Source organism: Pogona vitticeps, chromosome 2 (assembly GCF_051106095.1).
Source record: "Pogona vitticeps strain Pit_001003342236 chromosome 2, PviZW2.1, whole genome shotgun sequence".
NCBI classification, from domain to species: domain Eukaryota; kingdom Metazoa; phylum Chordata; class Lepidosauria; order Squamata; family Agamidae; genus Pogona; species Pogona vitticeps.
This window is the reverse complement of record NC_135784.1, coordinates 223,442,145-223,586,323: the sequence shown is the minus strand read 5'-3', so window position 1 is coordinate 223,586,323 and position 144,179 is coordinate 223,442,145. Positions and strand designations below refer to the sequence as shown.

General features: G+C 40.3%; 2 protein-coding genes, 1 long non-coding RNA gene and 1 pseudogene across 6 annotated transcripts; 1 reads left to right on the top strand and 3 right to left on the bottom strand.

Moving 5' to 3' along the window:
* Window positions 1-34,661: 34,661 nt before the first annotated feature.
* ZDHHC21 (zDHHC palmitoyltransferase 21) lies at window positions 34,662-106,552 on the bottom strand. Of its 4 annotated transcripts, none has more exons than XM_020782966.3 (8): window positions 106,448-106,552; window positions 97,782-97,985; window positions 90,561-90,659; window positions 83,082-83,193; window positions 79,102-79,240; window positions 56,278-56,394; window positions 39,702-39,745; window positions 34,662-39,249 (listed from the first exon to the last, which is right to left on the bottom strand). In XM_020782966.3, exons 2-8 carry the CDS (start codon window positions 97,933-97,935, stop codon window positions 39,117-39,119), a joined length of 798 nt encoding a protein of 265 aa, XP_020638625.1. In that variant the 5' UTR covers window positions 97,936-97,985; window positions 106,448-106,552; the 3' UTR covers window positions 34,662-39,116. The 4 variants fall into 4 exon arrangements, with proteins under 4 accessions (XP_020638625.1, XP_078241088.1, XP_020638626.2 ...); XM_020782967.3 differs by lacking the exon at window positions 106,448-106,552 and adding an exon at window positions 106,042-106,325 and having other exon boundaries at window positions 36,135-39,249; XM_078384962.1 differs by lacking the exons at window positions 56,278-56,394; window positions 106,448-106,552 and adding an exon at window positions 106,042-106,328.
* LOC144586574 (uncharacterized) lies at window positions 73,622-73,894 on the bottom strand. Its single transcript, XR_013541468.1, has 2 exons — window positions 73,761-73,894; window positions 73,622-73,686 (listed from the first exon to the last, which is right to left on the bottom strand). It is a non-coding gene; the product is annotated as an uncharacterized LOC144586574 (long non-coding RNA).
* A 24,394-nt stretch (window positions 106,553-130,946) lies between the features above and the next one.
* CER1 (cerberus 1, DAN family BMP antagonist) lies at window positions 130,947-134,244 on the bottom strand. The gene is made up of 2 exons (XM_020782889.3): window positions 132,962-134,244; window positions 130,947-131,664 (listed from the first exon to the last, which is right to left on the bottom strand). Exons 1-2 carry the CDS (start codon window positions 133,466-133,468, stop codon window positions 131,371-131,373), a joined length of 801 nt encoding a protein of 266 aa, XP_020638548.3. The 5' UTR covers window positions 133,469-134,244; the 3' UTR covers window positions 130,947-131,370.
* A 4,995-nt stretch (window positions 134,245-139,239) lies between these two features.
* Window positions 139,240-139,394, top strand: LOC140705105 (U1 spliceosomal RNA; annotated as a pseudogene).
* The last annotated feature ends 4,785 nt before the right edge of the window (window positions 139,395-144,179 follow it).

The window sequence follows — 144,179 nt, the reverse complement described above, 5'->3', positions numbered from 1 at the left end:
ATACATTTGCTGTGTACATAGAAGAACGTGTTAGTAAAATGTTAAGGAATATATCCTGAGGCGCCACCATCGCCATTCATGCCATGAGGGAACAGGCCAGGTAGGTGGCACTCGTTCAGCCCTGGAAGGCAGCCCATCTAGGAGAAGGAAAACTCCAATTTCGAACCCCCACTGAGGTGCCCCCATTGCTGTCTATGCCATGAGGGAACAGGCCGGGTAGGTGGGACTTGTTCAGCCTTAGAATGCAGCCCATCTAGGAGAAGGGAAACTCTGACTTCAAACCTCCACTGCCTTATGGCTATATCCACTGATGGAAAAGGCTTCAGGAGTTAACCTCGAGGCAAAATCTGGAGCCGGAGCCCCAGAGGCAGTTCGTGTCATTCTGTCAACTCCTGCAATGTCGCTGAAACCAGTTGTATTGGCTCTTGACTTTCCATTGGACTATTTCAGTGAGGGGGGATTTGCTGTTTGGGTAACAGCTTATCCTCCACATTATTTTACCCAGGCTTTGTGCCCTGGAGAGGACACTCCAGCTTAGTGTACAGTGTCAAAACACTAGACGCTGTTCCAAGTCCTCCATATAGAACACGTTACCATAGTCTCTCAAGACTGAAGGATGCCTATGAATAGTGACAGGCAGGTGTTGGGCAAAACAGATCTCTGCTCTAAGGTTTCCAGTCCTGATCAGAGAATAATGTTCTGAGCAATCATAATTCAGCGTCAAGTCAAAGGCATATATGGTATATCCGGGGCCAAATTTGGTACGGCTAATTAAAATGTCTTAGTCCTTCATAGCTTTCCCTGATGCTTGTACCAGCTGCATGTATTCTCGCACCCATAGGCCGTTTGCATAGCCAGGCTGGAGGGGATTTGATGGAACTTGAATCCCATCAACATACAAGGCTATAAAATTAACATTGAAATTTTGGAAAATGAAAACCCTGAGGCTGCACTGTGGTCATGGGGGACCCCAGTATCTACAAAACCTCCTATAGGTCAACAACCCCTTACATCACCCTAAAGCCTACCCACCTGGGGGGAGTGGCCTGGGTCAATTCTTTACCACTTTATCCTGCCGTAAAGGGGCACGGCACCTGTCAAAATTTGATTGATGGATGCTAGACCCTTTATACTACTGTCACCACTCTGACTCCTTGTCTTGTCCTCCTGCCTGCTCCTCCTGCTCAAGGACAACCAGGTGAAGCAGCAGTATGAAACATGCCATGCATGTGATTCTTTGCCCCTTGTACTGCTCCATCCAAACATCTGCTTCTCCCTTTAATTGTTAAAGGCAGACACCTCATTCTGGATCCAGTGAAAAGTAGTAAATTATATCCACAACCAATAACAACAGATTGTGGACTAACAGAAATGGCCACCATATTACAAGATTTTTTGTTGAATATCAAGAGAGGAACAATCACTGGAGAAACCAAAGAAGCCATTTCCCACAGGGTAGTGTTATTAGAAACATTTTAAAACTGTCAACAATAAAGCTGTTCTATACAGGCAGAAATTTATTTATTTGGTTCTTGTGGGTTTTTCGGGCTTCTTGGTCGTGTTCTGAAGGTGGTTTTTCCTAACGTTTCGCCAGTCTCTGTGGCCGGCATCTTCAGAGGACAGCAAACTGTGCTCTGGTGTAGTTTGGCTAGGGCGTGGAGTATTTATGGCTGTGAGATGGGATGATTAGTGTGTATTGTTGTGGGTGTATTGTTTTCTGTGGATGGGTGATTAGTGTGTTTTGTTGTGGGTGTATTGTTGTGATAAGGAGATTATCTGTCACTGTGGTTGATGGTGTGATGAGATGGGTTTTTGAGTTAAAATCTTTTAAGGCATATGGGTTTTGTAATTAAGAAATGAGCCAGAGAGGTTCCATGTTGTTTCTTTGTATAAAGTATCTTTGCTATGCTGACAGGTTGTTTTCTAGACGAGCAGAGAGAATGTTATTCTGATAACCTGAGAAAAGGACTCGGCGTGATTAGATGGGAATTGTTGTGACTTTCTGCGAAACCACAGTAAACCCAAATAACATCTGGTGTGTATGGGAAAGAAGTCATGTGGTGTAACAGGACTGTTTGCCTAGTAACGAACTCTGATTGGATGACATCATGGGAAGGTGCGATAAGCCCTTGCCAGTTACTCTTGAAAAAGGAACTTTTTCACTATGGACATTGTCTTTCAAGACCGACTCTTCATTCATTCGTGACACATGGGACTAACCTTTACTATACTGGATTACCTATGGATATATGGGCTTTTTCCTAAGGACTATGCATGGACTATTTTCTATGGACTGTTACCTAGGGAATACCCTTTATGGACTTCTTTTCTTGGAATACTCCATATGGACTATGCTCTTGTAATTTTGTAAGGACTATGGTACATTTACTGGATTTTTCTTTTCTAAGGATAATGGGACTTTTACTGAATTTTTCTTTTTAGTACAGGATTTTTGGTTCTACAGGATCACTGAGGACTATAACCTTTTTATAACCTACTTGGATTATTTTGTTTTTACTAATGAATTATTGGACTGGAACTGTTTTTATTCTTTTTAATGGCTTTTTGGTATTTTTGTAAGGTTTTTGAACACTTTTCTATTTTTCATGTTTTCTTTGCCTCACTACATCTTTGTAACTAACCAGCACAATGCTAGTTTATTTGCTTTGGTTTAATTTGGCTTTGATACCTAGTAACATGCTTATTCTTTAATAAAATAAAGATTATAAACTTCAATTGGTTTTCTGAACAGTACACTTGTCATTGGGTCATCATGAGAGTGCTGCCTCGGCCTAGCTTACTTAGAGTCCTGTCAGTGGTGCAAGTTAAGTCTAAGGACTACAAAGCCCACTAGACCTTTTCATAATAATATCTGAGAGTACAAGGGTGTTCTTATGTGGGCAGACCTGTAAGAGGGAGTGTTGTAGCATGGCTAGCTGAGTTGGACTTACTCAGCCCATTTTAGCATGTGCAAACTCCTGATTGCTCTCTGTCCAGGCTTACACGTGTGTTTTCGAACCCGTGTTTGCTGACAGATGGTAGTGATCCCCTTGACCTTGTGGTTGGGTAGAGTTCATGACCTTTTGCATGCTGTATTTTTTAAGAGCTGGGAGCCAAGTTTTGCAGTTGTGGCCAGGTATTGGAACCACAGAACAAAGCATCCACACCAGAATCAAAGAACATGAGAGACACTGCAGACTAAAACAACCAGAAAAATCTGCAGTAGCTGAACATGCCCTAGAACAAACTGGACATGAAATTCTATTTCAAAATACTGAAATACTGGACAACACCAGCAATCATTACGTCAGACTGCACAGGGAAGCCATTGAAATCCACAAGCACCAGAAAAACTTCAACAAAAAAAGAGGAAAGTTTGAAACTCAACAAAACTTGGCTCCCAGCTCTCAAAACTACAGCATGCAAAAGGTCACGAACTCTAGCTAACCACAAGGTCAAGGGGATCACTACCATCAACCACAGTGACAGATAATCTCCTTATCACGATACACCCACAAAAAAAAACACTAATCACCCATCCACAGAAAACAATACACCCACAACAATACACACTAATCATCCCATCTCACAGCCATAAATACTCCACGCCCTAGCCAAACTACACCAGAGCACAGTTTGCTGTCCTCTGAAGTTGCCGGCCACAGAGACTGGCGAAACGTTAGGAAAAACCACCTTCAGAACACGGCCAAGAAGCCTGAAAAACCCACAACAACCATTAGATCCCGGCCATGAAAGCCTTCATGAATACATTTATTTATTTATTTATTTATTTATTTATTTATTTATTTATTTATTTATTTATTTATTTATTTATTTATTTATTTGTGTTTGTTTGTTTGTTTGTTTGTTTGTTTGTTCGTTCATTCTATTTGTGTCCCGCCTATCTGGTCATTGCAATCACTCTAGGCGGATTACAGCACATAATACGACAATAAACATATAAAAGAGAAAATAGTACACTAAATAGCAATTCTTCAAAATGGAAAAATAAAAAAAAAATCATAAAAGAAGAAGAAAAGGGGGGGAGAGTCAGGAATTAACTGGAGGGAAGGCCTGCCTAAACATCCATGTTTTTATTTGGTTTTTGAAAATACCCAGCATGGGAGCCATGCGAATCTCCAGAGGCAGATTGTTCCAGAGGCGAGGAGCCACCGTCAAGAAGGCCCGGTTTCTTGTTTTTTCCTTCCGGGCCTCCTTTGGCATCAGGCCCCTCAGCCTCACCTCCTGACTCGCTCGAGTGACACAGGTAGAGCTTGTTGGGAGTAGGCGTTCTGCCAAATATCGAGGCCCTAAACCATTTAGGGCTTTATATGTAAGCATCAAGACTTTGAAGTCAATGCGAAACCGAATGGGCAGCCAATGCAGCGCGGCCAGAATAGGAGAAATATGGTGGCATTTTCTTGCTCCACTAAGGGGTCTGGCTGCCGCATTCTGCACCACTTGGAGTTTCCACATCAACTTCAAAGGTAGCCCCACGTAGAGCGCATTGGAGTGGTCTAATCTTGAGATTATGAGCACTTGTACCAAGGTAGTGAGCACCCCCGTATCAAGATAAGTTCGCAGCCGTGCTATCCGCCAAAGATGGAAAAAGGCAGTATGGACTACCGACACCACCTGAGTGTCCATGGTGAGCGCTGGGTCCAGATGGATCCCCAGGCTGCGAACCCCACTCTTTGTGGCAAGGGTCACCCCCCCAAGCAAGAGAGAGTCACCCAAGCCACCAATAGAGGGGGCACCCACCCTCAGCACCATTAAGACCATGATCATGGAATGGCACAATGCCCCAAGTCTAATCTGGACAAATGCAAAGGCTAGACAGAAAACAGGTTTATAGTCTAATCCTTCTTCACATTTCACTGTATTTCTTTTTTTTTTTGCAGTTTCTTCTCTAGCGTTGTTTCTGGACACCTGCACTCACTTCCTTTTTTTAAATTCCTGTCACTGTCAATGTAATCTTAAATCAACTTTGTCAGCATCAGCTAACCTTTGCAAGCTTAAAAGCCATATCATTGTAATTGCTTTTAATATCAAGGTGTAGCATATCTTAGTATATGCATTCTCCATTGATGATTGCTTACCTGATTACATTCTGGTCCCAAAGCTTTCTGGTACCAACATTCACTCTAACGTATGCATGCCTGCTTATTTCCATGTTTTGGATGAAGCCCCACCCCACCCCACACTTATGATGTTCCCATACTCCAGGAGTTTAATCTATATAGATGATCTTGCTTTGGCAGTCCAGGGAGAAAAATCTGAGTCAACTAAGCACCAGCTACTCTCTGTATTAAAGTATTTTTCTTTATATTATAAAACAACCAGCTGAAACCAAACCCCTTAGAAACACAGATCTGTACCTTCTATTTACATAATAATAAAGGAGCAAGAAAGCTCTGAGTTAACTAGGAAGGCAAGATATTGGAAGACACCATCCTACCCCAAAGTATTTGGGTATCACTGAATTGAACCCTGATCTACAGAAAATAATGTCTAGATATGAAACAGAAATTTGCCAGCAGAAATAACTTACTTAGGAAATTGGCTGGATCATACTAGATGCAAGCACACAAACAATAAGAATGATAGCTTTGTCACTGTGCTATTCCACAGAAGAATATACAGTACTAGTGCCATATGGCATAAATTAGCACATACCAAACAAAGGGATGTAGCTCTTGATGAATCATACAGAATCATTACTGGCTGCCTGAAAGCTATCCCAATTGAAAAAGTTTATCTGCTGGCATTGCCCATCTAGAAATATGCAGTGCAGACAGATGAAATAATAAACAAAACAAGATAATGCATCACCAAACCCACCAAACTCAAACCCCTAAATCAGCAGTTCCCAACTTTGGGTAACCTAGGTTACCCAAATTTCCCAGAAGCCATCACCACCATTTGTGCTAGCCAGGGTTTCTGGGGCACATACAATTTATGTCCTACCATGTATACAAAAGATCTAGTAAATGGCTGCGATAACACTATTTAAGATGTGCATCTGGTCAAAATAGTGTAATAATTTTAATATTTTAATTTCTTTGAATTTTATTTATATTTTATACACATCCATAATTTTTAAATCGTGCAACTCTCTAATGCAAATAAACATTGCAGACAAAAAAGTAAATTCACGCCAGCTCACTGCTATCCACCCAAAATATAACTCATTACAAAAGCAATGTTACAGAACTGACATACCTACAATTCTGACAAACTCTGCATGTGCATTTGTATATTTTTTATAAATGTTGATAAAGCATACTATCTGTGAGATTAAATTTTTGCAAATCATCTGCAACCCCCACATATCCTATTAGCAGGCGGCGAGGACTGCTATGGGATTTGAATATGGAATGGGATAAATAGTACCCAATTATGCCTAGGGCCTAATACTCAGATTTAATTTTCTTCCAGCCAACTATAAGAGTAAACACTAAACAACTCAAGTTCCCGGAGTAAATAATATTGAGCAACTAATTTATTTTTTACTTCTCACTTTCAACCATTCAACTGGAAGGCCAAGACAACCAGATATATCCCCAGGGCTATTACCAAATTAAACATGGATAAAGAAAGGTTACTTACCTGTAACTCTGGTTCTTCGAGTGGTCCTCTGTGAATTCACACTAATGGGTTAAATCTGCACTTGTGCAGAGGCCTCGGAATATTCTAGAGCTTAAAGTAACACTTTTCGCTCCGCCCCCCAGGACCTCATGGTCCGCCCGTCCTAACAGTTACCTCAGTTCCCCAAATTCCGCTGCTGCTCTAAGGTGAGACAGCCGTGACGGAAAGAGGGGAGGACGGGCGGGACGTGTGAATTCACAGAGGACCACTCGAAGAACCAGAGTTACAGGTAAGTAACCTTTCTTTCTTCTTCGTGGCCTCTGTGAATGCACACTAATGGGTGATTAGCAAGCTTGCCTCTGATAGGAGGAGGGACGTCACGGCAAAACAGCAGACAGGACCGCGCGTCCAAAAATGACATCCTCCTTGGCCCGCAGATTCAGGCAATAGTGAAAGATGAAGGCTGACGGAGTGGGCCAAATGTCAGCTGTGCAGGTGTCTGACAGCGGGACACCCTTGAGGAAAAGCTGTAGAAGTAGCCAAAGTGAGCGTTCACCGGGCGCAGGTGATTAGACTTGCGGGGGAAAAAACAGTCCTGCAAACATAGAACGATAATGCTCTGCGAACATCTAGCAGGTGAAGAGACCTCTCTACATCTGTAGGCAGTTAGGAAAGAAAGTGGGCAGACTGATATGAAACTCAGTAGAAACTTTAGGTATGAAGGAGACATCTGGGAACAGTATAACTTTGTCCAGGTGGCAGAGCAGGAAGGGAGGATCCACCTGAAGTGCTACTGGAAGTAACTGCAACTAAGAAATAACCTTGAAAGTCAACAAATGTCCAGCAATTGTGGTCAGTGGCTCAAACGATGAATGCGAGAGGCACTCAGGACAGTGTGAAGAGTCCACTGTGGTATAGACTGGCCCCGTGGAGGGTAAAGGTTTGCCGTACCACGGGAAAACCTCTTCATTTAGGGTAGCGAGTAGTAATTTTGGTAAATGCCAGCCAATTGCAGAAATAGAATTGATTGGTAGAGGGCTTCCTGGAGTGTGATAATATGGAGTTTATTGAGGAGGAATTCTCCATGCCATGAGGTGAAGAGCTTGTAGACCTGGACGGTACGTTTTCCCTTGATTCTGGGTCAGAAGATGAGGAATAGACGGGGGTCTCAGGGAGCCTGACGACATTGTCAGCAGTGTTGTGAACCACAGCCGTATGGGTCAGTATGGAGCTATGAGGATCACGGTGGCATTGTCATGTCATATCTTCACTATTATGCACAGTAGGAGAGGTATTGGAGGGAACATGTACATGAAGCAGCCCTTCCAGGGCACCATGGGAGTTTACCCCTAGTCCAGGCCGTGAAAGATAGATGGCACACTAGCTGTTCACCTCAATTGCAAGGGCATCTATGGCAGGGAGGAACAAAAAAAATCTCTTGCAGATTCTGATGAATGTGCAATGGTCCAGAGATCACTCGTGTATTTGGTATGTTCGCCTGCTCAGATGGTCTGCCCATGTGAAGTCCTGGGCGGAGATGTGCACAGCAGACAGAAAGATGTGGAATTCTAGACACTACTCCCAAAACTGAACAGTCAGGTACAGTAGAGGAAGAGAATGGGTGCCTCCCTGTTTGTTGATGTAGTACATTGCTGTCGCATTATCCGTAGTAACTTGGACAGCCATGCCTAGGTTGAGAGTTAGGAGCACCTGAAATGCTTTGAAGATGGCCAGCAATCCCAGATTTTTTTAAAAAGAGAAAGTTTTACTTCACTGACCAGGTGTCGTAGATATGAAGACTGGTACAGTGGGGTCCCCATCCGACCAGACTGGAGTCTGTCGTGATTCTCGAGGTAGGTAGGAGTGGAGCAAACAGTCTTTCCAGGGCCAAGTCTTCTGGGTTGATTACCAGCAGGGTTGGTGTGCAAGCTCATGAGTAATCTGGAGGCATATGTAGGGCGTATTTTTCATGGGGTTAAACAGGGCAGATGCCAGGCCTGTAGGGACTGCCTCTTGAGCCTCGCGGGCTTTATGACAGATGTGGTGGAAATCATGAGTCCCCGAAGATTTTGGGCCTGATGGGCTGTGATCCAAGACAACGGAGGGGAGCGACATATCAGGGAACAAATTTAGACCATGCCATTCTGGGAAAGGAAAAGCTCTTGCCGGCCAAGATTCCAATACGGCCCCTATGTGAGGTGCCATCGAGAGCTGAATGGCAAGGCGCTGAACTCTAAAATGGGCCTTCCTAGAGAGAATGGAGGTATTCGCAATGATCACTTCTGATGGAGATGTGGGAGCAGGCGTCACTCAAGTCTATCAAAGTAAACCAATCTCCTTGTCGAATTAGTGGAAGGATATGTTCCAAGGTCACCATGCAAAAACGGCGCTGGCTGATGAAGAAAAATCAGGTCCTTTAGGTCTAAAATGGGGCGTAGTGATCTGCCCCCACATGGAGTGGCAGGAGATATGTCCGATTTTCCAAAAAGGATCTTTGCCTTGTCTCATAGAGTGGTAGAAGAGTGAGTGTAAATCACCCGCTGAGGCGGTGTATCCCAAAACTCTATGGTGTACCCATAGGTGACAATGGAAAGAGCCCAGGCATCCGAGGTGATGTGGGTCCATGCAGAAAGAAGGGAGCAAGCATACTGAACATGTGACGCAGAATCGAGCGGTGGTAAGCGGGAGGGAGTCACAGTGTCTGTTGGATTTTTTTGTCAACTTCCTATAGGAATGGTGGGGATGGTCGCGTTGATTGGATTGTGGTACTGAGCCAACTGTTGAGGGAGATATCTTCATTGAGAAGTATAAGGTCTGTATACACTATACGAGTACTGATGCATCAATGGGAATTTTTGAGATCTATAAGGCTGAACGTTGTAGGACCATGCTGTTTTCCTCATTCTTTGAAGGCCATCTAGGGATCGCATAACCTACAGCCATCAAAGAGCAAGTCCCCTATTCCAAATCTGACATAATCAGAAATGTTGGCTGACCTTAGCCAATCGTGTCTTTGCATGGTTACCCCAGTCATGAGTTGTTTGGAGGTGGCCTCGATAATGTGATGCACTATCACACTCTCTGGCTGAGTGAGGGACATGGCGTCTTAATGGAGAGCATGCCCTTTCAGATTAAATGCTGCTGGGGCTGCCTGAAGAGAGGGTAGTGCACAGTTAGAGAGGTTGATATGGTAGGCGCCCATAGCTGCCATGTAGATGAGCTTTCTAACCTCCTCGCTGCTTGGTGTGATAGTAGATCTCGAGCGTGATCTGGCTTGTGTGGCGTCCACATCCACATAAGGAGGAGGATGCCTAGTTAAAAATCTGTATTGGTACCATAGGTCTTGTACAGATTTTCTACAAGCCTGGACATTTTAGGGACAGAGAAGGGCTTTCCCAGGTCTACTGAAGCAAGCAGAACAAAGATGGGATAAGGGACAAGCACAGGGAAGGCACTGATTCCTCATCAATATCTGCATAAACCTTATCAGACTCTGTTTGAAGTTGATGTACTGTTAAATCAAGAGCCTTATCAATTCTCTGTATCATGTTAGAACATGAATGAAATTCGGAAATGAGGGATGGAGGAAAGCCATCACAAATATCAGAGTCTGGCAGGGTCAGGTTAGGAGTGGTCTGGTGCCATGGAGTCGGAAGATTCAGAGTCAGAGTCATGGGAAGTAGAAGAAAGTGGAGCATCAGAAGTGAAAAAGGACTTCTGGTTTCTTTTTCAGTATCCTTCCTCATATCATCAGTATTCAGTATCTTCCTTAAGAATACTTCCTCAGTACCAGGCGTTTCTTATGGGCATATATTGTTTTAGTCTTCCGCTTGGTACCGTGGCATGGTACCAGCATGTTTTAACCTCCTGGTACTAGCAAGTTTTAGCCTTCCGCTTGGCACCAAGGCATGGTACCAGCATGTTTTAACCTCCTGGTACTAGCAAGTTTTAGCCTTCCGCTTGGTACCAAGGCATGGTACCAGCATGTTTTAATCCCCTGGTACCAGCAAGTTTTAGCCTTCCGCTTGGTACCAAGGCATGGTACCAGCATGTTTTGACCTCCTGGTACCAGCAAGTTTTAGCCTTCCGCTTGGTACCAAGGCATGGTACCAGCATGTTTTGACCTCCTGGTACCAGCATGTTTTAACCTTCCCCTTGGTACCAGGGCATGGTACCAGCACGTTTTAATCCCCTGGTACCAGCAAGTTTTAGCCTTCCGCTTGGTACCAAGGCATGGTACCAGCATGTTTTAACCTCCTGGTACCAGCCTGTTTTAACCTTCCGCTTGGTACCAAGGCATGGTACCAGCATGTTTTAATCCCCTGGTACCAGCCTGTTTTAGCCTTCCGCTTGGTACCAAGGCATGGTACCAGCATGTTTTGACCTCCTGGTACCAGCCTGTTTTAGCCTTCCGCTTGGTACCAAGGCATGGTACCAGCATGTTTTGACCTCCTGGTACCAGCATGTTTTAGCCTTCCGCTTGGTACCAAGGCATGGTACCAGCATGTTTTGACCTCCTGGTACCAGCATGTTTTAGCCTTCCGCTTGGTACCAAGGCATGGTACCAGCATGTTTTGACCTCCTGGTACCAGCATGTTTTAGCCTTCCGCTTGGTACCAAGGCATGGTACCAGCATGTTTTAACCTCCTGTACCAGGGAGGCTTCATGGTACCATCTCTTCTTATGTCTTTTGGTATCAGGAGATGATCTCTTTCTTCGGTACCGGAGCCCGCGGGAGTATCGGGACCTGGGAGGTCCATCGATGTTCGGGCATCTCCAGTAACGGAGGTTCCCTCGGTACCGATCGGTGCCTCTTCCTCCTGATATCAGGGAAGGACGGTACCGACGATGTCAAACTCTCATTGGAGGATTCCAATGAGGACGAGGAGGACTCAGAGGATGAAGTTTCCGCAGCAAGGCTGTATAGCAGACGCGGATAATACAGCTTTTGCATTTGCTGCCTCCAACGTCTCAAATAGCTCTTAGAGAGCTTGAGCGGTTGCAAGTCCTCTTTAGGCACATGCTCTTTAGCTTCATTGGGGCGAAGATGTCGAGCCCCGTGGGGTGAGACCTTCGGTCCCGAGTGGCTTGGAGACCGGGAATCTCTAAAAGATGGCGCAAAATGCTTCGTTTTCGCTTTCTTGTTTTTCGCAAGTCCTCTTTAGGCGCATGCTTCTTCATTTTATTGGGGCGAAGATGTCGAGCCCCGTGGGGTGAGACCTTCGGTCCCGAGTGGCTCGGAGACCGGGAATCTCTAAAGATGGCGCCAAATGCTTCGCTTTCACCTTCTTGTTTTTCAGAGAGGATGTTGCAGGGATAATTCCGGAGTAGGAGGAAGCAGGACCGACGACGGTGGTGAAGATGGAGGCGAAGAGCCCTAGGAAAGAAACTCAACAGGAGACTGAGGAGTGAGGACAGGCAAGGACGGGGAAGCCTGTGGTGGCAGGCTAGGAATAGCCGAAGAATGAGGGGTTGGTGGTTATAAAACTAAGGGTTTGGCCTTAGTTTTAGAGGCTTTACTCTTTTCCCTAGGTTATATATGAGGTAAAGGGTCGGGTTCTGCGGACGCAGAGGCCGCTTCGATGCATACACAAAGATTTTTGTGCGACTCTCCAAGGCAATGCAGCTTTTAAAAGTAACCCTGGGAGATGAGGAAGCCTTGGAGGCCTGGGAACAGTCCAAGGGGGGGGGAAGGGAGGGGGAAAGAGGGAAAACCCTCGCAAAGGGCCAAAACGCACACCTCCCCTCCTAAATAATAAAGTCTTTGTACTTTCCTTAATGAAGAATCGAACAGGAGCCAAATATTTTCCAAGAATTTCCAATAATTTCACGGAGCTCTAGCCAGGAGACCTAACTGCAGCAGCGGAAAAAAATGGAACTGAGGTAACTGTTAGGACGGGCGGACCATGAGGTCCTGGGGGGCGGAGCCAAAAGTGTTACTTTAAGCTCTAGAATATTCCGAGGCCTCTGCACAAGTGCAGATTTAACCCATTAGTGTGCATTCACAGAGGCCACAAAGAAGAACCATCCATATCTTGTTAAGACATACCATGTAAATCGGAAGTTGTTGGAGGAAAACTCCTGAGCACCTCTTCACATGTCAGTCAGGGCCTACTTAAAATGGCCAGGAGGCATTTCTCTCAAGATTTTAAGAGTTTCCCATTTTTTCCTTCCTCGTCTGAGGCTGTGGCATTGTCAATAATATAGCTGGATACAGCTAATGTTTTACTTACGCCAAGAATCTGAACTGCTACCCGGTGTGTCAGGAGACTTTTAATCTCTTTCTGCCCCCTCAACTATGACTCCCTCCTAAAAAGGCATGGATTCATTTCTTTCCTCAGCACATAGCTCCATCTTTGTCTGCAGACACTTTTTTTTTCTGAGAGGAAAAGAATTTGGTCCTCCTTTGAGAAAAACATTGATCCACTCACCAAGATAGCAGACTTGCAGCATTGCATATTAATTTTTTAAAATGAGTCATCCATCTGTAACTTTTCCTTTTGCTCTTCCAAATAATGATTGTGGGAATTCACTTTTGAAATGACAGAGTAGGTTGCAAATATTGTACCAATACTACAGATTCCCATTTCATTTAACGTACGGTCTCTCTCTTCCTGAGGAATTTGGGGGATTCTTATTTGTTGCAGAGTTGGGTTAAGGATTATTAAACATAAAAACAGTTGGTCAGACTCCCCTTTCCACAGTTCTGTTGGAAAAGAAAGGTAAAGCAGAAAATGTATATTTAAATTTTCCCTTACACTATGATTATTTCCCAACTCCAGTTTTAAGACTTTGAACTCCTTTGGGGAAAAAATGTTCATCTCTGTTCTGCAAAGTGCTTGTTCACCAACAGCAGTAAGGTGGAAGAAAAAGGAACTGAGGTAAAACGGAGGGATGGTTTGTGACATGAGTGCTGCAGTGGCTGGTTGTTCTGCCTTAACCACTGTTCGCCTCTAGAATGTTCTGAAAACTCCACACAGACACAAGCAATCCCATGTGTATGTGTCACAGAGGGTATGAAGAAGAAATATATAACTTTGTGCAAATAAAAACTGGGAGCTTTGGACATTATTTTTGAGCAGGCCTTAATCACAGCTGCTGGGGTACAGGAAAATGTCCCTCTTACCAACAGTTTGGTGTAGTCTGTAATCCCTGTTTGCCCAGCAAACAGTTCATGCAGATCTTGGATCCATAACATTTAGTTGCCTTTGTTCTAAACAAAGCATACACAAAAAGCAAAGTCACTGATGTCATAAGAGAAGTGAAAGCCCTCTTCTAAATTAGGATCAGATAGGTAATTACATGTTAAATCATCATGCAGATAGAGTAGTTCTTTCATCTAAAAATAGAGGGGTTACCTACATGTAACCATAGTTCTTCTAGTGGTCCTCTGTGAATTCATACATATGGGTCTTGTCTGTGCCTGTGCTGACATTCTTGGAAGATTCTAGAGCTAAAAGTAACAATTTTATTGCATGATTCCCCCATGAGGCATATGCTCCTCCCACCCACGATTCCCTTCAGTTCCTAAAATCTGTCCACCGGGCATAAAGCTATTGTATAAATAAGACACCTGTGACAGACAGAAGGGAGGATGGGTGGGTACTGTGAATTCACAGAGGACCACTAGAAGAACTATGGTTACAGACAGGTAACTTCTCTTTCTTCTTTGTGGCCTCTGTGAACACAGTACATACATATGGGTGACTAGCAAGCTTCACTTACCAGCAGGTGGGACGTCGCAGTACAAAGGATGCCAACACAGCTCTGCCAAAACTAGCATCATGGCGTGCTCTCACATCTAGCTGGTTGTGCTTCACGAAGGTCGATGGTGTGGATCACGTTGCAGCATGGCAGATGTCAGGAATCTCAGTCTCATGCTGGAAAGCAATGGAAGTGGATAGCACTCTGGTGGAATGAGCTCTCAGGTGACTTGCCTGACAACTGGTGAGATATATGGTCTGGACTATCCACCTGGAGATGGACTGAGATGAAACTGGGCCTCCCTTATGAGGACTGTGGAAACATACAAAGAGCCTGTTGGTCATTCTGAAGCTCTTAGTTATGTCCAAATAAAAGACCAGTGATTGCCTCATGTCAATATTGTGGAGCATGTGCTCTAGAAGAGATGAAGGTGGTTTGAAGAATGATGGCAGAATGACGGGTTGGTTTATATGAAAATCTGATACGATTTTAGTCAGAAAGGAAACATCAAAAAATAAAGCCACTTTATCAGGTCGAAACTGAATAAACGGTAGATCAGACCTGAGAGCAGCGAGCTCACTAGCTCTCTTAGCCAAGGTTATAGCTATAAGAAATGCCATCTTGAAATTGAGTTGCTTCAAATTTGAAGAGGACATGGGATCGAACAGTGGGTGCATTAGTGCATTTAAGACGATCTGGAGAGACCACTGGGGAACAATACATTGGCATGGAGGATGGATGTTATTGAGTCCTTTAAGAAATTTCTTAACCATAGGATGGGACAAAAGTCCTGCAGAATCAGAATTTTCTGGTTGGTGGGCAACGATAGCTGATATATAAACTTTTAAAGTTGAATGAGATAGTCCAAAATCAAAAAGATGGAGTAAAAAGGTAAGTAACGTCTTTAAAGAAACAGGTATGGCAATCAAGTTATTAATTGTTGCATATTTTTATTTTATTTTTATTTTTATTTATTTGATTTATACCCCGCCCATCTGGCCTAAAAGGCATACTTAATAAAAGATTTCCATTTGTTTTTATACAGGAGTTGAGTTGATGGCTTTCAAACTCGATCCAGAACGGACTTCAAGGTGGGAGTATCCTCCAGGCTGACAAGCTCAGGGACATTAGATCCAGGTGGTAGACCATCCCTTTATCCAGTGTCAGAAGGTCAGGAACCAGAGGGAGTTGGAACGCGTCCATCAACATCGACCTCAGGTAAGTACACCACAGCTGCCTCGGCCACCAGGGAGCTATTAAGATTGCATTCAACTGAAAGTGATGGAGTTGAATCACTGTTTGTTGGATCAGCAGTATTGGTGGAAAGAGGTATAGTGGATTCTCTGACCAGTTCACCATGAACGCATCCCCGATGGAGTCGATGTTCACTCCAGCTCGAGAGCAGTATATATTGCATTTTTTGTTCCACTTCAAAGCAAAGACATCAATGTTGGGTGTTTCCCATCTTCAACAAATTTGGCAAAAAATCGAGTCCTTGAGGGACCATTCGAGTGTTTTCGATGTTAGACGACTCAGATGATCCACCAAATAGTTGTTGCCTGTGGAAATATGGACTGCAATTGGGAAGACACGGTGTTGGTAGCACCATTCCCACAGGTCGATGGCTAAATATAGCAGAAAGAAAGAGTGTGTGCCACCTTGCTGGTTCACATAGTACAGGGCAGTTGTATTGTCCGTTGCTAGCTGTACTACTTGTCCCTCTATGAGGGGCAGAAAGGCATGAAAGGCTCGGGTGATTGCCATGAGTTCTAGATGACTGATATAAAGCGACGTCTCTTTCTTCGTCCGTAGGCCATGAATCTTGTGTTGGAGGCAGTGCCCCTCCCTCCTGACGGGCTGGCTTCTGTGGTGACTTATACAGTCGGTTGAAGAGATCTGAATGGGTGTCCCATTTGGAAGTTCAACATGGACACCCACCAGGTGAGCTGATCTGCCAGTTCTGGTGTTACTTGCAGTCTGAGTGACTGGTGGTCGTTGATTGGGTTGAAAAGAGAGAGGTACCACGACTGGAGTGATCTGAGTTTGAGTCTGGCATGTTGGATTACCGATGTTGTGGACACCATGAGCCTGAAGAGATGCTGAACATGATGGGCTGGAACGAAGGCGTGAGGTCGGAATGGCTGAATTGCTTTCTTTAACTTTCGTATCCTCCCTGTTGGTATGAATGCTCTTGCTTGAGTGGGGTCAAGAAGGGCTCTTTTGTAAGGGACCCTTTGCACTGGATCTAAATGGGATTTCTTGAAACTGACCTTGAACCTGAGCTCTCTTAACATGCAGAGCGTGAAGTTCATTGATTTTATGGCATCGTGTTGAGATTTTGCTACTATTAGTCATTGATGTAAGTGTAGACATGTATACCCCGCAGCCAAAGGTATGCTGCGATCGGCGCCATACACTTTGTGAATGTTCTTGCTGCCGTCAAGAGTCTAAATGGTAGGGAGCAGAATGGGTAGTCAGAGTTGTTGAAGTGGAATCTGAGAAATCTTTGATGGGATGGATAGAAATGTGGAAATATGTGTCCTGTAGATCAATTACCACAAACCAATCTCCCTGTGAAAGAAGAGGGATAATGGTGTCGAGGGTTAACATTCTGAATTTTCGAGGTCGAATAAAACTATTCAGGTCCCTAAGATCAAGAATTGGGCGATGGCCACCATCCTTCTTGGGTACCATAAAGTATCTTGAGTAAAAACCATTGAAAGAATCTTGTGGTGGTACTTGCATTATGGCATGTTTACACAAGAGAGTGGTAACCTCCTGATGGAGAGTCTCGGAATACAGGGTAAATTTTAGATCACCTGATGGTGGAAGGGAATGAAATTCTATGTAATAACCTGATGAAATGATGCTGAGGACCCAGGAATCATTAGTAATTTCCACGAGGGTAGGTGAGAGTGTAATCTTGTCCAAAATGGGGGATGAAGTTTGATTGGAGGAAAAACGCAGGTGTTAGTAATTCTGGTAGGTCTTACCCTTCTTTTGCAGTTTATGAAAAGATTGACATCTGTCGCGTTCCCCCAGTGTCCCATTTGTTTTCCCTCGAACACAGGTCCACCTTCAGACACAATGACTATTTTCTCCCTTTACACGCTGCCACCAGTGGATCTTTATCCACATTGTACCAAAATTGTTTCTTAGACCCAAGCTGCCAAATATAACAGGTTTATTTATTGTTTGATTGGTCAATCACAGAAGTAAAGTCATAGATGTTATTTTATTGTTCAATCATTAAACTTGGATAGGATTACACGTTTCTTGTTTGTATTCATTCACATTAACCACCGTAACAATTTCTTATGACTGTCTATTTTCTATTACTTTTATCTCTTCTTTATTCTCTAACACACACCAACTTTCCAATCTCTATCTTAATCCTTCAAAATCTCTTCTCTAACACTCTTCATTCTCCAACTGTTGACTTCGCCCCTCCTGTCCTGCCATAGGCTCCTGCCTAGAGCTCCATATGACGGACAGGCGTGACTTGGGCATTCCGCCACATACCTCCCCCCTTGGAAAGTTTGTTTCATGGGGTAAAACGTACAGTAGTTTACCCTCATGAACAATGTATGAGTCAACAATATTTCCAACATATTTTCCAATGCGATTCTCAGTTATACATTTGCAATACATACTTACACTTGTACACAGTTTAAAGCATATTAACCTTATTACTTTACAGTTAAATGACATGAATCAATATTTTTATTACTTACAAAACAATCCAGTCACTTTTATCCTTCTTTACCATTAATTCATCTATAAATTACACCGCATTTTGAGTCCCCTTCACACTGGATTTCGAAATCAAAGTCTTGTAAGAGTAGGGCCCACCTCATTAACTTGTTATTCGCCCTCATAGCTCTCAACAACAGCACTGGGGAATGGTCTGTGCACAGTACAAAATGTCTCTCCCATATGTATGGCCTGAGCTTCTGTAACAACCATACAATCGCAAGACACATTCTACTGTGGAAAGGTGTCTCTCGCCAGCCTGCAGTTCCTTACTCAGAAACGTCACCAGATGAAGGTCCCCGTTGTCATCCTGGCTCAGCACGGCTCCTAGTCTGAGGTTGGACACATCTGTGAAGACAGTGAACTCTCACTGGAAATCTGGTGCTCTCAGGACAGGACCGGTAATCAATGCAGTCTTTAACTTCTTGAAGGCCTCCTCAGATTCTCTCGACCACAGGATCTTTTCAGCTTTTCTTTTATGTGTTAAGTCAGAAAAAGGGGCAGCTATTTTGCTGAAATTCTGGATAAAACGTCTATAATAGCCAACTAACCCCAAAAAAGATCTGGTTTTTTTCTTTGTTGTTGGTCTAGGCCAGTTACTGATTACTTCAATTTTTGATTCTAGGGGTTTAATTATGCCTCCACCTACCATATGGCCTAAGTATTTTAATTCTGAGCTATCCAGTTGGCATTTATTAGCCTTTACTGTTAACCTGGCCTCATTTAGCCCCTGTAGCACTTTCTCAATATGGCACAGGTGATCTGTCCATGTCTCACTATAGATTCCTATATCATCAATGTATGCTACCGTGAATCCTCTAAGCCCTTGTAATGTTTGGTCCATTAGTCTTTGAAATGTTGCAGGAGAATTTTGCAACAGAAAGGGGAGGACCCAGAACTCATATAATCCAAAAGAGCTGCAGAATGCCATATTTTCCTGATCTTTGGGGTCTAACCCCACTTGTCAGAACCCTTTAGTCAGATCTAAACTGGATATGAACTGACATCATCCAATTGTCTCAATCAAATCATCTAGTCTAGGCATCGGGTAAGCATCGGGCTTGGTGATGTGGTTCAATTTCTGATAGTCTATGCAGAAGCGTATACTGCCATCTGGTTTATCTACTATCGGGGCTGACCATGGGCTAGATGAAGGAAGAATTATTTTTTTCTTTCAACATCTCATCTAGTTCTCGGCGAAGCTTTGCAACATATTTCCCTGTTACTCTGTAAGGTGTGACAGCTTGAGGGGGTGCATCCCCTGTATCAATTTTGTGCACCACCCCCTTTGCTACACCAAGCTTATTTGAGAAGATCTGCTTGTAATTTAGTAGCAAGGCTCTTGCTTCATCTTTTCGCTCTGGGTTTAGCGTGTCACAGATCTTAACATCTTCTGGATTATATTGGAGTTCACCTCGCCCTTCCCAATATGGCAATTCATGTTTTTCGTTGTCCACTTCTTTCATGGCTTATAGGACAACATTTTCTTTTCTATAGTAAGGTTTAATCATGTTAACATGAACCACTCTTCAATCTTCCTCTCCCTCCTCCTGAATTATGTAATTTATTTCACTCATCTTGGAGATTACTTTAAAAGGACCTGCCCAATTTAATTGCAATTTATTTCCTTTAATAGTTTTTAAAATAAACACTTCATCTCCAGGATTGAATGTTCTCTCTCTGGCCCTTTTATCATACCATAGCTTTGGCTTCCTTTGCTGGCTCTGCAAGTTTTCTGCTGCTAACTCCAGAGATTGTTTCAAGGAGTTCATTCGGTTATCTATATACTGGATCACTGTCTCAGGATCTTCTCCCTTTTGTTCCTCCCAATTTTGTCAGAGTAAATCAAGGGGTCCCCACACTTTCCACCCAAATAACAGTTCTAGAGGACTGAATCCAGTGCTTTCCTGGTGTACAGACCTATACGCATAAAATAGGTTTGTAATCTGTGATCCCAGTTATTGGGGTTTTCTGCAGTGTAAGCTCTGATCATTCGCATTAGGTTCCCATTAAATTTCTCCACCGATCCATTTGTCTGGGGATGATATGGGGATGATGTAATATGAGTTATGCCACAAAGCTGCCACAGCCTTTTCACTAATCTGGATGTGAATGATGTTCCCAAATCAGTGACAATTTTAGAAGCAAAGCCCATGCGACACATATAATTCAGTAAGACATCTGCCACAGTTTCTGTCTATATTTTGCAAGGGAATAGCTTCTGGGTATCTGGTGGCATAATCTAGTAAAGTTAAAATGAATCGTTTTCCCCTTCTTGTTACTTTAGGTAAGGGTCCCACAATGTCTAAGCCTATGCGTTGAAACGAGGTTGAAATTACAGGTAAAGAACACAACTTAGCTTTAGTTTTATCATTGCCAGTATCCTGCCTTTGACATATGTCACACTTAGTATGATTTTATTTGCTTCCCCATCCCAGGCCAGTAAAAATTTTGAGCTATCCTCTGCTTTGTACGTATGGTTCCCAGATGAGCAGCAAAGGTGTCTTTATGTCCTTTTTCTATAATCTTTTCCCTGTATTTAAAAGGGATTACTAGTTGTTTGTGAATGCTTTCCCCTCCGCTCTTAGGATTTATTTAACAGAGCTATTTAACAGGTCTTTCTCCACACAGAATCTTTCAGGGTTTTCAGGGGTTAGTTTTCTTTCTCTGGCTAACTTAAAGCATTATTGTAAAGTAGGATCCTGTCTTTGTTCCTGGCTAAAAGCGTTTTCATGAGGATTCCTTATAACCACTACTTCAGCTGTTTCATTGGCTTCATTTCCTTCTCTAATTTCATCAGGGATCTCACATTTTTCCTCAAGCGCTTCCCTTTTTTTCTATCTGGGAGTGAGTAGTTACCAAAACACTAACATACTCAGATAGATCCAGCCCAATCAAGCATGGAGCAGGAATTTGATTTGTGATGGCTACCTTCCACACTCCATTCCACCCTTGATATTTCATTTGTACTTTAGCCGTGGGTAGAGTAATTCAGTTCCAATCCCTTTTATGTTTATGTATTCATTTCTCATGATATCTCCTTGAGGGATTATATCAGGATGACACAAAGTCACCCGAGAGCATGAGTCTCTCAAAGCTGGATATTTAGTATCATTTATGTAAATGTTTTCACCAGAACAACAAAGCAGTTCCTGGTTACTCTCAACAAAATAACATTGTACAATGTTTGCTAAAGGCAGTTGTTGTTCCTGGCTCTCAGCTCTCACAGTTACTGCACCATTTTTAACTGCCTCAGCAGTCTTTCTCTGTTGTTGTACACAGTACACTTTCTTGGCCAGATTTCTCCCTCCTTTCTGTTGACCAACCTCTTTATTCCTTGAGGTCTGACATTGAGAAATGAAATGCCCTTTTTCTCCGCATCCATAGCAGGTTTTAGGGGCTCTTTGTTCAAAATATGGGGACTTGTCTCCATTCCCTTCAAAGCTTTTATACCTCTGTTGATTTTGCTCTGAGGGCTTGCCTCTAAAATAACCTCCAGTAGCCTGATTGTTTCTGTGGTAATCTCCAGGCTCTTGCTTTCTTTTGTCCCAGCTTTTACCACCAAGTTTTACTTCAGAAAAATTTGGGCTCTTTATTTCTGATATATAATCAGCAGCTTCGCTTGCCTGTTGTAGAATTTTGGGCTTTTTTCCCCTGACCAAATACCTCAGTTCTCCAGGTAGAACTGAATAGAATTGTTCTAGCCCAATAATGTTTTTCATATCTTCTAATGATTCTACATTTGCCTGTTCTAGCCACTTCTCCAAGTATCTGACCAGATTTGCTCCCAATTGAGAATATGATTCCTCAGCCTTTTTAGTCAATGTTCTAAATTTCCGTCAGCATTGATCCCAAACCTCGAGAAAACCAAGTTTCTGAATGCCTCATAGTCTCTTGCTTGATCCAGTGGCATTTGAGAATAAATCTCAGCTAACTCTCCACTTATCTGGGACCTCAGCATAACCATTCTCTCTTCTCCCCTCACATTAAAATCCCAGCATGCCCACTCAAAAGCAATAAGGAATGCTTCTGGGCAATCACCCTTTCTAAATTGAGGGAATTTCTTAAGATCTATTTTTACATTTTCATTATTATTGTTGTTATTTAGAGATGACAATTTTGATTTTTTTCATTTCTAATTGTTATTCCATTTTTCTCTCATTTCCAGTTGTATATTTTCTTGTTCCATTGTCATTTCTCTTTCTTTTAATTCTAATTGTCTTGCTTCTGCCTCAGCTTTTATTTCTAACTCTTAAATTTTTCCTGCAACCTCCATCTTTCAAATTCTTGGGAGGTTAACTCAGTTTCTCCCCTTGAGGCATCCTTCTCCTGAGTCTCATCATGCTCAGTTATTTCAAGAGGACTCTCTGTGAGGTAAACTTTGAACATCTGCTACCTCCATTGCTAACTTTTTTTCCTCGCTTAGAAGGCATGTTTATTTGTGTTTCTTTGGACAAGCTGGCTCATTTTACTGAGGTAGACAGTCAAGCCTCAGTTTTAAAATACCTTTTCCCTTTTCTGCATTAGAGAAAGTTACTTTGTAGCTCTCCACTGGCAGCTATGGATTGCTACTATATTTCTTCAGGCACCCAGCCTCACTGTTCCTGGGTCTGATACACTGTTTCTTTCTGCCTCCAGACACCAAGCTTTTTCTCATAATTTTTTCAATCTTCAGTTAGTTTTAGTCACCTCAGCTGTATCTTTGACCTTGGCTTCAACCTTTCTCCCCTCAGTGCTCCTTTCTCAGAGCTTGGGATCTAAAATTAGCCCCGTGGTCCTTCACTCTAAGTACGAAGTAAACTTTAAACACATAATAATTCTCCTCAGAGTCTTTTTCCTGTCTTAGCCTTTCCCAAGATCTGTGATCAGGAGTCCCTTCCAAGCTATTCACTAAGAGCTCTAGGATTTCCCACTCCTTCTCCTCAGCCCTCGACTAACAGGTCCCTCGGCCACAAAAAATTCTTTTTTTTTTTTTGGCTCACTGGAGTTTATTCACTTTGCATCCCACCGCTTTGCCACCACTTTGTCACATTCCCCCAGTGTCCCGTTTGTTTTCGCTCAAACACAGGTCCACCTTCAGACACAATGTATTATTTTCTCCCTTTACATGCTGCCACCAGTGGATCTTTATACACATTGTTCCAAAATTGTTTCTTAGACCCAGGCTGCCAAATATAACAGGTTTATTTATTGTTTGATTGGTCAATCACAGAAGTAAAGTCATAGATGTTATTTTATTGTTCAATCATTAAACTTGGATAGGATTACACGTTTCTTGTTTGTATTCATTCACATTAACCACCGTAACAATTTCTTATGACTGTCTATTTTCTATTACTTTTATCTCTTCTCTATTCTCTAACACACACCAACTTTCCAGTCTGTCTTAACCCTTCAAAACCTCTTCTCTCTAACCCTCCTCAGTCTCCAACTATCCTTCTGACTCCGCCCCTCCTGTCCTGTCATAGGCTTCTGCCCTAGAGCTCCATATGAGGGATAGGCGTGACTTGGGCATTGTTATTGATTCTGTGAATGAACGGATGATGTCAAAGGTCCCTGGACCAAGAAAGATCTGTCTCGTTGTTGAGGCTGAAATTGTCAATATGGTTGGTAGTGTTGGTAGTATTGAGATGGTTGCTGGTATTGTGTTGGTTTGTATTGAGGTTTATAGGGTCGAAAGAACTGCAAGTTAGAATATGATTTCACTGTCTTTCTGATTTTATGGAGATTCTCCATTGTCTCATCGGTCTTTTGATTGAAAAGGCCAGAGCCATCAAAGGGGAGCTCTTCAATTCTGGCTTTAGCAGCATCATTTAAGCCAGTGGATCTCAACCATGCACGTCTGCAGATGGAGATGGATGATGCCAAGGTCTTTCAAGCAGGTTCTGCGCCATGTCTGGCAGCAATTCTTGGTTGCTTTGCTAGAAATGTGGCTTCATTATGGGTATTGATGAGCTCCGACTTAAGAGATTCAGGAGCGGACTCCAAAATTGGCAAAATCTTAGTCCATAAATGGTGCTGGTAGGCGCCCATTGCCACCTGATAGTTGGAGACTCGAAGCAGGAATGATTGCAATGAGTAAATCCTGCGTGCCATGACATCAATCTTTCTGACTTCCTTGTTGGTTGGTGAAATGGAAGTTCTTCCTCTTAATTTCGATAGATTAGATTCCACAATGATGGAATTTTAGGGTTAGGATGTTTTAGCCAAAAATTCAGTATTGGGGCCATGCGTTCGGTATGTATTTTCTGTACATCTGGAAATCTGTAAGTTTGTAGGTGGTTTGTCCCAAGCTTCCTTTATGTGATATAGCATGGAAGGTATAAAAGCCAGACTAAGAGGTTGCAATCTTTCTCTATTAATGTCTTCAAAAATGAGGTCAGTTCCTGGTGAAGGCGGTTCTTCTACTGGAAGTTTTAATGCAGTAGCCCTACGAGATATAAGATTGGCATATGAGGAAAAATCCTCTGACGGAGAGGGTGGGTGGTTATCGATGGCATCAGGGGAAGGCATTGGAATATTGGCTGGAGATTCTTCCGAAGTGTCTGTGTTGATGTCGGGCTCAGAATCAGACGAGGGAGATGAGGACTGGATATCATCCTGTATTAAAGGCTGAGGCTGTGAAGGGAATTGCAATGTGTGAGATGTTTGTTGACGTTCAGTAGACGGTCCCGCGTAGGTCAATGCGACACTAAGGGCTTACTGGTCCTTAACTGAGTACTTTGCCTGCTTGGGTTGTTCGACGTGAGAAAACGATGTTGAACACTTCTTCAGGAACATTGATGTCGACATGGAAGCAGCAATTGTTTTATGAGATCAATACTTTTTGTTTGGAGGTGATTTGGATTGAAGTTGCTGAGACCAGTTCTGGTATTGTTCCATTTGGAATGGCATCAAAAAGGGAAAGACATTTTCCATGCCGAATTGTTGGCGTGCTGGAAAGAATGGAAATGAAAAGTATTGCCCAAGTTGGGGCATACCGGTCAGCATCGAAGTATGTTTCCTTTTCTCCTTTCTTTTTCTAGGAGATTGTGGAGGAGTGTTTAGCTCTGAAGGCTCACTCTCAGACGCCTGCCCTGACATAGGGCTTGAATGGGCTGTGGCTGGACTGAACAGAAGCTCAGTCCCCAAATGGCCTGTTGAAAGGGGAGGGCTACCGGACAGTGCCAGAGCCTGTGCAAATTGGATATGCACCTCATCCCTTTTCACATTGGATTCCACAATCTCTCTTGATGTATCCTCCAAGGTGGGAGATGGGAATTCCTCTCTAGGAGGATTGGGCTGAACCAGCTTAGCTTTCTTAGATTTTTTTTTAAACGATCAGTTTATCTTTTCTTTTTGTAGTTGTTTTCTGACGCCGATTTGTCTGTGATGTCAACTTGGGTTTAGAGGATGTCTTTGACTTAGTAGACCCCTCTTTAGAATGAGGAGGGGGGTCATTGGGCCGAGATCAGACGCAGATGGAGTCTGTCGCTCTATTGATCCCTCAGGCAATTGAGTCGTGGAAGGAGCCAAAGCTGCTGAGTTCATTGCAGCTTCCCAAAGATGTGACTTAAGTCTCTGTGGCCTCTGTTTGAGGGCAGGTTTAGTAAGATTTTTACAGACTGCACAGGTCTGGATCTGATGTTGCTCGCACAAGCAAAAAAGGCATTTATCATGACCGTCAGAGTAGGGTACCTTGCTGTTGCAGCCCACACACCTTTTAAAAGGAGCCGAAGAGGCCATAAATAGCAGGGGGGGAAGGGAGGAAAAATGGTTGAAGAGTCCGGGGGGGGGGCGGGGAGTCCAAATTGGGAGAGAGAAAAAAATGAAATAACTCACAGGGGATTGTAGATTAAATTAAAAGCAGGAAGAGTTCTATCAAGTTGAGATAATCAAGGGAAATAAGCAATAATCGTAGCTCAGAAGTTGCTATATCCTTCCAGAGAACCTTACAGCATAGTGGAAAAAAGGAACTGCAGGGAATCGTGGGTAGGAGGAGCACGTGCCTCATGGGAGATCATGCCATAAAATTTTTACTTTTAGCTCTAGAACCTTCCGAGAACGTCAGTGCAGGTGCAGACAAGACCCATATGTGTACATTCACAGAGCCCACGAGGAAGAAATGAGTGATTCTTTCCAGCAGTTTGTTAAAATGGCAGTTTTGAAGCTACAAGCATGGTGTTACCTATAAGCCGCCTAGAGTGGCTTTTTAGGCCAGATGGGCGGGGTATAAATAAATGAATGAATGAATGAATGAATGAATGAATGAATGAATGAATGAATGAATGAATGAATGAATGAATAAATAAATAAATAAATAAGGGACTTCCTACTGAGCTGATGGTTAATCAGCACATACTATGCAACATGCAAGGTCTGCTGCTTCCAAGGTGGATATTATATTTCATAGCAGCAGCTATCCATTTGTGTTTTTAAATTAACGTACCAAATATTTTGGTGAATATATTGTATTTTCTGGTTTTATAACATTAAAACATTTTTAATTACCCTGGCAATATTTTACAGTATTTGGACATAGAGTGGACCAAAACCTCTTTGACTGGTCAACTGCTTGATCTAATAAGTAACAGTTAAAAGCCAGAGGCTGAAATCCAGTTGCACAATTTTACATGTAACAATATCATCACTTGGCAGCATAAAACTGTGCAGCATGATTCTAGCCAGAGATTCTTGTCTATTAAAAATTCTGACTCATTGACAAAATGTTGCCTGATTGCGGACTATTAATAAGCAATTATAGTTTGAAGCAAATAAAATAAAAGCACTATTTTGTCCATCAGTATATCAGCCTTTGTGGGGTGTAGCTCCAGAGCCTGATCTCTTGACACTGATACTTATTACCATATATCGTATCTACCTTATGGTTAGCAAATGAAATACTTCAAGAGACATCAGTAGGCAAAAGATAACACGGGGAACCAAGGGAGCCTGTGTGCCCTATTGAGTGTTTTTTCTTGCTCAAAGAGCTATATTAATTGCTCGTTCTGCAGGAAGCTTTTTTGTTTTTCATTCATTTTTCCAAAAGCTTGTTAGTTAAACTATGGAACATGATCTCTGGTACACACATAAACAACATTTTCTAGTAAGGTGCATATTGGGGACATGCATGTCTAATACTTTCAAGTTATATGCACAATTTTCTATTATATCCCTGGGTACTCCACATCAAATGTAAACCTTAATCTCCATGAGGTCCTCTTTTCCAACAGGTTGCCGTTCCTTTAATGGAATGCAAATACTTGTCGACCAGCAACCTTCCCACTCTCAGCATGTATGAATTGTTCTTTTATTTTCTCCTCTTTACTCCTTTTACCAAACCTTTAGCATTAGAGCTGCCAATAGAGAAAGATGCATAAGGCTTCCATTGTTTCCATGTCTGAAGGAGCACAATGCCTCTTCTTTGATCTAAAGTTTTTCTTTTCTATTCTTCAAAGTAATGTTTATCTTCCTTCATTTTCCTACATTCCTTTGCAGTCAGTATATACTTTGCAGTCAAAACACTTGTGTACTTCTGAATAATATCATAAGGGGGGGTTGGATTAAAAATATTAAAACATATTCTATACAAAGAGTATTTTAACACATTATTATTAGTGACTTTTCATGTTTGATAAAATTCTAAAAATAATTTCAGTATGTAAATAAACATACCTCAGTACAGAACAAGATTATTCTCTATGGATGAGAGACAGCACATAAAGTTAAGGGTAGTGTTTATTTACTTTTAAGGAATGTTTCTAAAGGTCACACATATTGTATTGCAAGCCCATCAATCTAATATCAGAGTCAAGGTGCTGCATATCTACCTATACTGGGATTCTCTACAACAGAGTGGGCAAATCCCTACAGAAGTTGTTGGGCTGCAATTTCCACTAACTGCAGCTAAAATAGTAAAGGTAGGAGATGATGGGAGTTGTCCAGCAATATGTGGTGATCTGTAGATTTCCCAGGCTTACTCTACAGTCTTCAGATACATGCATGGAGATCTATACAGGTGACTCATGATCAGATTCATTTCCAATCACAAATCCATACTTGAAAATACATGGGAAGTTCTGGGCAAAGACAGCTACATATTTTGAAATGAATGTCCAGAGAATTTATTACTCTGAATGCAGTCAAGTCTGTTTTTTCTTTAAATTACCTTAGTTGAGTTATATTTTATTCAAAACAACATATCATCTGTCATTCTTCCAGCCTGTTTACTCAGCTGGATGTCCAGAGGGGCTAATTTTCCTTCCAATTGCCCTCACACGCTAACATAATTGCTGCTCATATGGGTAATTGGTCAGCCTACAGCAGTGTTAGCATGCATTTTCTCATCTGTACTACCTGGCAGCTTCTCAAAATAAATTTTCAACCTCCATGAAAAGAAGGGCAAGTTCACAAAGAATGCTTGCAGAAGCTATATTATAACTAGACAAATGTAAATAGGGACCTCTTCAGAGAGGAAGTTATGATCCAGGATTTTTACATACAAAAGGGCCAAAAGTAACTCTATGCATTATTTAAAAAATTGATTAGTGGGATTTCTCCTATGTAGCAATATGTGTATTACACAGTTGCATGTGATGAGTAAATATTCCATGCTAAGCAACTGTCATGCCATTACACATGACAATATACACAAAATGGAATACACATGGAATAAAACCACATATGCAGTATCTTGAGGGATATCAAGATACTACATATACTACATCTCCTTCATGAATTGCTGCTTTGTTGTGTAGTATCGTATACTACATGTGTAGTATCTTCATGTCAAAGGGTCCACTTGATCTGGTATTTGGTCCCAAAAAGTAGTCAGCCATATATCTTTGGGAAACACTGGTTATATAGAACATTCAGATTCTTGATACCTAGCAACAGGTGAGCCTGCCAAAATTCTGGTACAAAGAAAAAACAGAGTAACTAGAGTATGTTTCGTCAGAGGTTTTTCATCATGATAAAATTTTGTAGATATAACTACAGCTATGTTGGGACAGAGGGTGTTTGCATCTTCTTTATAAAATAATTAGTAGCACTTACTCCACATGGCATTTCAAGAAATCATGATTACAAAACTTTTATAAACTGCAATACACTAAGGTTGTAGAAAAACTTATCCCCCAATAGATAATATTAATTTAAAATAAAAGAATGAACATACAATTCTTTATATTTATTTAAAAATAATTTTCAAAAAATACAGTGCATACTACCTTCCAATAAAAGTAAACAAAATCACTGAAGTTAAACAGCTTTAACAGAAAAGTGATACATGAACAATATCGTGAACATAAATATAAAAATGTCTGGAAAGTAAATACATATATTACTTTGTGAATATTACAATAAAGTGTCCCCTAATTTGATACTATCCATATATTTACATTTTTCAAGTCTTAGAATCATTTTCTATTCACCTTTTATTAATTAAGTACTGTGGTGCCTCACTTAACGGGCGCTCCATTTAGCGACGAAATCGCTTAACGACGACTTTTTCGGAGCGTTTTTGCGCTTTGTTTAGTGATGGTCCCTATGGGCGATTTTCGCTTAGCGATGGTTGGGACCATGCTTCGCATAGTGATTAAATTTTGGGTCCCGTTTCGCTTAACGATGGTTTAAACAGCCTCAAGTTTGCTGTTTTTTAAATGTTTTTCTGTTATTTATAAAGTTAAAGTTTACTGTTTAAAATGTTTGAAATCATAAAGTGCACTTAATAAACCCTTTGTTAACCAAATTTGACTTTGTTCTGACTCTTTTTTAATTTGTTGTATTTTCCCCCCATATTGAGATGCATTGAATAGGTTTCAATGCATTTCAATTGGGGAACTGCATTTCGCTTAGCGATGTTTCCTATGGCGATTTTTGCTTAAGGATGGCAATTTGTTCCTATTGGAACGGATTATCTGGTTTTCAATGCATTTCAATGGGAAACCGCGTTTCGCTTAGCGATGAAATCGCTTAGCAGCGATTTTTTCGGAATGAATTAACATCGCCAAGCGAGGCACCACTGTACAAGCACTAAGCAAAAGCCAAATGTAAACAACTTTGAAGTGTTATTTGAAAGTAATATAAGTATAACTGGTAAAAAATAGTGAGGAAAACATTCAGCTCAAGTGTAGACTGTTGAATTGTATATGTGCCTCTAAGGAATACATTTTACTATGGCACTTAGACTTAAAAACTGCTCAGAAGATCATATATAACTTTAGAAAAGATAAAAAGCCACTTCAAGTATATGAAGTACTGTGTATTTGCATCCCCCCCAAAAATCCATGCAGCTACCACAACACCTGAACAAAGTACCTGAATACCTTGAGAATAAGATTTTCATATTAGAATCTGATAATTAGTTAGACATATATTACTCTATGGAAGTCAATGGGCTTGTGCTAGACTTAACAGGGAAGCGAGTCGGGCCTTATGGACCAGAGCTGTCAGTGTCGATAAAATTCATACCTGGGAATGCTGAGGCACATTTCTGTGATGCTTTGTGTTTCGGTACAAACAAAATTTTGCTGTAGAAATACTCTATGCAGCAAGTTATTCAAGACAAGAAATAGATGGATTTGTATGATAACAGTTCTTCAGAAATCAAAATGCAAGTGCTGTCATGCTCGGATCATACAGGTACGGGCCCAAGGGAGGTACGGGCCCAAGGGAGTATATAATGTTTTCTCCATAGGTTCAAAATATTTTCACCCTGACAGCAGTGCAATTTAAATACATTCTGCATTCAAATACACAACACTCATACAATTTACTTTATTATTTTTTTCAATTTGTGTGTTTCAGAAGAACACAATGGTTATATAACTATTAACACGCACAACTGGAAATGCCTACGTACTCCTGCTAAGCATTAGATCAGACAGGATACAGAACACTACTTCTGTCTTTGCTGTTAAAGGTCATTAGTAACCTGAGGAAAAATCAGACAGAGGTTAAAGGAAATGCAGTGTTAACTAGGTAAAGGTAAAGGATCCCCTTGACATTTAGTCCAGTCGTGTCTGACTCTAGGACACGGTGCTCATCCCAGTTTCCAAGCTATAGAGCCAGCGTTTGTCCAAAGACAGTTTCCATGGTCACGTGCCCAGCGTGACTAGACACGCTTACATGCTTTCAAACTGCTAGGTTGGCAGGAGCTGGGACAAGTGACGGGAGCTCACTCCATCGCGTGGATTCGAACTGCTACGGGAAAATACACAAACATTATTCCACTTGGTTGTTGTGGGTTTTTCGGGCTTTTTGGCTGTGTTCTGAAGGTTGTTCTTCCTGATGTTTTGCCAGTCTCTGTGGCCGGCATCTTCAGAGGACTGGAGTAGGAACTCTGTCCACGCTCATCCTCTGAAGATGCCGGCCACAGAGACTGGCGAAATGTCACGAAGAACAACCTTCAGAACACGGCCAAAGAGCCCGAAAAACCCACAGCAACCATCAGATCCTGGCCGTGAAAGCCTTCGAGAATACATTCTTCCACTTACTTTGAACAGGAGAATTGCTACAATATTAATTTCTCTTTCCAATAAACGCTCTAGGGACATAATAACTGTTTCTAGATTTACAGAAACAGACAAAAATGCACACGTACCTGTGTGAACATAACAAATCAGAAATCTATTTTGGAGCCCCAAAAATAATTGGGTCTGCATGACATTATTACCATTCAATCCTAATAATCTTGTCAAATGTAAATGTTGGGGCCTGGGTATCATGTACTTAAAACACATATCAAAACATGCAGATTTACTGGGAAGTGTACTCCAACAGAGGTTAGTGTCTGTAATATTTTTGTATAATCAATAAGTCACAGTAGCCCCATTCAATATATTTGTTCAACATGTGGAGAACGTAGTGTGCTAGCCCCATCATCTTCAGTCTCAGTTTGCTCACATGAAAGCAACATCTGAGCAGAAAAAACTCTTAACGTGAGCCAGAACTTCAAGTTCCCCACATTCTGGTTTATATGGAGAGCCTGCACAAGTAAACACAAATGAGGCTCTGTTCTTTAGACATATCATTTTTATGTGAGTGTTCCTCCTTCCCATCCTGGATAAAACACACTACCTTAAAGACTAAATAGGGCTTTGGGGTGTGTTCTAACTTCCCAACAGATTTTCCTCCCTCTGCTGCTTCCCAATTTCTACTCCAGATTTAAAGAACAACCATAACTGTTTTCAGTTAGTCTAGAAATAATGAACATCCACAAAAGCTCACATTAAAATATAGCAGTTAGTCTTTAAGGTGCCATATTTTTGTCTTTATTTTTGCCTGATATGTTTTCAGAAGTTACAATGAATGTAATTATCTGCTCTAATGCCACAGATACCACTGTATCACATTTCAACATTAATAGCTTGCTGACTCTACATTTGCTGCTGTTAATTTGTGACTAAATTTGTTGGGTCAAATTAAAGTACATTTATGAAATAACAAAATATGCCTGGTTTATATCATCCCATTTACTTGCTTTTATTACATGAAAAGAATTAGCTTCATCCATTACATTATCAAAAGCACTTGCAATTCTTAAGTATATATTTTCAGCAATCAATTATTTTCTGCCATATTAATTTGTTTCTGAATCTTTCTGTTTGACTAAGAATTGCAGAAATACTGTTAACTGAATGTCAACAGATGTTAACCAAATAACTTTTTTAAATTACTGGGTAAATTCCCAGGTATAAATTCATTGCTCACGTTTGGATTAGAACTATCTTCCTAATCCAGTGGTCCACAACAGCTTCTAATAATAAAGCTTTGGCCAACAGACCAAACTGCACGAAATTCAAAAACAGGGACAAGTGAGAGCGGACATCTTACTCATATCCTGGAACCAGACTTTAACCTAATCAGCTGCCTTTCAAGAGTAAGAGAGGTTATGTGGTGTTTTGAGAAAAGGGGCACAGCTAATACAGCTCTGCCAGCCATTCCCAGGTAGTGCATTATGCATCCATGGCAGTGGCACAAGTACTGCTACAGCAGCTTGAACAATTTAAAAAGTTCTAAGAAATACACTGTGAAAACTAATCATGCTCACAAGGTATACAGATGGAAATATATTTAACATACGCATTGATATAACAAATCCAGTTTTCAAAAGCTGTGCATGCTGAAGTATAAGGCTCCCAAGCTGATAAAAACAAGTTGTGAATTCTTTGGTAAAAGTCAAGCTGCAGATTCTTAACTTTACAAGTGAGATGCCCACTGTATCATGGGAATGTGTATAGAAACATGGCCATAAAGACAGACTTTACCTGAGTGCATACACTGTTTCTTATAACATAAGACTGATTAGTAAGCTCAGAAGATCAAAACATTTCATGGCTGATATGCTATTTCTATATGCAACTGCACACAAATGTGTTGATCATGTTAAAGATATAATGGGTTTAAGAAAGCCAAAGCCTTTTCTACATACAGTTTAACTCTGTGCAATCTTGCAATTTCATTCATACCAACTTCATCTTAATTTTGCAGTTATAAATTTGAATATAATGCAGTGTATAAGGGAGAGGGTACCTACCCAAATCACTCTAAAATATACCGACAAGTTCTGTTTGCATCTGCTCACACTGACATAATGATGTTAACACAAGGGCCTGTGAAGGGCATGAGAAAAGCATGGTATGGAGTCTCCACTTGCACTCCACCCCTTTGAAATATAGGTAGGAGCCGCTAATACACGTGTACAGTGTAAACGTGGAGTTTTAGCCATTCCCATGTCTTGTCTCACTCATAAGCTGCTCTCACTCAGCTGGGGAATGGTTACACCAGCTACGTATTTTAGCATCCTGCCCAATGCAAGTCAATCCAAATCTGAACAGTGAAAATTTTAACATACATAGATGTTGGTTGATATTTAGTATTTTGTAAGCATATTGCCTAAAAAGAGAACAGTTAAAATTACAGAATGTATCAGCAAGAAAGCAGTACTGCTGACAATTGGCATAAGCTATTAAGATGAAATAAAAAGCAAAGGCATTAAAACAGTTTCTTAATCAATAAAAAGAGACAAACAAACAATTCTACCTAGAATACATATCAATGATTTAGAGGCTGTATCTCAAATACTTCCAAAAAACCCCTACCTCAATGACAATTGATAATTACATGTACATCATGGAGCTGTAAACCACAATGTAAATCAGACAGCAAAAAATTAAAAGATTATAAAATAAATAACACAGATGCAAAATAGGGTAAAAAATTAAGCAGCTGTCCTAGTCATATTAAAACATATTTAGTTCCAACTAATCTCTCAAATAATTATCTTAATAACTTTCAACTCTAGCAGCAAAAGCACTTCCTGTGATTTAAATCTGGCTTTTAATTATTATGAGGCGAATCCACAGTATCCAGCAATATGAAAAGAAGATAATGTCAGGGTCCTTAAATTGACAGTTTCTGTGCATTTCAATGAACAATCTAAACAAACATTTTATATTCAGAAGTACAGATATTTTAAAACCTACGATGACAAGAATTCTAAAGGCATTCACTTAAGGACTTGCCACAGCTAATTGTGGGTAACTGACAAGATGCCATGCCCCAACATCTCATTAATTAGTTACAATTAACAGAACACTAGGCTTATGGGAACACTAACAGGATTGTGGCCAATATTTTCCAAATTAATCAATTTAAATTAAAATATTTAGCAGGTTTGCAAGGAAAAGGTAACAGAATTGACAGTATTTACTACTTCAAAAATGTACAAAACCTTGCTTTATTAGACATTTATTTGGGACTTTTGTCCTACATCTGAAGGCTGTAGCACTTAAGTGCATGTATTACCAATATAGATACCTAATACATCTTCCTTTTCCAGGCAGGAGTATTAATACTCATATCAGAAAGAAAAAATGTCTAAATGTCAAAATGAGCATGTTTGTTGCTAGATACAAAGGAACAGATTTGTCATTTCTGGTTAATACAGATATTTTTCTGACCCTCTTTTATGCCACCATCTAAGCACTTTTTCTAATATAACTATCAATACTTGTTCCTGGAGAGATAATGCATAAAAATGCCCTAATTCTTCTTTTCTCAAGTTGGAATGGCACTTTCATTTGATGTCAATGTAATTGCACAAGTCTACCAAGAGAGGGCACTTTGAGAACAAGACAAAGACAGATCTCTAAAACTCATCTAGGATGTGACAACTTTTAGAGAAACTACACTCATCTGAGTGATGCATTCAAAGTAACCTTAGATTTATACTTTGGAAGAGAGATAAAAATCACATATTAATAAGGTTTGCTCATCTCACCTCAAGCAATAGGATGCAATACAGAATTAAACAGAAAGCAGTAACAGTTTGCATATATTTTTAGCTTCAAGTGTTTTTTGTTTTCTCACTGATTTGACTTTCAGAATAAATATCAGCAGTTAACATACTGCAGCTTTTCTGACTGATTGACAAATATCTTAAGTCAAGTTACAGGAGCTTGTTCTCAAGCAATCTTAGTGGGAAGGTTATCATGAGCACAGTTCCTTAAATGAAAATGACCAGTTACTGCATCCAAAAATTCTGATGGCTTTTGTGACTTTTGGAAGACAAGCATCTCCATCATCCTGCTGGATAGCTCAGTGGTTTAGATCTCTGGCTGCAGAGCCAGACACTGGGAATTCAATTCCCCGCTGTGCCTCCTTGACAGGGGCTGGACTTGATCCAATGGGCACCTTCCAGCTTTGCAGTTTTAAGATCATCATGATCATCATCTCAATTGCAGGGAACAAGTCTATTACTATATTTTTCCGTGTATAAGATGATAATTTTTCCTAAAATCATTACACTAAAAATTGAGGGGAGTTTTTTACATGGGAGTAAGCTGATAATACAGGGAGAACAAAACGGCCCATTCCTTGTCTCTGTAAACAGAGTTCCTTCAGTCACGAGGCTTAGCTTCCTACAGTCAGGACATTCAGCTTCCTCCAATATAAGCCTAATGGAACTGATGCCAGCTGATGCTGAACAAACCAAATGGAACACACCTCGTTGGAGGTGGAGCCTGTAGGCTCAGATACAACAGGGATTACTAACGTCAGAGCGTTCTGAGCCCAGAGGCTGAATACTCAAAGCTAAGTTTTCTTAATTTTGGGGTTAGAAATGGGTGTGTGTCTTATAAACAATGGTGTCTTATAAATGGAAAAATACAGTAATTGTTTAAGGTTTCCTAACAGATTCTATCAATGGTACACTGAGTACAGAAGTTCTCAGAGTGAAAATGGTTGAGCCACATTAACTGTAGTTGTCATCCTGTGCAGTCATTATGAAGACAGTGCCAGAATCCTACTGGGATTTTACCCTGGAGTAAGTGAAATCAAATACATTGAAACTAATTAATAAGGTGTCAGTTGTGTGACTAGCCTTGCACCACAGACTTGTAACCAGAATTTTGTTAAATTGCCATCACTGCAGCTTATGTGATTTCACTTACTCCAGGGTAAAATCCTAGTAGGATTCTGGGTGATTACATAATCAGAAGGGTCAGAAAAATCCAATATTTAGGAGAGGAAATAAGTAGTAAGTTTGAGATGACAACTAACCTCTCCCTTATCTGCACTGTAACTCCATGTACTCAATGTCTGGGACTACTTTGGAAAAAGACATAATTCAAACATTTCACAACCCTGTTAAACATTTGTCAGATATAGTTTTGAATAATTGATTCTGTTTTCATATGGAAGGAAGGAAGTTAAAATCAAACATCTGTCATTCATATTCACACTTTATGCGATCTTATCCATGTGCAACAGTTACATTCTAGTATCACAAGGCTGCAGACTACTGGAGTGTAAAACCTGAAATGCAAACCCAGATGAATGGAACATTAGAGATATAAGACTGGCTGCAGAAGCATGATAATTAACTTAGGCCCAAATCTAAATGGCCAGTGGATGGAATGTTGGACTAAAATTCAGGAAACATGGATTCAAATCTCTCACTTGGCCAAGGAAACTCACCGGGGATAGAAAACTGTAAACCACTCCTTGAACATCTCACATACATTGAAAACCCCAGAAGGGTCATCAGAAGCAACTTAATAGTACATAACACCAACAACAACTGCATATGTCAGACATTACGAGTTCAAAAGAATCAAGTGGCTTAGACATACTCATAAAGTTCCACTCATCCTTAGCCAGATGTCTCACAATTAACACATGTCTGGGCATACAGCTCTTCTATGCATATAGGATACATCACAAGGACAGGTGCTGAAGGAATCCTGCACTTCCTCACTAGTATTTGATTGCATGTACTAAGGAAATCTATGACAGCCTTCTGCAGCCTGGGTCTTCCAAACGGCTCTGACCATAACTGGCTGCTTTTACGAAATGGCTTTTAATGGTTTGGTGATACATTTTACTACTAATTTTAAATTGCTTTCATATTATATGATATAAAAGCAATTATATGATTAATGCTTTCATATTAAAATTTGCTTAACTGTGTTTGAACATCACACTTTTTTCTACCTATTCTTAATCTCATCAGCTGTGGCACTGCCAAGCACCAGCACCGCAATGTACTGTAAATAGATGTTCCAGTGCCAGCACTGGGGTTATACCACAACTGTGATACTACCTTTTGATTCTATGAACTTTTTTCACACAGTGACTCACAAAAGTAGATCACAAGTTACATCATGCTGATAATGCTCTGAATAAGTCTTTTGACAGCAAGTATCCCTTTAACACAAATTTATCCTGTTAACGGTTGGAAGAATTCATGCTACTGACTAGTAATTTATCTAAATTATAACCACCATAGAGTACTTTTAATCTTGTCATATGAGCATTTTGCTTCATCTCACTTTTTAAAAGCCATTGAACTGACTAAATTAGAATATTATACACAGTAGGTAATGTTTATCTTTAACATCTATACTATATTAATACTATTTTTAATATGTCTCCCACATGTATTATCCAATCTATGAACATGTGAAATTTAAATTCTAAATGATTCTAAAGTGACTATACAAAACAGGTAGTATTATTGTAGCAACAACACAGTATTTAGATGTTTATACCAGATACATTATAGTGATTAATGAAGATAAATACAACCCTGCAAAATTAAGCACTTAGAATTATCCTATGCATATCTATGCAAGGGACGTTGAGTACAACAACACTTAATCCTGAACAAGTGTGTACCTGTTTAAGTCCATGAAAGTTTTCACCATTACTATCAGATTTGCCTTTATGGTGTCACAATTCCCTTTGTTGTTTTTGGTGTAACAGACTAACATGGTTTCCCCTTTGGAGCTGGCTGAGCAAGTGATTGAACCTCCCACTGAAACCAATAGATCTAAGAGATGCTTCACTTTGGTTGAATCATAGTATAAGGTATCTCTCCTCACCCCACCCTGTATGCATTTCTAAAATGAAACTTATTGCATTGACAAAGAAGAGGAAATTAACTTTTTATAACAATACCTTTTCCTCTTATTTTCCACTAGAACAATGTGTTTATAAAGCCGAAAACACTGAACACAACTTTGCTTTTAAAAAACCCCACAATCCTTTAAAATGCCATTTTCTGGTAATAAGCTACTTAATATCATACATAATTAATAAAAGAAGGCATTGTGAACTTCAAACCAGATTAACAAGATAAGGAAGGGTCCTTCCATATAATCCAGTGAGTGTTACTGATAACAACAATAAAAAATCAAGGCAGGCAAGACTCTTTTCAAACCTGTTGGTCTGATAAAACAACAGAGTTTCTATCAAAACACATAATTGTACAGTTTGGTATCAAAACAAAATAATATAACATTTGTACATCAATCATTATATTCAATATTAACATCAAATACTAAAAGTGTTTCATCTAGAAAGCCAATCTGAAAGGAAGTACACTTTAAAAGTAAACAGAGGAATGTATATTAATCCCAAAACAGAAACAAGATCATTATTATTAAAATAAAGCCTAGGGCACATTATGACATCTAAGATTGGTGGGTAGATTTTAATTGACTTGAGGGCTGTCATAGTTCTATTATCACAAAACCTGCAACACACTTCCAGCATGGAGGACCCATCTGTGCCCACCATCCATCTGTTTAGACATGATTGGCAAAGTGGTAGGGAACTCGCAGTGGTTGTCTTTGCCTGAAAGGAATAAACCACAGGATCTTCCAGCGAGTGCCAAAAACTTCAGAGAAGGTCTGCTGCCACGGCTTTCGAGGTTTCGATCTAAAGACAACAGCATTATTAGTGAAAGACAGCACTCCCATGGTGCACTTCAGTCAACTAGAACAATACAAGTTGGCTGGGGATCCATTACTTGACTCTGATGAATTGCAATCCCAGCCACGACAAGCACTGATTTTCTTTCACTACAGCATGCAGCTGAGACTTAACTATAACAAGTACAAACTGCATCTGTATCAGCCAAAGGAATTCGTAGAACTAAGATGATTCTTGTGGTCAACACAGTGTTTGCCAACAAAACAAAACTCTTGCTATAATCTTTGAAAATATAGTTTTGATGGCTATGGAAAGGAAAGAATAATCTTACATTCTTCTGTATTAAAAGGTTGAACAAGTCATGCAAAGCTTTCCTTAGTACCTTAATGTCTCACACATATTCAGCTTTTAACTATACAACTTCCCATTCAGCATGAGAATATCAAAATGATACTTACACTTCTTCACAACAGTTTGCCAATTTTTCTATACTTGTAGTATCCTGTTAGGAAGAAAAATAAATAATTCAATGCTCCCTCTTGTGATAAAATAAGATTTCCTTATTGTCAGTGTAGATACATGAAGAGCATACAACTGAATAAAATGCACACAACTTAATAACCTGACAGTAATAAGAGAGTTAACAGATATATCTATGTTATAATGACAGTTGTAACAAAAAGATTTTTCTGTAACAAAGGCTGCAATTCTTCTAAATAAATTTTAAAATATTTTTCTGCAACCTATTTACCAAGCAAAAAGGAACAAAATGCTTTTGCATTTAAACATGGGTTGTCTGCTCAGATAGGCAACTATAACTTTTTATGTATACACTGTATGAAATTATGAATAGCTGCCATTTATTCAACAAAGTGCTATCATTAAGTACAAAAATAAATTTAGCGAGTTTTCCTCACACTTTTGTAGAAGCTATGCTACATAATCGTCCCTGAGTTTCAGGAGCAAACAGGATGGATATTCTGGTAAACAATTAAAGTGATATTAGTGCAATATGATTTCACAATAATCTTCTTTGGTTTCTGCTGGGGATAAATTAGAGTGGTTTTTTTTTAAAAAAGGAAGGAAAACAGTACCTCAAATTTTAAAAACAAATTAATAACTGTATTGCAATTACATTACATTGGGTTTGGTCCAGCCCTAGTCATATTTAGAGTAATCCCCTTGAAACCAATTAGTTTTAAGATCAGTGAGGAATTACTGCTCCAATTAATTTCAACTGCCAGAATCCTGTTGTTGATTTACAGGTACATAAGTTAATTATGTAACCTACCTCTGCAAATTGCCCCTAACGAAGTGCCAGCTACATTACTGTGTTGCTACTGGTGCCTCCTTACTTAGTGGCAATTCACCACAGTCAGTTACAAACATTTAGCATGTGCATGTGAAAACCAACCAGCAAGATTTTGGCCAATGAATCTGTGTTAAACACAGATAAATCTGGATTCAATGCAATATGATACATTATTTATCTCTTCTGTTAATTCAGATCTTTAAAATTGTAGAAAACTAGAACAATAAAACCTCTTCCTTATTCTGGTAATGCCTGTATTTCATGTAGCCTGAGCTGAGATTAAATATCTGACAGAAAGAAAACTCAAAAACCTCAGTTAAATAACGTAGCAAGATAGACAGAGAGAGAGAAAACATTACATTGCTATTTTAAATAGCAATGGAACAGAAATAGGAATAGTGGTGGCAACTACACTCATGAAGCAAGTCTGTGTCCCCCTCTCCACTTCCTCAAGCTATTCCTACCAGGCAGATGGATGAATCTGAAATACATATTGAATTGGAAGTGAACTTCTTTACTTTTGTAAGGCGAAAAAGAACTTCAGAGAAACCAAAGTATCTTGCAACAGACTTACAACAATGAGATAAATGTTGGAATTAGTTTTCAGGGAGGTACTACAGTCAAAAATGAAGCAAATAATATAAAGGTAAAAGGATTAAAATTCCCTTTCCTAACACTAGTGTCACTCATCCATGTCTGCCTGCATCACAAATGATGGATGGCAGATTTTAATCTCTTCCTTAACAATTCCCCTCAATCAAAGGTGTTCCCAGTTATTTGTAATGAAGAATCATTTGGGAATCTCACATGTAAAATGGAAAATATTTTCTAAATATGGGGGAGTGGGAATGGAAATGCAGGGGTTGTTTAGCTTTCTAAAACAGGCTGAATCTTAGTGTAACCAAATGTTTCCATTCATCTTTTCTTTTAATATCCATGTGAGTGCATTTGAGAGGGAAAGGAAAAATAAAAAACCACTGTAGACGTGGTTGTTATTATTTTAGTAACCTTTACATGAAGCATAAAAGTTATGTACATGTGTCTTTCATTCCCTCCTCGACAGTTCATCAGGGATGCCATGAACTGTCAAGGCTGCTCTGTCAATTATGAACTAAATGTATCATACATAACTGAATGTTTGTCTTTTTTTAGAACAGACCCACTGAACTGAATGGTTGTTAGTAACAACTAATTTAACTACCACTGCTTTCAGTGAATTTACTGTAGGACAGCCTAAGGACGTCATAGAATAGTCTTTGTCTCTCATATTTATGAAACCATTCCATCAAGGGATTCTTTATGTAGCTGTGATAAGAATTATTTGCATTTAAGTCAAGTTTAGAGATTTTCCAATACAATATTTTCCCACACACTTTGGAGAATACATTCTTTTAATCTAAAGGATTAAATTAGTACAACTACCCAGTATCAAATTTTTTTAATTGAATACATGAATTAAACGGGAATCAGATCCTAGATTCTCTCTCTAACTCTTGTATTTCACCTATCCATCCAACTACAGCTACTCCTGACAGCTAGGGAACACTGCTGAGCATGCATACATTTAGCATCAAGGCAGGAAGGATGCATGGGAGTAACAAACTAGAAGACTCTTCATTCATACACAAAAATGTCTTCTGCTCATGTCAAGAACATTTGATGCCCTATGAAAAAATTTGCTTTCCCATGTTCTTATGTAGAACCCAGAGCACATTGATTTATCTCCAGAACAAGAAATAAAAATGATTACATGAACTGACTAAAACGGAAAGAGAACATGTAGGGAAGAATTACACCAATAGGGCCAAGTGTATAGATTCTGGTCCTGTAAGAAGGTACAGAGGTATAAATCCTGTGTTACACAAATTTCTCACATCCTGCTTATCCAGCAGGACAACAGTCCTTAACACAGTATTGATTGATTCACTACAAGCTCAGAAGGAAATGTTTCACTTTCTGAATCACTAATATTTCCTGTGGTGTTTAAGCTTTCTGTAGTATTCCTGTATCTAAATACTGACCTAGAATGACCCAGCTTAATTCAGTACATCTGAGGAGATCACAGCTTGAGAGGCAAGACTGAAAGACACCTTCCATAATAAATACACCTTCTGTAAGTAATAAAAATTACTATATATTAAAAGACTATAAAAATATCCCAAAAAATAGTGCATTAATGACAGTATCCCTGACAGGATGCCATCTCTAGCCTCTTCCTAACTACTTCCGGCAAAGGTAAGCCTGTTCATGGCAGTCTGTTCAAGTATTACACACCTCTTCAGTTTCTCCTGATACGTAACCAAAATGTTCTTCCCTATTATTTCCATCCATTGATTCTAGTCTAGTTCAACAAGTCCATTTTCCATCCAACAGCTTTTTCTCTTCATCTCTTTTCTAGGCTAAAGCAAATTAGCTTTTGCAGTTGTTACTCACGCAACGTGTTTCCAAATCCTTTACCATCCTATTTGCCTTTCTGTAGACATGCTCCAAACTATCTGCCCATTTTCTTCTTAAAATGTAACACCCAGAACTATACTTCAGAAATGCCCCGGCCAGTGCAGCAGAATTACTGTATGCAATGCATTCCTATGGGAACCTTGCAAGATGAATGAAATTTTTTCGTCTTGTGAGGCATCACTCTCGAAAAAAAGTCTTGCGAAGCACAACCATAGAAGAAGCCGTCTTGCGAGGCACCACAGCGATCGAAAAAACCATTCTTCTTGCAGTTTTTTCATCCTGTGAGGCATTCGTCTTGCGAGGCACCACTGTATTTGCATAAGCATATTCCCATCAGAAATAGTTTTAATTTTACCCATAAAATCTCAACAGTTTCTGTGTGATTAGGCTTTGTGGAAAGTGTATTAATAGTTTTGATTCTCATTTTCTAAAGAAACAGAGAATGTTTCTCTGACAGCTCTATGGGTGTAATATAGTTCCCATACACACAAGAAAACTAGAGTTTTGGCTGACAATATGAGCCATATGAAATTGAACTAATATATGTGAACACTTTTCCTGAACTAACATGGTATGTAAAACCACTGCAACCTGTTTAAATACCCACCATTTAAAACCAAATGTCATTTCCCCACTTTGAAACAGGTATACTCCAAGTTCATAAAGTTATAGGATTATTTTAGTGTAAAATAAATTTAATTACTCATATAATCTTCCTAATCTATGCTGTGTATTCATTTTGGTGAGAAATTTAAACATCTGTAGGTCTCCAGAATACAGCAAGATATAAATCAAACAAATGAATGGTTGATATAATTTTTATATAATGTATTTTTTTTCTTCAGAAAGTAGTCTAGTAGTATTTTAGTACATTTGTAATAAATCAATTAAACCCAAAGGTGAGAGAAGAATAGGGTTATTAAAATAAAAAAAAGCTAAGTTTAAAAACTCAATTATGACTAACGATACATGGCCAATCTGATCTCAAACTCTCAAAGAAAACCATACATAAGATAATTGTTCTGAGTTTAATATATGCAAATTCAGACAATGATTGCTTTAGAAGAACACTGACATCCCACTATGATCTTGATTGTTGCTCTACTAAAACTTAATTATCAGGATTAATACTGCCTTTGATTACATTTCCAGTATGTTTAGGGGAAAAACAAGCCCTAATTATTAAACTAATCTGAACAGTATTTAATAGATTATCTGATTAAACATATGATTAAATTTTTGCTTAATTATAAGATATTTGTTGAGATGAAATGTGGTACATTACAGCAGATTAAAATGCAATATAATGACAAAAATTAAAACAAAATTAAATTCAGTTATATGGTTAAAATACAATTAAAATTAAAACTCATTAAAATAGTAGTACTAATTTAACTTCAGTGAGAAACAAGCCCATCCATAGAGAAACAGGAGATTCTTAATTCTCAAAACCTTGCTTAAATAAAAATGCCTTAACTTTCCATCAGAAGGAGAGCAGGGAGGGGGCAAACCTAGCCTCTATTAGTAAGGGGTTCCAGAGGCTTAGCACAATCAAGAAGTCCCTACTAGATGGGCCTCTGAAAGTGGTGGAACCATGAGAAGTTTCAAAAGTAGGCCCACATACTAATCCAGTCAGGATGTAACTAAGCCATGTTTCACTGTAGCAGAGTCAGCCATTCCCAGAAATGGGCACAACTGGGGTATCAGCTCTAATTGTGCAAACAGACTCCTAGCTATGGCTGAGTTCTGAGCATCCTAGCTCACGGATGAATCCAGGAGCATCGGCAAACCAGATTTTTCAGGGGGAAAGTAACCTCATCCAGCAAAATTGAATCCCTATTCCCTGGTCTGCCTTCCAATTGACTGGGAGCACCTCTGTCTTGTCTGATTAAACTTCAACATGGTTACCCTCATCCAGTCCATTACTGACTCCATACACTTGTTTAACACTGAAACAGCTTCCTCAGACCTAGCAAAAGTAAAAAAAACAAAAAACAAACAAACAAAAACAAAAACCACCAACATAATAGCTATTTCCTTTCCAAAGCCGTAACAAAGAAACCATAACAGAGTGAACTGTTCTTTGTATCAAATGGTGAATTTATTAAATTCATCAAATAATTTACTATGTTTAGAGCAGCTCCTAATGAACCCCCACAATATATAACTATTTTTAAAAAATCACACATAGCAAGATCAATTTGTACTACATTTATAGAAGGAAAATGTTAATCCAAAATGAAATTTAGTAAAAGCAAGAATTTCTAGGAATAACACTCACACTGTACATTAGATCCCAATACCCATGATATGGAAAGGAGTGGGCGCTGACTTTCCCCTAATATTTCTCCAAGGTTTGCCGAATGGGGTCAACTATGCACAAAGTAATTGTGGCGGGAGGAGGACTTCACAAAAAAAGTAGCTGAAGACATTTTTCTGTCTACTCACAACAGTCACATGTTCTCACATGTCAGATGTCGCACAACCCTCTTTTTCTCTCTCAGCTCACTGTACTGCAGCTTCCTCCATCCAACCAGGTCCCCTAACCCTTAGCAAAGCTTTCCCAGGAAACCCAGGGGACTTGTGGGGACATGACTGGGTAGAAGAGTCAGATTCTATCCACGTTTTCCCACAGGCATACATCGAGGTCTAACCTATTACTTCACACATTTAGTCCCAATTTTCACTGATTTTTTCCCTTTCTCCAACCAGCCTTGAGTCAACAAACTGTTCTGTCATCCCATTCAAGTGTTCAACAGTGCCACCATAGCATCATGTGCTGATTAAATATTTAATTAACAGGGAGCCCAGGCAGCCTTAATCAAATTACTAATGTCAATGCACATCCAGTTAAGGACACTGCAAAAACACCTAATAAAACAATGTGAATGAATCTGGAAATATTTCAGCAGATGGAAAACCACACTTTACATTATAAACAGGGCAAACGGCAACCTTTGTCAGCTGGATAATGCCATATTTATGTTGATATTTTTCAATAAATGATATGTTGTGGCCACGGTTAAAGATTTTTTTAAAAAAATCCTTTAACTGTTAATCATTTGTTAGAACATATGGGAAAATGAATATACATTCTGCTTAGAATTTTAAATAAAAAACAATCAAAGGTAATCCTTAAAATTAGGCTTCAGATTAGTCTCTTCAAAGGATGCAGTTCAACTAAAACATCTGGTAGTGTTATGCTGAGAGACAGACTTTTTAAACTTTGGAAATGAGATTAGTAGATCAGTTATTTGTAAGTGTCCAAGTAATTTCTAATTATTTTATCTGGGTCACAGATAATCCGCTTTTACTAGCCTCCCACAATGACATCAGAGGATCACTGCTTAAGTGATTATCCTGTTACCTTCCAACAGCCAATGGAAATCTGGATTTTCCATTTGCACTAAGGGAGAAATGATCAAATGCTTCAGACAAGTGGCTCATCAAATAAAGACCATACAAAGCCTAATAATAAAACATAATATCAAAATAATTTTACCTCCAATCCTAATTCCAATTCAAACTGAAAGACACAACTCTAAATGCTACATTATTTTCAGGTAAGTAAAGAGACACATTGTACAGAAATCATTAAGTGATTACTAAATATCCACTCTGGCACTTTTTCCTGGTGTGCTACAAATCCCATAATCAATAATTTAAATGCCTGTTTAACAAGTCTCATTCAGATAATTAAATCTTCTAGACTTTATTAAGAAAAGTGTATCAATAACAAATGGCATGCTGAACCTACAGAGTTACGTTCATGCCAAACAAAAATTCAGCAGAGAAGAATGATAGAAAATATACTGATGAGCTTAGAATAAGAACTGTCTTAAAAATCAGCATGTGAAAATAAACTATTATCATGGTAGTTCTTGTTTAAGGGATAACTGCTAAAACTGAGGATCTAATGCATTACATTTCATGTTCTTCATTGCTGTGAGGTAACAGTTGGAGAGTGTTCCAGCCTGTCTTCGCAGCATGAGATTTGGCACATACAGGTCAAGGGATCTTAACAACAGAAAAGCAAATGAAAAATACAAGCGGTCACTAGTTGTTGTGGAGTGCTGCCAGAACCAGCTTCAGAACATAAGAGGGAATATTTTCTTGATGTGAAAATAGTTACTATATGGTTTTCTAAATGTCTCATCTAAACATGGGGTAAAACCAAAAGGCATTTTAGGAATGTGAAGATAGTAAATATTTGGATTATATTCCATATTAACAAAATTGTTTTGGGTTCCTTCTACATTAGAGTGTTTCAATGCTCCTGAAAAGTTGCTATTCTGTTATCAGCTAGAAGTGTAATTAAAATAATAGATAAAATAATAAATAAATATAACACTTTTTTCGCCATTAAACTCTATGGTGTTTGCAGTGACTGGTAGTATTAAGAAAAAAAAGGCTGATTCTCAAAAGCCAATGGAAACAATACTGTTCTTAGTGTTTTTAGATGTGCATTTTAGAAAATAACAAGATAATATCACCTCTAATTACCTATTTTTAAGCAGGAAATCCTTTTTTTCTGGGTGATCGGTTAATTTGAGTATGAAACAGTGTCCATTTGTTAAGCTAACAAATGTAATTCGATCAAGAGACAAAAGAGAGCAAAATCATTTTATGGAATGGACTTTATTACATGTTGAACAGAGTTCAAGAGGTAGTATACCATTTAATTCTCTGTGTTACCTTCAAAAGAAATATTAACAAGAAAGCCATTATTAGGTGGGTAAGAATTAATTTTTTTATGACAAATGCTAGTTTTGAAAACTCTGAAGTTTACATTATGCATTATTTATTCTGTTTATAGAGGTTGTGACAGTGGCTCATCACTAGTTTTCCAGAAAGATAAACTGATTTAATATTCCTAATGTTAATAGCCAGGAACCCATTCATCATGTCCACTAATGTATTCCACTATCATTAATTTAAGCACTAAATGGCCACTAGTTAAGCAAGTCACTTGCTCTCATACACTAGTCACGATTCAGCATACAACAACAAAAGCCTATTTGCTGATTTAACCTGTGGCAATTCAAAACAGAGATTCACACCAGTGGAGATATACCAGTGTAAGCTCTCAGTTGGATTTTTGTCAGTGTCTGATACTGCAAAAACAACAAGAACAAATGTGTCTTGCAAATGTTGACAGCATAATCCTCTAGGCAGCTTTTCATAAAGCTTTTCCCAGAACAGTACAAGCTTTTTTTTTTCCTTCTGGAAGGGTTAACAAAAGCACCGGTTAGAGTTTCTTCCTTGCCTGCCCTCTGTATTTGCATCCTTCCTGTCTCCTTCTCCCATTTGTGGATTAACTCATAGACAAGACTTCAATGGAAGAGAACAAGAAACTCAAGACTAATCATATAAGCATTAGTGTGGGACCAGTGAGGACACCGACCCCAAGATTGGACTGTCAGGAACTGGGTCACAACCTCTGCAGACCCCTCCGAAGGACCTTCCCACCAGTAGTTCCCCGGTGGACTAGGATGGTAATGATGAACTGCTGGGTACACCACAGATCACCAGCCAACTGAAGGGGGAAGAGCAGCTAGCGGGAGAAAGGGCACCCCTAGAGAAAGGGAATAAAAGGGAAAAGCTGGAGCTGGGAGAGGCAGACCACTGGGAGGCAGCATCCAAGTTGGTGGACTGGGCCGCCCGCTAGGCACAGGCACAAGAGGAGTACCACAACCGATCGGTGAGCTGGCTGGGAGGTGGTAGAGCATCAGGACCTGTGTACTGCTGAGCAGGTCCATCTAATGGTGTCACCAGAAGAGGCAAAGAGAGTTCAATACACCCACAGAAGCAGACACCCATGTATTGGGGACAGTAGGAATTAGGACACTGGGAAGGGCCATCAGAACACTGGTGAGACTCCAATGGAAGTTGACTCCCAGAATCCGGTTCCCCAGCCAACAGGCACTCCCCACTCTTTCTCATGCCCATACAGAGGCCCCTCTATCAGCAGTTCCAACTGACATCTGCCCAAAGGTTCCTCAAACTAGACCAGCACGCCAACCTGACCTGGAGACACCAGAGCTGGATGCGGCTGAGGTGGTAGGAAAAAAAAAATCAGAGGGCAAATGTAAGAGGCCATGTTCCATCCCTGCTGCCACATTTGCCTGGTCCACTTGTGAGGCATTCTCAGCCTTGGAGAAGAAGGGATTTATATTCCTTTGTGTGCTGAAGAAAAAGGGACATACAGCCTCCCACCTCTTGACAGTAGCATCAAATAAGGGCAACTCATTAAGCCTGTTTGTTAGAGAAGTTGTACTTACTCATGCCAGTTTTGAATACTTTTTTTGAAACCTGTGTTTCTCTGCAAATGTACTTCTGAGTCATGTTCTTGGACTACAACTCCCAGAAATCCTGGCCAGCAAAGTTAGTGGCCAGGACTAGTTGAAGACTATGAAGGGACCCAAGAATGGGAAACATTTATAAGATTCATTAACAATTTTATTATTTCTTAATGTTCAGCTATAAACCTGCTTTTAGACTTACTTTTTAAAATTTCCTCAGCAGTCTTTTAAAGTCACTGTTTTCTGCAAGCAATATACTGTAGGGTCATCTGCATATCTTAAATTAGTCTGAAAAACTGGATGGAAAATTCCAACAATTCAGCCAGGGATGGGACCTGAAATAACATCTCCTAGAGGTGGTTTGCAGCCAGCATCTGAACTTACCTCTCACAAACGAGAGTCACCGACAGATGTCATTAATTTTTGGGAGTCTTGTTTACAACTGTTCTGCACTATCCATGAAGAAGTGAGTTTTGCTCATGAAAGTTGTTTGTTTAACTTTTTAGTAGTCTAATTAAGGCCTTCCCATTTGTGTAATTTTAAGGACCACATGGCCTTTTCCCAATTTTATTTATTTCCCCCCCCCCCGCACCAATTTTCAACCTCTTCCAAATCTAATCTCTTTCATATTAGATATTCTCCATATTCTGTCCTAATACTGGTCTTTTGCCCAAGGCATCCACCAGAATAACCAAATGCTGTTGCACATCCATTTCTTTTACAATAATTGATGCAATCAAATGCCTTGCTGTATTTTTTTCTAAAATCTTTTGCTGCACTCCAGTAGCCAACATGTATTTGTAATATGCTCTCTAATACTTCTTTTCATGAATCAAATTTGAATATCTGGCATTTCCTACTCCATATTTGGTAGAAGTCCTTGTTGCAAGGTCCTTACCATCACCTTGCTTCAATGGGAAATTAATGCAGTGGACCTATAGTTACTCCATTCATTCGCATCTGCTTTCTTTCAGACTTGGATGTACAGTACATTTGACATTTCCAGTCTGGGGGCCATTGTTTTGATTTCCAAATTTGGTGGCATATTCTTGTTAGGACCACATTATAGCCCCATGCCATTCTTCTGAGTTTGTCATTTTCAGAGTAAAAACACCTTGTAACTGCCTGAAATGTCCTACTCCAGTCCACTTTAGCTTCTTCATAACAAGTTTTGCAGCCTTAAAATGCTCCTTTTCTTGCTATATTATTTTCAGTTTATCATCATTCATATTTCTCACATTCCATGTAAAAATTATGTGTGTCATGCAGCATTAGACTTTCCTTTTTTCCTCTGTGTACACTGGCATCTAGACATCCTATTGGCTTTAATCTGGCTGATTCATTAAAGGCAGCACTATTTGTTCTTCTTAACTCTTCCCTAACAGCAGGGTACAATTGGAAATCTCATGTTTCAGTGCTGTCTCTTGGTTAATTTTAGATTGTCTCATCATGGCGGTTTCAAGATATTAAATATTCAGAAGTAGCTTACCATTGCCTTCTTCTGGATAGTACGAGCAATATTTAGCTTGAGAGTCACTGCCATTAATCAACTATGAAAGATCCTCCCCTGTGTTATCTTTCTAATTGTTTTCTAATAGGGAAACGTCCGTTCAAAAGTTTCTGCAAAGTACTGATTCTCTCTTACTGATATGACCATTAATTCCTGAAGAGGATGTATGTATCTTGATCTGTGTCTAAGCTTTGACCATTCTGCCCGAGGGGGGGTGCTGCTAGGAGTCTAGTCTCCTGGTTGCATTGCTCTCAGCTTCTATAACATAATCAAAAATCTTCACCATGTTAAGGTGTGCATTCAAGACTGGTATAGCATTCATAACTATTAAGAGTATAAAATTTCTTTGGGGTTCCGCAAGGGTTGTAGCCACTGCCATAAAAGGCAGCAACTGTGATGGCAAATGTCTGAAATAAAGACCACACCCAGCTGAACGGGTTGTGTGTGTGTGCTCACCAGTGGGAGCATCTGTATGTTTCCTTTTGCCATACTGTAACATACTACATCTGTGTCAACCAATCTATACAATAAACCTGAAGCACACTGACTTTCTGTCTCCAACAAGACTTAAAGAATGAAAGCTCGCTGGGGTTACACCATTTTTGGCAGCTATCTGAAATTCTACTAAAGGAATTCTATTCTAAAATGTAATGAACTGAGCCAAAATATTTCTGCCTCCTCCTATTGAGACAACGGTTTTTGACAAAAATACGACACAAGAAGAAGCAAAAAAAGAAAGAAAGAAAGAAAAAGAAAGAAAGAAATTGAAACTGGCTTTGAACAAACAAATATTTGGGAGTGTATATTAAAAAAAAACAAGCACCCTTTATTTTTAGTATTGTCTTCCAATAATTAAAGAAATACAGGAAATTTTGGAAATTTGGGGTAAACTACAACTTTCAGTGTTGGGTAGAATTGCTGCTATAAAGATGAACATTTTACCAAACTCTTGTTCCTGTTCCAAAATCTGCCAATACTGTTGAATTATAAATATTTGAAGGAGGTAGACACTGTGTTCTCTAAGTTTATATGGCAAGCTAAAAAAAACGAGAATAAAACTCAAAGCTCTATAGGACTTAAAATAAAGAGGAGGAGTGGGCTTACCAAATTGTCTACTATATATTACAAAGCCTGTGATCTGAACTGGATAAAGGAATGGATTACTTTGGAGGGAGGACCAAAGGAACACATTAAAACATGTTTAATGCGTTCCTATGGGGGGTAAACTCACCGCTAAGCAGGAATCCTCCATAGGGCCACCATTTTCACCGCCTCGGTAAGCGAGGAATCGGCGCCAGTGGCCATTTTGGAACCGCCAATCAGCTGTGTGAAAATGAGGCCTTTTGGGAGGACCGCGGGGGAGGGCTCCCCCGCAGTCCTCCCAAAGCCCCACGCCAGCATTTTCGCCCAGCTAACCGACGGTCGCTTGGGAAGGAGTGTGGGGGAGGGCTCCCCCGCACTCCTTCCCAAGCGACCGCCGGTCAGCTGGCTGAAAAAGCCGGCTTGAGCGCTTGGGAAGGAGCGCGGGGGAGCCCTCCCCCACGCTCCTTCTCAAGCACTCAAGCTGGCAGGCGCTTGGGAAGCAGTGTGGGGGAGCTCTTCCCCGCGCTCCTTCCCAAGCGACCGCCGGTCAGCTGGGCGAAAATGCTGGCTTGAACGCTTCGGAAGGAGCGCAGGACTCCCCCGCGCTCCTTCCCAAGAGCTCCCCCACACTGCTTCCCAAGCGCCTGCCAGCTTGAGTGCTTCAGAAGGAGCGTGGGGGAGGGCTCCCCCGCGCTCCTTCCCAAGCGCTCAAGCCGGCATTTTTGCCCAGCTGACCAGCGGTCGCTTTGGAAGGAGCGTGGGGGAGGGCTCCCCCGCGCTCCTTCCCAAGCGCTCAAGCCGGCTTTTTCAGCCAGCTGACCGGCGGTCGCTTTGGAAGGAGCGCAGGGGAGGGCTCCCCCGTGCTCCTTCCCAAGCGCTCAAGCCGGCTTTTTCGTCCAGCTGACCGGTGGTAGCTTCGGAAGGAGCGCGGGGGAGCCCTCATGGGGCCTATGGGGAAAAATCGCAAAGCAATTTTTCCCCATAGGGAACATTGCAATGCGATCGCTTTTGCAATCGCAAAATCTGCATCACTATGCGGATTCGTCGTTAAACGGGGCACCCGTTAAGCGAGGCACCACTGAGGCATCCAAAGGGTCCTGGAAGGCACTCTCAGACCCTTTGGAGGCTCCCCCTGTCCCCCCACAGGGCAAGCGGGGGGTGAAATCGCCAGCTTCCAGGACCCTTCTGAGGCTTTCCAAATCTCAGAAGGGTCCTGGAAGCTGGGGATTTCGCCCCCGCTGACCCTGTGAGGGAGCCTCCAAAGGGTCCTTGAAAGCACTCTCGGACCCTCCCGAGGCTCCCCACGCACACCCCCACTGGGCCTGGGGGAGTGCTGTTTTACAGTATTTGCTCCATAAGATACACACACTTCCCCCCACATTTTTGGGGGGAAGTGCGTCTTATAGAGCGAAAAATACAGTAGATATAGATGACTGGACTTGAATGTGGAATGATAATTATAGATGGATTAAACCAGTAAACCTGAGAGAAAATGTGTTGAAGATGTTTTATAGATTGCATTTCACACCTGTAAAACGGGAAAATTGTGTCAGGGGTTAGCAACTCATGTTGGAAATGTTCTCAGCAACCTGGGACTTTTTCATATGTGGTGGACATGCAATAGAGTAAAAGGATTTTGGAGACAGATAAAAGATGTTACACAAGAAATTATACAACAAAAAACAGCTTTTAAACTAGAAATGTTTTTCCTGAATATAATGCCAGAAATCATTGATAAAAAATTAATATATGTTGTTGCACATATTTACAGCTGCAAGGTTGATCTGGGCCCAAAAATGGAAAGATCAAGAAGATCTGGGGGAGTTGTTAAAAATTATTAGATATTGCAGAAATGGATAGCTTGTCAGAGGCATTACATGAGAACCCGAGAATATATGTTAAAGAAAGCTGTAAAATGTTTTATGATTGGGTCCAGAAATAAACATGAGTAGAGAATATAATACATGTTATGGATTTTAGTATTGTAACACAGCCATGGAGCCAAGATTATATGAGATCTTGCACTACTATAAACATTTCCCTGCCTCTGGGAGGCAGTGGACAACAGGAGGGCCTAGCGTGCTCTGGTCCATGGGGGTCACAAAGAGTCAGACAAGACTTAACGACTAAACAACAACAAACACTTCCCTGTGTTTGTTTTGTTTTGTTCTTCCTTCCTTTTCCCTTATATCTGTATTCCTTTGATTGTTATTTGTTTGTTTGTTTGTTATATAATAATAAAAAGCGCGGGGGGGGAGACAGTGGTTCAGCTACTAACACTCTCCGATCTGGATAATTAATCTTCCTTAATTAACAGATACATTTAATTCATTTTCCTTTCCCATTTCCCCTTTTAATTTCTGTTCAAAATGTAATCCACCTTTAAATTTTAACTCTTTTGTTACTGTTTGCTGATTATAAGCAATTGCTTCCTGCTTCCAGATTACACTCAGTTATCTTTTAAAGCTTAAAATAACTTTCTTCATCCATACCTTCCTTTTCTCATCTCAAATTACTCTTGCTCAAGCTGTCTTCCAGTTCCATTCTTTAGTCTTTTCCACCTGCCTCTGCACTTTGCCTTGGTGCTTCCCCAAACACATCATGCTTCACTTCCCTTTTCATCTTTAAATATTTGTTTTATTAGTAGACGATTCTCCATGTTATCTTTTCTCATAGGTTTCCTCCCTTCTACAGTGAAAATACCACAAAACATTTTAAATCACCACCTTTAGTACACTTTCCTTACTATAAAAATGAGTCTAACTAAACAAGGTGGAAGGAGATCTGCATTTGAATTACCTTAAGCTTGTTTCTTTGTTTTTGCAAATAAAGCTGCACATTCAGACTAGATTTATGACAGAGAGTGCTAAGAGTCTCCTCCCCCCTCTTGCCATTTTCCTGGGTGATCTGAACATCTCAAATTACTAACCACCATCTCCACCACCCTGTGCTGTACTCCTGATCCAAATCACATCTTCTACTTTGGCTTTGTTCGTCATTTTAAATCCAGGAAATATAATCACAGATCCCCTGTCATTATGTCTAGTTGTGTCCCACATATTTGCATATTTCCCCATTTCCTTTAATATTCAGTATTTCTCTTGCACTGTGATCAGCAAATAGATAATACAGGGGTGCCTCGACTTACAAACTTCCCGGCTTACAGCCAATTCGAGTTACAACCAGCTCCGGCTGCAAAAAATTTTGCTTCAACTTGCAACCGGCACTTTGAGTTATGAATGGGAAAAAAGGAGGGGAATTAGAATTGCTTTCAGTGAACCGTTGGTCAGTGAAGAGGCTGCTTCTCTGTAGCTCTTTTGCCCCAGCAGTTAGAGAGTGTGGGTTCACAGAGAGAGACTTCGGACTGCCAGGTACTGTACTGTACTGTCTTTTTTTGGCATTTTTGTTTTTTCATTTTTTTTCTTTTTGGATTTTTGCTTTTTGACTTTCTTTTTTAAAACAGAGAGATTGCCTGTTCTGGGTAAGTACTGTATGTACAGGGGTTTTGCAGGGTGAGTTTGGGCTGGGGGGGTTATGTTTCTGTGCTCTGATGGGTCTTGCAGTGTGTAGTTGTAGCATTTTCAGTCCCTGCTAGAATGTTTTTTTTTAAAATTCTGTGGCTCCTAGGGTTTGTGTACTGTGACCTCTCTTTTGTTTTAAAAGATGTTCGGTTTAAAATGTGTAGGTTTAAAATGTGTGGATTTAACATGTGTTGGTTTAAAATGTGTTTTAGACTCCAAAGTCTCTTCCCCCCCCCCATTGTCTTCTCTCTCTCTATCCTCTCTTTTGGTGCTTAAAAGCACAAAACTTTGTCTGAGGGATATGTGTGCCCCAGTGATGACCTTCTTTCTTTCCTCTTTCCCCATTGTTCCCTCCCTCTCCCCCTCCTTTCCTGCCCTTTTTTAAACCTAAGTCCTTTTTTAAACCTAAAAGAGTGGCCTGGTGGGCCAGATAGGCGGGGTATAAATCAAATCAAATCAATAAATCAATAAATCAATAGATAGATAGATAAATAGATAAATAAATAAATAAATAAGTCATCTTAGGTTAAAAAAGAAAAGTCTCCCCCTAGTGGTAGTGGACGGATTAACCGCTTTTGCATTTATTCCTATGGGAATGAATGCTTTGACTTGCAACCGGCACCTCGAGGTACAACCAAAAAACAGCTGGAATGGATTAATTGCGTTTCAATGCATTCCTATGGAAAATGGTGCTTTGACCATTTTGAGTTACGACCATCTTCTGGAACAGATTAAGTTCGTAAGTCGAGGCACCACTGTACTCTCGTTTGATACAATGGTTTGTATATTTTTAAACATTAAATAAGAACATGCAGAAAATTTTGTCAAAGGAAAGAGCAAGATACTTACATTACATATACCAATTAACTGAGTATAAAAGAGTCCACTAATTCCAGCCAGCATTATTAAACCCATGAAAGTAGATACTCTTGTCAGGGCAAGTTCATGTCTAAATATGAAGAGATCCTAAAATAAAGACAAAGGAAACTATGTTTTTAAAAAAAATAGTTTTCTTTTCCTTGTAAATACAAAATACAAAACATTTCCCAAAGAAAAATAAAAAATCAAGATAAAAGGTTTTAGTCACAGCAAGCACAATTAAAGCAAGACTGACATTTTTGACATTTGACATTTTTGTAGATAACTTTTTAACCTTCATATATAACCTTCTGAGTATGTACAGCTGAAAACATTTGATGAACGAAAGCATTATTTGGTTTCAGATTTGTCAAATCTGTGAATTGATAACTTTCCCACACTCTGAAAAGTTGTAGGATGATCTATTGGAAGGTTGATATTGAAAGCAGAGATGGGTACTTAACACGGTTTGGCAGGCTTGGTTCACAGGTGTCGCCTGAGTGCCCTGGATTCCTCACCCCACCTTCTCCCATGGGCATCCATCAGAAGCATCTCTGCCCCACTTCCTCCTCTGAGTGGGCAACCACAAGAGGAGGCAGGGTATGGAATCTGGGGTATCTGCACAACGCCTACAGACCTAATTCACTGAACTGCACTGAAGTGTGGTAAGTGCCCATCTCCAATCGGAAGCCTAGTTTTTCCTACTGATGGTGCCAGTGCTGAACCCATTTACACTGTAGATCACGTTACTGAGTGCTCCTCTACATTGAAGCTGGTGTCTGGGCTGAATGTGTGGGCAGCCTTCAGTAATAACTACCCACTTCTACTTTTCAGACCACATAAAACCTCAAGATTATCTCTGTCTCTGGATCATTCACCACTTCTATATACTAGCTGCCCATCTGCAATTGTTAAAAACCACTAAATGTGCCCAAGATATGCATACCAAGATGCAAATCCCTTTGTTACTGAGTGATAAATATATATTCACAATATTGCTTAACTTAGAACTGGATTCCTTCCCCATGCTGCTTTTTCAGTTTAATCTAGGTAATTAATATTCAAGAGGAGGCTTTTGAATCTACTCCATCTCATTGAAAATTTAGAAATGATAGACTACACATTCCTTTCACAAACATGACAGGACAAAGAAATCAAACACTATTAGCAAGTTAGAAATGGATGGGCAAAAAGAGTTCTGTCCTTTCTGTGCTCTTCCGTTGCTGAATGATATTTCTATCTCCTCATTCTTCCAAAACCAAATAAAGCCGCTTTACAGCCTCACTTGCTAGTCTGGTACTTATGAAATAATGAAGCAAAGGTCATGTCAAGTTCTCAGCCATAACAGCTGGGGACATTTCTCATTTAGTCTGGCACATGGTTTACAATCCTAAAAATAATAATAAAAAAGAACACATTTTAGTTGCTTACTGGATGTTTGTTTACGGTGGAGGATGGAGAGAAACAAATCTTTCACTTATGATAACATGACACAGTTTGCAAACCAACAGCGTGTGATCCAGTGACTAGAATTCAATTATGAAAGAAAATTGCTGCAGCTAAATGCATGCACACTTCAAAATAGCCCTTCAACAGAGCCTTCTCTGTGCTTCCTGGTTCATTCTCATCCCCTCACACTTAATGGTTCATTCCTTGGGCCTTGGGTGAGCAAAACATTACAGGCATAATTGAAAATTTTAATGAAATTAAGTAAGTAGCCTTGAAGATAAGGAAAATTTTGGAAGACTTCAAAATGATTCCATATATAGAAACTAAATAAAATGAAAATAGTACATAATAGTAAATCAAGAACAAGCCCAATTCTGTTTGTCAGGTTAGTTTTAACTGCTATTCTGCTTCCATAATTTGCACGTCTGCTGAACCACAGCCTCTCACTCTTGATGACAGAAGATGTGCAACCCTTCAAGTTCCTTGCTTCATCAAAACAGGAGACATATGTACACTTGATAAATATTTTGCCTTTCTTTTGTTTAGAAGAGTTGCTTGCTTATTTCATTAATTCCCTATGGCATGGTGAGTGATGCGCTGTCAGTGAAATTTCAGAAGTACGAACAGTCATGGCCAAAAATATTGGCACCCTTGCAATTCTGTCAGAAAATGCAACCCTGTTCTCAGAATATTGTTGCAGTTGCATATGTTTTGGTACTCACATGTTCATTTCTTTGGTTTGTGTTGGAACAACACCAAAAAAAAGCGAAGAAGAAAAGTCAAATCTGATACAATCCCACAGAGAAACCCAAAAATGCACTGGCCAAAATTATTGGCACCCTTAACTTAATATTTGGTAGCACCCCCTTTGGAAAAAGGGACATAGTGGCGCTGTGGGTTGAACTGCAGAAACCTCTGTGCTGTAAGGTCTGTAGATCTTCAACTGTAAGATCGAATCCACATGACGGAGTGAGCGCCTGTCGCTTGTCCCAGCTCCCGCCAACCTAGCAGTCTGAAAGCATGCAAATGTGACTAGATAAATAGGGACCACCTCGGTGGGAAGGTAACAGTGTTCCGTGTCTAAGTCGCACGGGCCATGGAAGATTGTCTTCAGACAAATGCTGGCTCTATGGCTTGGAAACGGGGATGAGCATCACCCCCTAGAGTCGAACACAACTGGACAAAAATTGTCAAGGGGAACCTTTACCTTACCTTTGGAAAAAAACTAACTGAAATCAATCGCTTCCTGTAACCATGAATGAGTTTCTTAAACCTCTCTACTGGAATTTTGAACCACTCTTCTTTTGCAAACTGCTCCAGGGCCTTCAGATTTGAAGGATGCCTTCTCCCAACTGCTATTTTGAGATCTCTCTGTAGGGTCACTAAATGAGAAGGCTGATGTTTTATGGTGATCGCCAGATAATTAGGATAGCAAATAGTCTTAGAAAGAGAAGTTAAAGAAGTCAGCCACACACACAGGGATGTCTGCCAGCAATGCTCCTGAGGGGCGACTTGTAGAAGAGGACCTCAAATAAGACTGCCCCAAGAGGACTGTGTTTTATTAACCTTACAAGCTCACAGATAGTTGACAGTATGCCGATTATTGACAGAGTTCAGATAGGACAATGGTTACATAATGCCATTAGGATTGGCCCAAATAAGGTCTTTGAAGTTAGCTCCCTATCATTATGAGAAAGAAGAAAAATGGGTAGTAACTCCTTCTCTCGGAAGCAGCTGTGATGTCATCTAGGAGAGTTTGCTCTACTACTGTAGAATCAGCCAACAGCTTAGCAACTTTGGGGAGGGGCATTCCCCCACATTCTCCACAGATGTTCTATGGGATTCAAATCTGGATTTATTGTTGGCCATTTCAGAACTCTCCAGCGCTTTGTTTGCAGCCATTTCTGAGTGCTTTTTGAAGTGTGTTTCGGGTCATTGTCCTGCTGGAAGACCCACACCCTCTGGTGGAGATGCAGTTTTCCGACACTGGCCACTATGTTGCACCTCAAAATTCTTTAGGAATCATCAGTTTTCATGATACCATTTACACAATCAAGGCATCCAGTGCCAGAAGCAGCAAAGCAACCCCCAAACATCTTACAACCTCCACCATGTTTGACTGTAGGGACCATGTTCTTTTCTTTGAATGCCTCATTTCTTTTTCTGTAAACAGTGCCATGATGTCCTTGACCCAAAAGCTCCACTTTTGTCTCATCTGTCCACAGTACGTTCTTCCAAAAGGATTGTGGTTTTGTCACACAAGTTTTGGCATACTCCAGTCTTGCTTTTTTATGCCTTTGTGTCAGCAGTGGTGTCCTCCTGGGTCTCCTACCATAGTGTCCCTTTTCATTCAGATGGTGATGGAGATTGTCCATGTTTTTCCACAATTGTTTCTCTCAAATCCACAGAGAACTCTTTACACTTCATTCTTTTCTCCATGCTCAAGTGTCACAGACAACACAAAGGCTGAGTCAACTTTTCTCCATCTTAATTGGTTGCAAGTATAATTACTATATTGCCCACACCTCTTACTTACAACAGGTGTGTCTAAATACAAATTAAAGGAGCATCACATTCTTGAAAAGCAATTATTTCTTACAATTTAGATAGGGTGCCAATAATCTTGACCAGTGCATTTTTGGGTTTCTGTATGGGATTGTATCAGATTTGAATTTTCTTCTCTGGTTTTGTGTGTGTGTTGTTGTTGTTGTTGCAATGCAAACCAAAGAAATGAACATGTGAGTAGCAAAACATTTGCAACTGCAACATTTTCTGAGAGAAGGGTTGCATTTTCTGACAGAATTGCAAAGCTGCCAATAGTTTTGACCATGACTGTATATAATACTAAAAAAAAATTAAAGGGGTGTAGAAAAAATGCAATCCTGAAAGCATATATTGTGCTTTAGAAATGAAGTTTGAACAGCAGTTTACTAAATGTCATTGTGAAATAATCAGTCAACTCTCCAGCCAAGTCGGGAACCAAGGTCAATCTATAGTAACACTGCCTTGCAAAAGCTTTTTCATGGCTGACAGTTGAATGTGTAAACAAATTACTAGAAACAGAAACACAATTGAGGAAAAAGTGCCAGAATCCTGTCCTAAAGTGCAATCCTAAAGTGGAGATAGACCAAATTGGTGATCAACTTAATCCACCAGCACTTTGCACTCAGCATTTTGCCCATCCACAAATGCAAAGTCCCATTTAGTCAAAACAATAGCTATTATCTTCTACAGGGGGCAACTTGCCAGCTTAATAAGCTATGAGTAGTATTCTGTCACTGGTAAAAGCAACAGAGATTTCCATTAAAATTTTCTCATCTGCTGTAACAAGTTACTGATAGGGACCAGTAACTTACTACAACAGCAAAATTCAGTTGTTTTCAGTTGAAGGGAAATGTAAACAACAGAGAGAAATATAAATATAGGGAGGTAAGAGACATGCCACACCACAGACACAATGGATACCAACAACACAGATACTGGGCACCAGCCATCAAAGAGCAACAACATCTAGCAGCACAGCTTGCAACAGCACCTCAGAACAGACAAGGACAAGATGAATTTTTCTCCATAGATTCAAACTGGTTTGGCTGGGTACGCACTCAGAATATTTTTCATGTGTGTCCAGTAATAAATATGCTTAAAGTCTAAAGATTGCTTAAAGTGATAATGCTTTTTACTTTTTAGCTATGTATTTGAGTTGCATTCTCTGCTTTTTCATTGTCCCTTTTTAGGTTATAAGTTCTTGCATTTTTAGAATGTAATCAAAACATTATGTTGGGCATTTATATTATTTTGGATTGAAATCTGATTTAAGTATTTGCCTGCAATTTAAGTTCAGTTTTCATATTTTTAAGCATTTGCACCTACAGTTTTTCCCTAAACTATTTTTCCAGGATAAATGCCAACTATAACAAAACCAAGCTTCTCATTTTCCCCTAGAGATCTATAAATTTCTGTAGGGCTCTTAGGGAGATGTCCAGGGGTCAGACTTTCTGACCTGACAGTGCCACTTTTCAGTGCCTTCTTCCCTAACATACAGCTCCAATGTTAGAAAAGCAGAAGATATGTTTGACAGCTACACAGAGAAAAAAATGTACCCTTAATCTGGCACAGCCAATCAAGTAATCCTTCCCACCACCATGTCTTTATTGCTCTGGTCTAGAGCAAGAACACTTGTAAAGAGTGTGCTAAAAACTAGGGTCTGGACTTTTTAAAATCACACCTTCATGTACTTCATGCTCTTTCCACTCATCCTTGGGGAAAGGCAGATGTTCCAGCCATTTCCCCTGTTTAAGATTAAAATCCTGTTAGTTATGCCTGTGGAAGGCAAACAACAGAATTTACAGTGGCTCCCCACGTGGAGTCTGTGGAACATATCAAGCAAGCAAACAGGCACATGCCCAAAAACCCAAGTGGGGAATTGATAACTGCTGCACCCCTTACCCCACCAGAACTAGTAGTGATGAGAAGTTAGCAATTCCTGTTATGAACATGCAGTCAAAAACTGGAACTTCCAAAAGCTTCCAATAATCCAGAAGCATTTTCAACAGTGTGCAGTAGGTGCTCTCACATGGCTGAGTGCATGCACTGCAAGAAGGTGCTCAAGCCTGGGCAAAACCTCTCCAACAGTAGCATGCTCAGACACCTGAACACTCAGGGCACTGCAGTTGGCAAATGATGTAGGTACTGTAGGGGCAACTGGCTTCTTTATTGTGAAGGGTAAGAATCATCAGAGGGCAGAGATTGAGCCACCAGCCCAGGGAAGCAGGGAGGTAAATGGGGAAATAGAAAGAGGTGGTAGCAAATGTCAGACCCAAAACTCAAGAATAAGTTGGATGACATTGCTATGTATGCCATACTTCAATGTTCTATAACCTACTTGTGCCTCTTTCATTCTTTCAATTACTACTCCAAGATTGTGCTCACTCAGTCACTCACTCAACTGTGCTGTGCCCCATGTTGTTGGCACAGTTCCTACTCACTACAGGCTACCTACTGCTCCAATCTGCCTGCCAGTGATTCCTAGGGTATTTGTCTACTTCCCAGGGTGACCTGCTCTCTGCTTCTCCAATGCAGCTGGCATTTCCTGTTGGCGTTCCCACTGTTCAGGGTTCAATCAATATGCCCTTTACAGTCGATTCTTAATACCCTGGCACTGCTGGCTGTTAGTGTGCTGTTTTTGTTTGGTACTATCATCGGGAAGATGTCAAAAGGATACAGAGAAATCCTTTGAACTGTTTTGCCTCTTTGTGCTTTTTTAAAGGGGAAAATGACCACACAGTACCCATATTGAGTGCAACAGAATTCCAGATACCAGGAAATTCTGAATTTTTAAAATTCTAAATCTGAATTTTGGTACTAGTGTTTTTAAAAGAGCTTTAGAGCATCTTCCAACAGTCTATCATGTTGATAGGGAGAGAGGAGCTGCAGGAATAACTTCAGTCAGAGCAGGAAAATAGAGTTTATATAGTCTGTTTTATCTTGTTTCTGTATTCTGCTGTTGATTATGCATTTTTGTAGACATAAACCCATTCCAAATCCAAACTCCAAATGCAAATTTTGGTGCTGGTGCACAGTCCTAGTTTATATCTTTTAAGGTGATTTCACAAAATGCTCGTATTGCTCTAATCCTGTGTGACTTCTGCCACAAAACATCATGTAGTTGGACTCCTGTTCTGATGCATGAAGGTTCAGTTAAAGATTACATTTTCCTCCTTCAAACTAAGACTATATATTTTTCAGCATTTTTAAACTCAAGAGATTGATGCATCCGCTATATATTACCAGAAAGATTAAATGAATTTCACACTCAGTTGTCCTGATAATTGTAGAAAGGCACAGAAACAAGCACAACTTGCCTTTGCTACTTTAAAGCTGCACAGCCTGGGCACCAATACAGCACATCTCAAAGGAACAAAGCTTTCAGATACTAGGAAAGACCTCTCCATTGCAGGGCCAGCCCAAAATATTTTGCGATTTGAGGAAGAGAAGGAAATGGGGCATAGTATTCATGGTCAGTCAATCAACTCTGTTATTGTATTTTATCTCTGTTGTTGGCCGCCTAGAGTAGTCCACCACGACTAGATAGGCGGGATATAAATTAAATAAATAATAATAATAAATAATAGAATTTATTTATTTGGACTTCCAAAAACCTTGTGACAAAGCTCCTCACCAATGACTCCTCAGCATCCTTGGAGTAAGATGAGAAATTCACTTATGGAACTTATGTAGGAGGAGACATTACTGAAGTCCATAAAAATATGCATGGTACACTGAAATTTTCTTCTTCTCTCATAAAAGGAGAATTCAGGGTCATCCACTGAAGCCAAATGATTTTCACACACCACATAGTTAAAACTGGGAAAATAAACCACCACTAGAAGTAGCAAAAGCAACTTGGACAACATTAGAAGAACACTGGACAAATTTATGTCAAATAAGTCTATCAGTGCATATTAGCTAGTTGCAAATTATCTCCAGTATTAGAACATCTAAATACCCATAGACAATATGAACAGGAAGATATCACCGCAGTCACGCCCTGCTTCTGGGCTTCTCATTAGCCACTGCAGGCGTAAATGGGCCTTTAGTTTCATGCAGTATGAACCTTTTCACGCTACTTTGACATCTGAAACAGAAAGTCCCAATGCCGAGCAGAAATACAGTAAACACATATAATTGTAAATCTGATGCCCTTTTATGTCACTCCAAATCAGTTGCCTGAAACTGCAAACCCATTCTTTTGATCCAACTGTGAAAATCAGATGTCAAATCATACAATAGTGAAATCATACAATAGCCAGCAGTCTAACTCTTTACAAGGCAGGTTCATATGTTCATATTTCATTTTTAATATTCCAGGTAAACTTAACAAAAGACAAAATCTGTAGAGACAGATACAACATTCTGGCCATAGGGTGTCTCCATAAATGTGAGGGATTTCATACTTTCCAGAAAGTTCAAAATTTCTTCTACATAATTATGGAGCCAGATATAAAATAGGTACTGGTTTCTGATAGTCGCCAATGTACAAAATCAACAGTCTTCATATCCCTACAGTTTCTTGGTAGCAAGCTCTTGCAGTAATACTACTCCTCCTAGTGGACAAAAAAAAAAACACTATTGTATCTACCACCTCCTAAACAAATAATAAAATACATTTTGTTTTATGCAGAGGATACTTTTCAGTACTTAGCTTCCATATGCAGCTGCTCATTCCTGTAAATCACATAATTACCCATTTTAAGCTAATTCTTATTTCTTAGCTCGTAAAAATAACTGTAACAATGTACTGAAAGCCATACTGATGACACAGGCCAAAGAACATGGAGTGGATTATTTTTTAAATGTAGTTTTAATGTAAATGTAGTCTTTTAAATTATATTTTTGTACATTATAGGTATGTTAAAGGTTCATACAATTTTAATCTGTCCTGAAAAATGTAACGGGTTCTTTTTATAAACCAACATTGTATTATATTGTTTTGTATTGTGCTGTATTGTGATGTATTGTAGTGTAGTGTATTGCATTGCATTATAATTGGATTTTTAAAAAGGTATGTGGTAGCTAGAGTCAACTACAAACCACTTAATCAAGAAGAAGATACAGATAAAACTTTTGAAAAACTAATTGCAAGAATTTCAAACAAGCATGATGTAGTAGTACTAGTAATGGAATATTTCAGTTATCTTGATATCTATTGGGCGGTAATGTCTGCCAGTTATGGTTTTTCCAAGAAATTCCTGGTTGACCTGATATTCTTTTCCTAAAAAAAGTGGAGGAAGAAACTAAAGCAGGGATATCCAAACATTTGAGAAGGGGAACCTAACCAATCCCTCACCCCTGCTGCCTTTGCAAAGACAGCGGGGGTGGAGGATTGCTTAGATCAGGCTTCGTTCCTCTTCCTATCCCCGCTCAGGCATAGGAAGAGGAGCAAAGCCTGACAGAAGCAACCCCCACCTCCGCTGTCTTTGAAAAGGCAGCAGGGGTGGGGGATCGCTTGGGTCCCCCTTCTCTCCTCTTCCTATGCTTGGCCCAGATAAAAAGGCAAGGTGGGCCAGATGTCTGGAGACCCCTGAAGTAGAGGAAAAGATATCCTTGACTTTATTCTAACCGATAGGGATGACTTGGTGGAAGAAGTGGCAGTAAGGGGAACTCTGAGGGAAAGTTACCATGGTTCTACTTGAGTTAAAAACACGGCATAGCCACATGTTGATGCTGGATTTTAGGAAAGCCAGTTTTAATAAACTCAGAACAAATGATAAATAAAGTCCCATGGCACAAGATGCTAACAAAAGGAAGAAAGAAAGAAAAAGAAATCCAAGGTGGGTGGGGGCTTCTTAAAAAGGAAATTTTAAAGACACAATTACAAAAAATTCCAACAAGAAAAAAGTTGGAAGATTGCTAAAAGGACCAATGTGCCTCCACAAAAATCTCGGAGATTACCTGAAAATAAAAAAAGGACACATATAGGAAGTGGAAGGAAGAGTACAGAGAAGTAACAAAGAATTGCAGGAATGGCATTAGGAAAGCAAAAGCCAAGAATGAGCTGAGGTTAGCAAGAGAGACTAAATGTGACCCAAAAAAAGAGCATTCTTCAGGTACATAAGTAGCAAAAGACAGAGAAAAGAAACTGTGGCTCATCTACTTAGTCAGGATGGAAAAATGATAACAAACAATGAAGAAAAGGCTTTGTTGTTATCACCCAACAGACAGTCTATGACTCTCTAGGCAAATAAAGTATAAAGGGAGAGGACAAGATTGCAGCTTGAGATTGCCAAGGAGTACCTTAGTACAATTACTTCGAATGAATTCAGATCTCCAGGGCCAGATGAACTGCATCCAAGAATCTTTAAGGAAACCCTGTCTATTATTTTGTTCAAATCATGGAGGATGGGTGCAGTACCGGATGATTAAAGGAGGGCTAACGTTATCCATCACCTTCATGGATTGCTACTTTGCCGTGGCGAAGGGGCTTGAGTAATTCAGAGAAGTTATGGGCTATGCCATGCAGGAACACCCAAGACAGACAGAAGTACAAGCTGGATTTCGAAGGGGCAGAGGAACTAGAGACAAAATTGCTAACATGTGCTGGATTATGGAGAAAGCCAGAGAGTTACAGAAAAACATCTACCTCTGCTTCATTGACTACACAGAGGCCTTTGACTGTGTCGACCACAACAAACTATGGCAAGTTCTTAAAGAAATGGGACTGCCTCACCAACTTATCGATCTCCTGAGAAATCTAGATGTGGGACAGGAAGCAACAGTTAGAAATGGATATAGAACAACTGATTGGTTCAAAATTGGGAAAGGAGTACGACAAGGCTGGATCTTGTCTCCCTGCTTATTTAACTTATATGCAGAATACATCATGCAAAGGGCTGGGCTGGATGAATCCCAAACAGGAATTAAGATTGCCGGAAGAAATATCAACAACCTCAGATATGCAGATGATACCACTCTCATGGCAGAAAGTGAGGAGGAATTAAAGAACCTCTTAATGATGGTGAAAGAGGAGAGCGCAAATATGGTCTGAAGCTCAACATCAAAAAAACTAAGATCATGGCCACAGGTCCCATCACCTCCTGGCAAATACAGTGGACCCTCTACTTACGGAATTAATCCGTATTGGAACAGTGGCTGCAAGTCGAAAAGTCTGTAGGTAGAATCTCCATTGACCTACAATGCATTGAAAACCGATTAATCCCATAACTGGCAGATTTTATTCTATTTTTGTTCCATTTTGGTTTTTTTCTGGTCTGTAAGTCTATTCTCCGGCTGCAAGTCAAATCTAAATTCTGCGGCCAGAGAAGTCTGTAACTCGAAAAGTCTGTAAGTAGAGCCGTCTGTAAGTCGAGGGTCCACTGTAGAAGGGGAAGATATGGAGGCAGTGAAAGATTTTATTTTCTTGGTCTCCATGATCACTGCAGATGGTGACAGCAGCCACGAAATTAAAAGACTCCTGCTTCTTGGGAGGAAAGTGATGACAAACCTAGACCACATCTTAAAAAACAGAGACATCACCTTGCCGTCAAAGGTCCTATAGTCAAAGCTATGGTTTTTCCAGTAGCGATGTGTGGAAGTGACAGCTGTATCATAAAGAAGGCTGACTGCCAAAGAATTGATGCTTTTGAATTGTGGTGCTGGAGGAGAATCTTGAGAGTCCCCTGGACTGCAAAGAGAACAAACCCATCCATTCTCAAGGAAATCAACCCTGAGTGCTCACTGGAAGGACAGATCCTGAAGCTGAGGCTCCAATACTTTGGCCTTCTCATGAGAAGAGAAGACTTCCTGGAAAAGACCCTAATGTCGGGAAAGTGTGAGGGCAAGAGGAAAAGGGGATGACAGAGGATGAGATGGTTGGACAGTGTCACTGAAGCTACCAACATGAATTTGACCCAACTCCGGGAGGCAGTGGAAGACAGGAGGGCCTGGTGTGCTCTGGTCCATGAGGTCACGAAGAGTCAGACACGATTTGACGACTAAACAACAAAAAAAGTTATCTATATCTTCAAAAATAGCAAAAAGGAGGAACTTGGAAACTACAGACCAGTCAGCCTAACATCAATCCCAGGGTAAATTCTGGAGCAGATTATAAAGTGGTCACTCTGCAAGCTCCTTGAAAACAATGAATTAATAAATGGAAGCAAACACACATTTGTGAAGACTAATCTCACCTCATTTTTGACCGGGTAATCTCTAAATGATATAGATGCAATATATTTTGACTTCAGCAAAACCTTTGACATAGTTACAGAATCATTCTCAGAGTGCACTCTTTCTCAACCCTGGAGGAGGGAAGAAGTGGGATACCCCAAGGCTCAGTCCTGGACCAGTGTTCTTCAAACATTTAATTAATAACTTGAATGAGTGGATGCAGGGAATGTTTATAAAATCTGTGGATGACACAAAATTGGGTGGAATAGCCAATACCCTGGAAGAGAGAAATAAAATTCAAAAACATCTTGATAGGCTGGGGCACTGGCCTGAAAACAACTAAATAAATTTAACAGGAATAAATGTGAAGTTCTACACCTAGAGGGTAAAAAACAAAAACAAAGTTACAAGATGGGGGATAATTGGTGCAGTAAAACTATGAGCAAAAAGGTACTGGAACTGTAGATAACAAGCTGAATATCAGCCAACATTGTGAAGTGGCTGCAAAAAAAAAGGCCAATGCTATCGTAGCCTGCATTAACAAAAGTATAGTCTCCAAATTCTGTGAAGTACTAGTTCCCCTCTATTTGGCACTGTTTAGCCCTTATCATGATTACTGTGCTTAGTTCTGGACTCTACACTTTAAGAAGGATGCTGACAAACTAGAAGTTCAGAAGAAGGCAACAAGGATGATCAAGGGACTGGTGACCAGATGCACAGGTACAGGATAGGTGGTACATGGCTTGACAATAGTACCTGTGAGAGGGATCTAGGTGTCCTGGTGGACCACTGCCTAAGGATGAGTCAGCAGTGTGCTGCAGCTGCCAAGAAAGCCAACACAGTCCTAGGTTGCATCAAAAGGCAGAAAGCACCAAAATCACAGGAAGTGATAGTGCCACTCTATACTGCGCTGCTGAGGCTGCGCTTGGAGTGGTGTATCCATTTCTGGTCATCACAATACAAAAAAGACATTGAGGCCCTGGAAGGGGTGCAGAGGAGAGCTACAAAGATGATAAGGGGACTGGAGGCTAAATCCTATGAAGAATGACTAAAAGAACTAGGTATGTTTAGCTTAACAAAGAGAAGACTGAGGAGAGACATGATAGCCATCATCCAAGATCTGAAGAGTTGCCACAGGGAAGAGGGCATTGATTTATTTATTCTCTATTGTGCCTGAAGATGGGACAAGAACCAATGGGAGGAAATTCGTCAGACGGAGATCCAACCTGGAAATAAGGAAGGATTTCCTGACGGTGAGAATCATTAAGCAGTGGAACAGCTTGCCTCCTGATGTTGTGGGTACCCCATCGCTGGAGGTTTTCAAGAAAACATTGGCCAGCCATTTGTCCAGGATGGTATGAGGTCTCCTGCCTTGGGTAGGGGGTTGGCCTAGAAGACCTTCAAGGTCCCTTCCAACCCTACGATGATTCTATGACTTGGTGAAAAATAAATAAATAAAAGCTTCCACATTGTGGTTTGAGAGCCTTGAGGAGCCACAAAGGGCAAGGGAAGCTCGGGTATTGTTCCTGGTTGGTTTGGCTGCAGAATGAGACAAAGAGTGAGAAAGGGGATTCCCCACACTGAAGAACTGGTCAGAAGTCCAAACAGTTGTTGAACAAGTCGGTCATTAAATGAGGAGATTGTACTGAAACTTTAAGCTAATATCCAGATGAAGGCTGTTTCAATGAGCCTGAGAAATACGGCTGTCACCTTGATATAGCAGCAGCACAAACAACTACTCCACAATTACTACTTCTTGTTCTTTACCAATTGGGCAAAACATTGTACTTCTAGTTATCTCTAGCATGACCCTTAATACTTCTAGCAGGCCTTTTTCTAAACATTCACTATTTTAAGGGAAATGTGTACTATTCCTAAAAATAAAATGACATCCAATGTTAAGAACAATTAATTTGTTTTAATATCCTTTCATTTTACCAAAGCCAGTTGAAATAGTTCCACACAAAACACTTCTGTAAACGCAAAACTAGTTGGGCATAATGGCTACGCCTGGATAGTCGTACTTCAGCAAAATAATAAGAATTGTACTTTTCACAGCACACACAGTTTCAGTGCTCTTCCATTCACACAAGTCACAGTTAAGTCAGAACACCTGTAATCAACCATATTTTTAATACACTTTGACCAAGTTATCCAAATTGAAACAACAGAGAGCTAAGAAAAATATTCCTTATGTGTAAGTATTATATAAAGAAAATTATTTCCTTGGAGGAACAGCTGGGAACTGAACTCGCAACCTCTGGCTCTGCAGCCAAGTAATCAACTCACTAGGCTATTCAACCAGCTACAGCATGGACGAGTAATCATTAATCAAAAAAGCAAAGAGCTTACTAGATCAACAATTATAGAAAAGGTTTTCAATTTTATCCAGTGGAAACTTTAGCCTTGTTCAGATGTTCAATAAGAGGACTAATCTTGGCCCATGAGCAGACAGAGCAGTCTAGTCCCACCCCTCCTGCTTCATAGAATTATGCATAGGGTTGAATCTCAATAGGAGAGTAGATTCAAGGTATAGTGGCTTTCCATATAATCTGAAACCCTGAAAAACAGGTTTCTTGTGTATGGAGATGCTGCCTGCTTGAAGGCTTTTCTGCTATTCAGATTTACTAAAAATTTAATTCTCTGGATACAGAGAAAATGGAGGTGGGCATGGCTAGCTGGCTTCCTCTGTTGACAAAGTAGTGTCAATCCTTTTATTGAATACCTAGACAGGGATTTTGCCACAGTGGAAGGTGCTCCTACTTATTTCAACTGAAGCATCTAACTGCTAAAATTGGAATACCATTCTCCTTAACCCCTTAAAAATGTTTGTGAACTTCAGCACACCTGCAGGAATATAATTAGGTTTACACAGATGATTTCAGTAGGTGGAGTAGAGTCACTTTGTGCAGAGATTTTTCTTTTTATATTTATCATAGAAATCTCTAGGGCTGAGTGGGTGCTAGGCATGCACGAAACTTGAATTTTCCCATGCATCCAGCATTACTGTACAAAGGTCCGCAGAAGGTATTGAAACCATATTCATCTGAATATGTTTATAGAGTTCCTATGATTGGCAACCTTACAGTGGTTCGCAATCACAAGTGTTCTGCAGTTAAATGCACAATGCCTCCTGAAGACCTTATTTCTCAACATATAAACATATAGTAAATAAAAGGTACCTGTCACAAATTACTTTGTAACAAGGGCACTGGGAATTTACTTTTCAAAAGAAATGTAGCAAACACAAATGTCATTTTTTGTGTGTAGTGAGTAATATATTATCTGGATTTTTAAGTTATTTTTGAAGGAAATATTTAGGCATTTTTGACACATCTTAAGAGGAATTTTTCAGGTTTTATTTAATTCTGTCCTAAATTCATAGAATTTGGAAGATGAGTCAGCATATTGTCAGGGTTAAGAGGGGAGGAAATATAATAGATTAGTAGCACACATTAATAGCACAGATTACTAGATACTGTGATTTAAGGACACCCTTCCCTACCTAGTACTTCGCAAATGTCTTGGACTACAAATTCTTCCACTCCCATCAAGCGGATTGCTGGATTTGCACATATGTAGGAAGAGATAGGTTGGGGAAGGCAACTTAAACTCCCCAAAGTGCACTTTTGAAGGAGATAACAAAATGTGGTGCTGGTGAACAATCAGTTTAACCCAGAGTATTCCATGATATTTTCTGTCAGTCCTCTATTTTCTAACATTAGTGTCAACAATTAACAGTTAACATAATGGAGCATAATGCATTAAACATTTTCCCCATGTGACAAATATGCAAACAGATTAGATTTTTTAATTCAGGAAGAGTTATCAAAATCATGCTCTGTCACTATATAGTGTACTCCATGTAATAACAACAGGCATGGTCAAGAGACAAACTCTCTGCACTCTCAGCATACACCACCCAAACAGCAATTTAGTGACCAGAAAAAATAGCTTTTTCTTTAACCACACCTTGCTTAAAATATAAAAAAAGCCAAATGGGGTAGGTTTGTACATCCAGTGGGGTTGATGAAATCTGCTAGCTATTACTAGTTGTTGCATAACATTTATGTCCCCACCTTGCCGGAATGATAGATTGTTTCACCATTGATATTTTGACATTTAAATAGATATTCTGGTGGGGACATTACATACACTGTTACAGACTAGCACATTATATACATACACCTTATATACATTATATACAGTGTGTGTGCATGCACATGCGTACGTGTGTGCATCCGCACACAAGCTCATGTGTCTATTTTTAAGCAGATGAACTGGGTTCCATGACGTATGCAATTAAGATTTAAAGACCCTAATCATACCTATGTCACCAATACTGATAGTGGGGTCTCGACTTGTGAACATTTCTAGTTACGAACTTTTCGAGTTACGTACTTCTCCGTCCGCAAAAATCCATTTCGACTTGCGAACGGAGAATCGACGTACGAACCGAAAAGTGGGGGGGAAAAGCAGGAGAGGTGGGGAAAGCGGGAAATTCAAACTTTGCTGTTGTTCGTCCATTGGCCAGGGAAGACAGAACGGTGCCTAGGACCAAATAAGGGCAAAAAAAAGGTGGGAGAGGCGGGGAAAGCGGCAGATTTGAACTGCTTTCATTCGTCCATTGGCCAGGGAAGAGAGAACAGTTCTGTAGCCTGCTTCCTCGCTCGTCCCAGCGGTTACAGTGCTGTATTCAGCGAGTCTGCCTGGTACAGTACTGACTGGTATTGGCTGGTACAATACTGCCTTACCAGTACCGGGCTGTATATTTTTTTGGATTTTTGTTTTGATTTTTGATTTTTTCATTTTTGATTTTTTCATTTTTGACTGTTTTTTTTTTTTTAAAGCAGAGAGGCTGCCTGTTCTGGGTGAGTACTGTACTGTACTATTCTGCTGTATTGTAATGGGTTTTTTGCAGCTTGGTGGGGGTGGTTAGGGCTAGGTGGGGGGGGGGTTCTGTGCTCTGATAGGTCTTTCAGTTTCTCTGCCTTTTTAATTCTGCTCTTTGGATTTGGGGAAATGTGGTGTTAGACTCCAAAATGAATGCTTTCCGTTTTTCTGCCTTTTTAATTGTGCTCTTTGGATCTGGGGAAACATGGTCTGAGACTCCAAAATGAATGCTTTCCGTTTTTCTGCCTTTTTAATTTTGCTCTTTGGATCTGGGGAAACGTGGTCTGAGACTCCAAAATGATTGCTTTCCGTTTTTCTGCCTTTTAAATTGTGCTCTTTGGATCTGGGGAAACGTGGTCTGAGACTCCTAAATGAATGCTTTCCGTTTTCTGCCTTTTTAATTGTGCTGTGTGGATTTGAGGAAACGTGGTCTGAGACTCCAAAATGAATGCTTTCCGTTTTTCTGCCTTTTTAATTTTGCTCTTTGGTTGGTTGGAAAAGAGTTGTGTGTCTTTGTGCTGAAGAATTCTGTGGGTCAGGTATTTTGGCTTGCAAAGCCTGGCCCAAGGTGTGAGGTTACAAAATCCTGCCTGTGCGTCTTTGTGCTGAAGAGTTCTCTGGGTCAGACATTCTGGCTTGCTTGCAAAGCCCGGGTCAAGGTGTGAGTTCCACACTGCAAGGTGTGAGTTCCACACTCCTGCCCCTGTGTCTTTGTGCTAAAGAATTCTCTGGGTCAGATTGCTGGCTTGCAAAGAAAGGGGTAAAGTGTGACTTCCAGAATCCTGCCTGTCTGTGTTTTGCAGAAGAATTGTGTGGGTCAGGCATTCTGGCTTGCAAAGAAAGGGCTAAGGTGTTGTGATGAGATGGGATATGTGGTTAAGATTTTGTACTGAATATGGTTTATGTGGGAATGAAAAATGCAAGAGAGGTTCCATCTTGTTTCTCTGCATAAATGATCTTTGCTATGCTGACAGGGTGTTTGCTAGTGAGAGCTGGGAGAATGCTTTTCTGAAGGCATGAGAAGAAATGGTGTGATAAGATAGATGGGTTTTGTTGTGGCTCGGTGCAAAACCACAGAAACCCAAACAACATCTGTTAGCCATGAGAAGGAAGGTCAGGTGGTACAGCAGGACTGTTTGCCTAACGACGGACTGTGATTGGATGACATCGTGGGAAGGAGCAGATAAGGATTTGCCAGTTACTCTTGAAAAAGGAACTTTTACCTATGGACAATGTCTTTTCATGACCTACCATTAAGTCTTTCAGGACCTACTCTTAGGTCACTCATGGCCTACTCTTATGACACGCATGGACTATCTCATAGACATGCATGGATTTCTCACACAATCATGGAACACTCATGACACCCTCATGGACTATACTGAGAACTCTTGTGGATTATCCTTTGAACACTCGTGGATTATTCTTAGGACAATATGACTGGAAGCCCTGGAAGGCAGCCCATCTAGGAGAAGGAAAACTCCAAATTTAAACCTCCACTGCCTTGTGGCTATATCCACTTATGGAAAGGGCTTCAGGAGATAACCTCGAGGCAAAATCTGGAGCCGGAGTCCCGGAGGCATTTTCTTTCATTCTGCCAACTCCTGCGACGTTGCTGGAACCAGTTGTATTGGCTCTTGCCTTTCCACTGGACCATTTCAGCGACATGGAGAGGGGGGATTTGCTGCTTGGGTAACAGCCTATCCTCCATATTATTTTACCCAGGCTTCATGCTCTGGAGAGGACACTCCAGCTTCGCATACAGCGTCGAAACAACATGGGAAGTAGCAGTTACCGGTTATAAGTCTCTGCTCAATTGGCGTAGAGCAGACGCCAGGGGCTACTTCTGACGGTGGGAGAGGTCATTGCACCTCACTAGGTAGATACCGCCCGCCTTAAGCTGGGCAGCCCCCAGCCAGTAAGGTGCTACCTCGCCACGGTCTGTTAACCTCACGGGGTGCGTGGGGTTTAGGGTGAATCCCGACAAGCAGATCGACAACCGTGCACCATGCAACAATCATAAGAAAACTTCTGCCCTAAAGCTGGGCACCTGGAATGTACGGACAATGACCCCTGGCTTTCCTGACTACGGCTTTCCTAACGACCTGCAAGAAATAGACGATGTGCGCAAGACAGCTGTCATTGACATGGAACTGAGTAGACTGCAGATGGACATTGTTGCCCTGCAAGAGACAAGACTTCCAGACTCGGGATCTGTCAAAGAAAAAAACTTCTCATTCTTCTGGCAGGGAAAACCATCGAATGAGACCAGGGAGTATGGTGTTGGCTTTGCAGTCAGAAACACCCTTCTGAGATGCATTGTTCCACCCACTGTGGGGAGTGAAAGAATCCTGTCTCTGCAGCTCCACTCATCAGCAGGACCAGTAACCCTCATTAGTGCATATGCACCAACACTGTCATCCACTACAGAAGTGAAAGACAAATTCTACGACGATCTGGCAGCTACTATCAAAAAAGTCCCTGAAAGAGAGTCACTGTTCATTCTTGGAGACTTTAACGCTAGAGTTGGTGCTGATCACAATTCTTGGCCCACTTGTCTAGGCCGTTTTGGCATTGGAAAGATGAACGAAAATGGCCAACGCTTACTGGAGTTTTGCTGTTATTATGGTCTCTGTGTCAGCAACACATTCTTTAATACGAAGCTGCAACACAGAGTTTCCTGGAGACATCCAAGATCCAAGCATTGGCATCAGCTCGATTTGATCCTCACTAGACGTTCTAGCCTTCCTAGTGTTACGATCACACGCAGCTACCAGAGTGCTGATTGCGATACTGATCACTCCCTGGTGTGTAGTAGAGTAAAACTGTGAACAAAGAAATTGTATCACACGAAAAAGGAAGGAAGACCACGTATTGACATCAACAAGACTCGCGATCAAAGAAAAGTGAAGGAATTTGCCCAAGCACTCGAGGAAACCCTTCCAGGTCCAGCTAATGTAAATGCACCTGAACGATGGGAACACTTCAAGAACACTGTCTACAACACCGCCTTGTCCACCTTTGGCAAGAAGACCAGAAAGATGGCTGACTGGTTCGAAGCCCATTCGGAGGAGTTAATGGCAGCCATTGAGGCTAAGAGAAGAGCTCTAGCAGCATACAAAACCTGTCCTAGCGAGTACAACTTGCAAGCTCTTCGAGCCGCTCATAGCCAAGTCCAACAGGCTGCCAGGAGATGTTCCAATGACTATTGGCTTCAGCTCTGCTCTCAGATACAGACAGCAGCGGACACAGGTAACATCAAAGGAATGTATAATGGTATCAAGCAGGCCTTAGGTCCATTACAGAAGAAATCTGCTCCCTTGAAGTCTGCCACAGGTGTGATCATCCAGGACCGAGCACAGCAGATGGAACACTGGGTGCAGCACTACTCCGAGCTATATTCCAGAAAGAATGTAGTAACCGAAGAAGCATTAGATAACATTGAGTGCCTGCCTGTCTTGGAAGAGCTGGACAGCGAACCAACCCTAGCAGAAATAAATGTGGCCTTGGATTCCCTCACCTCCGGCAAGGCACCTGGAAGGGACAACATCCCTGTTGAAGTGCTGAAATGCGGTAAGGAGATCATCATCACCGAACTGTATGAAATCTTTTGTCTCTGCTGGAGGGAAGGTGGAGTACCACAGGACATGAAGGATGCAAACATTGTCACATTGTACAAGAACAAAGGTGACAGGGGTGACTGCAATAACTACCGTGGTATCTCTCTTCTTAGCGTTGTAGGGAAGCTGCTTGCCCGTGTTGTGCTGAAGAGGCTCCAGGTGCTTGCAGACAGAGTCTATCCGGAATCACAGTGTGGATTTCGAGCTAATAGATCCACCACTGACATGGTATTCTCCCTCCGACAGTTGCAGGAGAAATGCAGGGAACAACAACAGCCACTCTTAGTGGCCTTCATAGACCTTACAAAAGCATTTGACTTGGTTAGCAGGGATGGCCTTTTCAAAATACTTCCCAAGATTGGATGTCCACCTCGTCTCCTTAACATCATCAGGTCCTTCCATGATGGAATGAAAGGCACTGTCGTTTTTGACGGCTCAACATCAGATCCCTTTGACATCCGAAGCGGAGTGAAACAGGGTTGTGTCCTCGCACCAACACTTTTTGGGATCTTTTTTGCTGTCATGCTGAAGCATGCCTTTGGAACTGCAACAGAAGGTGTCTATCTCCGGACCAGATCAGATGGAAAGCTCTTTAATCTCTCTAGATTGAGAGCGAAGACCAAAGTCCAACTGAAATGCATGCGGGACTTCCTCTTTGCAGACGATGCAGCCATTGTTGCCCACTCTGCTGAAGACCTCCAACAACTCATGAATCGTTTCAGCAAGGCCTGCCAAGACTTTGGACTAACAATCAGCCTGAAGAAAACACAAGTCATGGGCCAGGGCGTGGACTCACCTCCCTCTATTACCATCTCCACACAAGAATTGGAGGTTGTTCATGACTTTGTGTACCTTGGCTCAACCATCTCTGACACCCTCTCTCTAGATGTCGAGCTGGATAAACGCATTGGGAAAGCAGCTACCATGTTCTCTAGACTCACAAAGAGAGTATGGCTCAATAAGAAACTGACAACACATACCAAGATCCAGGTCTATAGAGCCTGTGTCCTGAGCACACTCCTGTACTGCAGTGAGTCCTGGACACTTTGTGCCCGGCAGGAGAGGAAGCTGAACACCTTCCATATGCGTTGCCTACGACGGATTTTTGGTATCACCTGGCAGGACAGAGTTCCAAATAGAATAGTCCTAGAACGAGCTGGAATTTTCAGCATGCATACATTACTGAAACAGCGACGTCTACGCTGGCTTGGGCATGTTGTGAGAATGGCTGATGGTCGGATTCCAAAGGATCTCCTATATGGAGAATTAGTGCAGGGAAATCGCCCCAGAGGGAGACCACAGCTGCGATACAAGGATATCTGCAAGCGGGATCTGAAGGCCTTAGGAATAGACCTCAACAGATGGGAAACTCTGACATCTGATCGTTCAGCCTGGAGGCAGGCAGTGCGTCACAGCCTCTCCCAATTTGAAGAGACCCTTGTCCAGCAGGCCGAGGCAAAGAGGAAGTCACAAAGGAAGCAATACCAGGGAGCTGGACAGGGGACAGATTGGATTTGTCTTCAGTGTGGAAGAGATTGTAACTCTCGAATTTGCCTCCTCAGCCACACCAGACGCTGTTCCAAGTCCTCCATACAGAGCACGCTACCATAGTCTTTCGAGACTGAAGGATGCCTACAATGACTGGATTACCAGAATGGGATATTTTCTTTTACAGGATTTTCCCTTTTGTACAGGATTTTTCTTTTTACAGGATATTGAGGGACTTTGGACTTTTTCTTACCTAATTGGACTATTTTGTTTCTCCTGATGGATTACCTGATTGGAACTGTTGTTATTCATTTTCTTGGCTTTTTGAATTCTTTTACTGTTTTTGGACACTTGTATATTTTTCATGATTTCTTTACTTCACTGCAGTTTTGTGATTAAATGGATCTTTGGATTGTAGCCAACCCTAAACTGGATAATCTCTGTATAATCTAAACACCTTCTTTAAAATTCTAATAGATTTTGTAGCAACTTCATAACATTTTTATGAAAACTTTTAATTACTATATCAGTTATTTACCAAATCACTGAAAGATTCATACATTATAAAATAACACTCTGATTCACAGTTGTACATTAGCACTCAAAAATAGATAAAACACAAAGAAAAGCTTTAATTATTAGAGTAAATTTGCACAGAATTAACATTTATCTACTTCTTTCAAAGATAAAAAGATCTTACCCAATTAACCTTCTTCAGTGGTTCAAAGTAGTAACAGTGGCAGAAATCAAGAAACAGTGTGTAAGAACTGAGAAGCTCTGTGTAGAAACATAACTGCAAAAACAGCCAGTGGTTATCTTCACCAACACAGTTATTAATCCTGCAGGGGAAAATACAATGTAAACACAGACAATCAAGTATCAGTGCCTTAACTGTGAAACGGTTTCAAGTCAAGCCAACAACCTATAAGTTGAAACATACTATTTCACACTAGGCATGAGAATCAAGTAAGAAAGAAAAATGTTTATCATTATTCTCTTTATTCTTCTAGCAGCTATTGTTATGAGTGACAGAGTGTGTGGGTTCCAAAAAGACCAGCACCCCATGCCTACAAAGATGGAGACTTGCAAGGGAAGATGGGATGGTAAGCCTGATACAAATGTACAAAAAGTTGTAAGAGATGAAGTTTCTATATCAGCAAGAAACTGCATATGTGGACAGAAGTTCTAAATTGGACTTATTTGTCCAGACAAGGAAGGGGAAGCACGCTGGCTGGAAGCAGGTCTGTGGTAAAAGAAGCAAACTGTATACATGCAAAAAGCATTCATGCATGGCAACAACAGACTGGTACCCAGGAAATCGGGGTCTGCCCCCTGCTTGCTTATGCCCACCCTGGTTCAGCCCATAGACACAGCCCACAAGAAAGATGTCTACAAGAAGGATGACCCAGGAGGAGACTGTGGGCTTTGAATAGCGCTGCAACATTGCTCCCATCGCTCTTACCAAAGGACTGATCATTTATCAGGGAAGAGTCTGGTTGTGTGTGTGAGTATGGTGTGCATTTGAAGTGTGAAAGGGGCCTCTTGATACCTTTGTCTTATGTTTTAAATGAATTAAAGCAATAAACATTACATGAATACAGTGATGCCCTGCAAGACTATGTTAATTCATTCCATTGAAATCGCTGTTTTGTGAAAACATCATCTTGCTAAAAGGGTTTCCACATTGGAATGCACTGAAATCCATTTAATGCATTCCAATGGGGAAAACTGTTGTTGTCCAGCAAAAATCACCCATAGGGAAGCCATTTTGTGAAGCACCAATCAGCTGTAAAATCGCTGTATTGCGAAAAACAGAAGCACCGATCAGCTGTAAAAATAGTCGTCTTGCAAAAAACAGTCTGTGAAGCACGGACCAAATCATCGTCCAGCGAAATCCCCCATAGGAAAACCGTTTTACAAATCGCTATAGCGATTGCAAAAAGTCATCGTCCTGTGGATTACCCGTTTTGCAGGGTAATCGTCTAGCGGGGCCCCACTGTACTGTCTGACCTAAAGATTTGATGTACAGTCTCCTTGTCAGTAGTCCGGATGGGGTTTCTCTCCTCTCCTGGTCCCCCTCCCCAGGATATAAAGAACACAAATCCGTCAGGTAACACTATGTGGCCGAGACCAGTCTGGATTGTTGTTTTGGTAATTAGTATGGCTTTGGCTATTGCATTAAGAACTGAGCTCAAGAGCTGAATATGGATTTGGCACATAGTTTGGGACCTAAAATTAAAAACCCAGCATGAGTTCTGCACTCCTGCTTCCTCACGTGCCTCCATCACAGGTCTCTAGTTGTTGAGTTTTACTAGCCAACTTGGCATTTCACAGAAAGTGTGTGGGAAACTTGAGAAAATCACATTCTACTGCTCTGTGTCTAGCATCATCATGACAAAAACAGGAGGGCAGTTGCTTCTATATGAAATCACATTTATCTCTTGCAAACAGAATCTACATGTAAGCTAATTCAGCACTTCAGCTTAGTGAACCAAGATATGTAGACCACCGTGTCACTCGCATATCACCATCTCTTATTCTTTCACTAAGTATAGCACCTAAACTTGGAAGGCCCCAATATCTGCAATCTTCAATTTCATCTGAAATGAGCTATGGTTATGAGATTTCAGGCAAGCCAAGACCTTCGAGTAGCTTCATTCAAATCATGTTTTGAAATCCTGACTGATTTCCTTTCAAAATAAAGAAAACATGCCAGCACTTTCAACCATGCTACTAGATCCAGGGTGGATAAAAATGAATGATTTTTTAAAAAAATCAAATTGATCTAAATCATGATTTAAATAAAAAACTGCTTTTTTAATTTAAATTGTCAAAAAATCCATTTTTAAAAATTTAAATTATGATATACAGTGGACCCTCTACTTACGGAATTAATCCGTATTGGAACTGTGGCTGCAAGTCGAAAAGTCTGTAGGTCGAATCTCCATTGACCTACAATGCATTGAAAACCGATTAATCCCATAACTAGCAGTTTTTATTCTATTTTTGTTCCATTTTGGTTTTTTTCTGGTCTGTAAGTCGATTCTCTGGCTGCAAGTCGAATCTAAATTTTGCAGCCAGAGAAGTCTGTAACTCGAAAAGTCTGTAAGTCGAGCCGTCTGTAAGTCGAGGGTCCACTGTAAATCAATTTAAATCAAATCCACCCTGACTAAGGTAAAGATTCCCCTTGACATTTAGTCCAGTCATGTCCGACTCTAGGGCGCAGTGCTCATCCCCGTCCCCAAGCCATAGAGCCAGTGTTTGTCCAAATACAGTTTCTGTGGTCACGTGACCAACGCGACTAGACACAGAATGCCATTACTTTCCCATCGAGGTGGTACCTATTTATCTACTCGCATTTTTACATGCTTTCAAACCACTAGGTTGGCAGGAACTGGGACAAGCGACGGGAGCTCACTCCATCATGTGGATTCAATCTTACAACTGCTGGTCTTCTGACCTTGCAGCACAGAGGATTCCGCAGCGCCACCACATCTCTGACTAGACTTAAACAAATCAAATCACAATATAGATCAACACTCCCTCTAATTTTCCATAATGCTGCCTGGAGGCTCCCCTCCCCCAGCATGCAGGATTCCAGTAGTGACCAGAAGCAAATGGATGAAAACACCAGCTCAGCTGCATGTACCACAGAGGAAACATTGATAGAGATAAAGGGAAAAAAATTCCCCACCTACAATAAATGGTTACATTCAATTTTTTTTTTCCTAAGCATGAAGAGCACACAAGTTATGCACAATCCATGCAACTTTACTTTTATGAAAAACTACACTCCTCTCTTCTATAATTAAATGATTTTTCCAATTTAGATTGTAATCCTCTACAAATCTAACAAATAGAAACAAATGTAAACATTAACATAGCTATATGAATATTTGAAGATAATTTAGAAATACAGTACAAAAAAACCTCAAGATATTTTGCTCTTCCTGCTGCTAACCTTAAGGAAGATTTTGGCTTCTTTATACAATTATATGGTTAATTTTTTTCATACATCTTAGAAATACAATATTGATGTTATTCAGTTCTGTAGTCTAGCATTAATTCGCATGCACCATAAAAACTGCTACTCAGTTAATTCCTCTGGATTATTTTATGATGCAGTCAAGATTCCAGTTTTCTCTGAGTTAACAGTTAATGAGAAAGTTTTATGTATATCTCTTGTTTCTTATACTCAGTGAGAATGCCAAAAAGTACTGCAATGGTAAAAAGCAACAAATGTGTTGATACAACTTTTTGTCCCAGATGTTTTTTGTTTGCTTGCTAAGGTTTTAAACTGAACATGGCAAGTGGCTGACATGTAGGGCCATAGTTTATAACCTCAATTTTTTTACATTTTCAACAATAACTTTATTTACATTTCTACAGCATTGTATGCCTACCTTCCATGTGAATTCTGCAACAAAATGTGCTTCTGAGGAATTAAAATGTTGTACATGAGGGTTAATGTTCCATTTCCAAAATTTAGCCTTTAATTTTCAAAACAAAAATTTACATCTCATCTCTGGACATCACTTTTTGGGGGTTCCTGATTTTATAGCAATATCATTGAGACGAAGTACGTAAGTGCTAGGAAAGCATAATGAGTCATGGTTATAAAATTAGAAATCAATGTAGCAGAAGAAAATGTGATGAGGGAGTAAACCAAGCTCATCTTACCACGGACAATGATGATCCATTCTCCTAACACAGTGTCCACATCGGCTGCAGTGGTGGGAACGTTTTGGTCTCATCATATTACACTTATTACATAATTCCCAAAAGTCCCTTTCTAAAAAGAGAAAACAAATACAGGGGTAGTAAAGAATTGTCTTTTGGAATTGCCATTATATTTGTCAGGAATAAACAACAGACATCCTGGATTTACAGATACAGTACTGCTGTTAAGGATTTTAGAGGAAAGCTGTATTCCATCCAAAACAGTCAAAACACATTACATATTTCAAAAGATCATTGGATTAGTCCCAGAAGAAAGACAGTATGCATGCACAAAATGAGATTCACCTTTTACCTTGCCAGTTTACAGTGCAATAATAACTTGATAACTATGTGCCAGTTGTAGTGAATTTGGAATAGGCAAGCAAACTGCTGTAAATTGAGAAATCTCATTGACATTATCAGTTGCATACTGAGTTGCACCACTCGGCATGCAACACATAATGCCTATGGAGATTTCTTGTGTGTGTGTGTTTAGTCGTTTAGTCGTGTCCGACTCTTCGTGACCCCATGGACCAGAGCACGCCAGGCCCTCCTGTCTTCTACTGCCTCCCGGAGTTGTGTCAGGTTCATGTTGGTTGCTTCGCAGACACTGTCCAGCCATCTCATCCTCGGTCGTCCCCTTCTCCTCTTGCCATCACACTTTCCCAACATCAGGGTCTTTTCCAGGGAGTCTTTTCTTCTCATTAGATGGCCAAAGTACTGGAGCCTCAGCTTCAGGATCTGTCCTTCCAGTGAGCACTCAGGGTTGATTTCCTTTAGAACTGATAGGTTTGTTCTCCTTGCAGTCCAGGGGATTCTCAAGAGCCTCCTCCAGCACCACAATTCAAAGGCATCAATTCTTCGGCGGTCTGCTTTCTTTATGGTCCAGCTCTCACTTCCATACATCACGACAGGAAAAACCATAGCTTTGACTATTCGGACTTTTGTTGGCAAGGTGATGTCTCTGCTTTTCAAGATGCTGTCAAGATTTGTCATTGCTTTCCTCCCAAGAAGAAGGCGCCTTTTAATTTCAGGGCTGCTGTCTCCATCTGCAGTGATCATGGAGCCCAGGAAGATAAAATTTGACACTGCCTCCATATCTTCCCCTTCTATTTCCCAGGAGGTGATGGGACCAGTGGCCATGATCTTAGTTTTTTTGATGTTGAGTTTCAGACCGTTTTTTGCACTCTCCTCTTTCACTCTCATTACAAGGTTCTTTAATTCCTCCTCACTTTCTGCCATCAGAGTGGTATCATCTGCATATCGGAGGTTGTTGATATTTCTTCCGGCAATCTTAATTCCGGCTTGGGTTTCTTCCAGTCCAGCCTTCCGCATGATGTATTCTGCATATAAGTTAAATAAGCTGGGGGACAATATACAGCCTTGCCGTACTCCTTTCCCAATTTTGAACCACTCAGTTGTACCATGACCAGTTCTAACTGTTGCTTCCTGTCCCACATATAGGTTTCTCAGGAGACAGATAAAGTGGTCAGGCACTCCCACTTTCTTAACTTATGATAACCTATGTCTGAAAGTTAAGCCACTTGAGTAAGTGTGCCACAGGATGTCAATGAATGAATTTCAAATTAACCTTGATTTGCCTAACTCTCTGAACTGCACTTACAAATGCTTTAGGTAATATATTTAATTGTAACAATGTTAATCACAAAAAGGAATTCAATTCAAATATCTCCTTCCTCAGAAGAAGAGAATCTTGTATGCAACCCAAAGTACTGATAACTATTTTACATCAAAAGATGGCACAATTTGATTAATGTCTAAACATACCAAAGCAAATGACTACAGGAAATGTAATCATGTAAAATGACATTTACATAGTCAAATACCTATGACTACAAACAATTCTATGCAGAATTCAATTAATTATATAAAATTACAATCTATAACAACTAGTTCCTCATTGAATTTGTTCACATAGATCCACATTTAAGCCTTCTACTGAGAGCTGCCATGTTTCTCATCCTGTTGAAAAACGACATCATTTGGATGCAGGCAATATGGAAACCCAATATTCAAGATCATTAAACTAGTAATAATGCCAGATGGGAAAATGATTCCCAATCTGTTCCCATAAAGCCAATGTCACAAAGGTGTTACTCTTTAATAAGCAAGTTACCACTAACAGAAGGCAAATTTTCCAATGTGATTTAAGGCAGGCAACAAATGCATCTAACCATACCAACACTACAGAAGTAAATGGACTGAACCATCTCCAAAACAATACATAATTGAGATTAATATAATAAAACAAAATAACATCAAGGAGTTAAAGTCCTTTAGTTTTATTCTTTACTAAGTTTATGAAAAAAGACACCTAAAACTCTTAATTCAGCTGAAGCAAGAAAAAAATTAGGATGTACATACAACAGGAACCAGAAGTAGAAACTGGTACATTATAAAATTATTCAAAGCTAGATTTGCAGATTTCAATCTGTCAGGGTATAAAACCAATATCATTTTCAACCACTTAAAAAGTGTATGGGAAAAGAGGAAGACCAAATATGAGATGGATTGACTCCATCAAGGAAGCCACAGGCTTGACTTTATAAGAACTGGGCAAGGCTGTTGAGACCAGGACATTTTGGCAATTACTCAGAGTTGCCATAATACAGAGGCAACTTGATGGCACATAACAACAGCAGAGTGTACAGTGGTGCCTCACATTACGATCTTAATTCGTTCCAGCGAAATCGCTGTAGAACGTCGTAAAGCAAAAAATAAAAAAGCCATTGAAACGCATTAAAACCTGGTTAATGCGTTCCAATTGGCTAAGAACTCAACGTCCAGCGAAGATCCTCCATAGGGGCATCCATTTTCATGTGCCTGTGCAGCGAAAAATGGCTCCTAAACACAGTGGAGAGCCATTTTGAGCACCCGCAGCCATATTGAAAACCCGACAATCAGCTGTTTTGATCATTGGGAAGCGAAAATCAGTTCCCGAAACAGGGAACCGATCATCGCGCAGCAAAATTCCCCCATTCAAAACGTCGTTTCGCGATCACTTTTGTGATAGCAAAAACCTTGTCGTAATGCGGATTCGTCATTAAATGGAGCGCCCGTCTTGTGAGGCACCATTATACTGATGAAAGATTGCAAATAGTAACTAGTAAGTGGTTGCTTAACTGCAGAGTGGAAGGGAAATCACACAAGCTCCCTGCTCCCATTCTGACAGGTTCCCTGTCACCTGTTGGTTCTTACATGGTTGCAAATGCAGTCATACAACTAGTCATGCAACTAAGAGTCTGCCACCATTGGGGAGGGGGAGTTTACACAGTTTCACTTCTGCTCTGCATTTAGGAAACAAGATACTAGACAATGACTTCCTAAAATTTTATTATGGAGCAAAACATATGCTAGTAGCTGATGTGACTAATATACTTTTTCATCTTGACCTCTACAATGGCCTAACACCAATACCTGCCCAGGCAACATAGAAGAAGCCCCTGAAGAATGTGAGGATTCTTAACACCTTCAGGTGCTATCTGGGTAACTCTGTCATCTGACCATACTATTCTAGAAACCCCACTGGATTGCTACTAACACAAATTAAGAATGGGAATCTGTATCACTCAAAGGCCCTTTCTACTTTCTGATTCTATTCATCTATAACATAGGTCGGGGAACCAGGGTAAATTACCCCAAATGGGGTAAAAGTGAAAATCCTGGGGGTAATGAGCAGGCTGCTACCCCCCAACCTCCCACCCATCCCCACCCTCTGGAGGTTGTTGATATTTTTTCTGGCAATCTTAATTGCGACTTGGGCTTCCTCTAGTCCAGCCTTTCACATGATGTATTCTGTGTGATGAGATGGGTTTTTGAGTTAAAATCTTTTAAAGGCATATGGGTTTTGTAATTAAGAAATGAGCCAGAGAGGTTCCATCTTGTTTCTTTGTATAAAGTATCTTTGCTATGCTGACAAGTTGTTTTCTAGGCGAGCCGAGAGAATGTTATTCTGAGAGCCTGAGAAAGGACTCTGTGTGATTAGATAGATGGGAATTGTTGTGACTCTTTGATAAACCACCGTAACCCAAATAACATCTGGTGCGTATGAGAAAGAAGTCATGTGGTGCAACAGGACTGTTTGCCTAGTAACGAACTCTGATTGGATGACATCGTGGGAAGGTGCATTAAGCCCTTGCCAGTTACTCTTGAAAAAGGAACTTTTTGCCAATGGACATTGTCTTTCCAAGACCGACCTTTCAGTCATTCGTGACCTACTCTTCAGCCATTTGGGACTCACCCTAATGTCTTTCGAGACGGACTGGTGGCCTACCTACAGGGACTGGTTCCTATGCTTTGCTGGATTACTTTTGGACTTATGGGATTTTTCCTAAGGACTGTGCATGGACTATTTTCTATGGACTGTTCTATGGAATATTCTTTATGGACTTCTTTTCTTGGAATACTCCATATGGACTATGCTCTTGTAATTTTGTAAGGACTATGGTGTATTTACTGGATTTTTCTTTTCTAAGGACTATGGGACATATAATGGATTTTTACTTTTGTTTAGGGATTTTTGTTCTGCAGGATCACTGAGGACTATAGCCTTTTTATAACCTACTTGGATTATTTTGTTTTTACTAATGATTTCCTAGACTGGAACTATTTTTATTCTTTTTAATGGCTTTTTGTGTTTTTGTAAGGTTTTTGAACTCTTTTATATTTTTCATGTTTTCTTTGCCTCACTACATCTGTGTAACTAAACAGCACAATGCTAGTTTATTTGTTTTGGTTTAATTTGGCTTTGATACCTAGTAACATGCTTATTCTTTAATAAAATAAAGATTATAAAACTCAATTGGTTTTCTGAACAGTACACTTGTCATAGGGTCATCTGAGAGTGCTGCCTCGGCCTAGCTTACTTAGAGTCCTGTCAGTGGTGCAAGTTAAGTCTAAGGACTACAAAGCCCACTTGACCTTTTCACAATAATATCTGAGAGTACCAGGGTGTTCTTATGTGGGCAGACCTGTGAGAAGGAGTGTTGTAGCATGGCTAGCTGAATTTGGACTCATTCAGCCCATTTTAGCATGTGCAAACTCCTGATTGCTCTCTGTCCAGGCTTACACGTGTGTTTTCGAACCCGTGTTTGCTGACATTCTGCATTTAAATTAAATAAGAAGGGGGACAATATACAGCCTTGTCGTACTCCTTTCCCAATTTTGAACCAATCAGTTGTTCCATATCCAGTTCTAACTGTTGCTTCATGTCCCACCTATAGGTTTCTCAGGAAATAGATAAAGTGGTCAGGCACTCCCATTTCTTTAAGAACTTGCCATAGTTTGCTGTGGTCCACACAGTCAAAGGCTTTTGCGTAGTCAATGAAGCAGAAGTAGCTGTTTTTCTGGAACTCTCTGGCTTTCTCCATAATCAGCACATGTTAGCAATTTGGTCTCTAGTTCCTCTGCCCCTTCGAAATCCAGCTTGTACTTCTGGGAGTTCTTGGTCCACGTACTGCTGAAGCCTGCCTTGTAGGATTTTGAGCATAACCTTGCTAGCATGTGAAATGATTGCAATTGTATGGTAGTTGGAGCATTCTTTGGCACTTCCCTTCTTTGGGATTGGTATGTAGACTGATCTTTTCCAATCCTCTGGCCACTGCTGATTTTTCCATTGATGATGATAAAAAAGCACACTGGTCCTTTGATATTGGGCTGTGGCACCAGGGTGGGTGACATGACCTTTAGCCTGGTTTGTTCCTTTTTGCACACCACACATAGAATGATTAAAGTGGTAGGGACCCTCCCCCCAATTCTGCGTTGCCTGTCTCTAGCAAGCATGTCATTGCTAGAACCACTCTGGCAGCCACCTCTGCGAGCTAGCAAAAATTTAATGCAAACTGCTAAGCACGTTGGACACCTTACTTCTCCCTATACCGCACCATGTCTGGAGTGCAATTTGTTCCAGCAAAAATAGTGCACATCTTTATCAAATTTGGTGCATCCTACAGCCTCTGTAGATTCAATAATATTTTTAATTCAAATAATGTATGATTTCCTTCCTTTCGAATCAAGGGGGTAATGTTGGCGTATATAAATTTTTTGTGGGGTAAAAGGTAAAAAAGTTCCCAGACCCCTGATCTATAACATAAACCCACACTCAATAATTCACATATCATATCCTCCTTCCTTTACTGTTCCTTCCTTCTGTGACTTTTATGAGGCATATCTTGATAAACTCTCTAAGCAGAGAGTTCCGCAGTTAAAAAAACTAAGTTTAGATATTAACAGCATCTTAATTGTTGATTCCAAAACATAACAACATATAAATGCAGGCGGGGGTGAAGTTTTCCTAATATATCTTTGACCCAGGCGGTATACTGCTTTTAAACTGGTTGCGTTTTTTTCTTTTTTCTTTTTAAAAGTTATTTTGTAAATAAACTAGCAACCAGCTATTTCAGGGAGCATGGCCATCATCAACATTTCTCCTAAACCCCAGTCCAGTAAAATTTCAGTATATTCACTGTTTTCTGGTCCATCATGGACTTCAAACTGTAATTCAAAGATGCCATATGTAAATTTTCTACTTACATTTTTACTTAAAACTTCTTGTCATAAAACCCTAAAGAGCCCGATTCTAGGTTACTGGAAAGACTGCCCCCTCCCATCTACATCTACTTTCATATTTCCCCCAGTGTCAGAGGCCCTGCTTTGTGTTTTGCTGCTACCTGAGCTTCAGGCAATGGAAACATGTGACTGAGCCTTCTCAGTTGTCCCACAAATCTCTTCAGAAAAGCCCACCTAGCAACAGTCTTCTCCCATTTCCTGGCAGACAGGCAAATGGTAGCTTTCCAGAAGGTCTTTTAGGGGTGCAGTGGTGTGGTGCTTGGGTACATTATTGAAGGACTTTGTTTTGTTATTGCTTTCTTACTTTGGGCTCAATCTTTCTATATTTTTAAGCTCAGTTTTGTATTTCTATTTTAAAATACAATTTTATGTTCTTAACTGTCACAGAGATCAAATATTTCAGCAGGAAGGCAAAAATACATTTTATTGTTGATGATATCAGTACGATTACTGCAGATGGAAAGAGACAATAAAGTGTGCAGTGCTTAGCATACTGAGGACACAGCTCTCTGAATCCCAGGGCAACCCCATCCAGGTTTTCTATGTATAAAGAGCCACATCCCCTTCTGGAATTTATATGTAAGAAGGAGCAGAATTACTGCCATCACTGTCCCCTTTGCTCAGTGCCAGAGGGCAGTCCAGAGGGATGGCACTGAAACTTGCAAGGAAAATCTACAAGGTTACCCAATTACACTTTATCAGTGTGCACAGTGCATCAGGGTGACAAAGGAACTTTCCATCATTAAATTCTGATTAAAAAATGATTCAAAAATTTAGAAACTGCAATTATACAAAGGCTGGGGCTACAAGGAGAGAGAAAGCAAAAAATAATAATTTCAGCCAAGGCTGTACCTGCAATTGGTATCTTTGGACTTTCAGGCAGCCTCCCTGGATCTGTTACCGAAGCTCTCAGAAGGGAGACAATGCAGAACAAGGCAAGCATATAGTAACCTGTAAAACAGATATTTCCATTAAGAAAACTGCAAGAATTGTATTAAGATTTTCTGAGACAACTAAGAAAACAAATTGCTTACACATCTCTGAAAAAAATACATCAGGATGTGCATACAACAGGAAACCGAAGTAGAAACTTGTACATTATGAAATTATTCAAAGCTAGATTTGCAGCCCCTTCATGGATTGCTGCCATGTCATGGCGAAGGGGCTTGAGTAACACAGAGAAGCTATGGGCTATGCCGTGCAGGGACACCCAAGATGGACAGGACATAGTGGAGAGTTCTGACTAAACGCGATCCACCTGGAGGAGGAATTGGCAAGCCATTCCAGTATCTTTGCCAAGAAACCCCCATGAACAGAAACAAAAGGCTAAAAGAGATGACGCTGGAAGATGGGCCCCTCAGGTCAGAAGGTGTCCAACATACTACAAAGGAAGAGCGGAGGACAAGTACAGTGGTGCCTCGCTTAGCAACGTTAATCGGTGCAGGAAAAAATGTTGCTAAGCGATTTCATCGCTAAGCGATTTTAAAAAGCCCATAGAAACACATTAAAAAGTGATTAATGCGTTCCTATGGGCTTAAAAGCTCACCTTAAGCGAAAATCCTCCATAGGGGCGGCCATTTTCGGTGCCTCTAAAGCCAGGAAACACAGTGGGTGGCCATTCTGTTTACCCGGCGCCCATTTTGAAACTACCGATCAGCTGTGCAAAAATGGGCACTTTGCGATGATCGCTTCCCCGTGATCATCGCAAAGTGAAAAAAACACATAGGGACCATCGCTAAGCGATCGCTTTTGCGATCGTAAAAACTCCGTCGCTAAGCGATTTCGTCGTTCAACAGAGCGATCGCTAAGCGAGGCACCACTGTACAAGTAGCTCCAGAGCTAATGAAGTGGTTGGGCCAAAGCCGAAAGGATGCTCAGCTGTGGACGTGCCCGGAAGTGAAAGGAAAGTCCGATGCTGCAAAGAAAAATACTGCATAGGAACCTGGAATGTAAGATCTATGAACCTTGGCAAGCTGGAGGTGTTCAAACAGGAGATGGCAAGCATAAACATTGACATCCTGGGAATCAGTGAACTAAAATGGACGGGAATGGGCAAATTCAATTCAGATGATTATCATATCTACTATTGTGGGCAAGAATCCCATAGAAGAAATGGAGCAGCCCTCACAGTCAATAAAAGAGTGGGAAAAGCTGTACTGGGATACAATTCAAAAATGATAGAATGATTTCAATACGAATCCAAGGCAGAATTTTCAACATCACAGTCATCCAAGTTTATGCACCAACCACCCATGCTGAAGAGGCTGAAATTGACTAATTCTATGAAGACTTACAACACCTTCTAGAACTGACACAAAACAAAGATGTTATTCTCATTATAGGGGATTGGAATGCTAAAGTAGGGAGTCAAGATATAAAAGGAACAAGAGGTAAGTTTGGCCTTGGAGTTCAAAACAAAGCAGGGCAAAGACTAATAGAGTTTTGTCAAGAGAACAAGCTGGTCATCACAAACACTCTTTTCCAACTACACAAGAGGCGACTCTACACATGAGCATCACCAAATGGGCAATTCCAAAATCAGATTGATTATATTCTCTGCCACCAAAGTTGGAGAAGCTCTATACAGTCAAAACAAGACCTGGAGCTGATTGTGGGTCCAATCATTAGCTTCTTATAGCAAAATTCAAGCTTAAACTGAAGAAAGTTGGAAAAACCACTGGGCTGGTCAGGTACAATCTAAACCAAATCCCTTTTGAATACACAGTGGAAGTGAAGAACAGATTTAAGGAACTCGATTTGGTGGACAGAGTGCCTGAAGAACTATGGATAGAGGCTCTAACATTGTACAGGAGGCAGCAATAAAAACCATCCCAAAGAAAAGGAAATTCAAGAAAGCAAAGTAGCTGTCCAATGAGGCCTTACAAATAGCAGAGAAGAGAAAGGAAACAAAATGCAAGGAAGATAGGGAAAGTTACAGAAAACTGAATGCAAACTTCCGAAGAGTAGGAAGGAGAGACAGAAGGGCCTTCTTAAATGAACAGTGCAAAGAAATAGAGGGAAAGAATAAAAAGGGAAAAATTAGAGATCTGTTCAAGAAAATTGGAGATATTAAAGGAACCTTTTGTGCAAAGATGGACATGATAAAGGACAAAAATTGTAGTGACCTAACAGAAGCAGAAGACATCAAGAGGAGGTGGCAAGAATACACAGAGGAATTATACCAGAAAGATCCGAATGTCCCAGACAACCCAGATAGGGTGGCTGCTGACCTTGAGCCAGACATCCTGGAGAGTACAGTAAAGTCAAGTGGGCCTTGTGATGACATAGGTCATAGAAGCTAGAATGTAATTTCTAAATGGGATTTGTAGTCATGGAATTAGTCAGAAGGAATCCATCTTAAGTCTGTGTCATTTTGCTAGAAGTCTCTAGATGCTGTTTTTCTTCATAGAAGGCAGTGTTCTTATCTCCTAACCAGGAGGCAGAGGGCCTACCGAAGTCTAAACATTCCAGCAGAGAAACGAAAACAGCACCTGTGGTTCCATGAGAAAGAAGGGCGGAGAGAGACAACTTTTTCTTCTCCCTGATTGGCTGTCGACGGGGGAGAAGAAGGGGGGTTTTCCAGCATGAGAGAGAAATGGAGGATTGCTGACAGAGAGAAGAGACTTTTCGCCTCATGGATTTCTAAGGAGACTTTTCGCCTCATGGATTTCTAAGGAGACTTTTGCCTCATGGATTTCTAAGGAGACTTTTCGCCTCATGGATTTCTAAGGAGACTTTTGCCTCATGGATTTCTAAGGAGATTTTTGCCTCATGGATTATTGGAGAGATTTTTTCCGTATGGATTTCTAGAGGGACTTGTATGGTTTGTATGGACTATGGATTTTTAGATGGACTTGGGAGTTCCTGAAATTCATTAGGATGTAGTTCTTAAAAGTAGTTTAGAGGGGAGGCAATGGCTTTCCTAATTTTTCTTAGATAGTGATTTTATTGTTTTTATTTTTCTAGCTGGAGTTTGCTGGATTTGTAACTGTTTAGTTATGGAAATGTTTCTGATTGCTTTGCTTTTGCATAAACTGAATTCTTTTAAATCTTTATTTTTCTAATAAAACAATTATACCAAAGATCTTATGTTTGATCTCTTGAACAGACACAACCTGCTACCAATACTAAATTAGATTTCTTTTAGGCCACGGAACTAAACTACCTTGAGTCCAATATTTTCTTGAGTACTGAGAGATCTACCTGACTCTGAGACTCATGATTATATTTTGGTTTCTCAATGGTTTTTAACTGGGAATGGACTTGGGAAAGGAGTGTAGTGAGACTGCCTGGATGGGACAAGGACTCATCTCATCCCAAATAGGAGTATACTAACTCTGAAACCTCTCTATTCCGAGCTGTCTGATTCTTTTAGGAGAGCAGGCAAGCTTACAGGCCTTAGAAAGTATGGCTAACAACAAGGCCAGTGGAGGTGATTGCATTCCATTCAAACTATTTAAAATAGTAAAAGATTACGCTGTTAAGGTGCTACACTCAATATGCCAGCAAGCTTGGAAAACCCAGCAGTGGCCAGAGGATTGGAATAGATCAGTCTACATACCAATCCCAAAGAACGGATGTGCCAAACAATGCTCCAACTATCGTACAATTGCATTTATTGCACACTCTAGCAAGGTTATGCTCAAAATCCTACAAAGTAGGCTTCAGCAGTATGTGGACCGAGAACTCCCAGAAGTACAAGCTGGATTTCGAAGGGGCAAAGGAACTAAAGACCAAATTGCTAACATGTGCTGAATTATGGAGAAAACCAGAGAGTTCCAGAAAAACCTCTACCTCTGCTTCATTGACTACGCAACAGCCTTTGACTTTGTCGACCACAGCAAAACATGGCAAGTTCTTAAAGAAATGGGAGTGCCTGACCACCTTATCTATCTCCTGAGTAATCTATATGTGGGACAGGAACCAACAGTTAGAACTGGATATGGAACAACTGATTGGTACAAAATTGGGAAAGGAGGATGACAAGGCTGTATATTGTCTCCCTGCTTATTATATGTAGAATACATCATGCAAAAGGCAGGACTGGATGAATCCCAAACCGGAATTAAGATTACCGGAAGAAATATCAACAACCTCCAATATGCAGATGATACCATTCTGATGGCAGAAAGTGAGGAGGAAATAAAGAACCTCTTAATGAGGGTGAAAGAGGAGAGCGCAAAAAATGGTCTGAAGCTCAACATTAAAAAAAAAACAAGATCATGGCCACTGGTCCCATCACCTCCTGGCAAATAGAAGCAGAAGATATGGAGGCAGTGACAGATTTTACTTTCTTGGGCTCCATGATCCCTGCAGATGGTAACAGCAGCCACGAAATTAAGACGCCTGCTTCTTGGGAGGAAAGCAATGACAAGCCAAGACAGCATCTTAAAAGGCAGAGTCATCACCTTGCCGACAAAGGTCCACATAGTCAAAGCTATGGTTTTTCCAATAGCAATGTATGGAAGTGAGAGCTGGACCATAAAGAAAGCTGAACGCCGAAGAATTGATATTTTTGAATTGTGGTCCTGGAAGACATTCTTGTGAGTCCCCTGGACTGCAAAGAGAACAAACCTATCAATTCTGAAGGAAATCAACCCTGAGTGCTCACCGGAAGGACAGATCCTGAAGCTGAGGCTCCAATACTTTGGCCATCTCATGAGAAGAGAAGACTCCCTGGAAAAGCCCTGATGTTGGGAAAGTGTGAACGCAAGAGGAGAAAGGGACAGCAGAGGATGAGATGGTTGGACAGTGTAATCGAAGCTACTAACATGAATTTGTCCAAACTCCGGGAGGCAGTGGAAGACAGGAGGGCCCGGCATGCTCTCATCTATGGGGCCACGAAAAGTCAGACACAACCTCACGACTAAACAACAGTACATTTAAAGATCTCGATCTGTCAGGGTACAAAATCACAATTGTTTTTAACCACTTAAAAGTATACAGGAAAAGAAGAAGACCAAATATGATATGGATTGACTCCATCAAGGAAGCCACAGGCTTGACTTTATAAGAATTGGGCAAGGCTGTTGAGGCCAAGACATTTTGGCAATTGCTTATTCATCAAGTTGCCATAATACAGAGGCAACGTGATAGCACATAACAACAACAAAGTGTACTGATGAAAGATTGCAAATAGTAACTAGTAAGTGGTTGCTTAACTGCAGAGTGGAAGGGAAATCACACAAGCTCCCTGCTCCCATTCTGACAGGTTCCCTATCACCTGTTGGTTCTTACATGGTTGCAAATGCAGTCATACAACTAGTCATGCAGCTAAGAGTCTGCCACCGTTGGGGAGGGGGAGCTTACACAGTTTCACTTCTGCTCTGCATTTAGGAAACAGAATACTAGACAATGAATTCCTAAAAGTTTATTATGGAGCAACAAATATGCTAGTAGCTGATGTGACTAATACACTTTTTCATCTTGACCTCTACAACGTCCTAACACCAACAGTTGCCCGGGCAACCTAGAAGAAACCTCCCTAAAGAATGTGAGGATTATTAACTCCTTTATACTTGGAAAGGAAAGTGCAAAATAATACCTTGGGTTCCCAGATATTCTTGGCCAAAAACTCCCAGATGCCTTCACCTCCTCTGGCCACAATTTCTGGGAATTGCAGTCCAAGAACATTTGGAGAGCCGAAGTTGGGTACCACTAGTACAAGCTATGAGGGTCATACACAGTGAAACTGGTCAAGTGGCTCTGATGAATTGTGGGAAATGGGCAAAAGATTGCAAAATAGGATCTTTTGACTCTCTGTCAAACACATCTCAAATTGGTTGTAGACGGAAAGCTCACAATGGACATTGGAACACACTTCTTCACCTACTACACTTTCACCTATTTATAACCCCTGGTGCCACCCATATTGAAAATACTGCTGAGGGAGAGTGTCTGCAAGATACACAGCTATTGGAAAAGTGCTATGGAAATATCAGGCCCCTTCAAATTACCTTACCTGAACAGTTTTATAAATACCAGAGTCAGTATTTCATCCATAGCCACTCAATCAATGTCCATCATGTGAGCAATTTGTTCTTGAAGAGTTTTTGCTTGAATAAGGGCAATACTTCTACTAGCAAGAGAATCTGTATTCCTGCCATAGTAGGGTGTTGTGCCCTGTTGGTACCACACAGAATTCTATCCCTAGGCTATGTTTATAAACCTTGAAAATAAATATGGGTCACATTCAGCAGGGTTTGCTTGACGGAACTATGTGGGGTAGCAATTTTCTCCAATTCCTATTTCACCCCTAAATAGTTCTCTAGAAGAGTATGAAAGGCAATTCCGGGTGTTACAAGAGAAATCAGAGAACATAAGTAGCCTGCATCTACTCAGAAGCTTCACTGGACCTTGTTTTCCTATGCGAACAGAGCAGCCCTTCTGTCTATGGATGGGCAAGACTAGTACCAATTGATTTTAGATCACACACCCCCAAAGCACTTGGGAGCTTTAGTTGATTCAACATCAACTTTCTTTAAGAAAAACAAACCTCTTCCAACACAGCAGTTATCAAAGAGATAAGTGTGTTTACCTGTTTCAGCAGCTGAAACAATGAGGAAACAAAAAAGTCTCTGAATGAGTGGGTTATAAAACACAGCATCTCAGAGCAAAATAAATCTGTTCCTTTTAAATACTGGGGGAGAGGGTTGTTTGGTTTTTGTTACACACAACTCTTTTCAGAATCCTAAAGAACTCACAGCATAGCCATATGCAATATTTGCATCTGCTCAACTGTTTGATATATAGTCAAAAGTCAAGCAAATAACCATTAGATACAATAGGTTCACCATATACATGGAATCAGTACCAGGAGTTTCAGTTATCTGCTGCTTGAAAATATTAAATTAAAATAACAATAAATACATGTTTCCAAGGTGTTATTACCAGAACTGGTGACTACAGGGAACCAGAGACTATGTTATATATAGGGTTTGCATATCCAAGTTTTCAGTATCTGTGGGGGGGGGGGAGGGGCTTGCAGATACTGCGGTCCTACTGTATCTTTAAGGGACAGCCCTAAGCCTCAACCTAGATGTAATGAAGAAAAAAGTGATTAAAATGACTTACACAGAACTGGAACCACTGATATATGTCCTTCTTCATAATGTGGAAAGAGGATGACTTTTGGAATGAATACAGTGTTGAAAAGCCATACAAAGATAATCAGGCCCATACAGAACCAGCCTTGAGGGTCAACAACAAAGTGAATCCGTAGTCCCATGGTACATAATCGGAAGACTGTTTGCCCCCAAAAGAAAGGAGAAAATGAGCCTAAAGGAGAAAAGGATTGGAATTAGAATCAGTTTAGAATTATTATGAATGCTTACAAGCTAGATTAATAAAATGTTAGTTCTTGGCATGTTGCATGTGAAAGAGAATCAAATATGATTACATTAATCTTTGCCTTTTACATAATAATATCACACTTTATATCATGAGCTCATATTTTTGGAAAAAGCCTTCAGAACCAGCTTTTGAAGTCACCAGGAACAGCTTCCCTCTACAAAGAGGCACTCATTACCTCCAGGACCCAGCTGAACAATTACCTTCTGCAAAACGGAATTAGCCATGAGGTACAAGAGAGCTGGACTATAAAGAAAGCTGACTGCTGAAGAATTGATGCTTTTTAATTGTGGTACTGGAGGAGGCTCTTGAGAGTCCCCTGGACTGCAAGGAGAACAAACCTATCTATTTTGCAGGAAATCAACCCTGAGTGCTCACCGGAAGGACAGATCCTGAAGCTGAGGCTCCAATACTTTGGCCATCTTATGAGAAGACTCCCTGGAAAAGACCCTGATGTTAGGAAAGTGTGGAAGCAGGAGGAGAAGGGGCTAACAGAGGATGAGATGGTTGGACAGTGCCATTGAAGCTACCAACATGAATTTGACCCAACTGCGGGAGGCAGTGGAAGACAGAAGGGCCCGGCGTGCTGTGGTCCGTGGGATCACGAAGAATCGGACACGACTTAATGACTAAACAACAACACAAGAGTCAAAGAAGTATGTAATAGGCTGCACTGCTACATCTTTCGAAGCACCTCCTCCATATCTGCAGGCTATAAAAATAGAAAGTGAACCCACAAATTCAACCCATTGTACTTTGGATCAGAGCTTAGACAAGTTTCTTGTCGTGCTACCTGGAGAATTTTAGGAGTTACAGTCCAAATATTTAACTTTTCAAAGCTCTGCTCCAGATAGATCCCTTGACTGAAATGTTGAATTCCTGATGCTAAAATTTAGACAAATTTCAGAAATTCTACTATCAAGCTGTTTCATAAATAAATCACAGTATGCTTCCAAGGATTCTATCCCATTCTGCAATACTTCAACTTGAAGCAAGTTCCAAAATACTTGGAAATGCTCAACTGAATAAAGTTTTGAGAAAATAATGGTGCCAGAGAATTGCTCCTAGCCTGTCAGGTACTAGGCCTCATAATAAGCTATGAATATGATTCAGCTCATATACATTTTACTCCATTCTTGTTGCATTACGAAAGAGCCAAATGTTTAGGAGCAATTGTGATATTTAAAAAACAACTTGAGCAGTTCCAACAGACCAGATTTCCCGAGCAGCTCCTCCCATGACAACTGGAAACTCTGCAAAGGCCCTCAGATTCCAACAGTTTTAGGTCCATTATGTCATAGGAAATTACCACTGACAATCAAAACCTCTCCAGAAAGTGATCTAATGATGAAAATAGTACCAAAAAAAAAAAAAAAAACCTCTACATCAGAAAATTATATTGTGGGTCAAGCAGTAAATGTTTATAAACAGATTGAAAATGCATCTACACAGGATGCTCTAAAACAGAAACAACAAAGCAGAACATTTCTATCTTCCATCCCATTTCTAGTGGCCAAAACCTCCTACATCTAAATCCTGCATAGCATGTATATCCAATTAAAGATTTAAGTAATCTCATCTAAAGCACGATACATACTTCCACACCTCCCTGGGTGACAAACTGCATTTCTCCACCTACACCAACATTCTGTCACTGAACGCCACCTAAATTCTTTTCTTCTTCAAGTCTAAAAATTGCCCAGTATCTACCTTTAACTCTTTAATTTCTACAAATAGCTCTTTTATTTCTACGCACTCCACCAAACACAATATGCTGAAACTAAGGAGAGAGCAAATTGTCCAATATTCTTTGCTAAGATTCCCAAAGATACAGAAAAGTGCAATACAACTGGAATCTTAGTTTTAGCAGACAGTTAATGTCTTATAATATCTAATCAATCAGATAACTAATGAACATCTTATTTCCTCCATAGTTGTATCCTTCATGTCAACACTGGCAAGTTGGAAATGTTAGTTAAGTTGCTAATGCCGGATCAGTAGCAATAGTATCACGATAGTCCTGTGCAAGTTCCCATAATCAGTAGTAGATCAACTGTGTTCTTTACTGCTTTTCCTGTACTTTTGCCTTTACTCTTTAGAAAGCACAGGATACCCACTAGACACACCACCACAAGCCAGCTTATCCTATCCGGCTGGGATCCTTATATAGTCCAAAATATAAAAAAACGTTAAAAGCAAAAAGTGATGGTTGAAGCTACACTCAAAAAGCAAGCAAAATCAGGCCAGAGATTAATCCCCCTCAGTCAAAATATGGACACATTGAGGTATTTATTGTACAGTGGTGCCTCGCTTGATGAGGATAATTCGTTCTGTTCAAATTGCTGTTAAGCAAAATCCTCGTCAAGCGAAACGAAAAAGCCCATTAAAATGTATTGAAAACCGGTTCAATGCATTCCAATGGGCGAAATACCTCAGCGTCCAGCAAAGATCCTCCAGAGGGCGGCCATTTTCCGGTGCCTGTAATGCGAGGAATCCGTCCTAAAGCACAGCGGGAAACCATTTTGCACATTTTGAAACATGACGATCAGCTGTTTTTGATAGTCATTAAGCAAAAAATCGGTTCCCGAAGCAGGGAACCGATCGTCGTAAAACGGAAAAACCCCATTGAATCATCGTTTAGCGATCACAAAAAACTAATCGTCAAGCTATTTCCTCATCTAATGAGGTAATCGTCAAGCGATGCACCACTGTAGCTTGCTTTCAACCCCAAGTAAACATTTGTACATAATATGTCACTTATTTGTTGAAGAACTGAAATGAAATACAAGCTTCAATAGTCAGGATATATAATTAAAAGATTTGCAGCAGAATCCCATCCAGGATTACATAATCTTAATAGTACAGTCCCACTGATGAATATTTGGGAAAGGGAAGCTGCAATCTGTTTAATGGGTTTGGCTCTTAGTAAGCAGCATCCACACACACACAAACACACACTTTCACACAGGTGAGCAAAGAAACCCTCTCGAGTTTAAAAACAAAATCCTCAAAGAATTGTTTTAGTCTAGAAATGACATATTTTGGCCAAAAATGACCCTTGTAGCAGTAGTGCCCCACTCCCTCACCCCAGGTTGCTCACACTTTAAAATAACTTTAAAAGTGAACTGGAAGTTCCTATCCAGACATTGCCTGTTTTTTCCTTTTCTTTTCGAAATGGCTGGTTTTGACCATTTCCAAGTCTTATATGATCCACTGGGCAAGATGGGAGCTTGAATTTGGCTCTAAGCTATCAGATCTTCCCCATCCTGTCTTTAGACAAATAAACAGTGGAACTCACCTCTCATGTTTACTTGGCATGGAAGTTAAGGAACAAAATGGATATGTCAATGTGCTCATGTTCTAAATAACAAGGGTTCATTAGTAGCCTGAATTTTGTTGTTTCTTTTCAATAACAACTTTTTCCTTTAAAGCAATTTTGTAATTCTATTTGTTTATTTGTTTGATTTTATTTGTTTTGTTTTGGGGAATTTTTCTGCTCTTTGAAACACATATACATCAGTGTCATGAAAAAAAGGCTGCCTTTGCTGAACAACCTATAGTATGAGAACAAAATTTAAAAGCCACTGTATAAATAACAATGCAAATATTCAACACCAACCCACTATGAAAAGTAGACCAATGTTTCCAAACCTGTTCTCTCTGAATGTATATGGAAATGACACCCACACAGAAATGAGGAGTCACTACCTAAGCATCTCTCTTAAATGAAGGAGAGTTACTGTGGTGCAATCAATAGAATGTCAAGACTACCACTCTGGAAAATTAGATTTATCCCTGATTGGTCATGGAAACTCAATGGAGAGGGTAACAGTAAACCATTCCTTGAGCATCTCAAATATATAAAATACCTTATTAAGACTGCCAAAAACTGGAAGCAACATGATGGCACACATGAACTACAAAGAAACAGGTCCTGCATACTATTGTTGGTGTGCTACTTAAATTTTCCTTGGAGAAATAAATTCTAGGATTGCATATGTTCTACCAAAAGCCAGTCTTATCTAAGTGGAGGGAAGGAAAATCAAAATTTTCACTTCGTAATCACCAGTATCCATTGCTCATTGTAGTAGACCTCAACCTTTTACAGTACAAGGTTGAAAGACTGAAAGAATTGGGCATGTTCAGCCTTGAAAAAAGAAGACAGAGGGGTGATAACACTTTTCAAATACCTGAAAGGCTGTCAAACAGAGGAGGGGCAGGATCCTGTCTTGATCATCCCAGAGTGCAGGACATGCAACAATGGGCTCAAGTTACAGGAAGCCAGATTTCGGTTGAATATCAGGAAAAACTTCCTGTTAGAGCAGTACAACATTGGAACCAGTTACCTCGAGAGGTGGTGAGTGCTCTAACACTGGAGGCATTCAAGAGAAACTTTGACAACCACCTGGCAGATATGCTTTGATTGTACTGTATTCCTGCATCAAGCAGAGAGTTGGACTTGATGGCCTTGTAGGACCGTTCCAACTTCACTATTCTATGATTCCGTAAACCTGAGTGTGACGTACAGAGAGAGTGTGTGCCGTCCTCAACAGAGAAAAGACAGGAAGAGACATCCGGATGTGTAGAGGGAGAACTCATAAGGATAGAGGAAGATGAAGTGAAGGGTGAGACGGTTATAGAGATATGTCTGGCAGAAGATAAGGAGGGAAACAAAGGGGAGGACAAGATCTGATACTATGAGAGGAGGTTATAAAAGAGGATGAAGAAGTGCGGGAATTTAGAGTGGAAGTAGACATGAAAGAGAGAAGCAGGAGAGACAGCACAGTACAGACAAATAGTGTGGACGAGCAGGCTAATAAGGTTTGTGACCTGTTGAAAGAATTTCCAAACATTAAAACAGGAGGAGGGTTACTTCCTGACCCCTCCTCCCCTAGGGGTGAGAGGAAGGTGGTAAACCCCTTAGAATGGACGGTCGTGGTCTACCCCCGCAACCAAGGTGAAGGGAGGAAGGTGATCCGACCCAGTCCCATCTGCAACACACCACCCCTGGAGGGGGATTGGGCGAGACACCCGTGTTGTGGAACAGTGTGTACCGTGAGGAATACCCCGATGCAGCTGATGACCAACCGTGAATGCTCTGGTCCAGCCCCGATGTGAGAGATGGACTGTGTACCCCTGAATCAAAGATGTTGAGTTATGGAATAATTCTAGAGTTAAGCAGTTTTGACCCATTTGCTCTTGTTAGTAAAGAAGCAGAAGAGAATAAAGTTAAAGTTGTTGAACAGTTCAAATCGCCTCCTTATCTTATTCCTGCCAAAATGAAGGAGCCGTCACCAGTTCAAGAAGAACCCAATCACACTGAGCCAATTAGCCTCCAAATGGAAGCAGGAGTCATCCCACCAGTAATTCACAGATAAAAGAAGTCATAGAACAAGCTGCCACAGGGATTCAGAAAAAAGCAAAGGTTATAGAGGCTAGGCCTACATCCTATGCAGAGGCCTATCCTCTGTGGGGTAGGGGAAACTCTTTGATTTCAAACTATGCTCTGCACGAAATCTGGATAAAAATAACTTTTTCAAAGTACTGATCACCATCCACCCTTTGGTGTGTGAGGATTTTTTTATAGTGGCGCTAACACAAAGCATTTTCCCCAAAGCTCCTCATCCATATCTTTGTAAATAACCTAATTCATACATGAACCTCAAACAAAACATTTGTGTAAGCCAGTGTCTTTTCTTACTAGAAACAAATACTGCAGGTTCCAACCACCCAGCTTCAAAACTGAATGAATTTATACTCCCATAGCCACCAAAAACTAATCCCATCTGATCTACTACATACATTTATGAATATTCTACAAAAAAATCTACTAAAACAGTAATTCAGAAACCACCAAGATAAACAAATACACTACTATTAAAGATACATTAACATTAATCATTATCATTATACACTGCTCAATCAATTTTGACTTGTGATGCCTCTCTCAGAGGTTTTATTGAATTGGTATAGCTCCTTGAGTTTAAATTCCCAGCTGTAAAATTCAAATCACCACTATGCCTTTCAAAAGGTAGGCCAGCCAAGATCAGGTGGACTTTATCTGGCTGATGGAGTAATGTTCTCTGCCACCTGTGCAGGTAAATTTGAACATAAGAAAAACCTAGAAATACTTCATGAAGTACATGCAGGAGAACCAAATTAAGAGAACAATTAAGAAAACAATGTACATTCCCAAAACGTGAAGTACTCTTACGTTGTAATTACAGATTCACTCATTCATTTATTCAGATTGTTGTTTATTTTTATAATTCTTTTTCCAGCAACTATTCTCTATCCACTAAACAAGTGCTTCAGAAAGAAAAACAATGGGAACAGACTATACAGTAACTCTATGCAGATGAAGGAATATCACGCTACCTCTGCTCTTTCTTCACACAAGCTGTGCCCTCAAGGAATGCACCTTTTAAAATGAGACAGCCTTCCCAATTGGTGGAAGTTCTCCTTACTATTCAGAAGAAACTGTGCTGGCTCTAAGACAAATGCCAATATCTGTGATGTGATGATATCATTATTAGGCATAAAACTCTCTGTGCCAACTTTCAAGATCTGAAACAAAACCTTCATTGGGCATGTTACAAAAAAACTGGGATAGGAAGGCTTGAATGTAATGGGGTACGAAATGCAGACATTCCATGGTTTTCAGCTGCACAAACAACTTCCCCTCCTTTCAGCACCAGCTAGGCCTCATGTTGAGTACTGTGTCCAGTTCTGGACCCCACACTTTTAAGAACTGGAACAGGTTCAGAAGAGGGCAACAAGGATGATCAGAGGACTGGAAACCAAGCCTTATGAAGAATGACTGTAAGACCTGGGCATGTTTAGCCTTGAGACGAGGAGACTCTTGGAAGACATGATAGCACTCTTCAAATACTAGAAACAGTTCTGTACAGAGGGGGAAAAGAGCCTGTTCTTAATCATTCCAGAGTACAGCATGCATAAAAATAGGCTCAAGTTACAAGAAGTCAAATTTCGTTTGAATATCAGGAAAAATTTCTTAAGTGTTAGAATAGTACAATGCAACCAAGTACCTCAGAGAGTGCTGAGCGCTCCAAAACTGGAGACATTCATTAGGAAGTCTTTGAGATATACTTTAACTGGGATTCCTGCATCGAGCAGGGGTTGGACTCAATAGCTTTATAGGCCTCTTCCAAAACTTCCATCATTATTCCATGATTCTTCAGAATCATAGAATAATAAAGACAGAGGATGCTCTCTCTCATTCAGAAAATCACCTTCCACGTTTAGAGAACTATGGGACTGGCCACAGAAAGCTGTGTAGCAATTCCTATTTACTTCACTGCTCAAAGTATAGAAGAAAGACCAAGTATTATTCCGCTTCCTGAATCACCACACCTGGCATCATATTTGGCTGTGGTCATGCACCTCAATGGGCCCTCCACTGCCTCCCCTACCTGTCATCTCCGTCACCAGCCCTTGAATCTCTTCGAATCAGTTCACAATTCCTGCCACTACTTACTATCCATTCCTTACATTTGGCATCTGGCTAATAAATCTGTCTCCCCCCCCCCCCCCCACAACAAGGCCAACACTAAGTTGACAAGATTCCTGCCTCCCAGGAAAGGGAGGAAGGTGCTCACTCAGCCTCAGGGGTGCTAAGTCCACCTCAGCAGCCCAACGGGCGTGATTCTCACCCACCTCCCTTTCCTGCAGAATAATGTGGCAGGATGGGCCTTCCACGTCCAAGCCGTCCCGAGCTCTTCAGCCATGGAGGAGCCAAGCAAGCAAAGGCAAACGCCCTGTGACCGCCCAGGGGGAAGCCTGGCCTCCACAGCTGAGACCTCGGAGGCAACCTGGCCGAACCGCAGCCCCGGTTGCCACAACCTTCAAACTCCACACTCGGGCTGGAGGAACTGGGCAGGCTGGGCATGTTTTTCCATCTCCCATGTAGGAGTGGATCAGCTCTGCTGATGAGTGAGGGAAAGCCCCCGAGTTTCCTCTTCACCTCTGAAAATCCCAGCAACTGTGCAGAGATCGTAGGACTCTTCCCCCTCCGCTCCAAGACCTGGAACAGTTTTGCCCTTGCCCTGCTGGTCCCTTCGAGGGCGGGGGAGGAAACTCTGGGCTTGCACTGATGGCTCAGAGGAACTCCTCAAGAAGACTCCCAAGATGAACAAACGGCTTTTCCCCAAAGTGGAAGGGAGAGACGGCAGGAAAGGGCAAACCCACCCAATTCCCTCCTTCCTCCCACCACTTTCCACCGCTACCCCATCCACCCTCATCAGTCAGTCCTCCCTCTCGCCATTGCCCACAGGCACAAGAGAGCGGGGGGGGGAGAGAGAAACCAGGCGCGTCCCAGCAAAGAGAGCCGCCTCCCGGCGCCCGGCGTCACTCCCGCCTCAGTCACTCACCGGTGGGAGGCCCCGCCGACCCTCATGGAGCTGCCCGCAGCTAGGCGCCGCTCTGACTTCCGCAGTTGCTTCTGCGCACGCGCGTCACGAAAGCCGGGCCTTGCTCTGGAGGCGTAGAGTGGGGGGGTAAAGCTGGCCATGGGGCGGGCGCACCCTGGCGCCGGGAGGGTTAGAGACAAGCTGTCGTGCTTCCCGCCCGTCCCCTCCTTCGCTAGAAAAGCCCCGAGCTTTTTTTTTCCTGGTAGTTCTGTCAGGCGCCTTAGCAACGGGAGCCGTTACGGCGCGGGGGACACAGGGCACCCTCCTTTGCCTGCTGAAAATGCCTGGGCGAGAGCGCGCTGTGGAAAGAGAGCAGTTCTGTGCTTCCGTTACTCTGTGAGGCGTAGCCAAGATCCAACCCTGTGCCTGCTTTCTTAAGAAGAAGCCCCATAGAGTTCCACAGAAAGGGTTACTTCCCAGAGAGAGAGAGAGAGAGAGAGAAGCTGTCTGTTGTCTGGGAGCTTCGGAGGCAAAGTGCTCAAGAATAGGCTTAAAGTGACCCCAGAAGTGAGACCACAGCCCACCTAGTCGCTACCCTCTGCATCGACAACACCCTCTTGGCCACAATGGATGTAGAAGCTATCATCCCACACAGGGTCCTTTTTAAGGAGAAAAATGAGAACATTAGTCCAAAAGTGATCGTTAGTGTCTTGACCAAAAAATGTATTTTAAAAAATAATAATGATCCATTTCTAAATAAATACTGTTATGGCTGTAGAGTTATATATTTGTATACAGTATTGAATATTACAGTGGAAAAGGTTCACATAACATCACATTAGACAAAATGTTACTTTGTATGTTGGCAGACATTAACCCAGAAAGGGAATTCTGGCTGTAATCCAATGCTTATCTATTGAACATACTTGGTCTTTTTGTTGTTAATTCATGTCCAACTCTCCATGACCCCACAGACCAGAGGAAGCCAGGCCCTCCTGTCTTCCACTGCCTCCCGGAGTTTGGTTAAAATACTTGGTCTTACCACTGTGTAAAGATAATTAGGGTCATGCTGTCAACAATATCAAATAATGCATCTGAAGCATGAAGTAAACATATTTTGATCATCTTTTTTGATTGCTGACTCCTGATAGAGCACAGCTGAGGAATAAAGCTGAGCAAGACCCAGGGACCTTGTGATGAGGGAGAGCTAACAGGAGTTCCAAAGGGGAGGCCCTTAATAACATTTTTGGAAACAGTTGAATGCTAGTAGACTTTCCCCGCTATGTTCAAGGTAACAAAATAAAGGGACAGGGTGCTCATAGACAAACAGACCAAAGCAAAAAGGTAACAGGGATTATGGAGGGAAGGAACACTTCGGTTATGGTGACCTGCAAATTTTGTGCAGACACATGAACCAGACACATTGGCAGATCTGACAACAACAACAGCAAAATCAACAACAATAAAAATAACACACACCCCTCAACTTATAGTCCAATAACATTACAAAACCAAGATCAAATATTTTCTCTTCTATTTTAGCACAAAGACTGAATAGTTTTATCATAAATTATATTTGCACCAATCAATATGGTTTCATACCAAGTAGGCAAAAGTCAGACGCGATTTGTAGGGTTTTAAACATCATAAATACAGCAAGTGAAAAAGTTGCAATATTTTTAGATGCTCTTAAAGCTTTTGATCACATTGAATGGTGATATTTATTTAATTAATTAGAGGGGATGAATATGAGAGGAGAATTTATCAAGGTGGTAAGAAATCTATAGGACGGGGTGATAATAAACAGACTAGAATCAGATAGATTTTAATTACCTAGAGGAACAAGACGGGGAGACTTTTTGTCTCCATTAATATTTGCTCTAGATATTGAACAACTGGCAGTAAAGAGTAGAGAAAATGATAACATTACTAGCATGACAACCAGCAACAGACGGCACAAAATTAATTTATATACTGTTCCAATAAGAAGGAAAAATGGGAGATGTCTAAAGATACCAGAATGGTTGACTAAAGAACTTTCAACTGAACTAATTGTTAAAAAAAAAACATGTACAAGAAATGGAAAAATGGGTAAGACACCAAAGAGAAATACAAGCAAATAGCCAGTATATGTACGGGGAAGGTAAGAAACGCAAAAGAGCAGAATGAATTCAGGCTTGCCAGACAGATTAAAAAGAATTAAAAGGGCTTTTTTTTAGTTATGGCCACAGCAAAAGGAAAAACAAGGAAATGATAGGGTCGCAGCGTGGAGAAGATGGCCAACTACAAACAGGACAGGGAAAAGGCAGAACTTCTCAACACCTTCTTTGCCTCAGTTTTCTCCAAAAAGGAAAACAATGCTCAACCTGAGGGGCAAAGAGCTGATGATGTAGTGGGGGAAATGCAGGACAGAATAGGTAGAGAAGTAGTACAGGAGTACCTGGCTACTCTAAATGAATTCAAGCCTCCAGGGCCAAACAAATTGCATCCAAGGAAATTGAAAGAACTGGCAGAAGTCATTTCAGAACCATTGGCAATAATATTGGAGAATTCTTAGAGAACAAGAGAATTCTCCACAGATGGGAGGAGGGCAAATGTTGTCCCTATCTTCAAAAAGGGAAAAAAAGAAGACCCAAATAATTATCAATCCCAAGCCAACTACACCAGAGCACAGAGTGCTGTCCTCTGAAGATGCTGGCCACAGAGACTGGCAAAACGTTAGGAAGGACAACCTTCAGAACCCGGCCAAGAGCCCAAAAAACCCACAACAACCAATTATCACCCAGTCAGCCTGACATCAATTCCTGGAAAAATTCTACAGCAGATGATTAAATAGACAGTTATTTCTTAGAAAGCAATGCTGTCATCACTAAAAGTCAACACAGATTTCTCAAAATCAAGTCATGCCAGACTAATCTTCTCTCTCTCTCTCTCTCTCTCTCTCTCTCTCTCTCTCTCTCTCTCTCTCTCTCTCTCTCTCTCTTGGATAGAGTTACAGGCCTGGTGGATGAAGGAAATGCTGTGGAACTAGCATATCTTGATTTCAGTAAGGCCTTTGACAGTTTCCCATGATATTCTTGCAAGGAAGCTAGTAAAATGTGGGCTAGACAGTGCTACTGTTTGGTGGATTTGTAATTAGTTTACTGACCGAACCCAAAGAACGCTCACCAATGTCTTCTCTTCATTGCGGAGAGAGGTAATTATTGGGGTGCCTCACGGTTCTGTTCTGGGCCCTGTGCTATTCAACATCTTTAGCAATGACTTGGATGAAGGAATAGAGAATATGCTGATTAAATTTGCAGATGATACCAAATTGGGAGGGGTTGCTAATTCCCCAGAGGAAAGGATTAACATTCAAATGACCTTGACAGATTAGTGTCCTGGGCCAAAACTTACAAAATGAATTTCAACAGGGAGAAATGTAAGGTCCTACACCTAGTTAGAAAAAAATGAACTGCACAGATATAGGATGGAAGACACCCGGCTAGACAACAGTACCTGTGAAAGGGATCTAGGAGTCTTGGCAGACCACAAACTGAACATGTGCCAGCAGTGTGGTGCGGCTGCCAAGAAAGCCAATGCAATTCTTGGTTGTATCAATAGGAGTAGTGTCTAGATCAAGGGAAGTGATAGTACCACTCTGTTCTCCTTTGGTCAGATCTCACCTGGAGTATTGTGTCCAGTTCTGGGCACCTCAATTCAAGAAGGATGTGGACAACCTGGAATGTGTCCAGAGGAGGGCAATGAAAATGGTCAAAGGTCTGGAAGCCATGTCTTATGAGAAGTGGCTTAGGGAACTGGGAATGTTTAGCCTTACAAAAAGAAGGTTAAGAGGGGACACAATAGCCTTGTTTAAATATTTGAAGGATGTCATGTCATGTCGAGGAAGGAACAGGTTTGTTTCCCATGGCTCCAGACACTAGGACAAGGAGCAATGACTACAGGAAAAGAGATTCCACCAGAATCTCAGGAAAAACTTTCTGACAGTCACAACTGGTCAGCAGTGGAATATGCTGCCTCGGAGTGTGGTGGAGTCTCCTTCATTGGAGTTTTTAAGAAGAGGCTGGATGGCCATCTGTCAGGAGTGCTTTGATGGAGTTCCTGCACGGCAGGAGTTGGACTTGATGGCCCCTGTGGTCTCTTCCAACTCTGTGATTCTATGATTCTATGCCGATGATATGCTTCCAATTTTGGAAAATCCATTGAGAAGCATAGAGGAGTTGAAATAAGTACTGGAAAGATTTAATCAGTACACAAGATTACAAATCTAAATTGTTATGTATAAACATTCCTATAGCAGAACAAAAGAAAATTAAGGTAACGTCAAATTTAGATTTGTGTTATTTTAGCTTTAGATATTTACTATATCGGCAACTTTAAAGAGAAAATAAAGAAATGGGAAAAACTAAGTTTATCTTTATTAGCCAGAATATTGACAGTAAAAGTCTATATTTCACCCTTTTTTGTTTCAAAATATACCCCTACAACCAGAAATGAAAAAGATAAAACTACAGCAAAAAATAAAAATTAAAAAAAATGAAAAAGTTTATTACAGGAAAAGGAAGAACAATAAAATGCATAAATTCTGTAAAATATCGACCGGAGGATTAGCGATACCGCAGTTAATAAAATGTCGTGAAGCTTTTCAAAATACCTAAAGCAATTAACTTTGTGAAGGAAAAAGAGACCCCTCAATGAGTTCAAATGGAAGTGGAAGGGAAAGCAAACCTAATTAAGCTACATTTATATACATCTAGGTTTGTTGAAAACTGGAATTCAGTTACAAAACCCTTTTATCACAGAAGTAATTAGAAGATGGAGAAGAAATATTAAATTTTTGCCCCTCAATATCCCCCTTATTCCCTTGTTTAGAACACCCACATTTCAAATCTAGGAATAAAAATCTTCAGTTTAAACTTTGGTAGGAAATAGTATTTTATAGAATAAATTATATTTTTGTACAAGTAAAACCAATTACAATTAGGCCGTTACAAGGAAAAAAAACAATTGGACTACCAGACCGCCTAGAGTGGTCTGGTAGTCCAGATAGGCGGGATACAAATCAAATAAATAATAATAAATAATAATAAAAAAATAGCAACTAACTGGTTTAAATTGATTCAAATAAGAAATGTCACAACTCAACTCTATTAGAAGTCAGGACCTAACAGACCATTAACAGAGCTAGAAAATTACTGTATGGCTAGGAATAATAAAAGGAAAAAAGGACTATGTTCATTAATTTTTAAAATATTGTGGACAAAGAATATGATAGCAGCACAGAATCAAGGTTAGCTCGGGAAACAAATTTAAACATCAACATGCCAGAAAATATTTGGGGAAAATATGGAATACTCACCCATACAAATTGGTATCAGCAAAATCTAAAGAAACTATGTTAAATGTAGTTCATAGGTGGCACTTGTGTCCCACTAAACTACATAGAATAAACGGAGAGATAACGAATTAAAATTTATTATTATTATTATTATTATTATTATTATTATTATTATTATTATTATTATTATTATTATTATTATTATCATCATCATCATCATCATCATCATCATCATCATCATCATCATCATCATCATCATCATCATCATCATATTACCAGAGAAAATGAAAATTTATCAAAGAAAGAAATAGTGGCAACTCTTATAGGGGCAGGACACAACACAAATTGCCTGATGCTAGAAAGATGCTCAGGACCTTTCTTTGCAAAGATATATGAATAAAAGATGGGCAGTGGTGCTGATGGAGCAGCTGAATAATTGAATCAGATTATACAGAGGGGAGATTTTAAAAGATAACTTAATGGAGATACTGTACAGCACCCCCTGCTGAAATCCGACATGGAGTCAAGAAGTAAATTAAACCAAGTGGATAATGGGTTGGACCGCTGGTTATTCTAAACAGCATTAGCTAGACATAAAAATGCAATAATGAGCCAAGGAAGGGACTATGCAAAAAGATAAAGAGATAATGTAAACAGTGTGTATATATATTGAGATATAAGGGTTTATGAACAAGACAGTTATTGTTATTGTAACACAATTATATTGTTTTTATGCTATTTTGAATGGATTTATAAAAAAAATAAGAAAGCATATCCCTTTCTTCCTGTATGGGAACAAACAACATAGTCAAGAGCAACTTTGTGAAGAGTTCACATCAGAATTTGAAGCTCTGGGAAGAAAAATGAAGGTATTTGGGGCCCGGATAGTTTTCTCATTCATCCTACTAGTATTCAGAAGAGGAAGAAAAAAGGAAAGGAAAATACTCCAAGTGAATGAAGGTGGTGTTGACATGAGGGATTTGTTTTTTGGGATTGTGGGCTAAGGTTCTTAGAATATGGACTGCTAGCAAGAGATGGCTTACACCTCACAAAGACTAGGAAGAATATGTTTGGCCACAGCAATAAGAACTTCATCAGGAAGGCTTTAAAGCAGGCCGCAAATCACACAACCTACGGTGTCTATATATGAATGCCAGGAGAATGGGAAACAAACAAGAAGAACTGGAAATATTAATTCAAGAGGGTAAATATGACTTGATAGGAATAACTGAAAATAGGTGGGATGACTCCCATGATTGGAATACAGCAATTGAAGGGTATAATTTGTTCAAAAAGAACAGATAGAATAGAAGGAGAGGTGGAGTTACAGAATATGTTAAAAATACACTTTCCTGCACAGAAATAGAGGAGGAGGAGACTGACTGTCCCATTGAGAGCATCTGGATCTAGGTAGTTGTGGTAAAAAACAGAAGGAGCATGGTAGTTGGAGTCTACTACTGATGGCCCAGTCAAGGAGAAGATGAGGATGAAAAAGAAATCTCAATCATTTCAATGAGACAAGATGTAATAGTGATGGGAGATTTCAGTTATCCTGATATCTGTTGGGAGGCAAATTCTGTCAAGTATGGCTCTTCCAAGAAATTCCTGGCTTGTGTGGCTGATAATGTTTTCCTACAAATAGTGGAGAAAGAAACTATAGAGCTAGCTATCCTTGACTTGATTCTAACTAATAGAGATGACTTGGTGGAGGAAGTGGTAGTAAGGGGAACTCTGGGCAAGAGTTACCATGTTCTACTAGAACTCTTAATTACAAAGGAAGCCAAAGCAAAGTACGTATAGCCACACATATTCTGAGTTTTTTAAAAGCCAATTTTAATAAACTCAGGACAATAATAAGTGACGTCCCATTGCAGGAGATCTTAACAAGAAAAAGAGTCCTAGAAGGGTGAAAGTTTCTAAAGGAACTTCTCTCAAAATATCATCATATTTCCCCCACTCTAGTGGCCTTACACTGGTCGCCCATTCATTTCTGCATTGACTTCAAGGCATTAATGCTTACATATAAAGCTCTAAATGGTGCAGGCTTGTCCAACCTTGGCCCTCCAGATGTTCTTAGTCTACAGCTCCCAGAAGCCTTCAACACCACCTCTGCTGGCCAGGATTTCTGGGAGTTGAAGTCCAAGAACATCTGGAAGGCCAAGGTTGGACAAGCCTGGTTTAGGGCCTCGATACTTGGCAGTGCCTGCTCCCACCTAGTTTTCCTTGTGTCACTCGATATAGCCAGGCTGGGTGGCTGAGGGGCTTGGCTCCAATAGAGGCCTGGAAGGAGAGATCTAGAAACCAGGTCTTTCCAGCAGTGGCCCCTAGCCTCTGGAACATCTTGCCCCCTGAGATTTGCCTGGCACCCTCACTGGCAATTTTCAAGAAGAAGCTGAAGACTTGGTTCTTCAGTCAGGCCTTCCCTACTTCCATCACTTAGTTCTCTGTGTTTTCACATGTAGGACTCTGCTCATCTCTGTTTTGTCGTGATATACAGTGGGGTCTTGACTTAAGAACGGCTTGAGTTAAGAACATTTTGACTTAAGAACCACTCTCATAGGAAAATATTGACTTGACTTACATACTTAGATTTGAGTTAAGAACTAAAAAAAAACACGTGGGAGGCAGGGAAAGTGCAAAATTTGAACTTTCAGTTAACTGTTGGCCAGTGAAAAGGGTGCCTGTCTGCTTCCTCACTCCTCCCAGCGTTTAGAGAGTGGATTGGGAGACAGTCTTTAGACTGCCTGGACTGTATTTTCCCTGCCTTCCCTGAACCTTTCTTGACCTAAGAAAAAAAAGAAACAAAATATCCCCCTCTAGTGGTCGAAGGCGGAATAGCAGCTTCCCATTAGTTTCTGTGGACGGAAAAGAGCAGATACGGATCAAATGGTTTTCAATGCATTCCTATGGGAAATGCAGATTTGACCTGAGAACTTTTTGACTTGAGAACCGCCTTCCAATACGGATTAAGTTCTCAAGTCAAAACCCCACTGTAGTCTGTTTTAATTCTTGGTTTTATATTCTTTAGACTGTAAGCCACCCAGAGTAGATTGATTTAGAATCTAGATGGGCCAGGTAAAAGCCGAACAAATAAATAATAAATAAATAAAGGCACAACTAAAAAAGTCTGAACAAGAAAAAAAGCTGGAAGACAGCAAAAAATTTATAGAATCACCATAGGGTTAGAAGGGACCTTGGAGATCTTCTAGGCCAACCCCCTACCCAAGGCAGGAGAACTCATACCATCCTGGACCTCATACCATCCTGGACAGATGGCTGGCCAATGTTTTCTTAAAAGCCTCCAGTGATTGGGCACCCACAACAGCAGGAGGCAAGCTGTTCCACTGCTTAATGGTTCTCACCATCAGGAAATTCCTCCTTATTTGGTTGGATCTCCCTCTCATGAGTTTCCTCCCATTGATTCTTGTCCTACCATCAATGGAGAATAAAGCAACCCTTCAGATCTTGGAAGATGGTTATCATGTCTCCCCTCAGGCTTCTCTTTGTTAAGCTAAACATACCTAGTTCTTTTAGTCATTCTTCATAGGATTTAGCCTCCAACCCATCATTTTTGTAGTTCTCCTCTGCACCCCTTCCAGGGCCTCAGTATCTTTTTTGTATTGTGTTGACCAGAACTGGACACACACTCCAAGTGTGCAGCCTCAGCAGCATGGTATAGAGTGGTGCTATCACTTCCCATGATCTTGATGCTATCTACCTCTTGATGCAACCTAGGATTGTGTTGGCTTTCTTGGCAGCTGCAACACACTGCTGAGTCATCCTTAGGTGGTGGTCCACTAGAACACCTAAATTCCTCTCAAAGGTACTACTGTCAAGCCAGGTACCACCTATCCTGTACCTGTGCATTTGGTTTCTCCTGCCTAAGTGCAGGACCTTACTTTTCCCACCAGTAAATTGCATCTTATTGGATAGGGTCGAATGTTCAAGTCTGTCTAGATCCTTCTGAATGTTGAGTCTATTTTCCAAAGTATTAGCAATTCCCCCCCCCAACAGCTTTGTGTCATCAGCAAATTTGATGAGTGCTCCTTCAATCCTCTCATTCAGGTTATTTATGAAGATATTGAAGAGCACTGGGCCCAAGACAGAATCTCCAGTGACCCCACTGCATCCTTCCCTCCACATAGATGTAGCTCCATTGAGGACCACTGTGGCGGAATACCCATGCCACTCCTTGATTATTTTTTCCAGGATTTTCCCAAGTATTGATGTCAAGCTGATTGGTCTGTAGTTTTCTGGATCCACTTTTCCCCCTTTTTGAAGACTGGAACCACATCAGCTCTTTTCCAGTCCTCGGGCAGTTTGCCTGTGCTCCAGGAACTCTCAAAGATTTCATTCAGTGATTCCGAGATCACATCTGCCAGTTCTTTTAGTACCCCGGGATGTAAACCATCCGGTCCAGAAGACTTGAACTCATTCAAAGCCGCTGGGTGTTCTTTTACCACTTCCTTACCTATTTTGACCTGCTTCTTCTCCTGTCTCCCACAGTGCTGCTTTTGACATGGTGGACCAATTTTTCCTTCTGTCTAAATACAGATGTAAAAAAAGAGTTCCACTTTCTCCCTGTTACCTGCCACTTTTGACAATGCATAGACCAATGTTGTCAGGGATCTTCTGTCCAATTAAGGGTGTAATTGTGAAAGTTGGGAAAAGGTGGTCCTGGTTACAGCAGAATTTTTCTGTTCCACTGACAGTGCTGGATCCAAATTGCAAACCTGGCCTTTTAGGGGGAGTGTAATCCTCTCCAGAACACACAATTTTTCTCCTAGCTGGTCAGGTGGACTTTTGAACAAGAGAATCTGTGTCTTCTCTGGAGTCAGCTTCAGCCACAATGCTGAAATATCATCTTCTAAAATACTATTACAGACACAGGAAGCTATATTCTTTTTCACCTGGTCACCCTAATTGCACTGTCAGTTACAAGTGTTACATTTGTCCATGTAAATACACTCATATTCTCTATATGTGCCTCAAGTAATATGACTATCTAGATCAGGGCCTGTTGTTTTAACTGCACTTGCAAGCAAAGTGCATACAAATGACTTCATCCATGTGCAGGGAAGCACTGCCTATAGCTTATATATTGTTCTATATGTTATTATTGTACTATTTAAGCCCAACTCTTTCTCTGATCTGCATTGCTTCAGACTCCATAAGGGAAACAAGGGACATATGTAATAGAGTGTTTCTCTACACAAATATAAATAAATAAAATCTTTGCACATAGAACATAAGCAGGGAGAAGGCGAAACTAGGAAGTTTCTCCATAATACCTAGTTTTTTATGTTCAATGGGTATTCTGTTGGTATCAAGGAACATTCAGTTATGTGATCCTCATGCCTGCAGTTCTTAAGGGATATAGCTTAGTCATGAGCTTACCATTTTCATAACAACCTATTTTTGAGATCTTCATTCTATGTGCATGTGAAACATCTTAATGCAAAAATACTGTTGAGTGCTATTAATATAGGTTTGTATTAACGTTCTAGCTAGGTATTTGATCTGAAATAGTTGTTTCACACATGGAAATCATAACATGTTTCTCAGGACTGATATTCTTGGGGTATAATTATCCTTCATCCTCACTGCAATACTAATGATTATGAAGTAAGAACATTGACCCGACTTACAGAATTGTTGTGAGGACAGAGATGTCAAAGTATATCACACATTAAAATACTTTAGAGATAACCAAGAAGAGTGTGATAATAATAATTACTGGGCTTTTATGTCAATAATAATATACTGAGTGGGACTATATTAATACCTTGGAGAAATATAAGAATATTATGAACATATAAGAAGAAAAAAGGAAACTGTTTTTTCTTACCTAGCATCCTCGTCTAGATCTAAATGCAATTTATTTCAATGCTGCTTTATTCCACATGCATATGATTAAGATGTAGCCTTTAATAGAGTATATAGCTCTGCACACCAAAGTAAGTAATATCATATAGATACGTTCTATATATATCCTTTGAAAGGGGGGAATTAATTTTTTTAACCCAGTCAACATCAAGACATTTGCTGAACATTTCTCTTTGAAGTGCAACACTCAAAAATGGAAGCAAGTGATATTGGCATGCATCTCAAAACATGGATGACTCATGTAAAAATGAAGGGTGTGGCGATTCTGGATTAGAGATCATAGTTAAATGCTTTGGAATGACAGGAACTTGCATTAGCATTGCAAAATATCCCCACAAAGTAGGAAGCTTATTGACAGTGCAATGCTTTCTCTTGTGCCTCCATAAGAGAGCATCAGCTGCTATTGCACACGGCATGGTTTTAGCATGCTGATTTAATATTTACAGAGTGCCAATAAAAATTTTATGACAGCTGGTGGTTCTTGTTGTAATTTACAAACAACAACATACTGGAGGCACCAGGGAACAGAAAGAAAAGAGTTCTGCATGGCTGTACAATACTTAGGGATCTCAGATGCAGGCTTGTATTTTTCCGAGTGTGAAAGGGTTTTTGGATTTGTTGTTTGCTTTGCAAGTTTTGAGGGATCTGTAGACTACACAGCTGACGGTGGACATGTAAAATTCAAATTAAACCTGTAGAAATTAATTTACATGGGCAGAGCCAGCCCATGATATTCTTCTACCTCGGAGGTAAAGAACAAGATCCATCCCTAATAACATGTAAAGAAGCTGAATGTACTGACAATTCAACATTACTTCAACATTGCCATGAGGTAGGATCCTCCACCACACTTGAAGCCACCACAGCAAGTTACAGGGTACAGGACAAGCTGTGGGGCACACACGCCTCAGTGCTTCAGCACAGTGGGAAGAGAAGAGGGCTCAGATTAAACAGATTGAGGTCTGTCATTGCTGCCCTTCACCATATATTGCCTGCAGTGGTTGAATTACTCTGGCTAATAGTTTGGGCAGTCCTGCATGTTGTCTATAGGGCTTGTATAGCTGATATTCTCCATTTGTCAGATCTCAAATGGTCAACTGCATCTTTTATGGTAGGAACTGTCACAGAACCTATTATATCAGTGTAGCTGCTCCACATGTTTGCCCCCACCTCTACACATTCAGTAAATGTTTACCCTGCTTTCATATGTTTCCCCCTTTGGATGCCCCTTTTAATATACTTGTTAACATCCCCAAACTCCAACCTGCTACTTTTCAGGACTTGGGTTACTACCATTGCTGGTTTCATTATGCAAGACATGATTATCATTTCATCTGTGACCAGCACCTGTTAGGAAGAAAACACAATTAATTGTCTATGAAAGACTCATAGTCTGTAGTCAGCATTTATACTAAAGGGTATCAAATTCATGGTGCCAGTTTCCAATTGACCACATAATGTAAAAGCCAATTTGAATCAACCCAGACATTCCCCCCAATCTGTAGTTCTTTCCTCCACTTTTGAGGAAGGTACTATTTTTTTTACATTGAATCTGTTCAAACATTGTGATCACTTTAACCAATCCAGATAAGTGTTTGCAGGGGTGCTGGTGATTGGTGCAATGGCACAGCAGTGGGAGGCAGTGTAAAAACACTGAGGGTTGGATCTTTGCAAATAATGTGATATATATGTATTTTTAAAGGTCTTGATCCAACACTGTTGCATTAGAGCACCTAGACACTGAGACAGAGAGAGAGAGAGAGGAGGAAATTGCCATTTGACCCTTACTTGCAACTTATTAAGATAGTTCACCTGTAGTCATGTCTTGGCCAAATCAGGATTACAGCAGATCTACCTTAACAGGCTGTCAATTTCCTCCTCTCCTCCTGCAAGGCCAATTAACACAAATTTACATGGGAAACTCCAACATCACAGGGGTAACTTCACAGTGAACAAATACACATTTTTCTTCCTGTGTTGTCATACCCTCAGCTTCATTATAAACAGCCTAGGCAAGTAACAACTATCATTGGTGCTCAGTAGCATTGATATGAGCACCAACAAATCAGATGAAGATGCAGATCTTGGAAAGTTGCTTTTTAAAAGTAGTCTTGCTTCCACTATGCTTAACAATCATTTGAAAAGTAATTATGTATTTGTTACTTGTCACTGTATAAAGAAAAAGGTAACGTTTGTTAATTCTGTTAGGAGGAATATGTAGGATTAGTACAAAACCTGAAGAATTCCACTCAAAATGTATCTAAAAGTGGATGACAGTAATTCCCCTTATATGTAATTTCAGACATAAGCACATATTGTTATTTCTTACAATCTCTCCCCTAAACTTTAACTTCTATTAAGATTTTGAGATTTGACTTTGTTACAACCTTGTTACTAAAAAAAAAGAGTAACATTACAGGAACTAAGTTGCTTATAACCTGTTTCAAGCTAAGTAAAGACTATGTCATTCAAAAACATTTGTCACTATTTGTTTAAAAGTTATACTTTTTTGGGGGGGGGAATCAAAATGAGCCATCCCTGAACTTGCTTCATGATTTCTATTTTGGGAAACACACTAACACTTCTCAGCTGTTCCAGTGCAAAATTTATGTTAGTGATCTGGGTTTTCCAGAAAATTTTGAATCAGAAAAATTCATGTTGCCCCATCAGAGATCTGATTATTTAATCAATTTACATTTAATAAACAAAACTTTTAAAATAACATATGTTAATGATCACATTACATTAATATCTGAAAATCTCTTCTAACAGCCAGAAATCATTTAACTAAAATACCTGGGGGTGCCGGAGTGAAACGCACTCACTGTAATTAAAAGGTAATATTGAAACAAATTAAGGATTTTACGTGGAAATTATTTCTAAGGAAGTTCAATAGTACACATTTTTGATATATAAGGAGAAAAAATGAAGTCATTGGAAACTGATAACAGACTAAGAGTGTGATCAGACGGGCATTTAGCCTACTGTTTGGACCTTCCCAAGCCTCAAAAGAGTCCCAGAAGCTGGTGATTTCACCAGTGCTGGCCCCGTGGGTGGTGGGGGCAGCGTCGCAAGGGTCCTGGAAGGCTCACCCAGATCCTTGTGATGCTCCCCCCCCCACGGGGCCAACGGGGATGAAATTACTGCCTTTGGGGGAGAAAAAGTGCGTCTTATGGAGCAAAAAATACGGTATCTGTTATTCAGGCCCTGTCCCAAAGAAACCTAGAGAGTGTTATTTAGCCACCTACTGTTTTCATCTGGTACACTCAACCCCCATGTTGACATGGTGATTGCAGCTGATCTTCACAGGAGACACAGGTAATCTGCAATAGGGCAGCCCAGCCAGTAAGGCACACACAGCTTGATGCACATGGCTTAAAGCTGTAGTCCACAATGTTTTCAATCGTTAGAGCTGCTTCCAGTGTCCATGGGTAGGCCGGACATACACAGAAAACCCATCCACAAATGGTAGATTTGGGTGAGGAAAGGATTGATCTAGTCTTTATGATAGTTGAGGGAGAGGACTAAGCTAAAGGTTAGACCTTAGAAAGGAGATCAAGAGTGAACCTTAATCTCTCTGAAATACAGTCTTGGGTAGACCGAAATAAGGATGAATGGGCACCAGGAGAAGTAAGCTGGAGTAGAGGTCATCCCACTACAGTTATTAACATTTTGAGCATGCTTAAATGAGAATAAATGCAAGAAAAGCGAGCATCAGATTTGCTATAGCATACACCTGCTAGTCCATGAAAGTGATGTGATAATAAATTTATTAATCTTTAAGATGCTACATTTCACTTCAGAAGAAGCCACAAGATTCTTCAGTGTTTTTTGTAATAGTTGAAATGGCTACCTGTCTGGAAGTCATTGCAAATAGCAATGATTTCCATAGTAGCCATAACTATCTCAAAGATCCTTTTGCAGTTTTAAAAATTTCATAATAATGAATTGTTTATTGCCTGGGTTATCTTATTGGTTATATTGATTATCTGGGTTATAGTGGATTATTGTCTGGAATCCACTAGTATGTGGCAACTAGAATGGCCCCATTGAATCAGTGGGGATTTGGCAAATCAACTCATCCAAGAGTCCCATTGATTCAGTAGGCCTACTCTAGTTGCCACTTATTAGGGATTTTCTACATGCAAAGAACATGTAGTTTATTACAGACCTGAAGCTTAATGCTACTAAATCAGGAACAGTGTTCATAACATATCCAGTAAGCACATTTTTTTTCAAATGCATATTACAATGCACGGGGATAATCTTTAAACTGTCCATTTCATCCATCACTGCTCAGGATTTGTTTGGACTTCTGCTGTAGGGCAGAAATCTCACTAATTCAGAGTGGGCATTATGCCACTCAGACAGATGGGGGTGACTTTCAAAGCCAAGAGACTGTGTATGTGCATCGATCATGGGTGCCCAAGGCATAATTCCCAGCTGGGAGCAGTGAAGCTGCTGTCCATTCTGAGCTGCCTATGGCCATTAGCCATTGCTGTCTCTAGCCAGAATTCTCTTAAAATAGCAATTTTAAAAAATAGCTATATAAGGGAATTCATTGGACTTAGACAATCTGCTGGCACATTGTGTTCAATATGCTATCTGTTGTTTTTCTCAAGGAGGGAACATTGAGAAGACTAAAGGAGAGACAGTGATTTGCTTATGATTAATTGTGAATATTTTCTGATTGCCATTAATTTAATACTATAGAGTTAGTAGTCCATAGGTACCAACTGAAGATTACCTATCACAGACTAGTTGAACATTAACATCGTTTAACCACTGCACTAGTGATCAGTCAGGATAAGGTCTCTTTTTTTACTTCTGAAGTGCCCATTTAAATGAGTGAATAGAAATTGGTATTAGTGCAGACATTTACTCCAACTATGATCTACAGGTCTGGTACACTAATATCATTTCAAATCATTCTGAGCCTATAATCAAAATCATAGAATCACAGAATCATGAAATTGGAAGGAGCTTATAAGGCCATCAAGTCCAACCCCCTGCTCAGTGCTCTATAGACCTGGATCTTGGTATATGCCGTCAGCTTCTTATTGAGCAATACTCTCTTTGTGAGTCTAGAGAACATGGTAGCTGCTTTGCCAATCCGTTTATCCAGCTCGACATCTAGAGAGAGGGTGTCAGAGATCGTTGAGCCAAGGTACACAAAATTAGGAACAATTCTTGTGTGGAGATGCTAATAGAGGGCTGTGAGTCCACGCCCTGGCCCGTGACTGGTTGTAGTCCAAAGTCTTCATGAGTTGTTGGAGGTCTTCAGCAGAATGGGCAACAATGGCTGCATCGGAGAAGAGAAAATCTCATATGCATTTCAGTTGGACTTTGGTCTTTGTTCTCAATCTAGAGAGATTAAAGAGCTTTCCATCTGATCTAGACCAGAGATAGACACCTATCCCAAATAGTGTCGGCGCAACAAATGCCAAAAATAACAACAAAAAAAGGTGGTTTTTTAGCATGTAAAGAGCAAGGAAATGGTTGGTCCAGTAGTGGAAGAAGATGACAAAAAAAGTGACAGGCAAGAGAAAGCGGAACTGCTTAATGCTTTTTTTACATCTGTATTTACACAAAAGGAAAAATTGGTCCACCCTGTCAAAAGCAGCACTGTGGGAGACAGGAGAAGGAAGCGGGTCAAAATAGGTAAGGAAGTGGTAAAAGAACACCCAGCGGCTTTGAATGAGTTCAAGTCTCCTGTACCAGATGGTTTACATCCCGGGGTACTAAAAGAACTGGCAGATGAGTGTTTTTGGCTTTCCGTTTGTACAGAAGTGGAAATTAATGTGTTCCAGATCAGCTTCTCAGATTGTGTGTTTGAAAAGAAAAGAACGTAGCAGGTTTTGAATTTAGCACTTTCCACATCTTTTGGATATAGCTCCCACCATCTCTCACCTTTGGTCATGCTTGCTGTGGCTGATAGGGAGGTTTGTGTTTTAAAAAAAAAAAAAAAACACCAACTGGAACATTGCAAAAAGCTGAGATTGATATTTACACACACACACACACACACACACACACACACACACACACACACACACACACACACACACACTTACTTACAGCCTTCATGTTAAAAACAGTTCTGTGAAATGTTGGTGGCATTTTGGTTGCATTTGCAACAAATTAATTTTAAAAATTCTGATATGTTGGTAATAAGCAAGTGTATGGTACACACAGTTTGACTGCTTCCACTGGCTTCTGCAAAGGGAAAACCTATAGTAACCAGGAATGTACAAACATAAGATATCTTAGCATTACTGTTCAAACCAAAGTGTCTGGCTTATTGTAGCACTTGGAGGATTTCCTCCTGTGTTACTGCAAGATTGTGAAATGCAGTCTCTCCTGAGTTGCAGCCACTTGCCTTTTACAAAGGGTATGGAGACTGATCTTTTCAAACAGTCCTTGAAAAAACTATTTATTGAATTACAGCATTGAGATAATTACAGTGGTTTTGTTAATTTGTTAATTTGTTTATAATGATGCTTTTCCTCACCTTTATTATTTTTAATGAACATGCAAAATAAAATTGCAATAAATAAACATGTCTCACATAAAAGATCAGTATTAGTCATGCAATACTGTATTCTGAATGCATGGATTACAGACCATAGAAGTCTGCAGGAATTCCCTCAGCTAAATTTCTGGTGGGTTTAGCCAGTGGGGGAAAAGAAAGAAAACCGGAGGTGTTATAATGACACATTTCCCTTCAACAGCATTGGAGTTAGGGGCTTCTGTTGCTCATGTTGTTCAAAATCCAAGTATAACTCTTATGCCCCCCCAAAATGTAACTATAGAGCATGCGTGTGCGCGCACACACACCGCTCCCCTGACCCGTGTCAACTTCTTGGAATGCCCAAGCACCATATCTGGCTGCCCTGTGGAGGCACCATGCCAGGACAGGGAGCCGGCCGGACCACCCCCATCCAAGCAAGGAATGCTGCACTGCCAACAAGAGGGGCTCAATAAGTCTGAGGCCCACCTTTCTCAAGTCACTTCCTGGAGATGGGTATCAGCATAGTAAAACCCAATTAAAAACATGGCTGTTTATTCAGGCCTTCCCTCCAGCCAACTCTTGATTTTTTTTCTTACTTTTTTATCTTTACTGCTGTTCTTGTTTGATTATTATGTATTTGTCTGTTTTATTATATGATTTTATATTTGGAAGCTGCCTAGAGTGGTCCAGTGGGCCAGATAAGCGGGGTATAAATTAAATAAATAAATAAATAAATAAATAAATAAATAAATAAATAAATAAATAAATAAATATTATCTTGGAATCTTTGAGAGTTCCTGGGACACAGGCAAACTGCCCGAGGACTGGAAAAGAGCTGATGTGGTTCCAGTCTTCAAAAAGGGGGAAAAGTGGATCCAGAAAACTACAGACCAATCAACTTGACATCAATACCTGGGAAAAGCCTGGAAAAAATAATCAAGCAGCAGATTTGTGAGCACCTAAAAAATAACAAGGTGATCACTAGAAGCCAGCATGGGTTTATTAAGAACAGGTCGTACCAAACAAATCTTATTGCCTTCTTTGATAAAGAGACTAAATTAGTGGACCAAAGAAATGCAGTGGATATAGTATATTTAGACTTCAGTAAGGCATTTGATAAGGTAGACAACAACCTACTTCTGTGTAGGGTAGAACAAAGTGGGATAGACAGCGCAACTACCAGATAGATTTGCAGCTGGCTGACCAACCGCACTCAATGTGTGGTCCTCAATGGAACTACATCTACGTGGAGGGAAGGGTGCAGTGGGGTCATTGAAGATTCTGCCTTGAGCCCAGTGCTCTTCAACATCTTCATAAATGACCTGGATACGGGGATTGAAGGAGCACTCGTCAAATTTGCTGAGGACACAAAGCTGGGGGGGGGGATTGCTAATACTTTGGAAGATAGACTCAACATTCAGCAGGATCTCGATAGACTTGAACATTGGGCTCTATCCAATAAGATGCAGCTCACTGGTGGGAAAAGTAAGGTCCTGCACTTAGGCAGGAGAAACGAAATGCACAGGTACAGGATAGGTGAGAGGGATTTAGGTATCCTGTTGGACCACTACCTAAAGATGAATTGAGCACTTCTGCCTTTTCTTTGTCTTCTGCTACCATTTTCACATCTCCATTGAGTATCTGAGCCACTATTTCATTTCTTTGTCTTTCGCTACACTCATACCTGTTTTTATTTATTTATTTATTTGCTTTTAAAGTCTCTCGCTAACATCCACTCATTCTCATCTTTTGTCCTGTAATGCCATCCCAGCAATTCCTTGCTACTTGCCTTCCTTTGTGGCCTTGCCTCCTTTCCACTTTCTATACGTGTCCTTTTTTTTGTTTTCAGATCCTTGCTGCGCTTTTTGTGAAGCCACACTGACCTATTTTTCCCTGGCTCCCCCCTTTTTATTGTTGGAATTGTTTGTAGTTGCGCCTTTAGAACTTACTTTTTTAGAAGCTCTCACCCTTCTAGGACTCCTTTTCTTGTTGGGATCTCCTGCCATGCGACCTCATTTATCCTTGTCCTGAGTTTATTAAAATTGCCTTTTTAATAACCCAGCATATGTGTGGCTATATTTTGCTTTGGTTTTCTTTGAAATCAAGAATTCTAATTATATGTGTTCTATGGCCACGCTTTTTCCGGCACAATTCTGGTATGTCTCTATTAATTTTATGTAGTTTGGTAGGACATAAGCACCACCTGTGAACTACTTTTGACCTAGTTTCTTTAGATTTTGCTGATAGCTATTTGTATGTTTGAGTATTCCATATTTTTCCCCATAAATTTTCTGGTACATTGTTTAAATTTGTTCCCCAAGCTAACTATGGTTCTTTGCTGCTGCCATATTCTTTGTCCAGAATGCCTTGATAAATTAATGAAATTAGTCCTTTTTTCCTTTTATTATTCCTAACTATACAGCAGTTTTCTACCTCTGTTAATGGTCTATTAGTTCTTGAATTCTTATAGTTTGAAGCCCTCTTGATGAAGCTCTTCATGCTGTGGCCAAATATATTCTTCCCAGTCTTGGTGAGGTGCAAGCCTTCTCTTGTCCATCATCTATTCTAGAAAACTTAGCTGATCCCCAAAAACCTCACCATAAGTTAGAAATAATTTGACTGCACATGCTTATTATTACAGATGTACCACAGTTTATGAAATTAATGTGTTCTCCAGGATGTTATGTAATGGAGAATTTTCATAAACTGAAATGCGGATTGCACTAGGAACAGGGGCGGCACTAGAAACCTCCAGGTGCAATGCATCCTGGGGAAACCCTTTCGTACAGCGGGGGGGAGAAAAAACGTAAACAGGGGCTTTATTTTATATAGATTTTGGGTTGTAAACTGAAAATTATGTAAACCAAGGCGTTCATAAACCAAGGTACCACTGTTTCAATTATGTGTTATGTTACATGTCACCTTTTAGTTTGTCTAATTTGATTTAGTTGTTATTTGTTGTGGGATAGAAGTGAGAGAGTTGATGAAGTTATCCAGAGTAGTGACCTTTCAATAAGTAAGACAGTACAGAAATCACAAAAAATAATTAATTAAATATAATCCACGCTACCCCACAACTGTTCAAGGAATAGCAATCCTGACATCATTTTAATTTGGCAATCTTAGATATGTCTGCTCAGAAATAAGCTCTAATGAGTTAGAAAGGAATTACTCCCTAAGTAAACAGGTGTAGGAAGTAAGCTCTTCTGAACCTAATAGGAATAATTTCTAATCAGATATATAGTATATGGGATTTTTCTGTAAGATATGTAAGTAATCATAGAAACAGGAAAAACAGACTTACAGTTAAGAGTGTTTGTCTATAAGGTAACCATTGTTGGATTTTAATTAATGAGCACATAGTCCGATTTCAGTTTTTTTTTTCTTGATACAAGTAAAAGCCTACATAATTTTCATAATCAGTCTTTTAGTTGTTTTGAAAGTTAGTATATTTGGGGAATATACAATGATGTGTGTTTTATTATCAATCTACTCTTAACTTGCAATTCATGGGTATTTCAGCATCAGTTGATGAAATCAGATGTTAATGTCAGTCAATGTGGGCTGTGTTCATAGAAAGAACAGCAAATTTTCAAGATATTATTAAAATTGGCTCCCACCTACAGTGTCTAAAAACTTCGTTAAACATGCAGCACTTTGTTTCCTAGTAGAGATTTCAGTGGTACTATAAAACTGTAAAAAGTATTTGTTGTGAGCAATTAATTTGATCTTTTGAAACAGTAAAATGTGCTCTAGGGACTGACAATTAACTTTACTGGATTTAAAATACTTTAAAAAGTTAACAGTCTGTACTTAAGATTCATCACAGCCATAAGCTGAAACTGTTAATTCTTTGTCTCTCCTCTCCCCAGCCAAATAGAGACACTTTTGAAAACCTTGTAAATTAATTTTAAAAATACCCTATTACAAATCAAAATCAATAGGGAACTTTTTTCAACAATAGCCCTCTCTTTCTCTCCATTTCAAGTTCAACTACATCAAAGTCCTTGGAGTCTATGTGCAGACGAATATCTTCTGGCTCTAATTTTCTTTTCCTTCTTTTTTTTTTTTTTTGGAGCAATATTCTGTTAGCACCTGGGCCCAACTTGCTCTGAATATAGAAGTTGACTCTGAAAATCAGATCCAATTAACACATCCTTAATATAACAGAATACAGTGTTAATTACATGCAGCTGATCATTGCTGGGTTAATTAAACACTCACCCCCAAAGCTAAGGCACTAATCTAATTAACAATTACTACAGCTGCTGTTTTCTCTTTACATGTCCTTTCTAAATGGTGCATATTCACACTTAGAGCCCAATCCTGGAAATTCCCCAGACAGAGAGTTCCCTTTGATCTGCCTGGTATTTCTTGGTAATAAAAGGTTAGAAATTAGTCCATGTTGCTTTACTCCTAGACCTGAAGGAGAAATGATTTGACAAGCTCCAGCCACTGTTGGGGGAAATGTGTTTGGAAGAACTTTTTATTGAACTTTATTTTTAAACATTGCAAAAATGGTTTACAGTTTCTGAATTAAAGTAATTTTAAAAGCTCTGTTAATTAAAAGAACAGTGATTCCTAAATACAGTTACATTTGTTTAGGATTGGTTGATGATAGGCTACAGTATCATGCACATAATAAATAAACTGGAACAAACTTTATTTATAAACTACAATTAAGCAGATCAAGACTTAGTAAGAAGTGTTTAAATATATACTTGATTCTCTTTATTTTAAATATAATGACCTAAAATCCAAATGCTGGTCCCAAACAGAGTAGACCAGTGGTGTCGAACTGTGGCCCTCCAGATGTTCTTGGACTTCAACTCCCAGAAGCCTTCACCACCACCTCTGCTGGCCAGGATTTCTGGGAGTTGAAGGCCAAGAACATCTGGAGGGCCACAGTTCGACACCACTGGAGTAGACCATTGAATCAGCTGCAGAATAATACATTCATTTTTATGTACATTTTCTTGATTTTATTAGTCTATTCTACTAGAGATAGAAGGAGTAGCATTTGAATATAAGTCAGGTGCAGCATCTTTGCCCAGGATATAATCTTTTTTTAAAATAGTGTTGTTAGTGGTTATTCACACTCAACGTTATATCTTTTTAACTTTCCCTATTACTTACTGTATTCACTTATATTTTCCCTTCAGATCCAAATAGGTGACAGCAATCAAAAACTGAATAACTCTTCTGCTAAAAATAGGATTGTCCACTAGAGATGGACATGAAGCACTTTGTGCTGTGCCAGTTGTCAGTGTGGTGCTACGCGTTCCCTTCTTCCACCCACCCTGGCCAGCTCCCCACTCACAAGGCAAACCATGCGGCTTTTCTCCTGTTCTTTGCACAGCTGTCCAGTCACAGCAGGAGTGTTTGCTTCTCTCCTCCACCTTCTTTGGCATCCGCCGACTCAGATGAGGAGGCAGGGCAGGGATTCCTGCAGCACAGCCTTTGAGTGCATGGCTGCTGGAGGAGGGAAGCAGACAATCTTGCTGCGACTAGACAGTCACATGAAGAGCAAGAGAAAAGCACTGCACACTGACAGATGAGTGGGGGAGTTGTCTGGGGTGGGTGGGAGAAGGGAACATGTGGCACCTGTGGTGCCGCACCGATGACTTGAGATGAAACAACATGAAGCATCTTGTGCCCATCTCTATTGTCCACATTTGGACCCTCCCACTAGAACTGTCCAGTCCACTTATTGCTTGCCACACGGTGTGCATGGCCATCGTTGATCATGAAGTACCTCTCTGCTCAGCCAACCACTCAGCAGGTGAGTGGGGACACTAGTCATCTTGCTTCCTCACTGGAGTAATCAGCTGTGCAGGGAGGTGGGCAAACACCAGCCAGGTTGCTTCCATGATTGGTATGTCGTGAACTACATTGGCCATGTGTGCCACACAGCAAGCAGATATTCGTATTTGTCTCCCCTGGGAGACAAATATGAATATCCCACGTCTACTCCCAAGCTTTTCTAGATGTAAATAAGATATATATATATCTTCAAGTAAATTAGTTATCAGTCAACACAGGCTATTGCACATTGGACTGAGAACATACACCTGACAATGACGAGGAGCCAGGGTTCAACAATTGTTTTAATCCAAGTGTATGGGTGGCCCAAGGTCTAAGCAGGGGGAAAGGGCTCCAGGTATCCATGGAACAGAAGTGAGATCTAATGAAACATGATGCTAATGGCACCACTTCCAAGCCACAGTTTGGCATGGAAGGGAAGTTCCCATTTGATCAGTGAGAATTCACTTCTAAAGGAGGAAGGGGTAAAGGGTTCAAATACAGACACACCCAGTGCTAGTTAGAGGTCTCTCTGCTCATGATATGCAGTTTTAAATCAAGGGATCAATGTTATGTGTTGCTTGGCCCTGAGGCAGAGAGACATGAGATTTATCATCAGTGCATGATCCATCTGACTTGCTGGAGATAAAATTGTACAGTCAGCAAGTCAGGTTACCTTTGGCTTTGTGGACTGCCACTTTATTTCCAGCTCCCAGGGCCAAACATAAGCCATCTGAAGACACACAGATGGAAAGAGAGCCCAGCAAACAAATAGAAAATATTTTTGGTGCAATGCTTCTCATTCTACGGACGCTGCAAACTTCAGCTTATAGAATACTGGCCAGGTTAGTTGGGGCATTTGGGTGTTAAAGTTCAAACATCTGGAAGGCCAAAGACTGAGATTCAAAGATCTGATCAACATTCATTTCATCTACGGCCAATTTGCTCAATTTGCTTTCTATATTTTCATAGAAAGTATGGGTTAAACACATTAAACTGAAATTTTTAATATACTCCACTAGCTTGTTGGTAAAGCTTTAATCACTATTATCTATTCTGTTTTCATTTGAGTTCTAAGAAAATAATACTTATTAGTGCTAGATATAAATTTTTGTTCAGGCTGATCTTTCCTGCATTATGAAGTTTATACACTTAATGTCAAAATACCTTTGCTTTAGAAAGAGTTTGCCACCATACATGCACTACAACAGAGGACGACAATCAATCCTACCTTTCTCCATGTACCTGAAAGTGGTACATGTTTTAAACACATTTTAATGTTTTAGACAAACACACACACACACACACACACACACAGAGAGAGAGAGAGAATCATGTGCTTGAAAAAGAAAAAATCAACATGTTTTTAGGGCACTTTTACTAAAGATAAAGGCAGTTTTGCATAGCTCAGCTATGTTCATACATATTTGCATACAGATCTGAATATAGAAATCCTATTTCAGAAGCTTTTGCTTTCTGAACTTCACATTTACATTCTTCTACAATCATAACCACCTTGATTACAGGAGCAGTCCGGGTGCAATTCATCTCTAAATGTTTCATGAAAAACTTGGTAGGCAAGCAGTGGGAACAGAAGGTGTAAAGGCGATCTTCCAGTCCAGGAACATGGAAAGAACTGCATTTCCCAAAACATAGATTGTTTTGCACCACCACTTTCTCACAGTTCTCATGCTCAATGCTCTAAAAGAAAATATGTATAAAGTTGTTTTAGGACTTGTTGTAGTGCTTCATTAGAAAACATAACAGAGCTTGAGATAATCCAACAGACAGTCCTAAATTGAGTAGACCTATTTGAGAAATGAGATTTGCTTAGTCAAGAATTATGTCCCATTGATTCAGTGGGCCTACTCTCATTATGGCTTATTGTAAAAATACACAATAATATGAAGCCACTAAATGTGTTTACTATTATATACTAATTCTGTTTATATTTTCCTTTCTTCCAATATATGAATTTGAGGGAGCTTATAAATCATTAAAAAACAGGCATAGCTAAAAAAAAAAGTTACGATATTAAAATTCAATTGAGCATATTGTTTAAATATATGTTCAATTGCATTTTAATATGATAATATCTTTTTTTATTTCACCACTGAAATAAAACAATTTAAAAGCACATATGAAGAAAGAAAATTTATCATTTTAAAGCATCTTAATGTTTCTTAGAACAAAGCTGTGGTTGTTAGTACTCATTGGAACAACAGTAACAATTTTTACAACAATTAGATGAAAAAGACTTGCTGCTGGTAAGTTCATAGCTGAACAGAGATTTGAATCAGGAGTTCTTAGCTTGTATTTCCATTCCTTATCCAATATGCCATGACAGTTCCGTTCAAAACTATTATTCTATGTACAGAGTGGTAAAGGGGTGGGTGTCTTATATTTGCTGTAGTCACGACTGAATAAAATATTGTACATACCTTAGAATTTTAACTGTATGAAAAATACATGCTGATGTCAGAGCAACCATATATTTACTAGGTCAACCAGTTGTTTCAATACCATACAAATTCCTAAAACCCCATCACCTTAGATATATTAAACTTTCATTAATGTAAAATGGGAATCATGTACTTCAAGCATATGTATTTTGTGATATCTTCAAAACAAAGATACAGGCTACTATAATTGAACTTTTCACAGCTCAAAATTACATGCTTTGTGATTTTTATATACGTATGTAACATTTACAGTTTTTGCATAAACCTCATAAGATTGGTGAATAAATGTAGCTCACTTTAGTTCCCCCCCTCCCAGAAATGGGAAAATAGCAATCTACTTGGAAGGTGGATATGATAGTGAGCCTTTTTGCAACTAGCAGTACTGGATAGCCTAATTGCATAGTAAGCCTCTAGGAAGCAGGGATGACTTGTGGTCTGAGGGGGGAGTGCTTCACTCCAGATTTCAGGAATGAGGCACTGCTCCCCACTGTAATTTACCTATGCAAGGAGATGCTGAATTTGATATTTAACTTTACCTGTGAAAAAGGAAGAGTGTTGCAAATGTCCTGGTACATTTCATTGGTCTTGATTGGAAGGACAGTCTCTTCAGACCTTGACTTGGTTTTCAGCATGAATAGATTCCAGAACTTCTTGGCATCTTTTCGCAAGAACAGGTCCGTCTCTCTCTTGCTGTGAGGATGCGGAAAAAGAAATCGAGGGCCCTCCAGGTATGGGGATGGATTTGCAGGAGCCTGTCTTCCCAAACCTTGAGCTGTATGGCTAACTACATGTGGGAAAATATACCTGGACTCTTCTGGTTCATCTTGATCCTTGCGTGCTGTTTTTGCCATGAGGTCTGTCACAAAAAGATCGGGCTCTGCTAGAGTTCCTTCATCTGTTAGATATTTCATTAGCAACTCCTGAGGTAGATGTGAAATCCTCTTTTTTCCATGCACATCACTACATTGCTCTGCTGTTTGCAGCCATGAAATCAGCAGGATGTGAAGCAGCAGCAAATGCATGACGCAGGCCTTGTTTTCCATTTGCCTGTGTCTTGAAGGTGATGCAGGACTCTGTCTTGTTCTCCCTCTTGGTTTCTTTTAGGGAACAGAGGGCTATATTTAAACAGGAGGCCTTGAGTTTTAGATTCCAGCTACTGAACATGGAGAGGAGAGACCAAAAGGAGGACTAATAATAGCTGACATCATTAACACTCATTAACTGTAGATTCTAATTATGATAAAGATATTTTGTCCCTGCTTTTATTTTTGGATGTGTATTCAGAGTTCACATGTATATTAAAACCTGTTTTTCCAGGCACAAGTGATTTTAAATGTTTGGATTAATTGTTTAGCTATTGTCTAGGAATGGTGGAAAGTTCCTAGATGTGTATTAGCATTCCCAAAGCTTCACTTTGTCTCCAAAGATAGTATTACAAAGTCATGTAGAAATTCAGCACAGCAAAAGAGAGAGTGCCATAGCTGGATAGCATTGGTACTATTTAGGAAAAAGTGTATTTGTAAAATCCAGATGCAATTATAGCTGTTATGTTAGACAGTTTATATTGGGTATATTCACTTAAATAAACAGCATTCTGAACAACTGGGGCCATACAGAGGTGTTTGTGTAATGTTAAGCGTAAAAGAACCTTATCAAACCTAGTGCTTGATAAAAACTTGAACAGTCAAGTTGACACAGAGACACCAAACACAGTCCATTTCTTCAGCTTCCTCCTCCACTATGTTCTATTAGATGTACAAATGGGGTACCGCTTCCCTGTACTTTCTCAAAGCAGGCAGACTTTAGGAGCATCAGTTGACAAAGTTGATGGATTTGACTTTAGACATGACTGACAAAGTTCTGTGTCGTGAATAGTTTTATTAATATTAAAATATTAAAGAAACAATATTAAAGGTCATATGAAGCAAAGCAAAGCGTGCTGCTTATATACCGCCCCATAACGCTTCAAGCATTCTCTGGTCGGTTTACAAGTTAATTATGCAGGCTACACATTGCCCCCCCCCGCAAGCTGGGTACTCATTTTACTGACCTCAGAAGAATAGAAGGCTGAGTCAACCTTGAACCGGCTACCTGGGATTGAACCCCAGGTCGTGAGCACATTTTTGGCTGCAATACAGCAGTTTAACCACTGTGCCACGAGGCTCTCATTGTCTCCGATGAATTAAAAAACACAAGGCAGCCAGAGTGGGAGAGATATGCTGGTACTTTCTGACCCCACTAAGGAGTCTGGCTGCCACATTCTGCACCATTTGAAGCTTCCGCATCAATCTCAAAGGTAGCCCCACGTAGATTGCATTACAGTGGTCTAATCTCGATATTACAAGCGCATGGATGAAAGTGGTGAGAGCCCCACCATCAAGACAGGGTCGCAGCTGGGCAATCAGCCATAAATGGAAATAGACGGAGTGGGCCACGGACGCCACCTGGATTTCCATGGTAAGCACCGGGTCCAGATGTATCCCCAAGCTGCACACCACACTCTTTGTGGTGAGAGTCACCCCCCCCCAAATGAGAGGGAGTTTCCCAAACCACCAATGGAGGGGCCGCCCACCCTCAAGACCTCTGTCTTGTCTGGGTTCAACCTCAACCCATTCAGCTGCATACATTGCAGCACAGCCTCCAGGCAGCGCTGAAGGAACAGAACGGCGTCCACTGAGGTAGGTGATTCTCCTCCCCCCAACACACCTCTTGGCAGGGATAAGCTATCTATTATATCTACAGTGGTATTGAACTAGCTAAAATCAATAGTATGCAATAGGACATTTTAAAAAACACAATAAGAGTAAATGTATTTGACAGGGGTCAAAATGCAGATTTTTTAAACTTACATATACATTTTTTTTATCCTCCCACCCATTCCAAATTTTGTAATGGCTATCAGTTGAAGAATTCTGAAGGATTCACAACTTCCCTTTTTTCACTAAATTTAAGTGGTCCAGTTGAGTTAAGGTATTGCATAATTTTCCAATATTGACATACACATATGCTTCCACATAACTCAGATCAATGCTGCTACAACTGTTTTCTATTCCAAAAACATTCTGAGCATTCAGTATATTTAACATTTAAAGTTAAATCTCTACTATACTTTCTAGTCTATATACCTTAACCACATAAAACTAGAGATGGAAAATGTGTTTGGACTATGAGTGCCAGAATCTCCAGGCAATCTGGCTTTCCAGTGCAGCCCATAGCAGTAAAGTTTCCAGGCTCTACACAAAATTGGTCTTAGAAGTTCAATGGAATGCTGTTGGTAAGGCCTTAATGGGAAACATAGGGCATCTGGACCTATTGCTGAAATATCAATATCCTAAACTAGTTCTGAAAGTATGTGATATTGTGGCCCTGCAGATGTTGCCAGACTCTAACTCCCACAAACCCTAGCTAGCTTGGTCATTTGTGAGGAACCATCGGTGTTGCAGTCAGATGACATCTAGAGAGTTCACATTTGTGTACCCTTGGTCTAAACAAGCTGTAGCTGATGTAGACCATTCTTAATACATAGAAAGTGAGTGTGTTCTGTGCCATGAAGTTGAAACCAACTTATAGTGATTCTGATCGGGTTTTCAAGGTGAGAGAATTAAGGACTGGTTTTACCAGTTCTACACTCCCAGTGAGTTTCCATGGCTAAGTGGAGTTTCAAAGTTTGTTCTCCAAAGTTCTAGTCTATCGCTCTGACCACTACATCACACTGGGAATTCCACAGAACTGGCAATACCAAAGAAGAATATCAAAAGGGAATATAGAAAAACATCAATTGTTTTAAAATATAGCAAATAGAATAATACTTTTGAGTATTTGATGCTGAGACTGTGTAAGTACTTACAAAATAACAGACATGAGACTCTGGAGGTCATTTATTACACCTCTCCTCATACTACAGAAGCTGTTAAAGAAGAAGAACCACAAAACTACCTCTAAACTCTTCATCTGGTGGCTGTGATCTGAGGAAATTTCAGGCCCAGCTCACACAGCCCCCTGGGTTATACTGCAGATGCTACATACAATATGGGACACACTCTCTGGCTTGTTTGCATCCAGCCACTCCTGTCATATATTGATAATTTCTTACTCAAAGTATGTGCCCATTTGGCTGGGGGACGCTCAACATTTTTGGTGGGGCACACATTATGGCATCTTAAAAACCAACTGCTATATCTACTGTACTCCCATTCTTATGTCTGAGGAAGTGGTCTTGCCCCCATAAACTCACATTAAAATACTGTATAGCAGTTAGTCTTTAAGATGCCAAAATGTTTTTGTCTTCTTTATTTTTTATTTTTATTTTGGTTTTGCTTGATAATTTGATCAGTGTACTAGCCTTCCCACTCAAACACTTACCAAAGATAGTTACTTGCCCAGCAGTATCCTGTTTCCTGAGATTTCAGGGAGAACATTTCAAAACAGAGGGAAGGCCGTTTTGATATCACTAGCGTCTGTCGTTAAATTAGAAATAGGGCAGGCAAAGACTGGGAGAAGGATGAAATTACTGGGCCAGTTAATTGTAGATTTAAGGAGGTCAATCTGGTCAAAACCGGGATAACCAAGAGAGGGGGTGGAGCTACAAACAGCAAAGTAGCAAGAATCTGGTCTCTCCAGAGTTCTGCTGCATGCTGTGAATCCAGGCTCCCCCCAAGAAATTGGGGGGGCAGGGAGGGACAGGAGGGGCCCATCCTGAGTCGTAGGAGAGCTGAGATTTCCTGGGGGAGTGGAAGGCAACCACCCCTCAGGTCATCCTTTCTCCAGGCAGAGGATTCCGCTGATGCCATTTTCTTATGTCGTCTTAGCTGTGAAGCTCTGCAGGCAGGAGGGAAGCATGAAGATTTACAAATGACTGCATGAACAGGGACTAATTGACCTCAACATTGCTTTTGTAAGTACAAAATAAACTTAAGTGGCTGATTTCAAAGAAGATAGTATAATCTTGGAAGCGGCAAACAAGCTTTAAACCCAGACATATCGGTAATTTATTACTGCGCCACGCCTGAACAGAAACAGAAACTGGAAACTGATAAAGACACTGTCCCCTGTCCTCGGATGGTTGGAATAACTCACAACTTTTCTTATAAACTTTTATAATAGAAAAAAAAGAGGTTTAAGGAGGCGAGATGCTGCAAGAGGTAGATTTTAACCTAATGGAAGTTTTATTATGACTGAATCTACAATTGAAGCTATTTGGTGAAAGTTGAAGTCTGGGTTAGCATAATAAATCATCAGCTCTGCTGAGGATCTGACTTTTATTACTTACCGTATTTTTTGCTCCATAAGACGCACCTGACCTTAAGACATACCTAATTTTTAGAGGAGGAACACAGGGAAAATATATTCTGAACCAAATAGTGTAATAAAATATTTAATAAACTATAACAGAATAACATTTGAACCATGTAAAGTGAACAGGAGTCAACAGTGGCATTAATATAGACCATTATCAGCCAGTGATAAGACCTATACCACTCTACCTATATTTTACATTTCCTTTCATCCACCTCCTCCCCATGCTTATAGAAATGTCTCAATGACAGATGAGATTGTTGTGCAACTCTGCCCAGCTACAGCTCAAGCCTATATTAAGTTAGAAATGGTTTGTCTGATTTGGCACTGCATTGAGAGGTCCCTTTTAGTTGTGTGGAGGATAAACAGTGGAATTAAACTATTTAACAGCTGGTTTTCCTTATTTACTTTAGGTTATGCAAAAGAACAGCAACACAAAGCTTAACCTGATCCCATTCACCAGCAGTAGCACATGCTCAGCATAAGACCAAATCTCCATTTTCTGACATAATTGAACGTTTATAGCATGCAAGGCACAACAGGTTAGGCCACACAAAGGCATGAACAATGTTCTTGACGAGCCAAAAAAACTGAATACAAACTATAGTAGCTGAAATCAGGAAGCAGGTACTGTAATCCAGTTAGAAGTCACGAGGCACAGTTAGTTTCCTTGCTGCAACACCCTTTGGAAATACATTATCTATTAGATGCCCAGAGCTAGTTGAAAAGTTTGCAGGTTGAATCCAAATTTCCCATAGAAATGCATTGAAAATTAATTAATGCATTTTTATGAGGGGGAAAAGGTCAGAAACTTTAAAAAACTTAAAAGAAAGTAATTTACCAGGTACTGCAGACTGAGCCTTGCTCTTCACAGTGCCTTGGTAGACCCCAGAACAGCCAAAAAGGAGCCAAAACAGCTAAAAGTCAGCAGGCAGCCGGCAGCTGGCAGCCATTTTGTGCTCTTCTCCGCTCCTGCTCCTGCTCCTGCTCCTTTCCCCTCCCCTCTCCCCACCTAACAGCTGATTGGCGCTGGTCTGAACACTTCCTAGGCAGCTTTTAAAACAAGTATGCATGTTTCTACACAAGCAGGTTTCAACTCAAACGGAGCACCTTTTCACCCAAGCACTAACCCCAAAGAAACAGCTTTTAAACTAAATTTTACATTTTAAACCGACAATACCAGGCAGTCCCAGGTCTCTCTCCCAGCTCTCTAACTGCTTGGACTAGCAAGGAAGCAGACAAGCAGCCTCTTCACTAACTGAAAGTTTGAATTTCCCCGCTTTCCCTGCCTTCCCTGCATATTAGGCATGCTAATATCTGTGCACTGGAGGATTGTGGGAGGAACATCCAGCCCCTGATGGGGGTCCTGTGGGGCACCCCAAAACACTGAGTAGCTCTCTTGGCCTCTTTTGGGACTGGGGCTGTGCAGCCCTGTTCTGATCAGGAGGTGCAGCCGGAGGTCACCATGCCTTTGGGGGACAGGCCACAGAAAGGGGCAGGTGGTTTAGGGGACATTCCAACTCATACCTGGCAGGGGAGATACCATTGTTGTAAAAGTGGTTTTCCCAGGGTAAGGCTCATCTATTGCACTTTGGATGTGCTGATCCCTGTGATTTCCCCAAATATGGGAAAAACAACTGCCTAAGTGGGGGACTGTGTTTGTGGTTTCCCCTGGTTTTTCTAGAATTACTCTTTCCTCTTTTGTCCTTAGCTGTTTTCCCTCCCATAGGCCTGTTGGCCTTGCTGGTTTTCCAGGTGGGCTCCAGGAAGCAGATCCTAGAAAGCCAGCAGTGCAGAATGGTGAGGTCCAAACAGCAAGCTGTCTCTGGTGCTCGTTCAGAGCCTCCCAGCATGGCAGTGGGGGGCTTCTGGGTGGTGGTGGTTGAATCCCTTTTTTACTGTATTCATTCCATAAGATGCACATACTTTCTCCCCCACTATTTGGGGGGGGGGGAAGTGTGTCTTATCCCCCACTATTTGGGGGGGAAGTGTGTCATGGAGCAAAAACTACGGTAAGTACTTTATGGTTCTCAGCTAGAAGAATTAAGCAAGCTGTTTTGGTGGCTAATTTCTTCATGATAGGGAATGTTTCTTTATGTGAGGCATATATCTTGAAATTAGAAAGCATCTTGTCCCATTTACCTCTCAATGAAGATGGATTTAACAGAAGATTTAATAAATGATTTTCAGGACATGCAAATGAACATTCTGAACTATCTTACAATCCAGTTCCTTGAACTTCAGACATTGCTTTCAGACATGAAAGAAACGGCAGAGCATTTGGAGTTCTCGTCAGACCAGCGCATTGAAATAGAAGCAGCACCAGAGAGAGTGACTTTATTTGTTTTTAGAAAGGAGGGTGAAACCCTCAAAAATGAGGTCAGGAAAATTAATTTGTATTGTGTGAGAGAGGAGCAGGTGGATGAAAAAGAGATGTGTTCTAATCTGATGGGTGAATATGTAAAACAGGGAAGTGGAAAGGCGAGGCTGAAAAGGAAATGAAATACTGATTACAAACCAGACATTGTTTGGCTTCAAAGGCAGAACATGATTGATGGAAAAAATCCACCAAACCAGAGAGAAAATAGTCTAATAGGGTTCCACAGATGGCATTTTAAAACCAGTAAAAAGGAGGCAATTTAATTTTAGGTTTATAATGCTATAAATAAAAGGGGAAATGTTAATTGATGAATATAATAACAAGAATTATAGACTGAGAGGCACACAGATATACAGTGGTGCCTCGCATAGCGACGATAATCAGTGCAGCAAAAATCGCTGCAAAGCGATTTCGTCGCTATGCGATTTTAAAAAGCCCATAGGAATGCATTGAAACCCCTTCAATGTGTTCCTATGGGCTTCAGACTCACCTTTAAACAAAAATCCTCCATACGGCAGCCATTTTCGCTGTCCGGTAAGCGAGGAATCCATCCCAGAAAACAGCAGGCAGCCATTTTTTTACCCAGCGGCCATTTTGGAACAACTGATCAGCTGTTAAAAAATCATCGCTTAGCGATGATCGGTAAGCGAAACGGTACCGATCATCACAAAGCGATTTCCCCCTATTTAAAACATTGCAATGTGATCGCAAAAGCGATCGCAAAATCTTCGTTGCTATGCAATTTCATCGTTAAACGGGGCACCCGTTAAGCAAGGCACCACTGTACATAAAACTTATGTGATTTATATACTGCAAGTAATTTCGAATATGTTTGGAGTCAAATGGCAACTAAGAATTTCCAGCTACGTAATCTGAAATGTTTATGATGAATATAACATTAGAAATTGTTGATTCTAAGGCACATATTTAGAGAAACAAAATATGTATGAATTGTAACATGATCAAATATATGGTGAGATATAATATCCCCATTTTCTGAAATATTGGTGGCATGTGAAATTCTGATATGAAATACATGTATGTATAGATGTACAGTGGTGCCTCGCTTAGCGACATTAATCCGTTCCGGAAAAAATGTTGCTGAGCAATTTCATCGCTAAGCAATATTAAAAAGCCCATAGAAACGCATTAAAACGCGATTAATGTGTTCCTATGGGTTTAAAAGCTCACTTTTAAGTGAAAATCCTCCACAGCGCCGCCATTTTCGCTGCCTCTTAAGCAAGGAAAAACAGCGGGCGACCATTTTGTTTTCCCGGCAGCCATTTTGAAACCACTGATCAGCTGTTAAAAAAGGGTCGCTTTGCCATGATCGCTTCCCCGCGATCATCACAAAGTGAAAAAACCCATAGGGACCATCGCAAAGCAATCGCTTTTGCAATCGCAAAAACTCTGTCACTAAGCGATTTTGTTGCTCAACAGAGTGATCGCTATGCGAGGCACCACTGTAAACTAGAGTTAACATAGTACTGGAGATTATTCAATTATAATGCATTTACATAGAGATATTAAGCATATATGAATTATAATATGATTAAGTAACCAATGTTAGATAAATATATCTTGTGGGGGAAATGTTAATTGATGAATATAATAACAAAAATTATAAACTTAGAGGCACACAGATATACATAAAATTGATGTGATTTATATACTGCAAGTAATTTCGAATATGTTTGGAGTCAAATGGCAACTAAGAATTTCCAACTATGCAATCTGAAATGTTTATGATGAATATAACATTAGAAATTGTTGGTTCTAAGGCACATATTTAGAGAAACAAAATATGTATGAATTGTAACATGATCAAATATATAAGGTGACATATATATAATATCTCCTTCTTCTGAAATATTGATGGCATGTGAAATTCTAATATGAAATACATGTATGTATAGATGTAAACTAGAATAACATAGTACTGGAGATTATTCAATTATAATGCATTTACATAGTGATATTAAGCACATACGAATTTTTGGTGTTTTTTTTCTTGTTGAAATGCGGATTTCTCATGATGGTAAATCATTGATATTCTGATATATAATTGGTTAGCCAAGGATGTAAGAGAAATAATCTTTAAAAAAATCAATTATTAGAATTATTATAACCTTAGGACGGTTTATATTTGAATTAATTCTTTAAGAGCAATAAGGTTGATGCAGTCAGATTTATATAATGGATAATACTGTATGCAAATGCCTCCACCCTGCCTATATGTGGGTTTTTTGTTTGTTTGTTTTTTGTTGTATTTTTATTGTTTTTGCTTGTTTTGTGTGTTTTCTGTTTAGTTTTGTAGGTTTATATGTGTGATAAAAAAATAAAATATTTTTTTAAAAACCAGGATAACCAAGAGCTGAAATAAAATACCACATTGTTTTGGTGGCCAAGCAGGCAACTAAATCTGCGAAGTATTTCATCAATCTAAAACAAGCATTCATGCAACAGTAACAAACAATTTAACAAATGCAACTGCCAGGCCAGTATAGTGTGATAGTAGTCCCATCCTTTCAGGCAAAACTTTGGGAATATAAATAGCAGGATTATGTACATAAACAAATATTACATACACAATTCTTTGTCAACATGGGCCCTTTAGATACCTCTGACTCCTTTCTCTTTCAGTGAATAGTTATTGAGAATTGTTTGTCAATTGCTTTATGCTGCTTGAGGTGAAATCCATCTCCATCTTTTCTTTTTTATTTAGAAACGCAATCTAAGCATTGTGGAGTCTGACATTGGCTTATTTATGTATTTATTCTATTTATACCCCGCCTATCTGGTCATTGCGACCACTCTAGGCGGCTTACAACACAATAGTAATCTTAGAAATACAATTAAATAATAAAAGTCTTGGTCAAATATATAATAATAAATGTTTGTTCAGAATAAACTTGTGAAGGCTTTAAATATCATGATACTCTGCTGTACTTGCTAGAACAGACTTTAATGACAACTCCTCTGGAAATGCTCACATAGCAGATTAAGAAACTCCTTTGCTGTGCCAAGCTGAGTTCTGGGACCAAATACTGCAAGGAAAAACTATGTTGTCGTGGTAATGTAACAGAGAGTCTTGCATTATCTTTAGGGGACCCAAAGCTTATCATCAGGGAGAACAGATCCATAGTAGAGGAGGTAATAGTGCAGTTTGGGAAGCTTCTCCCAGCACTGTCTGACAGACCGTGACCTGATGGCTGATAGTTGGTTTGCTTTAATGTCTGAAAGCATTCTTTCAGAAAGATCAGACTGTGGATTGGCATGACAGGACAAGATTCAGTGTGGATTATTTTGGTAAGGGTCTCTTAAAGAGAAAGGACAAATGGAAACAAATAGAACGTCTGGGATTGTTGTTCAAACAGCTGTTTACAGGGAGACTGCAGACTGAATGCATCAAAGTAATGAGTTGCAACTGTTTTACTGAAAATATATGATTTACATTCAGAAACACATTAGTTGCTTTGTTTCCAGTGTGTAATTGGTGAGAGTATTAAACTTTAAGTGTATCCCCCAGATGTATTGTCACTCTGACTGGAATTCCTCAAACTTTGGTTTTCTTTCATTAAATTAATTGAAATAATGCTGTTTCAGTTTTGTTGCCCGAAACACATAGCTATGGAAAAGAAACAATTTAAAAAGTGTGCCATTAGGTGCCTTTCATCTCTGTTTGATACAGGGAACAACTGTATCTTATATTTTCAGAAGAAATGGGGAATATAAGTTATATTCTATTGGAAGGGAAATGAGGGCTAAACTAGACATGATGGTTGCTAACATGATTTGCACTTCTGTGGTTTATTTTTCTTTAACGTAGAGCTGGCACATAGTGCAAGTGGGGGATGAGCCACATTGGGATGACTGCACAAAGGAGCTCTTTCCCACACATGTGCCTCCTATTCACAAGAAGAGGAAAACTCTCCTGGCATCCATGGGAACTGTCCTCCTCCTGTTAATACTAGGAACTGTAGGGTTTAGGGACAGGTTCATGTTCACACACACACAACACAAACACATACATTTAAATTTTGCGGACATTTATTTATATATTTAAGCCAACATCCACA

What these genes read in the sequence shown, in the direction of transcription:
- ZDHHC21 (XM_020782967.3), bottom strand. Translation starts at nt 106,318, where the DNA reads ATGAGGGTGGATGGGGTAGCGGTGGAAAGTGGTGGGAGGAAGGAGGGA. An exon ending in ATGGATCATCATTGTCCGTG is followed by an intron (nt 79,241 to 83,081) that starts GTAAGATGAGCT and finishes TTTCCCCTGCAG; the next exon opens with GATTAATAACTGTGTTGGTG. An exon ending in AGTTAATTGGTATATGTAAT is followed by an intron (nt 39,746 to 56,277) that starts GTAAGTATCTTG and finishes TCTTCCTAACAG; the next exon opens with GATACTACAAGTATAGAAAA.
- CER1 (XM_020782889.3), bottom strand. Translation starts at nt 133,468, where the DNA reads ATGGAAAACAAGGCCTGCGTCATGCATTTGCTGCTGCTTCACATCCTG. An exon ending in ACACTCTTCCTTTTTCACAG is followed by an intron (nt 131,665 to 132,961) that starts GTAAAGTTAAAT and finishes ATTTTCTTTTAG; the next exon opens with AGCATTGAGCATGAGAACTG.